Below are 129358 nucleotides of genomic sequence, written 5' to 3'. Positions count from 1 at the left end.
ATCCATGACAGGGTGTGTCAGTGGCTATGCACAAAGAGTCTGAAACTGAAGGAGCTAAGTGGAATGCAGCTGCAAACTTGACATACATCTCAGCGGTGGGTAAGTCTCGACAAATGCATGTTTCATGATACAGGTCACCAAAGTTTTCTGCCTACAACAGGCTGAGATAGAGAGATAGATAGATAGAGATTCTGAGGGGATGAGGTTGGAAATGTGATGTAATCTAAATGATTTTACACGGGAATGTTAAAACACCAAAACAAAACAAAACACACACCAAAACCCCAAGCAGATAATCGGGTAAATAGCTTCCCCACCTCTCTAGGAGGCAGTGTTGTGAATCCAAGGTTCCAAAGCGGCATGGCTCATCCTGTGACGCGGTACTTACTGAGCGTGCGCACGATGATCTTCCTTTTTCCAGTGCAGCGGAGTCAAGCCCCAGTCTTTGGCTCCGGGCTCCTTCATAAGGAGACAAAAAGACTGCAAAATGGTTTGTAATCTGTCCACATATGTGCCTATATGTATACATTAGGCGTACATCTTGTGCTGTGTGGTGTCAGACGTTTGAAAACACATTGCTGGTGTTCAGATGAAGATAGATTCAGTCTTGCCAATGCCTACCCTGGTCTGCTTAAACGTGGCCTACCTGCTGCCTTTACAAAGTTGCCGCTTCCTGTTGTCTGTAAAATGTTTAATTGTTTACATTGATGTGTGACCAGTAGGTCCTTAAGATCACGTCCTCTTAATTAATATTTTTAAAACTACGTTTGGTCCTGTAGCTTAGCGACTGCCCTACTTAGCAGTTATGCTAACTCCTCCCGTTGATTTTCATTGGGTCGGCTAGCTGATGTTAACCGACTGTAGTTCTTCTATCTGACAGTGACAGTCCAGCTCATAGCAGCATTATAAACCAATCTCCAAGTGTCTCACTGAGGAGTTAAGATCTGTCTTAGTTTTTGAACTTGCTGTTAAGTTGATACTTCGTTTTTTCAGGGTTTTGTTAAAGTGGTGAAGAACAAGGCCTACTTTAAGAGGTACCAGGTCAAATTCAGGAGGAGGAGAGGTAACCCATACCCGTGATGCTCCCACGCGTCTCATGTTTGTCTTATTATGGCTGTCGTGCTGTTAATAACAAATGATTTCTGTGTCTGACAGAGGGCAAGACTGACTTCTTTGCTCGCAAGCGCCTGGTCGTTCAGGACAAGAATAAGTACAACACACCCAAGTACCGGATGATTGTCCGCTTCTCCAACAGGGACATCATCTGCCAGGTAAGCATTTGTTGCACCTGCACCATTATAACTGCAGGAGGTCAAAATATCTGGCAGACACTACAACATTTGGCTGAGAAAGGGTCAGAGTATATGCTGTTGGTGTTCCTCTGTACCTCACTCTGAGGTCCACTTTTTACCCAAATCAGCTGACAAATCCACCAAACCACTTATGTTAATCATTTATAATGCTGATGTCAGGGGCAGAGAAGTGATGTGTATGTTTTTAAAAACATGTTAATGGTAGTAGATGTTTGTGACGTTGACTTTAATAATTTGTAGGGCTGTCAAAGTTTATGTGTTAACGCGGATTAATCCATCATCACATGTTTCTGTCAACGCATTTCGGGCAGTTTGTCCAAAGTTTGTCCATTCTGTCCTCCAGATGGGTTAAATACGTTAAAAATGTTAATCACGTTAAGGTTGACAGCCCTAATAATTTGATAACTAAAGTGTTTGTCAGTCATTTTTACAGAATGGCACATCATTTTTCTGATGTTTCTTCATTGCATTAATGTTTAGAATTGCTTAATTTGTCAGAAACAGCTGGGTTGCTGTTAAGAACCTTAACATCCTGCCATCTATCGTACCATTTTTGCCTTCGTAATGCAGGAAGATTTGATTGGGAAAATGGTTCTACTGTTTCAGCCATGTTTGCTGGGTAGTAACTGGCTTGCAGATCATTTTAACAGCTCATATCCTTCATGCCCATCTTAATTCAAGGGTAAAAAGCTGTGCATATGCGTACTTCTCAGGTACAGCACAGTAGTTTTTGATGAACAGAGCATTGCAGACAAGCTAATTCAAGTTGGTGCCGGTATAACTATGACAGCAGTAAGTCTGGCTTGCTCATGCAGATCAAAATTAAGCGTCACAAGAAAAGAAAAGAAAAAAGCACACACCCCAAAATTCACTTACTTTCATCTCTAGAGATCAGGTTTATTTTATTACCAAGTCAGTTTCCCTTTTGTTAGCTGCAATATTCTAATAACCAAATCTTGCTAAATCTATAAAAAGTTTAAAATTAGTTGCCATTAAATCATTGTGATGTGCAGCAGCGTCATTCTGAGCTGCTTTATAGTCCAGAGTATAAATACACCTTCAAGATTTTTCTCCTCCTGTGAATTCATTTCCTTGCGCTTGTGTTGCAGATCGCCTATGCCAAGATTGAGGGTGATATGATCGTGTGTGCTGCCTACTCACACGAGCTGCCAAAGTATGGAGTCACTGTGGGCTTGACAAACTACGCCGCAGCCTACTGCACTGGTCTGCTGCTGGCCCGCAGAGTATGTATTAAACCTGTTCCAAGAGACTTAAATTGACCTGAAATTTTAGCGATGATATTCATAGTCCTTTGAGAATGTTTAAGCAGATGTCAGCCTCCTAACGATTTGCTGAAATCGGGGCAAATTTGTATAGATAAAGTCTTGGAAACCAGAATCCAGATCCAGAAATAGCCAGCCGTTAAATCTCTTAAATGACATTTTCTGTGCACAGCTCCTGAACAAGTTTGGCCTGGATAAGGTGTACGAAGGCCAGGTTGAGGTGACAGGTGACGAGTTCAACGTGGAGAGCATTGATGGTCAGCCAGGCGCTTTCTCCTGCTACCTGGATGCTGGGCTTGCTAGAACCACCACAGGCAACAAGGTGTTCGGTGCCCTGAAGGGGGCTGTGGATGGAGGCCTGTCCATTCCACACAGGTAACTTCTACAGACACAAAAAACGCTCCAGCAATTTAGTTCTTGAAATATTTATACTTTTGAGAAATTGCTTAAGGGACGGTCTTACATCCTGTAATATTTTGTATGGATGTCATAAGGAGTAAATCATTAGGTCTAGTTAAAGTCTAAAAGCCCTGTAAATGCCATAGATGCATGCAGAAAATTAAACGTTCAAACATCTTGGTGCTACTCGTGTTGAGTTTGAACTACAGACCTTCATGGAAAGCGTTTGGCAAAGTCTCAGCAATTAGAAGTTGGTTTACATGTAACGGTTAGTTTCGGTCTTGGTATTGCGTGTGCTGACTGAGGAAACTTGAGAGAAAATATTTATCATTACCGTTATTAGTGTTGCCTGCTGAGAAAAAGACCTTTTATGTTGAGCTTGTTGTCTTTGAGTTTTCCACCAATTTTTTGATAAAGCGTCTTTGAGTTGAAGGCTGTTACTACCGTGTCATAAAGTGATTACTGAAGTACCTCAGTTGGTTTGGGTGGCGGTAGAAAAGCAGTTGTTTGTAAATTGAATCCTATCGTGTGACAGTGCTTTGAATTATTTCAAGACTCTGCAGAAGCAGCTCGGTAAAAGTGGTTGGTTTCAATCACAGTACCTCAGTCAGAGCCACAGGTGTTTTGAGTGGGAGAATGTGTCACTTACCTCTCTTCGGCAGAGAATAAGTAGGGCTATTAGTGGGAATGATTACATGTAATGAATGAATGAGACAGCCAGTGCATCGTGTCGGATGAGTCTTTGTAGAAGATGGACTTATAAACAGAACAACAAAGCGGTCGTCCGAATGCTGTCAGAAACGTCCAAACTTGTGTTACTTAAACAAAAAACGAAGAACAGAAACGGGTCTTTGGATTGCCGCTTTAAGTGCTGCGGTGAACACGTGGGACAGTTATCTTTTCCTCAGCATGAAAAGTAAAAGATAAAACGATCAGATTCCCGCTAGCCTGTTTATTATTCTGTTGGCACAGTTAAGGATCTGCCGTTTTACGGAGTTAATCACTGCACAGTTATTGAGTCGGACCAAGCAGGAAAGCAATAATAAAATAAGCATCAGGATTTTTATTTATTTTTTCATATACAAGCTACAAACGTTAAACTACTGAATGTTATCCTGCTGTTACTCGTCTTACAAACGCAGACATGTGGAAGTAATTGATGGATCTGAAGATTAAGTGTAAAACGAGGCAGCTGATATCCTCCGCTTTCGGTTGACTGTATTACTCGCTACCATCAGTGTATCTGAACTCGCAAGCTACACAAACAGTATGCCTAATTGCAGGTGGATAATGCTTGATCCTGCAGCTGTTCTGTGTGGCATTTTATTTATTTTTGTAATTGAAACAGAGTTTTGCAATATGTGAAGCCTGTGAGACAAGAGAGCAGCAATTAGTGGCATGTCTTTAAGTCTCTAGCCATACAGGGTGGGTCAGAAAGAATCATCTCATATCAGAGTCCTTTAATTTCGCTGCTATTCATCAGTGACGATGGATGTTGGGGGGGGAGGCATTCGTGAGCTTCTGGTGATTGCTGGTAGCCTAGCAGTAGCAGTGTGTCCAGACTTGCAAAAGTAACGGTAAAGGTTGACTGTGGACGGCACGGCATATTTCACTTGTGAACATTGTAGGTTTTGTATGTAAAATTGTCCATTAGTTTAAAAAAAATATATATATAGATAGCGTTTTGAGATCATTGATTCTTTTTATACAACCTGTCTAATGACATTTAGAATACTTTACACTGCATTGCACAAATATGAGTAAATGTGTTGGGTTCAAACGTTGTAGGCAAAAATAACTTCAGGTTGTATTTTGATCTCGATGCCTTTTTCTTTTAAAAGCATGTTAAGTAGATTTATTTCACTAGTTCATCTTACCCGCTATTATTTGCTTGACAGAAAGTATATTTAGTTTGTTCTGGGGAGGCCACTATTTTAAAAAGCGCATTTTTTTTAAAATTAGAAATAAAATGGTTTATGCAACTAATTCTTAAAATAATTTCTTTTACTTCTTAGTCTGCACTTGATATCTTGTAATGCACCTATGCTCCCTGAAGATGGCAGCAATGCACCTAGAGGCAGTTTGTTTGACCTCATTTACTGAAAGTGTTAGCTGCGTGTGGCAGGGAGAGAATAGATGCTCCTCTGCAAACAGTAGAAACATAAAAAGCCAAAGAGACTGAAACCGCATTCTCAGTGAGAGCTGGGTCCAGTGAGAACAGAAAACTAGAATGTCCAAATCTTTAAAAACAATGCCCGATCACTGGAAAGTGGAGTAGGGTAGGCACACTAGCCCGGATAGATTTGAAAACGGCATTTTTGTCTGAAAACACTCCGCGTCCACACTAGCGTTTTCAGAGTTGTGCGTCCACATTGAAACGGCCGAAAGCGCTTACGCTCCAGTACTGCGCACGCGTGAAACGAAAGAAGATTTGACCTGCCTCATTTATTTCCTTTCTGGCTCTTTGAAACGTCGCGGCAGAATGTTGAGGAAAAGCACCAAGTTTTTTAAATGGACTAACAATGAGGTGGAGTTGTTGCTGCGAGTAACACAAAAGTACAAAGTTGCAAAAGCGAGTGAGAGTTAAAGAATTTGAAGATAAGCCATCTGGAGCATGGGCAGACTGATATTAATCTTTAATAGGGCTGTCAAAATTGAGAGCAAACAAAACATTAAACTGCTATCTTAGTTTAATTGGTCACATGACTGCTTCATATGACTAACATGCGTCATCGTTTTAGAAAGTCTGCGTTTTTGCCGTCCCCACTGCGAAATGTATGCTTTTTCGAGAGCGTTTTCAAAACGCTACGTCTTCCATCAGCCAAAACGCCGTCTCAGTGTGGACAGGAGGCCAAAAGGGAGAGAAAACGATGCGGTTTCAAACGAAAACGCATTAGTGTGGACGTAGCCTTGGTCTTGGCTAAGTGAACTTATTGGAAACCGAAGTGAAAATCGGACAACTTGCTTAACTGAACCATTTTTGTATTCGAAGAATAATTTAAATAGACACAGATAAGACCAAGTGTGTGGAATCTGCACTGCATATCAACAGTGCTTTCTCTTTTTTTTTTTTTTTTGGTCTGCAGCACCAAGCGCTTCCCTGGGTATGATACAGAGAGCAAAGAGTTCAACGCTGAGGTCCACCGCAAGCACATCATGGGCATCAACGTGTCTGAGTACATGAGCTATCTGATGGAGGAGGATGAGGACGCTTACAAGAAACAGTTCTCTCGCTTCATCAAGAATGGAGTCACCCCTGATTCGGCAAGTTCACTTTCTGCATTATAAAATTACCTTTAGTCTGTTCTGCATTGTACAGAAATGGCAGGGAGCTGGTGTTTTTATTGTGACATTTGAGTTTTGTGTGGATTTGTAGATTTATTCAAATTTCAGGTGGCAGGGGGGCTCTAGTTTTCTTTAGTGTTGGAGTATATTTTTGTTCGTTTTATTGAACCTTGTGCACTGTAACTGTAGTTAATCTAGGTTAAGCTTGGGGTTTACTAAGCAATGGCCCTTTGCCATTCACAAAGTAATTAACTAGAACATTCTAATCCCAGTTACAGGGTATTGATGGTTTTCAAAATGTGTGATAATGGTTTGAGATTCAGTTCTAAAGTGATCCCATGTCACTTCCTGAGGCTAAGCTGTTGACTTACAAATCTTAGATCAATCACAGCAAATTTGTGCCTTTGTACGTCTCAACATAGAACATTTGCACAACACATTTGCCAGCTTAGTTTTGTGTGTTGAGCAATTTTAGCGGAGCTACTTCAGCTGGTAAAATGAGAGAGCAGGATTTCTGCGTGGGGAATGAGCGATGCAGTGCACGAATGAAGCATTTCATCATTGATGTAGTTGCCACTATTTGAACATTTTGGTTCTTAGAATAGTTTAGGGCTGAAAAATCAGCCAAATGATAATAATCGAATCTATTTTTGTGCGTGTGTGTGTGTACATTGTGAAATCCAAAATCGGTATTTTTTTTTAGGACATAAGATTGAGTCGTTATCCATTTTTCAGATTGAGGAAATGTACAAAAAGGCTCATGCTGCCATTCGCGAGAACCCAGTCCATGAAAAGAAGCCTCCCAAAGAAGTCAAGAAGAAGAGGTGAGAAGTGATTCCTGGGCTTTACTTTACTCTTTCTCAGAACTGAAATTTGAAATTGGGAGGGAAATGTCAGTTTGAGATCTAGGCTAATTCATGGGGAATACCATGACTCCAGTGCCTTTTTGAACTAGTTTTGCCACAGCGGCTCTGACGCAATTAATTTAAACTAAATTCTAATTGTCTATGTGTGTTTCTGCGAAGGTGGAACCGTGCCAAGCTCTCTCTGGCCCAGAGGAAAGACCGTGTCGCCCAGAAGAAGGCCAGCTTCCTCCGGGCTCAGGAACAGGAGGCTGCAGATTAAGGCGTTGGTCTGCTCCGTTCCGAATGAGGAAATTTGTTCTAATAAAGCTATTGAAAAGGAATTGGTCCTCTTGTGAGTTTTTTTTCCTACGGCATTTGCTATAATGGGCAGCTCTTGAGACTATTTTAATATTAAAAATATCTTTTGTTTTCGTAAAGTTTAGTTAATCTCTCTAAGTAGGTCAAAAAGAGCAAAACAGGGATTTGCCAAAAATAGTGTTGAACTGGATATCCACTGGAAGCCTTGGAAAACTGTTCATTACACCCATAGACTCAGTCAGCATATAGTACACAAGCTACCCAAAAGAACATGCAGGACCTTACTTCAAATTTATTATTCACCTTCATCCTGGTTTCAAAAAAATTGCACTCAGTTTACTGCAGTTAATCCTAACGGAGTCCGTTTGTGTACATGATTTAATATTGGTGACGTTGCTGACACCTATAGTGCCAACTTAAAATACATCTGTTAAACATTGAATACCACAGGATTATTAGTTTCCACAGTGAAAATGATTGTCCATTTTATTAATAAACTTAAAGGGCAAGCGTCAGTCGTTGTGCTGTTGTGCAATTCTCGCTTATTAGGAATCTTTTGTGTGAGAGATTTTCTTCCACAGCAAAGTCTTGAGGTTGTTTAGAATGAGCGAATGTTCAATTTCCATCTGTTCTGCTGAACCTTTCAATGCGATGCAAGCGTACAGCTGCTTCTCAAGCTCCTCGCTCATATCAGATGGCGCTCCCCTCAGAATGTAGTCCTTGAGTGCGTCGCAGGCTTTGGCTAAGTTTGGCCTGGTGACTTCTGTTGTGCAGCGATGCTTGGTGAGGTCACAGGAAGTTAAGCAGTCGGCTCCGTACAGACAGTCCTCGTCCACGTCGCAGCGCTGCTGCCTGATGACTTCTTGGAAGATGGCTTCGGGCACGATGTGGCGCGCGTCCATCACCTTCAAGTCGTGGCGGTCGTTGTAACCGAAAGTGGTGGCGCTCACGTCGCACATGAGGAAGCTTCCGAAAGTGCCGTGGAAAATATCCTCGACCAGCTCCAGCAGTCCAATGGAGATCTTGGCCTTGTGTGGCCAGGATGGAGTGAACCACTGGTCCATGCTGCGGCGCAGACCGGCAGGGATCCACATTTCGATAATCCAGGGTAGACTAATCCCATACAAGGGAGAGTGTGGTACTTTCTCCATGACATATAGATCTCCACAGAAGCCCAATAGCTTGGGTGTGTGCTCTCTGTCATGCAGGACTAAAGCCAATAGGAATTCATTGAGCTGCAACAAAGCCCATGTGGAGCGAGCCTCTGGCAGTGAGATATGGCTGTCCTTATTGCCATCTGCAATGGACAATACTTGAGTTGCCAGCTCAGCGAGGTTTGCCTGATCCCCCACTTTGGCCTGTAAAGAAATGTAGTTTAAATGAGGTTTAAATCCAAACTGAAGCTTTGAAATTGGATCTGACAGTATTTAGTGTTTGGCTTTCTAACCTTTAGGTGGTCAGTGATCATCTCTCTGAACTTTTCCACTGAGGTTCCCTTGGTTGGTTTGTTGAAGGCTGCAGAAGTCTCTTTCCTGGGCTCACCTCCCAAATCATAACGAGGAGCCTCCTCCATCTGGCACTTAATAACACCCTCTAGGTCTCCCCAGCTCCCCGAGTAAACCTAAAATAAAGATGCAGCCAAATTAATAAAAAGCAGACTGGAGAGTGATGTTTGCATTTATAAAAAAAAAAAAGCTGACCTGGCTGTTGGGGTTGGCAGTGAGGCACTTTCCCAGGTAAAGAGTCTGTTTCTCACACAAGCTGCTGCAGGCTGAGCCATCAATGACTCCTTTTTTGTATTTGTCACACTGAAAAAAAAAAAAAAAAAATTGGCACAGAACTGTAAACATTTTGTAGGACCTGATGGGATTGGGCGGGTACATAATGGGAGTATGAAATGCTCACTATTGAGTTTTTGCACTCGTGCCCACGACACATCTCTGTGTAGGATGAGTACTCCACATAGACTATCCAGCTCCCCACGAACACTGCCAGCCACGAGAAGAACAGGTACTTCATGTGCAGGTAGGAGAACCTCGCCTGTTGGCAACATATTTCAAACATTTACGTTACTTTTGGAGTGAATTGCAACTGTAAAACTGTATTATGGGAGTTCATTGTTTTAAATTCATACACAGAGTGATATCAGGCTTTCAAAAAAACAATCTGCACTCTATTATGTTTCAGTACTGTAACTGCATACAGATATCTTGATATTGCAGTGCATTAAACTGTCAGATCTGTGAAACTGGAGATTTGACACATCATAATGGAGATTAATGAGAGAATAAGAGTCATATTTGTTACTTGAGGCCAGTTCATTGCTCTTCCTTCATTTGATGAGCACACACTGTACCTTACTTCATTTTTTGCTAATGCACATTTATAGATAAAATCAGGACCCTGCTGCTAATGTTGACTGAAGCATTGCTCCACATATTTTATATGTCAAAGCCAGCTCGCTTGTTATGATCAGAAATCACTAACTTGAAAACCGCAACAACGGTACAGTGACATCAATTGCATTGTGCAGGAACACAAATATGCATAAAAAATTGGAGGCCTTGTAACAAAAAGAAACAAAACTACAAGTTAAACTTTGGGGAAACAGTGTTTTCCCCCAAATCAGCATTCAGGATAATTAACACAGTTTTGTCTTTTGCAAAGGCTGAGGTTTGCTGAGTTGTTTTCCCACACACTCTGCTTCTTTAAAAACTTAAATCAACCCCGTCAATAGACTTGTGACCTGTCCAGGGAGTACCCCACTTCTCAACCTAACACAGCGGGGACAGGCTCCAACCCACAGCAATTCTGATTTAGATAAGAGAGTAACAAAATGGATGAATGTGTCTGACATGGTTAACTTTAATGGGTTTATCTTCTAAAAAAAACAAATTTAAGGCCAGTATACACAATTTTCAAATGAACACTGACATCATTCATTTGGAGAAGTGGCTCAGGAGTTGATTCCAATGTCTTTGACTGAACTGCACATTGTTCTCAATGGTTAGTTGTGTGCCTGTACAACAGTATGCTAACAGTGTTGGGGGCGGGGTGCAAAAAAACCAAACAAAAAATGGCAAAAATTAAATTTACTTTTTGCCACTTGAGGGCAGCAGAACAATCTCTAAACCAAACACTTTCATTGCACGTTATGTCCTCCTTGGGATTACCAGTTTATATACCCAGCAGACATAGAAGAAGAAAGATTAGCATTCATTGAGAATATTCATTTATTCTGCTGTGTTGCTTTGTTTTAGCACCGTTTTTGTTCTCCACCACTTGCTGACAAAAAGCACTTAGAATTCCACCTTATTTAATAAATGTTAAATGCTCTAAATGCTCTGGCTTCCTACTACGCATGCATGTTAGACTAACTGGTGACGCTTAATTACCTGTAGGCATGTATGGGAGAGTGTGTGTGGTGGACTGGTGACAGGATGTACCCCTTTTGCTCGATGACAGCTGACAGAGCAAATGACTGTTGACATTTAAGGCTCATCGTGCCCTCTCACCATCTTGTGTGTCTGACCTCTTTCTTGCATATGATCTGTATATAGCCTGAGACTCTCAGGCAGAGGGCTTTTATTTGTTCCAGAGGAAAAGCTGCAAACTAGTGATGGCATTGAGGCAGAGATCCAAAACTGAGTAACAGGCTGCCTGAAGAAATGAGGGCAGCAGAGTCAGCGGCCTCTTTAAAATCTCTTTCTAAGACATACTATTATTGGAAAGCTTCTTCTGATTCCATTATGTTTTTGTCAATTTAGTGATTCAGCTTTTTTTCTGTTAAAATGTTTCCTTGCTTGCATCCTGTACACAGTGATGGTTTGTTTTGTTGTACTGCCATTCGTTATTTGAAGCTGTATGATTATTATTATATTAAATAACAAGTTAATGGTGTTAGTGCTTTGATCCTCAGAAAAAAAGTGAAGAAAAAAGAGTTTATTTGTTTTTAGCTAATAAATAAAATTGCTACCAGTGGTAATGTTACTCTTCTTCTACTTCTTTATTTTGGCTTCTCCCTTTAGGGGCACCACAGTGACCCCTACAGTCCAAGCACATGCATGTTACTGCCTCTGCCTCCATCTCACCTGATCCCTATCATCCTACTCTGCATGTCCAGCTTCACTACATCCACAAACTTCCTCTGAGGTCTTCCTCTTTTTTTCCCCCTCATACCTAGCAAGTCCATATTTAACAGCCACTGTCCCTCCTTTTTACAAACCATTTTACCCTTGCCTCTCCAAACTGCTTAACTTAAGCTGTCTCTCTGATGTACTAAATTCTAATCGTGTATGAAATCGTAGCATCTTCAACTCTGCCACCTCCTATCAGTGCCAACATCTCCACACCATACATCATAGCAGGTCCCGCTTCCTTTCTGTAAACTTTCCCTTTCACTCTTGCACTATCTTTCTGTCACAAGTCACCCTTGACACTCATCTCCACCCATTCCACCATGCCTGCACTCTCTTATTCACCTCTCTTGTGCATTGTGCATTGCTTTGGATGGTAGATCCCAGGTATTTGAACGCATCTAACTTCATCTAAGGACAAGCGACTAGACTTCTTTAAGTTTCTTTAAGACGTTTCACCTCTCATCCGAGAAGCGCCTTCAGTTTTAAGCCCAAATGGTGGCTAGTCCCTGATTTGAAGTTCCCTAAGAGGGTCGTCGACTACTATTGATCATGTGCCTCATCACATGAGCCAAGGTGCGAAAAAGGCCGTCGGTCACTATCAGCAGAGGTTTTGGGTGCAACCATAGTGAGACCCAAACTTCTTGACGTCCACTCACATCTGTCGCATGTGTCAGTTGATCTCAATAAGTCACATGACAGGGTGAGGCAGGGTCTCAACAATGTTTTCACCTGAAACCTCTGCTGATTGTTGCATGGTGTGCTGCTTTTTCAGATGTTTTAGAGCCTTTAACTTTGCCAGACACGTTCTATTTAAAGTATTTTTTGATTCAACAGGTGTGGGTATGGTTAGTGACATTTAACTCAGCTTTCCAAAAAATGTGGTTAATGAAAGTTATTATTAATTTTTTAAGAATAATCAAAATAAAATTTGTCCAAGTATATGAAACATTTACAAATATGCCAAAAACCTAGAAATCAGGAAGTATTCAAATACAGAACTGTACTACCACAGTACCACTAATGGATGTCTCCCTTTTACAATATTCAGACTCACAGTCATTATAGTAATTAACACAAGTTTAAGGGCTAAAAGATGAATGAATTTGTTGCTACACAGCTGCTGAGAAAATGCTAAATTCAAACTTAGCACTGCTTTAATCCAGTATTATCTATGGCTTTTATTTATGGCTGAATAAATGACTCAAGCAGGTCACTTACTAGCCGTAGAGTGCACCTCAGTACCATCATTAACATTACTGTTCCACTTTTTGAAGAAAATAATTATGGAAAGCTCAATCAATTTGGAAAATGAGTATAAAAAATGTGTTTACAGTTGTAATGGTCTGATGTAAGTGAATAAAGAGACCTTTTAATTGATGTTTTCAGTGGTCATTTGGTCTATTAGTAAGGGAACAAGCCTGTAAAAGGAATGCAAATAAGCTCTAAACTGAGTTGTATCACTGAGTACATCATTAAAGCAATTGCTTCTAAATAGGTGCTCAGTAATTAACAGTAAATGGTGTTCGCGGCCTGCTGTGTGAAACATTTAGAGTGACTCCAGACTCATTACTGTGTCTTTTGATTTTCTTTCTAATTCCCTGCCTGATAAAATATACACTCCACTTAGATCTATATGGCATTTTTCCAACTGGAGAACATTAGTGAACAAAAACAGACTTTTTAGCAGTCCCACTTCCTTCTCTATTAATGGTTCTTGCACTTAGTGCTTGACAGTGATGGACACCCCCTGCTTCCCACCTCTGCCCCTTTCAGATCCAATTTATTTATTGGCATAAGTCACTCTGTCTCTGTCCCCCTCATCTTCTTCCTCTCTGTAGCACTCTACAATCCATCTTCTTCTTTTGTCCCATCAATGATAGTTTAATAGCAGTTGTAAGACAATCTAACAATGTAATAAAAGTCAAATATCTGATTTTTTCCAGTATTGGATAGTAGATTACGCAGTATTTGTCATTCGTATCTCTTTCCAAATGGCTTTGTCAACCATTTTCTGCTTTCAACACCATAGATAATGCAGAAATTTTGCTTTCAGACAGCCTCCATATGTCACTATCTAATCTAATTTTTTGCCACGCAGTGACCTCAGATCTCGCGGTACTCAGTCCTGGTGTTATTAGGATGAAAGGAGCAGACAACAACTAAACATTTAAAAGCAGAATTAGATTAATTTTGAGCTGCTTGTTGGCAGTGTATCATGCCATAAACACACTATTGAACCATTATTTTGTTGTAAAGTTAAAGGCCCCATAATACCTTATCACCCCAATAGAGCACTTGGCACTCAGACTGCTGACTTACTTGTGGTTGGGATATTTAAAAGTAGAAAGGGAGAAGAAGCCTTCAGCTTTCAGTCTCCTTTTCTGTGGAACCAGCTTCCAGTTTGCATTTGCAGACACGCTCTCTGCTTTTAACATCAGGCTTAAAACCTTCCTTTTTGATAAAGCTTATAGTTAAGGTTGTTCTGCCTTAGTTTATTGTTCACTCACCTTTTTCACTCCCTGTGTGTTTACACACCTCTTTGCATTTAATTATTAGTTATTATTAATCTCTGGCTCTGTTCCACAGTATGTTTTTTCGGTCCTGTCTCTCTCCCATCACCCCCAACCGGTCGTGGCAGATGGCTGCCCCTCCCTTAGCCTGGTTGTGTCAGAGGTTTCTTCCTGTGAAAAGGGAGTTTTTCGTTCCCACTCGGGGTTTTCTCTGCATTACTGTAGGGTCTCTACCTTACATTATAAAGCACCTTGAGATGACTGCTGTTGTAATTTGGCACAATACAAATAAAACTGAATTGAACTGAATTGAACTCTCACTAGAAATTAAATGCTGAACCTATTTCACTGGCTGATTGTTAACAGTGGCTCTCTACCGTTTGGGACTGTGAAGTTTGAGTACATTATTTTACTTTATGTTTCACTAAGGGCACTGAAAAAGCAACACACAAAGTCAGTATCTATTTATTCTGTCTCTATGGTGTTTAAAGAGGTTTGTGTCCTGTTGGTCAATGATGCAGAAACACAGTAAAGGAAGTAAGATTTAAAACCACAGAAGCATGTCAGTTATCAGTTATTCACTCCCAGCAAAGAGTGAGGAGGAAGAGAAACATTCAGATAATTTATGTAACAATGAAACCTATTTTGGAAAGAAAATCAAACCCCGGTGCAGTGCTTGTTCATGTTTTTGCAGCTGCAGTTTAAAAACGTCCCCTAAACGTTTTGTTCATAAAGTTACTGTTCTGAAAAGAGGACAGCTGTAAGGCTGCATCAACTGAGTGTGGATGTGTGAGTGTGAGAATGATCGTGACTGTTAAAAACGTAGCCGTGCAAAACGGGCAGATTGTGGGCTGTCGCTTTCTCAACCAAACAACGCTCAGCATTATAGAATGGCTGAGTATTTGTAACAATAAACCATAGAGAAGGAATAAATAAAATCTGATAAAACATTTTGTCGGCCCCAATTTGAGTTTTACACCATCAGAGTGACATTCTGTAAAGGTTAGCACCTTGGGCTGCATGTCACTTTTTCCACATCTCCACAGGATTATTTGAGATTTAAGGCTTAGGTTTAGTGTTTAAATTGGAATTAAACACCGGCTTAGATTGTTGAAACAGAGGAAGAACAGATAGACAGACAGACACTTAAAGATTCATGATGCTATTAGTAAAACTCCATTTTCTCTTACATTTTATTTATGTAGTGACAATTTACAACAACAGCTTCATTGATACCATAAGGTAAAGACCCTTGATTACTAGAGAAAGAACCTTAATGATAAGGTGACACCCTATGAGCCACACTTGGCAGCAGTGGGAAGGAGAAAACCCCTTTTAACAGGAAGAGACCTCCAGTAGAACCAGCCAATCATCTACTGCGATTGGCTGAAGCGTGAGGAGAAAGAGTAGAGAAAAAACAGGAGCACAGAGAGACAAGGACAAATCACAAACTGGAAATGACAAAAGTTAATGACATTTGGTAGTGACATATAAACAAAAGAGGAATGAAAATTAAGATACCTGATTCAGTCCTGACATTAAGCTTTATCAAAAAGAAATGTTTGAAGTCTAATCTTAAAAGTAGTGACTGTCTGTCTCCTGAATTTAAACTGGGAGCTGGTTCATAGGAAAGAAGCCTTCCATCCTACCTTTTGAGACTGGAAGAAACACAACTCTGCCTGCAGTCTAAGAGCGAAATTCTTAGGCTGTGGCTGGAAAACACTGGTGGAAGCATTGGGACTAAACCTGAACATTAAAGTTGTCACCTTTTGAAAAGTTATCAAGCTGGAAGACATTAAAACTGTGTTTTTCACAGCTGTATATACTGAACCAACTGAGTTGGGTGATAATTTGATGTGTACTCATTATCAAAACTGATTGCTTTTATAATGCACAATCATTTGATCCATTATTAACATGACAATATTGACGCATGAATCTTCTGCTTTCACAGAATTCTCATTTAACAGCAACACTGATATCACTGGGAGCGCAGGTTCATTCCTTTTTTGACATTTTAAAACAATCGTTCATTCTGACTGGCGCTGAGATCTGCTGGCCCTCACACATCTTATTCCAAATTCTACACTTTTTCAATGTGTCTTACTGATAATGTTTAAAAAAAATGATGCACAATCACCGTGCAAGAACCCTGCAAAAAAATAGGAAATCCATTGAAGTCTTGCTATTTAAATATCATCGTTGTTGCTTTGTCTATTGATTGATGTACTTACAAATCTGACCGTGCAGATCCACAGCAAATTTAACAGCAGTAACCGCACGAGTAAGTGCTGTGTGTACCTCCCATCTATTGTGTTGTAGTTGAAATACATCAACAGCAAAAACATTATGGAAATGGTGCTCTATGGGGAAAACAAATGCATGGTTGGCCTTTTTCTAATCGATAGTTTGTGGCTTTCGTTTCAAGTCTGGCCTATGCTTTTCTATCTGCTGCATCATGTATTGACCCTTTGTGAGTTGAGAGAGTTACACAAACATGGCTAATGAGCCCATATTGATTGTGGCTGCTGTGACAGCTATTAATTAGAGACTGACTGGGAACTGTGGCCATATGCTGAGGTGGGTGGAAAGAAACAGTCTGTCTTCATCTGGTTGAACTCTCCTCTAAACCAACCCACGGCTCTGTTAAAAGGCTTCTGTATTTAGCCCTGAAGGTTTCGTGAAATAACATTGAAAAAAATCGAGGACGTGCTGTACTATTACAAAGGATCACCTGCTGTTGATCTGTTGAAGCAGAGAGGAGATTTAAGCTGATCACGAGCACCACATCACTGTTCTGACACTTGGTTTTTGCAGCGTGCACACCATTCATCCATTATGTATGATTATACAGCTATCCCTCAGAGGTTGCTGTTTAATGGGCTTCTGTGCAGGGATGAGAACGACATGAGAACAGAGAAACAAAAGATGGAGAGGCCAGGAGGATTCATTTGCAGAGAGGTTGCTTAATATCACTGACAAATAGAAAAGCAGGCCAACATAAAGAGAGATGCAGCTAAAGGACTGATAGAAAGATGCATCAGAAACAGCCCGGCCACGCTTCTCCGCTTCTTCTCTCTTCGAAGTCTCTGAAGTGAGAAGGAGGCCACATTGTTGGAACAGACATTATGAAGATCTGACTCATCACTGTACAGACAGCAGACAACCCAGCCCCTGTAATATCCTCCTGAGTAATACAGCAACGTTAACACATGTGAACTTTATCACCAACTTTATCACAACAGAGAGAACTTTATTGTTCTCTCTGTTGTGAAGTTAGACATCTAGCTCTTTGACATCATGGCCATTTCCTTTGCAGCGATGCATGCAATAATAACTTGCAAACCCTGCCATTCACTTCCCGTTGTTCTAAAACAACAAATCTTAAGCATCTTTTCTCTTTTACTGATATCTTTGCAGTATTTAAATAATATACATAATGAGCTGTAGTACAACCAACTAACAGATGAGCTTCTGTAGCTCAAACTGAGGAAAAAGCTCATGCTGGTTCTGATAGAAAGATGTCAGAATTCACAGTCCATCACACTTTGTTGTGCATGGGGCTGCATAGCCACAGACCAGTCAGCCACAGACACCAGTGGGCACGTGAGCATCAAAGGTGGACCACAGAGCAGTGGAAGAAGGTGATGACACATTTCTTTTAAATCATGTGGATGGCTGAGTGCATGTGGCTCGTTTGCCTGGGAAATACCTGGGACCAGGGTGTACTATGGGAATAAGGCAAGCCAGAAGAGGCAGTACACCAGTTTGGGCAATGTTCTGCTAGGAAGCCTCCAATCACGCATCTGTTGGATGTGCTGGACAAACAAGTCCAATCCATGGAGGCCCCACATCGCCACTTAAAGGATCTGTTGCTAACATCTTGGTGCCCGATACTACAGCTCACCTTCAGGGGATTAGTGGCGTCCATGTCTTGATAGGTCAGGGCTGTTTTGGCAGCAAAAGGGGGCCCAACACAATATTAGGCCGGTGGTCATAATATTAAGCCGGATTGGTGCATATGTTCGACCTTTCTTTCTTATTTCTTGGTTGAAATTTTACATCTTTTGAATCTTTACCTGTGATGAAATACTTCATGTGCAGCTCCATTTGGAGACAACATCGATTCTTTCTGATTTCAGTTATAATATATATACAGTTGAACTACTCATGAAATTTGAAATAATACTGTTATTATTACAGGCTTAGTAGTGCAGTGTTTAGTGCTGTTGCAAAAAAATACTATTTATATGCGCCCTCCCCCCCCTAACAATAAAATAAAGTATTTCACTATTTCAGTGGAAATAGCTTCTCTCGAAGGATGACTGAATGACACTTCTTAAGTCATCACTGGAAGGCTAGGGTGGCCTAGAAAACTGAGCGATACTGGTGGCTGCGCCTTGAGACTGACTGTCTCTTCTTTTTTTCACTGCATTTGACGGTTTTGTTTCTAACATACATGAGTACGGACAGGAAGCAAACAGGAGCAGCTGCCGAGATAAAAGAGTGAAGAAAATGGTGCAGATTAGATAAGGAAATTTGTTAAATTAGGTAAAGCAAACGAAACAAAATGCAATAACAGTAGTTTGACAGAGAAGTGAAGCATTTAACCCTCTTTAGCCAAGTGGAAAACACGCTGAAGTTGACTTGCTACTCGTCTGTGCATTTCGTTTCCTGAGACCTCCACCTGTCCTTGAGGGACTTCCCCAGTTTAATTTTACTTATGAACAATTCCTCTGTGGACTTCACCTAATTTCACTCACAGAAAATGATTACACAATATTCTTTCAAAGATTCTCAAATGAGGAGCATAATCATATCAAACATAAATCTAGAACTTTATATTAACTTACATCAAAGCATGAAACGTTTGCAGTGCTTAATCCAGCTGAGTGAAGGTAAAACAGCCATTAATATCTGGCGACTCTTCTAGATATATCACACTAGATCTATGTGAGATATCTGAATGACTTACATAATCAAAGGAGATCTTAAACTTTTGCAGCATAAAAAAGCCTCCTTTGAATGGATGGCAACCAGCTAAATGCATCATGGAAGTGGTTGCTACAGTAACGGAGATCAGGAGGATGGTTGAGTCCTGTCGAGTCGTCGAGCATCAAGTGACTTTATGACTCATTGTAAGAAGCCTACACAGTATTCTGTAAATTACCTCCAAATCCATGTGAGATATCTGAAGGTTAAATAAAAAATATATATATATATGTTTAACAGTAATCAAGCGCAGCGTCACTCATTTAGGCTCCCTGTAACATCCGAGCGCATGCAAACATACATCGACAGATTTTTAAATGGACTTCGCACCACAGTGAAGATGGATTTCCTTACCTGGATGTACAGAGGCTTTCTGAAGAACCCCCATGGAAACAGACCTCTTGCCATGGCAAATGCCGAACATCTCACAGCAGCTGCTGAAGCAATAAATTCGGTGTGCACTTCACATTCGTATCAGGCAACGCCTGTTGGAGTGACCCTGGAAAATTTCCACATATAAATCATCATTATTGGTGTCGGCAGCACCGTGGATGTGCGTTTAGGCGCCGAGAGACAGCGGACTGAGCTGCACCGCTTGCTGCAGCGAAGTCAGACTCATATTGGTTTATGATCACTTCTGGAGGCGTTTTGGCCAATTACAGAAAGAGGATGCGCACCAGTTTGCTAACCTTCCCGCGTTTCCTTAACAAATGCTGGCGATTTGGTTACGTTTTGGTTCTGTTTTTGCAAATTAGGCCATAAGGTAGTTTATTCAGTATTTTTTTGTTCATGCGAACGCTTCGGATATAAGTTATTTTAACGGGTAAATCATTTCATACCACTGGCAAGTCCTCATTCTGCTGAATATTGATTTTTCAATTCTGCCATGTTCTTCTTTTAATCATTAAATAGAACAAAAACATTCAGATGAGTCAGAAATACAGGCTATTTTTTTCCTGTTATTCGGCTTAGTGACAGAGCACTACGAAACAGAAACAAAAATACCTACATGGAACAGTAATTAAAAAAAAAAGGATATTTATATTTGTCTAAGGGCAGGCGGAAATCGAAAGCTCTGTAGGTATTTTCCATTTCTGTGTAAAGGTGTAAAGCTCAACTTGAGGACTTGAAATATAAACAAATCAGTCAATCAGGTAAGTGGATTTTGTCATAGTTTCGTTTTCTTTTGTTCAAAATTATGTATAATGTGAAATGCTTGCTTACATTACTAGTAATTAAACTTAATATTTATTATCAGTGTTGTAAAGAAAGTTTGTTTATTTCGTTATACTTAATTCAAACAAATTTTGATTTTTGAAAGTTGAACATGGAAATGAAGATAAACCAAATGATTCCTGGAAGTGGGAAAATATTGTGTAAGTCATAGACTGTATATAAAAGAAGGACGTATGTCGCTTCCAAATCTGAAAGGTGAAGCTGAAGTATTCTTTAAGTCATATTCAATACGTAATGGTTTTGACTTTGTAAATTGTGGTCCCATTTAAAGTAAAAACAAAAACAAGTGACGACATATCAACCCTATTTCTGTTTCCAGTTCTCTACTGTATTGATTGAGGCCGTCATCTTTTTTTTTACTGGTTGTAATGCTTTGTGTCTCTTTTCTTTAAATTAGAGTTCCGAACCCTAAAACTGACCAATTTCCAGCCTCTTGTGCCATTTATGTGCAGCATGTTTTTAAGCAAAGTTTTTAGAAACCTTCAGAAAGTGTTAACTTTAAGTTTAAGATCACAACATTTTCATAGCAATCAATCCAAACCACAGAGTATTTTAATGACTAACCATGTGTAGTGGACAGTGTTGGGGAGTAACAGAATACATGTACTGGCATTACGTATTTAAAATACAAAATATGAGTAACTGTATTCCTTTACAGTTACCGTTTAAAAAGGTGGTATTCAGAATACAGTTATTTTGTTGAAATAATGGGATTACACGGTGGTCTTTTCTTGTTTCATATGTTTGGCTATGCCCTCTCTATTTTTGGTAATTCCACGCCGGTGGAAACCCAAACAAAACACGCATTAAGAGGCTCTTAATGCCTGGGTCTCAATCTCACGGCCCATGTATAGAATGTAGCCTTATGGGCAGTGTAGCCCAGTTGTAAGTAAGCTATTAAGACTCAGCTGTACACTGTGTTCGTGTTTTTCTCAGAAACAATAAGTTCCGTTGGAGCAGCCTTTCAACGCCTCTCTCTGTCTCTCGTTAACAAAGTTGACCCAGACAACAAAGTAAAGCTAGTTTTTGGCTAGGAGCCCGACACGGAACCCGACCTATTAACCAGAGGTCCCTTTAATAGAGCTGCTGTTTTATATACGCGCGGAACAGTTTTCTATACGAGATCACTGCAAAAAGTGCAGCCTTACCTAATGTCCACCCTATTGTTACTCATTTTGGATTAATATTTAAAGATCTAGTTGGTATTGGTATGGCGAGTATCCTTCAGTAATAGTAATAAATCACACAGCAATAGTACATTCATGTAGTTGTAAAAAGAATGATAATGTATTAAGTAAAGTATTCAGAATACCTTACTCTCATTGAGTAACGTAACGGAATACGTTACAAAATATGTTTTGGGGCATGTATTCTGTAATCTGTAGTGGAATACATATTAAAAGTAACCTTCCCAACACTGGTTGTGGATGGACAACGCGTTCTCATCCCAACGCGTAAAATACAGACAAGTATTTTACGCTTTGGGAATGGGTTGGAATAAATCTATAAATGTGTTGAAAATAATAAACCTAAAAAAGCATTATCCTGATCACTTTGGAAAACACTATGTGATGGCCACAACATGAAACTATTTTATTGTTGAATTATCAGTGATACTTTCATGTGTTTGTGTTGGAATGGACGTCTGGAGCCTCTGCTCTAAGCGTCTCTTACCACTTACCTTGAAAAGAAGATGACCTATACAAGTTATCTCAGGTCCTGAGAAAAAAAAAATCAGGAGCTTCAGGGGAGAATTTTAATCATTTATTGGGTAAAAACAACAGAAACACACAGTGCACAAAAGCAGAGTAATTCCTGGCAGACTTTCACAGTTTCCCTGGAGAAAGAGACAGTTCCCTGGTGATGTTCCTTAAGGATAAATCTCAGAGCTCAGAGGGAGCTTGTATCAGCAGAGGAAAGTGGAGAGCCAAAAGCATTCAGCTATAATGCCAGAGTAGGATCATGTATAAAAACATTCCTGATTTGATGTATATTTTAAGAGGTTTTGGCACATACCTGCATTTTCTTTTAATGATGTATTTCAACAGGTGTAGTGGATCTCTTTATGTCCTAAGATTACAAAGATTCCTCTTTACTGTATTTTGCTTTGAGATGAGAGTTCTGTTTCTGGTATCTAATAAAGAGATACAGTAAATCTGGATCTCAAGTGAGTGCACCAGCAAAAGGTAATGGGCACTCAGTTATATGGCACATTAGCAGGTCCAGCACAGGCATCATCATCCATCAAAACAGACAGCCGTCTTATATTTCTGTGATTGTTTTTCATGAAAGAAGAAGTGTTGCCGAGCAGATGGATTGCTAAAATGTTTATGTAATGTGGTTTCCAGGTTTGACCAATGAAAGACTGTTTTAGCGTTTAATGACCCCCATTCAGTGCTGGTGTTAAAATGTTAATAAAACATGTTTTTCTGTAACTGTGCAGTTTACTGGGCACAAAAATGAACCATTACCGAAATCTCTGTCTATTTAAAGTACACCATAATGTTAATGTAGTGTAAAAGTGTACTTATCTCTCCTGGGCTCAATTTGCTTCATCAGCGTGGACTATAGGTAGCCAAGGACTGCTCGTCTACATGCAGAGATTGTCTGTTGCCAGATGGAGGCAGAGTTCAAAGTATGTGATACAACCAGCCTGTCCGCTACTTTTGCTTGGGCTGTTGGTCCATTAGCCAGAAATGGACGGCAGCAAAGTTATAACATACAAAGAGCTGAAATGAATTAGAGCATGTAAAACAATGAAAGGTGAACAATTAAGAATGTGCTCCTCCCTGTCAAAAAGAGCCTGTTGAGGTGGTTGAAGACTGGTTGCCATAGCTGGACTGGCCATCGGCCCACGTGATTTTTCGTTTTTATGGACCGATGTTTTTTTTTCATAATGGTATAAACACTGAAAGGTGGTGGATTGGCCAGATGCTGGGAGATGTGTAAAAATAACTCAGTTGTTTGGTGGTGGCTATTGCGGAGCTTCCACAGATTCAGTAACATTAGCAAGGGGTGGAGGCCAGCAGATGCAACACGCTGGCAGGTGGATGACGGAAAGGCAGGAGGAGCAGAGACCCAAGGCGGTGAACTGAACTTCAGGTAAGAAGTTATGACCTGCAGTCTATCTGGGTCAGATATAAACCAAGTTTAGGTGGAGTTTATTTTCGTTATGCTGACTTTTTACAGTCAGCTACAATGAAAAAGACACAAAGCTGGAGTTATTCTGTGTCTTTGCTGCACAGCTGACTCTTCTTCTCTCATTCTCTCCCCCTCCCTCTCCTGTTTCTACTTCAATCATGAAACTGATCAATGATCAGCTGATCGGCTTTTCTCTCTTGTTTATTTATCGTCCACTTTGCGCCAGAAAGAGGAAACCAGCGGATGTCGCGCTAAACAACAGCAGCACGTTTAAGCTTGATCAGCTGTTGTTCGAATTTATCTGATATTCATTTCTAGTATCAGCTGATGTTTGCTGGAGCCACAGCTGTAAAAGCTGCTGGTCATGATGTCGGTTTGGTTGTCTGGTGAGAGGGAAACATGAAGATGAAACCAGGAGACATCCTGACTGAATCATCAGAGCTGAACAGGTGATGGAGAAACAGGTTTACCTTTTAGGTGACATAAATGAGTTGAAGGGAAGTTATGAACTGTTTCTGAGAGACTAATAACACCAGGATCCTTTTCTAAGTAGCTGACAGCTGGTAACTGTGTAGGGGCGGGTCTAGCAAAGTTTTGCCAGGGACCCAGGTAGGGCATTAACAGGGAGAGGTGGGCACAAGGAAATACTTTTCTTTCTTATTCTCATTTAAAATGTCTCGCTTTTAACAAATAATTAATGCCATGTTAGAAAAAATATTTTGCCCTGCCATGCTGTTTATTGATGTGGCAAATTAATGGTTTATGAAAATATAACTAAATCTGTCATCAGTATTCAGTAATGATCATGTCTCACTTCTAGTCTTCTCTGTCTTAATTTCAGGTTTTCACCATGTGTTGTAGATGGTTCAGGAGGTTAACTCGACCAAGCAGTCTACTTTTGGGTACTGTTTAGAATACCAGAATAGGGAGGATGGTGTAGGTTTAAGTTTATTAGACTGATACATATGTACCAACAAGACAGTGTACATCACTGTGACAACAGCGTTTGTTTTCATTCAAAGGCTTTATGGTTTTTCCTATAATACCTGGTGGGCCGGACTCTAGTCAAAATGCCAGGGCCGATTTTTTGTCCCAGTCCAGGCCTGCTGGTTGCATTACTGTAAAGGTTAGGAGGAGATACCAATGTAGTCCTGTAGTCTGCTGGAGATATGTTATAACTCATCTGGCCTGGGAATGTGAGGATTCCCCCCCAGGAAGAACTTGAAATTGTTGCTGGGGAGAACAACATCTGGAATACTCTTCTTTGTCTGCTACCACCATTAGCAGGAGATAATGGGTGTATGAAAATACTATTCATTTAAAAAAAATAAATCAAAACGTAGTGGTCATTTAGTTATCCACCACGTTAGCAGGTGAAGCACAAGCATAACATCCATAACAACAGACTGCTCTTAATACTCCTATATTTCTGTGATTGTATGTAATGATCACAAAAATATATGTAACAACATAGTTAGACATTAGATAGACAGTTTATTTTGACTTTTCTAGATGTGTGTAATGTGGTTTCCAGATTTGTCCAACAAAAGGACATAATGACTGAGACTGCTGTAGCATTTAAAGATTCCCATTCAGTGCTGTGTTTCAAATGTTAATAAAATTGTTAATAAAATCAATGTTTCTGCAACTGTGTAGTTTACTGGGCACAAAAATGAAAAATAACTGCAATCTCAGCCTCTTGATGTACAACATAATATTAATGTAATGTCTAAGTATCTTCTCGCTCATGGGCTCAATTTGGTTTTCTGTTTGTTAGCGAAAAATCAAAGTATGTGCTCTGCTGCTCTTTCTTGGGCTGTTGTTCAAGGCTGGTCGCCTGACTTTAAAGGTTTTGCAACTGGGAAGAGACGCCAGCGTAGACAGACCTATGCTATTTTCTATTATTATTTATTTGAGTTACACTTTTTAGAAAAAAATATAAAGCTCTCTAATCAAAACATAACTATTTTTCAGTGGCACAAACACAACCTTTCAGATCCAATTCTGAACTTTTGATGTGATTTATGTGGGGGGGGGGGGGGGGGGGGGGGGGGGAGTTGTTCTTGATTTAAAAGCTTTAAAAAGATCCTATATTTGAATGACATATATTGATGCTCTGGGAGACTTGTTCTCCCATTACAATCAACATACAAAATATGCCCTACTTCTATACCAAGCTGTTTTAGTATTGTTATAGCATTTAAAAGATATTTCTTTCCCCCTTTTATTAGACCTTATGATATTTAGAACAAATACAATGAGTTAAGCCTTAAGTTATTTTTAAATTTAAAATTTTTTTTACACTGTAAACTATAAATAAAAACAGAGTGGTTTGCAATAGTAGGTAAAAAATATGGGAACTGAAGACACCAGCTGCTGAACTTTTGGGAGAGAAATGTTGTTCCATTCTGATGTGAAACAGTATGAACTGCATGAGGCTACAAGATCTGGACTGCAGGAAGACCATTTAGCACCTGGACTCTTCCACTACAAAGCCATGCTGTTGTACTGTAACAGATGCAGTTTGCAGTTTAGCAATGAACTGCCGAAAAATGCAAGGACTTCCCCGAGAAAGACATTGTCTACATGGGAGCATATGTTGCTATAAAACCCATACGTACTTTACAGGATTAATGGTGTCTTTTCAAATGTGCAATAAATGCAATATAATCATGCCTGTTTTAATGCTATGCCACCTGATGGTCTGGAAATCACAGGAATTCAATACTGATTTCTGGCCTAATTTCTTGCACACAGAGATTTCTCGAGATCTGTGCAGAAATCCATAGATATTTCTTTTAGATGATAACATGAATGACATATTTAAAAAGGTGTGAATATTTACACTGAGCAATATTATTCTGAAATTATTCCATAACTTGACATGCAGTTTTTTGTAGATTGGTGAACCTTTGCCCATCTTTATTTCTGAAACTCTCTGCCTTTCAGTGGTATTTAAACTTTTTCCAACCCACATATAGAAATTTTTTATCACCAAGAGTAAAATAAAGCTTTGGGCTGAATTTAAACAAACAAGCTTAGCACTATTTTTTGCTTCCATTCATAAATCATATTCATGCATTCAATGTATCACTTCACGGTGTAAGTTAAACAGCATTTACTATATTTCAAAAATAAATAAATAAGTAAGTAATAAGTAACACGCAGCAGCTACACCAGCAAGGACCCCAACAGTGAATCATCGGCCTCCATCTCATTAATAACATCCTCTTCTGTCACACAAACTCTCTCCGTGTCCTCCATCACAGCATCCATAAATCTTCCATGTGGTCTTGAACTTTTCTTCCTTCGACTCCATCTTCTCCATCCTTGTATGAATGTGAAACTTTGATATGTTAATAACACAAATAACTACTTTCAGCTGGTGCCTTATTTTCTAAGGGGTGGCCACAGCAGGTGAATCTACACGTTTGATTTGGCACAGATTTTACACTGGATGTATCTCCTGATGCAACCCTCTGATTTACCTGGGCTTGGGATCAGCACTAGGAGTACACAAGCTTTTGACCCGTTCTCCTCCTGCTCTCAAACCAGGGATCTTTTTCATGTTAGGCAAATGTATTATTAGAGGTGGAGGCTTCAATATAGAGTATCTTAATCTGTCATTCTTGCAATACAATTACAGTAAACAGTAGGAGTGCTGCCTGCCAGTTCAGCCTATTTTTAATCCATGTTTTTTGCTTTGTTGTCCGTGCCTTCAGACCCCACGTGAGAGTCTGAGAACCACTGCTTTAAATGGATATACTGTTTGCCAAAGCTCAGAGGGCTTCTACTGAAGAAGCTGATTGTATGAAAGGGCTGCGATTGTTTATCTTCATCGGCACAATGAAATTCAGCACATATCGTGGGATGTGTTTGGGTACATTTAAGCACTGAACCTACAATAAAACCACCATACACTTCCCTTCATAAAACCTCCCAGATGGTTTAATCATTCAGTATTTTGTGCTTTGAAGTGTTTGAGAATTTCCTGAGATTATTTTATACACGCCATATGGGGAATTATTTCTGGAGCAGCATTTATAATAATATGCTGGTATAGCTTAAAATTACATAACAGATGGTGTGCATCACTGCAAGTGAGTTTTATGTAAATGTGATGACTAATGTTTTCAAGTTGTGCCTGCATGTGAAATGAGGTGGTGAAACACAGTGGCCCTTCTATGTCTCAGTCTCTGATGTGGATATTTTTTAGAAGCAACTTCTAACAAATGGGATTGTTAAGAGCAGATTTAGGTGGATAAGTATGGCAGGATTAGCAAAGGCCATTTCTGTTCAGAGTCACAAATTAAGTCAGGCTAAAATTAGATTATGAAATGCAGAACGGTAATTATGGGATTCTATGTAGTAAGTAAACAGTAACTAGAAAGTAAATAAACAATATCTCTATTTTAATTAATAAAACCATTATTTAAAGTGTCCTTGCTGTGTTCACAATTCTTTATAAAAATGAATATTACTAATTACCATGCACTCATTTGATCAGTTCTGACATTGTCTTTGTCTCTCTTTCAGATATAAAAGCAAATCCACAAAGACAGATCTGGCTTATCCATCCATTTGCTTCCCTTTATCCAGTTCATGTTCATGTTGAGCAGGCTGTGATTCTGTGTGCATTTTTTGAACGCTTTCAGGAGCACAAGGGTTCATTGTTGATCAAAGTACACCAGCTTATTCACTGACATTTTAACACAGTGACCTATTATGAGTCACTTGTCTAACTCGGTTGGCCTGAGGGAAGAAGTTTTTTTTTCTACGTGAAAAACATCCAAGAGTTTATATTTTTCAGTGGCATTGTGTTCTTGTTATAATAAATATAAATGTGACTCATTCAATGGTATCTCTTGTTTTATTACTTTGTAACTGAGTCACACAAATGTGAAGAAAAAAACAACAACAAATAAACAAGCACACAGCTGAAACCCAGTCACAATGTTTGATTAGTTCACATCTAATGGAAATTTATTCATTAAAACACTGTTATCAAAATGCACGTCTGATCCTAATTCTGAAAAGATGCTGGATGTACATTACAGCACTGGTGTTTCACGAGGCTCACGGTTTGTGTTTAAAAATAAATCTTTTGTTAGTGTTTATGCATGTAGCCAGCCTGGAGGAAATCGTTGACTTTCGAGAAAGTCACACTACAAAATGAGAAAAGAAGCCATGGAAAGCTTGTGAGGTAGGATAATCCATGCAGAGAAATGTGGCAAAGTAATAAAAGCTCAGGATGAAATAAATTTTACGTTTTATATTGATTAAGAAGTAACCTGCATTTATTTCTTATCACTGCAGTCAGTAGCTATTTCTGCTTGGTTCCAGAGAAAGATGCTTGTAGTGTTTGTAACACTACCTTTAATCCTACGCTGTTCCTTTCTCCCAATACAATGTCAGTAACCCAAATGATAAAAATACTCAGGCCACAACGAAAATTCAGAAACACTTCACAGTGTGTTATTGTAAGAGTTACTGTTGTTGAATGACAGTTAATCTGCCAGAGAAACTAAACTAATAATGCTTCAACCATCAAAATCCATATTCTAAAGTTAAGATACAATAAAGAACAATAAAGAGATAAATAATTAGAATTGATCAGTAACTGCACTGCAATTTGTATTTTACACTGGCTTTAAGAGTCGTTATTTTAAACTTAATGGGTAAAATGAACAAATCAATCACTTTTATGGATTAGACGTGCAAAGCATCACCATTTACTAACATTTTTACCAGCTGACATTCTGGAAAATCCTCTTATTCACTTTCCTACAGACAATTAGACGACAAGATCAATACTAAAACTATGTCTTTCCATTAAATACAGAAGACAGCAAGCCTAATTTAGCACAGAGTCAAGTCACATTGGGAAACCACTAGCACAGCCCTGTCACGGGTTCACAAAAATAGGATGTTATACATGAAGCCTTGTATACAACGTGAGGTTTTTTAATAGAGCTATTGAAAGAAGGTGAAACAAGGGAGTGTATGAGATTTGTTCTATGACTTACTGGTTGATTTGGTTTGTGCATGCTTAGAATTACATGTAAAGTAAAAGCTTATTTCTTTCTCTACAGGTAGAGTCTAAATACATATACTCTCTAAGGAAAGAGAATTACGAGTCCCTTTCCGAGGGCTGTACATACTTGCCCCGTTTCTTCTAGACTTTAAGATCAGGAGACAGCTTGTATTTAATTCAATTCAGTTCAATTCAGTTGTATTTATATAGCGCCAAATCACAACAACAGTTTCCTCAAAGTGCTTTATATTGTAAGGTAAAGACTGTACAATAATACAAAGAAAAAAGAGAAAAGCCCAACAATCATATGAGCCCCTATGAGCAAGTGATTTGGTGACAGTGGGAAGGAAAAACGAAATTTTAACAGGAAGAAACCTCCAGCAGAACCAGGCTCAGGGACCGGTTGGGGGTTAGGGGAGAAAGACAGGACAAAGACATGAAAGTATTATCAAAATACAAAAAAAAGATTAGGTTAAATAGACACTAATGTTTAGAGTCAATAATAAAACAAGACTTGCAGCTTCTGTATGAGCTTCTTTCTTCATGGTGTTTTACCAAGCTGCCTACTACCACACACTAGGCTTACATGATATATTATTAACTGCCTTTTTCTGTCACCTAATAACAGTACAACAATTATTCTTTAGTAAAGAAAGATGTTTCAGTTGTTTAATCTCATTAAAAACTGCAGGGTTTTAAGTAAGCGAGGACTGGTTGTGAAATTATTATTTTTTTCTTTATGACTATTTGGAGCCGGTCTTATGACTTGGAGTTTGTAACGGTGTGTACTGAGAGATGCTGTTTTCAGATGACTTCTGGGTATGTACTGAGGTCTGGGCCTATAAAAAGCCAAATGTTACCAGCAGCGCCTTTAAACTGCAAACAAAGCAGTCTTTTATGTGCTTCCACAGCAGAAAGAGAAGTTTATGCTTTTCAGAGGCTTTAAGAGTAGTGCTTCATTGGATGATCAAAACAGTTTTATAGCCATCATCCTTGCGTCTTGTCTTCGCTAAGGTTTCTGGCCGTTCAGTTGTCTTCATTTTTTCTGTGTTCAGTTTTGGGTCTTCCCATTTAGACTTTTAGCCCTCAACATGAGTAAGTGTCACAGTGAACTGACTCAGAAGGAGCAGGAGATGCTGAAAATTCGGCGGGACAGCGACACAAAGGCGGCCGAACTTGTCAAGATGGAGAGGATGCTCCAGCAGACCAAGAATCTGCTGGACAAGAAGACAGAGTCTGGTTCGAAGAGCTTGGGATACCAGGAGAACATGGGTGAGTGTTACAAACAAGGCTTTCTAACTTCATATTTTCACTTACAAAAATTTGATTGCAGTCAGTGACATCGTTTTATGTTGCTTGCCTCAGTGGAGGACCTGGAGGAAAAGGTGCGCTCCAGCAGACGATACAGGAGAAACTCCCTCCATCACACGCAGATGCTGGAGAGCCAGATGAAAACTGTGAAAGGTGAGCTGGTGGGCACCCTGGACCACCTTCAGGAGCTGAGGAATGTCCTACGGCGTTCACAGCAGAAGGCAGAAGAACGCAAGGCTGCAATGGAGAAGCTGGCTGCAGGGCTCAGGTGAAGAACCTTTGACCGCAATAAACCTGAAATCCTACATCCTGTCAGAAAGGCTGTGCAGAATTCACATCTAACGAGATGACACCCAGTCACCAGTGAAATCATAGAGGAAGAAAGTCCTTTCACTGTGTTTTTTCCCCATCTCAGCAGTGAGGCTGTAAATCTTCATCATTTGGACTTGAATCATGAATATGTTTCAACTACTCTTCCTTCGCTTTTTCATTAATCTCAGTAAGTCTCATAGTAATATAGTGAATTTAAAGCATCTGATTCTTTGTACCTTCTAAAAGTATTTGAAAGATGATTAACCATCGGTGTTTATGCGAATGGGAAAAACCCATTACACATGTCTTCATAGATATTAAATTATACATGTAGTTCTTCACATTACTAAGAAGTACCTTTTAAGCCTGATATATGGAGCTTAGGCTTGTATTAGATCCCTCATTTTAGAGGCAACAATGAGTCGTATTATCTCCTAGAAAGATGTCCTGAACTCTTCCACATTCATATGTTCCTCTTTGTATGAGAAGAAAAACTGTCAGTGATATACAGTAAATCTTATATTTATCTTACATTTCTTTTAATCACATTTAATGAATATATCCCTGTTAACTAATAATATTTAGGTTTTTACTGAAATCAGAATTTGAATTTATTAATAAGTCAGTCATGACATTACTGAAGGTAGTATTATTGTTATTACTATTATTCACAACTTATTCGAATGAGAGTTCTTACTCAAACTATTATGAATTCTGCTATATATTAAAATGATAAACAGCACATAGATTTATATCTTTGTCTGAATAGTATAGAAAAAAAAATGTTTGTTGATGATTTATTGCACACAAATATAGAATTATGCAATTTAACTTTAAACATTTTGCCACAGATGGTCTGAAGAATTATAGGAATGACCCTGTTGTTAACAATGACCCTTATCAACTGCACTGCACTCACTATGTTGAGTGCAGTGCTGAAGTTTCCAGTGTTTCAACTCCCTCTGGGATCAATAGGCTGTTTCTGTCTGTTTCCTGTGGTGAGTCATCTGAAAGCTGTATTTGTGCCTTCCCTGTGGCTTGGATGTTTGCTAATTTAGTACAGCTTGTTTCACAAAGCATCACATGCTGTGCAGCCGAGAGGGGATTTCATATGCTGGTTTTACTTTTCTGATGTTGATGCTTTCTGCTTGATCGTAACTTCCTTCATACTTTTGTCCCATGTAAAGTATGATTTCGATATTATGAACATTGCACAAATACATATGAATGAGAGCTAAAAGTAGAACATTGAAGGTGATTTATGATGACCTGGAAAGTAAACAAACCCATATGAGGCCATAACATATTCACAGATCATCACACAATGTTCCTGACAGATTAATTTTTCAAACTGAATTACATAGAATTGGACTGTTTTCTGTTATTTCTCCCTTTCAACTGGTGCAGAAGTCTTTTTGAGACAGATATAGCAATGAGCCCACAGGGGACACTGGAGACATCTCTGAAAAAAAGCAAGCTGCATCGTTCTTCCTCTCCTGCTTTAGACCACACATTAGGATTTGATTGCTTGTATTGTAATCAGTTTGATGCATTCAGAAATGTCTAGATAAGCTTTTGTCCAAAACAAAATAATAAACTGCTTTATAAATATTCTTCTCAGCCTGTGGCACAACATTCATTTCCTCCATCCATATGTTGAAGTATGCTTGAAATAGATTTATTGTGGTTTCTACAGAGTACATCATAGCAAAGAAAATAGTTCTAGTAAAGGTAATGATCTTCTGTTGGCTTCTGACAGTGAGCGTATCTCTGTTCTTGTTCTGTAGACCTCATTCAACTCATTCTCACTGGCTCCAGTGTCATCACCATCTCTAAACAGCATATCACATCACATTTGTGCAAATCAGTTGCATGCTGTGTGGTCAAATGTTTGTGCAGGTCAAGATATTTCTTTTATTTGTTCTGTGTCAGTGTTGGGGTGATTACTCAAAAAGTAATGTATAACACACAGAATATTTTTCTTAAAAGTAATGCAATACGTTACAGTATTACTCACAGCAAAAAGTACTTCATCATACTACTTGTTACATTGCTTTCATGTTACTGTAAAATGACCTGAAAAGCAATTGTCTCATAATGAACAGTTAACAATATAAACCTATAGGCTACAGTCCTACACACTTAACCAAATACCAGTCCTCATGAGGACACACATTTGATCTTTCTCTTAGTATTTAGGTATGAATACAAAACCGACAGCACAAAGCAAAATGAAAACCAGTACAAAGAAACTTTAAACTACAGTGATTCTACTTTAGAAACATCAGCAACAGGTAGAAATGAAGCTTAACTGCTCACCAGTTTGTTACCTGTTTAAGTTCAGGATCTGGCTGCTGGACTGGGGTCAGCATTCACTCAGCTTTTACGTCACTCCGGGTTCTTGGCTAGCTTAGCATTAGCGTGCTGTCTATGCAGATGCTTGCAAAGAGCTGAAGTTGTGTTTGCAGCAGTTGTTTCTGCCCTGGATGCCGTTTCCAATCTACCATCACACTCTCATCCTTTTGTGCAATAAAAATAAAATTAATGTCCACATCCACACTGCAGAGTATGCCACTATGAACCTAAATCAGCTGAATATGTCTGTGAAGGTTCTCAGTCATCCAGGTCATCGTAGTCAAAGGAGCTTGCAAAGAAAAGCGTCTGGACTTCTTTAAGTTACTTGAAGACGTTTCACCTCTCATCCGAGAAGGTTCTTCAGTTCTAAGGTCAAATGGTGGAGAGTCCCAGATATAAACCTAGTGGGAGTTTCCCCCCACAGAGGGACAAAAGGACCCCCTGATGATCCTCTAATCGCTTCACACCTCTAATCGTTTCACACCTTGGCTCAGGCGATTAGAGGATCATCAGGGGGTCCTTTTGTCCCTCTGTGGGGGGAAACTCCCACTAGGTTTATATCTGGGACTCTCCACCATTTGACCTTAGAACTGAAGAAGCTTCTCGGATGAGAGGTGAAACGTCTTCAAGTAACTTAAAGAAGTCCAGACGCTTTTCTTTGCAAGCTCCTTTGACTAAATCAGCTGAGTGTACCACAAGTGCAAGTGGAACAGATAAGCAGGATAGATAGATAGACAAGCCAACTGACAGTTCAAGGACTTCAAATGCTGGGAACTGGTAAATTTTTTAACATGGTTCCGCAGGGTTTTGTGCTGGGATAAATATTATTATTTTTTATACATGCTACATTCATACTGTTAGAAAAGCATATCCAAATGAAACCCTGAACCCTCCCTTAGCCATGCTGCAATAGACTTAGGCTATTGAGAGAGCTTCCCATGATGCTCCGAGTGTTTGTGCTTCACTCACCTCTTGTCACTGTCTGTGTGTTTAATCTCATTTTAATCTTTAGTAAATCATTTTCTTCCACAGTGTGAATTTTGTCCTGCCTCTCTCTGCTTTCTTCTCTTTTCCCTCATCCTCAGTTGGTCATGGCAGATGGCTGCCCCCCATTAAGCCTGGTTTTGCCAGAAGTTTCTTCCTGTTTAAACAGAGTTTCTCTTTCCCACTGTTACCTAGTGCTCACAGGGGGCTGTCTGATCCTTCATTTTCATATTGGAGGGTCTATACCTTACAATATAAAATGAGGCAACTGTTGTAAAATTGGCACTATATATATATATAAAATCGAACTGACTTTAAGTAAAGATTGTTAGAATTGTGGATGCTCATACTAAACAGGGTCAGAGTTTCAAATAATGATGTCAACATCAGACATCACTACCCATGAGTCACTTAAAACCTCAGGTTTCAGAATGCGTTAAACACGCAGAATAAGACGTCCTTTATACTGTTGGCTCTGTATGATGTCAGTGAGAATAAATCTTCTTAACATGGAAATGTGTGTAACATATTTTTCTATATTGTCTTAAATTGGAAGAGAAGGGAGCAAAACCAGCTTGTTTCAAATGGTGGATGAACTGCAGTTACCCCCAACACAACCCCACCGACGTCACAGACCGCAATCAGCAGTTAATCGGTAACCTTTTTCACACATTTTTATCAGACTGCAAACTGCATTTGTATATTTCTCGAGTTTACCACTGCAACCATTTTGCAATACATAAAAAGGCGCTAAAACACCTAATAGTGAAATTAATGATTTTGGTACATATATTCTGCACTTAGATAGGAAATGTAAACAAAAGCAGATGCTTTTGATGTTAAAAAATGTCCATGTTTTCCTTGAAATTTTGTTTATATTTTTTCAACCATTTTTTGACCTTTGATTTTTTTGAATTTATATTAAAATAAGTTAGAAAGAAAACAATAATCAAGTATTTTTCACCTGTGTTTTCCACCAGCCAGCACAGTAGTACTGGAATTGTACAGTTATGCCCCCTGGTGGGTCATAGAGGCACTGTAGGAGGGCTGTGACCGTGGTTAAATAGCATTATAATTCATGAAGTAAGTAAATAATGTAAAGTAAAATGAAAGTAAAGTGTAATTAGTGTTTGTTGATGCTATGAGTGGGATCTGTATTTCTGGGTTTTTAAGCTCATAAAAATGAACATACCAGAAAGACTTTCAGAAGCACTGGTGTGACACCTTCGATTCAGTTTGAAGCTTAAAGGTTTAAGGTCTTACCTAACTGTAAGACATTTTCATTAAAAGGAGGGCAGCGAAAGAACAGGTTAGCCCACTTGCCAACAATCCTCTTTGTTAAAGTCTAATTATCTCTCTGAACATTTCTGAAAGCACCACCTGTGCATTAGCCACAAGCATTATGAACTCCGTGGTATTCTTTTCACTCAACTGCTATAGTAGTCTGACTGTGTTGCATCATGAACCCACTAAATGATTGAGCAAACACTGGTGAAACACCAGTAGGCCTGATGAATGGTTTGGAATTGTTTGTGTGAACTGCTGATGCTAAGTTTACTGTATGCGCAGAAAAACATATTGTCTGCCAGAGCCGTGACAAATGTTCTTGTTATGACAGCTTTAAAACATTTACTCAAACCAAAAAATTGTAAAACAGGCACCACGACAATGAGTGTGGTGATCACAGCCCAGTTTTTTTTTAAACCAACTCCTACAAACAGTTGTAGTGTCATAAGTTGAGGTTTGAGATAATCTTATTTCAGTCATCCTCAGCATAGCAGTTCCTAGTTCAACATAATGAGGAAGTTGATCCATATTTGGATTCAGGAATTTTGGAAGGATTCATTGGCATAGTAAGATTACACATTTGAATTATAGCTTCACAAATACATATCAAACTGCGGCGGGATGGTTCATAGCACGGCTACAGGGAGGCTGACACACCACACCACCACTGCCAATAAGAGCGAACTGAGTCCTGAAGGATGATGTTGTTGTTGGCGGTGATGTGTGATTGGCTGGCGGCTGAAAAGCTGCAGCTGTGTGTGTGAACAGCAACTGTAAGGAATAAAGTCAATAAAGTATGCTGAAAAGCATTGAATTGTGGACTGGTCTGCCGTGTGATGTTTACACAAACTAAAAGAGAAAAGGTGATAGACATCTTATTGGTGTTTTCATGAAAATATCACAAGCTAATCTAGATCCATCCATCCATTTTTTTCCACTTATCCGGGGCCGCTGATCTGTCGATCTAATTCTCCCCTCTAACCTCACTTGTGAACAAGACCCTGAGATACTTAAACTCCTCCACTGGAGGCTGCAACTCGTTCCAGACCCACAGTGGGCACGCCACTCTTTTCTGACTAAGGACCATAGCCTCAGACTTGGAGGTGCTGATTCTCATTCCTGCCACTTCAGACTCAGCTGCTAATGCCTTAAGTGTGGCCTGGAGGCCACCACCCGATGAAGCCAATAGAACCACATCACCTCCAAAAAGCAGAGACGAGATTCTGAGACCACCCATGTAAATGCCTTTTGCCACATGGCTACACCTAGAAATTCTGTCCATAAAAATTATTAACAGAATCTGTAACAAAGGACAGCCCTGGTGGAGTCAAACACCCAGTGGAAACGAGTTCGACTTATTGCCAGAAATGCAGACCAAGGTCTTGCAAAAGTTGCATAATGACTAAATGGCTTGTAGCCATGGGCCAGACACCTCAGAGTCCTGAAGCACCTGTCACAGACTACTCAGAGGGACATGGTCAAATGCCTTCTCCAAGTCCATAAAACACATGTAGAGTGGTTGGGCAAATTCCCATGCACTCTAAAATATCCTCGAGAGGGTAAAAGGAGGTAGAGCATTGCTTTCCCCCCTGAGTCGCCTGACAGTTTGCCAGAATTTCTTTGAGGCAGTCTGAAAACCTTTTTCCAGAGCCTCACTGAACTCCTCCCAAACCTTTCACATCTCAGTTTTTGCTTCAGCTACTGCCTGGGTTGCATTCTGCTTGGCCTCTCAGTACATATCAGCTGTCTCCAAAGTCCCACATGCTAACCAAACCAAACAGAACTCATTTTCCAGCCTGATGACTCCCTTCACCTCCAGTGTCCACCATCTGGTTAGCAAGTTACCACCACAACCGGACCCAACCACCCTGTGGCCACAGCTGAGTGCAGCAGCCTTTGCAATGGATGTGGTGAACATGGTCCATTCGGACTCAAAGTCCCCAGTCTCCATCAGAATACTGTTGAAGCTCTGCCTGAGGTGGGAGTTCGAGATCTCGCAGACGGGAGCCTCTGTCAGGCATTCCCAGTACACCCTCTGATGATACTGTGGTGGTAGACTACTGTTCCCATAAGGCTGCGTGTGGGGGAACTTCCGGGTTACGAAGTAAAGTTGGTAAACATCACCCGAACGCGCTGTGTCCAGTGTCATCATTTATACGTGGTGTCAGAGGTGCGAACAGCGGTCTCCACAGTATTTTCGAGTACAGTACGGTGCAGTTAACTTGCAAGAGAAGTTTTCGCATCGGTGACCCGAACAAGACCGGCATGCAGGTAAAGCGTGGCCGAGGCTGTTACCAGCGCTAGCAACAAGGCGCGTGTGCGCATGTGCGTGACCTGGTCGAGCACGAGCCTCACATGTCGGAGGGAGGAGATGGGGTCGGCGCACCGGAAAGCTTGGATTCTGAATGCGAAGAAGCCAGGGATCCACACATCACGATGGCGACCACGGTACAAATAACACCCCCAGAAACATTTGACTTGCCGAATGGCACTCAGACAAGTATCAAGTTAACTCACTCCTGTACGCTATGGGAGATGCTGCTGCTGATGTTTTGGCAGTTTTACCACTGAGCAATGCAGATAAAAGGAAATATGCAACTGTCAAAGAGGCATTTGACAAACATTACATAGGAAAACACAACGTCATTTTTGAAAGAGCACAGTTTAACTCCAGACGGCAACAGGATGGTGAAAGTACAGAGTCGTTCATCACTGCTGTGCACAAACTTGCAGAAAATTGTGCATGGACACAATACGGACAAATACAAAACGTGGGAAAACGCAGACGTGGCATAAGAAAGAACACCAGACAATCAAGCAAAGTAAAAAGAAATGTGGCCACTGTGGTTGCAAGAACAAACACTCATGGAAAGAATGTCCAGCCAAAGAGGTACAGTGTCGAAAATGTCAGAATAAAGGACACTTTGCTGTGGTCTGTTGCAGTAGTGAAGCTGCAGCACTACGCGAAGTGACAGAAAATCAGAAAGATACAGACAGCGAGGATTGTGTGTTCTTGGCAGAAGTAGAGACTGAGAGGTCACAGCCCTGGGTGCAAAAGGTCAAGTTAAATGGGGAAAATGTATATTTTAAACTCGACACAGGGGCGGATGTTACGTCTATTCCAGAGGGTTTGTACAGTCCAGACAGGGGTGGTATGCTGCAGAGACCCAGAAAGAAGTTACTAGGGCCAGGCAGTTGCCCACTCAATGTTAAAGGCTGCTTTGAGGCGCAGCTAGTGGTGAAAGGGCGCAGTGTTTCTCAAGACGTCTCCCTTGTGTCAGGTCTAGTACAGCCACTACTAAGCAGGCAAGCGTGTGAGGCTCTGGGTCTTGTGTACAGAGTAAGTACAGTAACGGAATCGGTGACAGATTTCAGGGCAGCATACCCAGATGTTTTTAAAGGTTTAGGCATGCTGAAGGAGCCTTACCACATCGAGATAGAGCAAGGAGCTGTACCAATAGCCTTATCTGCCCCAAGGCGCGTTCCTCTTCCCCTCAGAGATGCAGTGACAAATGAGCTGCACAGAATGGAAGAAATGGGAGTTATTTCCAAAGTCACTGAGCCTACAGACTGGTGTTCAGGCATGGTAGTGATCCCTAGACCAGCAGGAAAGCCCCCCAGAATATGTGTGGACCTCACACCCCTGAACATAGTAGTCAAAAGAGAAAGGCACATCCTCCCAGCAGTAGATCAAACACTAGCGATGATGAAAGATGATAAAGTGTTCACAAAGCTCGACACCCGGTCTGGATTCTGGCAAATTCCGCTCACGCCAAGAGGTCTCACAGACACAGAGAAACGCTACGTGCAGATAGAAAAGGAGGCGCTCGCTGTAATGTGGGCGTGTGGACGACTGTCATTTTACCTCATGGGCCTACAGTTCACTCTAATCACAGATCACAAACCCCTGGTCCCTCTTCTGAGCACAAGAGGCCTGGATGACCTGCCTCCACGCATCCTGAGATTCCGCCTCAGGCTGCTGCGCTTTACTTTCACCATTGTCCATGTTCCAGAGAAGAACCTCGTCACCGCTGATAAACTCTCACAAGCACCGCTGGCGGGCCCTCCTTCTGCTGGGGATCTTCAGCTGGAAAAAGAGGTGGAGGTTTTCGTGGACTGTGTAGTTTCTATCTCCCAGCCACAGATAAAAGGCTGGAGGAGATTAAGTTGGTGCAGGAAATGGATGACCTGTGTAGAAAGGTTGTGTATCAATGTGGGACGGGCTGGCCAGAAAAAGGTAAACTAGATCCAGAGTTAAAGGGGTACTGGCAATACAGAATGGACTTCAATGTAGTTCATGGTCTTCTTATGGAAGGGGAAAGACTTGTGATATCACCTCAAATGAGAGCAGAGGTTTTGTCACGTTTGCATGAAGGCCACCAGGGTGTTTCAAAATGCAGGGCCAGAGCAAAAGAGTCGGTGTGGTGGCCGGGCATCTCAATCCAAATACCTCAGATGGTAGACAGGTGCGAAACATGTCAAAAACACAGGTTACGGTGCCGTGAACCAATGTTCCCTCTAATTTTTCATGTGTCTGAGCGAACACTCAAACTCCCTGCTCCCTGAGTTACGCAAACAATAAAGTTTTTTGCAGCTGTTTACCTAAAAATGCAGCCAAGGCGTTTTTTGAAAGAAACATTTCAAACTATTTACAGAACAATCAGCTGTTCTGCATCAAATTTGATGCCACACAAATTATTTGTGCCACTCCAAAAAATAATTTCTGTCCACTATGAGATAAAGGAGAACAACAGCCTGATACCTGCAGGCCTGACAACAGGAGAACACCTGTAACACCTGTAACATTCAGCAGTCGCCTCATTGTTCTGATACACACAACAAAACTATTGACTACACTACACACTAACTACACAAGATTTGCGCTAAACGTTTCAAATCTCTCACATCTCAAAACACCGCTGTCACTCCTAAAACTTCCCCCCTTCCTAAACAACTAAATGCCATGTTGCCATATCATTTTTTGATTGGTCGACATGGTACACTTTTCGACCAATGGGAAAGGGTCGGGGGGGGGTTTTGGTGTTGTTTTTGCTCACAGGAGGAGAGTGCTTTCAAGTGTTTTCCTTATAAAACGCTGTTTTTACTGTTTCTTCTAGTAAATATAAACAACAATAGTATTCAGGAAGAAAACCAAACATTGCATTTATTTTTATCATAACTCTGGTTTTACGTGGCCCACAATTTAAAAACTGGTATGAAGTCCACACTTTTCAACTTTCAATTGTTCCGTTGGTCCTGCTCACATCTCCAATTGTTGTACATGTTGTCATTAACGTGGCTTCACTCCACATCAGCCACGCCGCTTTGCTAGCTAAAACACCGGTGTCGGCACATAAGGACGCTGTCATAGCCAGTCAACGACGTTGATTAGCTGCGTATATACGAATGTGAATCGCATTATTGGCTGGACTATGGGATAAGGTGGCATCGTTCTAATCCCATACGGGAGCAGCCAGTCACTTACTGACTAACACTGCAAAACAGAATTGTTAAAGTATTAATTTTAATTTCAATTCAGGTAAAAAAATTTTTTGTGTGCAACGCAGATTTTCTGTGCGCAGAGACCGTGCCAGCAGTGCACAATTGCGCACCCGCGCAGCTTAGAGGGAACATTGCTGTGAACCAATGCTGGCAACTCCTGTTTCCGACCGCCCATGGCAAAAAGTTGGCATGGATCGAGTGGTCAAAGAAACATTTCCTGCTGATTATTGATTTTTTCTCAAGGTACATTGAGATAGCTGAACTGAGACACACAACAGCAGAGGTCACTATAAATGCTATAAAAGAGGCCTTTGCAAGACATGGCGTTGCCGAGACTGTGGTATCGGATAATGGGCCGCAATTTTCTTCAGAACAGTTCAAGCACTTTGCCAAAGAGCACCAGTTCACACATGAAATGAGCAGCCCCAGGTTCCCCCAAGGCAATGGGGAGGCAGAACGCGCTGTTCGTACCATTACAGACTTGTGGAAAAAGGACTGTGACTACAACAGAGCACTGCTAGCGTACAGGGCCACCCCACTGGAACATGGGCTCTCGCCGGCGCAGTTGCTTATGGGGAGACACCTGCGTACCTCACTGCCACAAGCTGTGGCAAAGCTGGTGCCAAAGTGTCCTGACCTACAGGCTTTTCGCAATAAAGATGAGGAGGGGAGGCGTGAGCAGGCAAAACACTACAACTGCAGACATAGAGTCAGACCACTTCCGGAACTATCGTCAGGACAGAAAGTGTGGATTACCACTGAAGGAACTACTGGAGCAGTAGTTGGACCTGCCAATGCTCCCAGATCTTATGTGGTAGAGACAGACAGGGGTTTTCTGAGGAGAAATAGGAGCCACCTCAGACCAACAGGGACTATTACCAGATCTGGTCGAGTGGTGAGACCTCCTGAAAGACTGGATGTGTAATTCTCTGAAGTTATCCATTCATGCCCTATTCAAAGCTGGGTTAGGCTGTAAGAGATGTTTACAATAATGTGTTTCGTTTAAATGTAAGTGAACAAATGAGTGATGTGTATAATTTTCACATTTGATTATGCTCCGCATTTCTGTTCTTGTGAGCTGTTTGAGTCATTATGAAGTATGTCTTTAGCTAAAAGGAGGAGGTGTAGCAGTAGACTACTGTTCCCATAAGGCTTTGTGTGGGGGAACTTCCAGGTTACGAAGTAAAGTTGGTAAACATCACCCGAACGCGCTGCATCCAGTGTCATACGATTACAAAATTGGTCATCGACATGCAGCATAGGGTGTCCTGGTGCCATATGCACTTATAGACACCCTTGTGTTCAAACATGGTGTGGTTTGCACAGAAGTCAAATAACAGAATACCACTTAGGTTCAGATCAGGCAGGTCGTTTCTCCCAATCATGCATCTCCAGGTCTCACTGTTGTTGTTCACATGAGAATAGATGTCTCCCAGTAGGACGACCCAGGTGGAGCACCCTCGAGCACCCCACCCAGAAACTCCAAGAAGGCAGGATACTCTGAACTGTTGTTCAGCACATACGTGTAGATAAAATTCAGGACCTGTTTTCTGACTTGAAGGCACAGGGAACAAACCCTCTCATCCACCTGGAAAAACTCCAATGTACAGGCTGCAAGCCAGCCCACCCTAGCACATTGTCTCTCACCAAGGGGAACTCCAGACTAGGAGTCCAGCCCTCTCCAGGAGACTGGTTCCAGAGCCCAAACCATACTTGAATGAGCCTGACTAGAGTTCTGCATCATAAATGAGTAGTCTGAATGTCATGCACATGGAAATCAGGTAAATTAGGTATATTAACTGGGAAGTGCCAGTTCTGCAATTGAATTTGATTAAATTGTTGCTGCACTGGAGCAGGGATGTCCCATTGCACACTGAAGACATATGTGTGGATCCTTGCCTGGTTTCCAACATCAAAATTTCTAGGGTTTGACACCAGCTTGCAATTTCCATTTCGTTTAACTACATTTTGTTTAACTTTTCATCACTTTTAATCACATCCTAGCACTGATTTAGTTACTTATCAGTAAACACAAATGATAATTAATTATAATCAAGATATTGCAGAACGTGATAAACAATAGATGCAGCAAAAATATTCTGACATTCCTGTCTTTTGTCACATATCGTATGTTCTTTTGGTTTGGGTGCTCTGATTTAGAATATTTAATTCTCAGTTGACCAGAGGTATACATTTAAGAGTGTAATTTTGTATATCTGTGTGTCAGCCCCTGATGGACTGGAAACCTACCCAAGGCACCACACCCTGCACAAACGCTGCAACCTCAGGTGGGATGTTCCAGTAGCCCACTATATATAAAAAGTCCCCTCTCACTGTTCTTAGCTTAGCTGTTCCTAGGATTGCACGCTTTTGGACAGAGATCTCTGAGGTATTTCCTGGGATCTGCTGGAGCCACTCACCTAGCTTAGGAGTCCCTGCACTTAGTGCTCTGATTACCACTGGGACCACTGTTACCTTCACCATCCACAGCTTCTTGAGCCCTTCTTTGAGCCCTTGGCACTTCTCAGGCGAAATCTATCACTATGGCCATCTTCCTCTGCTTGTCCACCACTACTATGTCTGGTTGGTTAGCCATCACCATTTTGTCCATCTGTATCTGGAAGTCCCACAGGATCTCAGCTCGGTCATTCTCAACACCCAGAGGCTGTCTCCCATTTTGACCTTGGGACTCCCAGGCCATACTCTGCACAGATGTTTCTATATACTATGCCGGACACTTTGTTATGGCGTTCCATGTATATGCCCTGCCTGCTAGCATCTTGCACCCTGCTGTTATGTGCTGGATTGTTTCAGGGGCATCTTTACGCAGCCTGCACCTTCGGTCTTGCCCGGTGTTGTAGACCCCAGCCTCTATGGATTTTGTACTTAGAGCTTGTTCCTGTGGTGCCATGATTAGTGCCTTTGTGTTGTCTTTCAGTCCAGCTTTGGATGTCAGCCACTTCCTCTATCTGCTGGTGGTATATACCGTGCAGGGGCCTGTCCTTCTGTGATGTTTCCTCCTCTTCCTCCTCTTTCTTGGGTTTCTACTGCCTGAGGTATTCACTGAGCATGCAGTTGGTCGTGGCCATCTTCCTGATGTACTCGTGGATGCTCGTTGTCTCATCCTGGACTGTGGTGCTGACACTCACCAGTCCCCTGCCTCCTTCTTTCTGTTGGTCGTATACAGTTCTAGGCATTCCAGGACCCATGTGTGAGACACTGAGTCTTAGGGTTTCTTGTACTCAGTCCAGGGAGTACACAGGTTGATTAGTCTGGTAGCTGGTGTTCTCCCCCTCTTTTTGTTTCTCCTGCCAATTCCATTCTGGGCCCCGCTCATGTATTGAGCCATGTGAATAGTCATCGTAACCGCTATAATGCCTGATAGGCACTTCCATGTGGTACTGAGGCAGATTATTGGTAGTTGGATGGGAGCGGTCCCTTCTGGGGATCTTTGGGTCATGCTCATCGAATGTAGTTAGCTTCTTTAGACAGTAGGTGTGACTCATGTCAGGGCCTGGTGCTGTCCAACCCTTCATGCTTGAGATGTCTGCCACTGTGATGGTTACTGGAACCTGTTCAGAGAGGTTTCCATCTGCTCTTAACTCCACTAGTTTGCCATATTGTTCCTCTGCTACTGAGAGTACACCTTGGATGGTTCAGTGGAAAACAGCTGATTTATTCTCCTGGCTTCTATCTCTTTGGTATACCTCTTCAAGTGGCTTGGCAAGGTTGTGAGCCTTGGCTTGGTCTCAGGTATGGGCAACTTGCTGGAGTCCATAGGCATCCCTTTCTTCGCCTGCAGATAGTGCTGACAGTGCTGCCAAAAACCCTCCATGCTGCCTTGATCTTGGCCTCTAGTCTCCTTCTCCATGAAGTGTACTGTTCCTTGTAGCCAAGCATCTCACTGCTGTGCCGTGAAGATTGGTGTTGGGAATCGTTGCAGTAGGGATTGTAGCTAATGCTGCATTTGCATCTTCTAGTAGACCATTAGAGGGTACTTCGTGTAGGTCGGGTAGACCCTGGACAGGTTGCCAGTCTGTCATAGGACTAACACAGAGAGGTAGACAACAATTAACACCTACAGCCAATTTGGACTCACCAATTAATCTAACCCTGCTATCTGTATGTCTTTGGACTGTGCAAGGAGTACATCACCTAGAGTAAACCCACACAGTAATTTGAACCTAGGACTATTGCTGTGACGCTATAGTAATAACCACCATGCCACCACGCTGGCCTTCTCTGTACCAGTTTTATTCTGAGGTAACAGCAGGTAGACTGATTAATGCTTAAGTGTATATAAATAGGCTTCTGGCATTATTTTAACCCTTTTAACCAAAGGAAGGGTTCCGATACCATAACTTCTTTAAAAATTTATTATTATTATTTATTTATTTATTTATTTTTCATTAATTAAGCTATTAAAAAAATCTTCACTTGTCTTGTTTTTATTCAACCCTCCTTGTTATTGGGAACGTAGAAATTCTGTTAAAAATCTGCATTCCATAAAAATGTAGTCATATGTATGATATAGTTTTCAGTAAAAATTTGCAACGCTCCCCTACAACTGTATAAAATTCAACTTACACAGTTCACTCACTAGAGCTTCCTATGATTAGTACATTTGATATAAAATGAAATGAGTACCCCTTCAGGGACTTGAGAAGTCTTTGTATTCAGCCTGGCTCAGTTTTAAAGCTGCTGATTTGATAAATTCCATCTATTTTACAAATGTATGCAAGTTCCCCTTTAACTATGTTTCAGTGCTGTCTTTTCGTAGCTAAGAATATGTTCATGAACACACTGAGGAGCACAAATTCAGTTTGTACAGTCCTGACCCTCACCTCCTGTTCAACTGCACACTTTAGGTGAACTCATACACCGAAGACTGAATACCTTGTCCTTTGCAGCATTATGCAGTATTCCAGCTGGGTTATTGTTCTCCTTCTCTGTATCCCGTATGAATCCCATATACATCTAAAGTAAACCTTGTTAAAAAAAAAAGGGAAGGGTGTTGTGATGGGCCTCATGGAGATTTTGCTTAATCCAGAAATATTGCTTTGCAAAGTTCATCTAAATATAATAAAAAGAAAACTTGCTGCCTTGCTTTATTGGTCTTTCAAATAAGTCAGAAGTAGGAGTTCAGTGGCTGCACTAACAGCTGAGGCTTTGTTATAGAAAAATACATTGCTTTAAAGAGCTATTCTGGGAAAACACACACTGGCTTTTTCCCAAGAATTAGATAAAAAGGGTGACTACCTACAACTATAGCAAAGAGTAAACAGCTGCTGTGGTTAAGTACAATGGTTCATCCATTACCTGTTTCCTTTGCCTTCAGGCTGCATTCACAACTAATCTAACTGGATGTTTAGGAGTGTCAAGTTAACATGTTATAAAAGACTGTTTAAAACACTGAAATGCTGGTATTGTATCAATATTGCATATACGGTATAAAAGCATTGTAAGAATTTATATTATTTATCTTTTTGCCTGGTTTTGTACAGCCATGGTGAAAGATTCTCTGCACCAGTCTACTACTGGGCTAACACTGAGAGACAGACATTCATGCTCACATGCACACCTACGCCCAATTTAAAATCACCAGTTAACTTAACATGCATGTGTGTGGAGTATGGGAGGAAGCTCAAGTGCTAGAGGGAACTCACACAGACAGGCCACAACAGGCTAGAGAATTCAACCCTAGTAGAAACCTTCCGACTTGTAAACAGAAACACTACAGACTTGTATTTTATTTATTTATGTTTTTGGTTTTTTTTACTTTGGTTTAAAACAATTAGTTTAACAATATCTAAAAAAAATCAGCTCTACCTACCTGTAGATTAAAATTAGTGATAAACACTCGGGTATACTAATCAGTTCTACTAATACCACGGACCTCTCTTTGATGGCTGTGAAGGATTTTCTATATGAACGAGTGCTGAACAATTCTGAGACACACCTACAGTCAGTTTTTACTCACTGATTCATGTAGCCACATGCATACCAGGGAGAAGCCCTGGTATGTGACTGTGCCATATGCTTCAGTGCATTATTTCAGTAAAATGCTGCTGGGAACTAGTTAACAATTATAGAACATGAAATGCAAGGATGTTTTAGCCCCACTCAAGTTAAAACAAGTAGGATGCAATTGGCAGCCTTTGTGCTCAGTCACTATGATAGGATTGTGTATGCTTTTACTTGTGGAGGCATGGCGGTATGTCCCAGACACCGACTGTGTGTGTTTTGTGTACACTGTTAAATGGGGCAGAATGTGCTGATGCAGCTCTGGCAGTGGGAGTGATGGAGCCAGCCCTAACCTGAGGGGACTGGCGGAGCTCAGAGGAGAGATTTGTGCCTTTGCTTTCTGTCAAGCTGCCACATGGGAGTCAGAGTGGTCGCTAACTTAAGCTGCTGACAGACAAGTGACACGCAATCACACCCCAAACTCAAATGCATCCCCAACCAACTATGTGATTGCTACATCAACTCAATTTTTTCAATCACTGGTCATACAATCCATTTGCTTCCAGAAGAAGGACAGCTGTTCTTGCCATTACAGGTCCAATTAGGATTTCGGAAGGAGATGATTCAGCATCCTGTTTTTGATCCTTTTGATACGTTATTGTATTGTATTATATTTTTCTGGACCACTTTGTTGGAATTTGAAAAGGTTTTGTAATATGAGATAAGGATTTAATTGTCACTCCAAGTATTTCTTAAGTATGACTTTATGAATTTGTCAATGAAAAAGAAAATGTTGGCTTAAATAAAAGTTAAACGTTTTTCCACACATAATGCACACACTTTATGGATAAATGCATGGATTTCATCAAAGGTGGCTCCATTCAAACCATCCTCTTCCATAAAACTAAATGTCAGTCATTCAAGTGTTGCATTGAAAATAAATAAATATTCCCCCCCCCCCCCCCCCCCACCAGTAAAATGAGAGACTTTGTTTGAGTTATTTTTGTTGTGTTGTACAACCAGTATTGCTGGTACATGAACATTCAGACATGAATGTTGGAAGAGGTGGAACTTTGTTAGCACTGCCCAAAACAGGGCTATAATCAGAGAACACTTTACACTTCACAAACTATATAGTATTCAGCATCTAAAGCTGTAAGATACATAAATAATACATAGATAATAACATAAAAAATGAAATTTGGCAGAATTTGGTAGAAATCCACCGCTCCAATTTAATCGAAACAGGGAAGGGGGAATAAGAAACTGACCTGCATACTGGGCTTTCAAGACGAAAAAAAAAAGCATTCCAAACAACTAAACCAACTCAAGGGCGTTGTTTTCCATCACCCGCTGTTCTGGGATGGGCGAACTGACACGCCTCTCTCAACGCGGATGTTTGTCCAGCCTATATAGCAGAGGACAGCTCAGGAAACCAGGGCGGAGAACTGGAAGAGCAGCAGCGCATCTTCTTAACACCCAACATCTGTCTACGGTCTATACCAGGTAATATAAAGTTTTCTTATGTGCTGCAGAACGAATGCTAATAACTCGCTGGCAGTTAGCCTTTCACACAGCATTTATAAAGCGATGCTTACAATGCTGAAGCATGTTACTCTAGAAAAGCTCTTCCTCATTTTGCATTAAGGAAGTCAAACTAAAAACTATTTTCAGTGTCTGTAACTAGTTACGTTGAGGATAAAGAGAGAATGCGTGAATAAACGTGCTTATCTTCTTACTGGTTAAGCTTTTAATATAAATTTCGTCGATAAATTGTTGTTTATTGCATTTTTCCATGTGTCCATATTTTACATGGTTGGGTAGAAAACTGCACAAGGTAGTAGTACCGTATTATACAGGCAGAAGATAACCTACAAATGCCTGCTTTTGTGGTTGCTTGTTGGGAGCGGCTCTTCGTTCCCCCACAACATATCTATAGTTTGCCACTGAGAGCAGACACACCCTGTGATATGCGTACCGACCGCAGCTTAATTAAGCAGCGCAAGCACCTGCGTTACAGGTTAAGTAACAGATACTGCAGAAAAGTTCTTGAAAAACTGCATTCTTAATAAACATGGATTCAATGAAAAGTAACTGAAATAGTAATATAAAATGTTGTGATGTGAACTACAGATGGCTTTAAAAGAAAGTGGGGATCAGCAGCTTTCAGTATGAAGGCAGATTTTATATCTATTTATATATAAAACTGGGGCTCCAACAATCGATTCTTTTCATTGCTGAGTCTCTAAATTGTCAGAGAATGATGTGAAAATTGCTTCTTTTTGCCAACCAAAAGTCATATAATGGTAGCTGTTGGCCTTGCTGTGACCTGAAGATTTTAATGAAGACAAATCACCTTTCAGGTCCTCATCATCACGATGGCACACAAAGAGTTTGAGACTGCAGGGAAGAAGCCTGGCCTGCAGGTGTGGCGGGTGGAGAACATGGATCTGAAACCTGTGCCCCCTGCACTCTATGGAGACTTCTTCACCGGAGATGCTTACATCTTGCTTTACACCACCAAGGCTCCCTCATACAATGTTCATTCATGGATTGGTATTGGATTCTCTGCTGACAACCTAATAGCTAAATTCCCTTCCTGTCAATGTTCTGTTTCATTTTCCACACTGTTTATTTACCATCCTTTTTTATCTTAGGCAATGAAGCTTCCCAGGATGAGAGTGGGGCAGCTGCCATTTTCATAACTCAGCTGGATGACCACCTGCAAGGAGCTGCAATCCAGTACAATGAATTTCAAAACCAAGAGTCAACCACCTTCCTGGGCTACTTCAAGTCTGGCATCAAATACAAGGTGAAATTTGCATGCGTACTTATGGTGGTATAAGTCATTTGAATTTGTTTGCCTCAGAAAGGTAAAAGTTGTGAGTCTAAGCTACCAAACCATGACTGTGACTTTGTGACAGTTTATTGCATGTCTGTCAACTCTGTAAATATACTGTTATAGCTTCAGGCAAGGAAACAGCTCTAAAAAGTCATAATTCACCACCCACGCGACTCCAAAATGAGTGACTAGTCTGACTGGGACCTTGCTCTTGTTTGTCATAGGAAAAGGAATGATCATTCTTCCTCGAATTTGTCCTTTAAACTGGGTCGTCCCCCCCCTTAGACATAAGCAAGTCTTTTCAGGACAAGCAGAGGAGTATAGTCACTGTGTGCAGGATTTGAGGCATGTTATAACACCTTCTCTGTTTATCATGTGATACACACTGGCCCCAAAGAATTTTTCCCTTTCACAATTCCTGGAAAAGGAGAGGCAAAACATGGCGACATACAAGAGTCTGAAATCATTCTTTATATTATGAGAATTTGAGTCTAAAAACATTTAGATAGTCAGGGAGACCTAAAATATTATGTTGAATATTATGGTGTCATGCTGTCTATTCTAAAGAACACATTCTATAAGCCTCAGGTTTGAGAAGTTTGGTGAACACCTGGTTTTCCTTGAAGATGTAATATATGAGCATAAACCATTTAAATAATTAAGGCACCATCTTTTAATTCTGTATTTACTTCTTTTTTATGTGTTCACAGTTTTAACAGGGTCCTTAGACTCACTGATCAATCTCCAGCATTAGAACTGCCTTAGTAATTGCTACGACCTGCTACGACCTGAAAACATCTGTTTGAGATAATGCTCGATGTTATCATGATTGCTTCATATCATTCGTGCATATTTGTCAGCCACATGTTTATGCAGCTAAACCCCTATCTACCATAGCCAAAGCTGTCACAAGAAGTAATACTGGGTTTAGAACTATTTTTAAGAAATTATTACTTTATTGCATATTGATGATCATCCTGTATAAGTATGATAACTAGAGGACCAGAACTAAATGGATGGTGGAATTCAATAAAGAAGATTCCCTGCATTTTTACACCACCTGTTCATTGAAAGAGGGGAAATCCTGGTTACGAACTAGTTTTTCTGCCTCTTAGCACTGGGTTATGAAACTGTGTTAAGAACTAAAGGACTAGTATATAAAATAAAAACACAGAGCGAAAAAAGGTCCAACTATTGTGCTACTTAAACTATTGAGATATGAATAAAAACAGTGCTTATTGGAGTGAAAATGGCACGAAAATTTGTGTTTTCAATCATCATGACAATTCAAAGCATCTGCATTTGCTTCACTTTTCAGAATCAAAGACTACATCCTTTTTTATGTTTAGCATACTGTGTATTTATGTGCTGGACTGTTTCTAGGAACTGACTTCCTAGAAACAAAGCTAGTTGTCTGTCAGGTTTGCCATACCTGCTCTTGCCTTTTATTTATGTATTTTTCCAGTCAGCGGTAGGATTTGCTGACATTTTGTGCACAGTGTAAACAAACGAGTAGGCGTGATCTTTAGAGATTATGTTGACTTTAAAGAAGTGAATTCTTGCAACTAGAGCAACTACAGACATAACAGCGGTGTCAGCTTTCTAAAAAGTTCATATAAAAAGCACTCCGAAAGCGCAGACCTCCTCTATAAGCAGCTCACTGTGCTGTATTTTGTATATCAGTTAAGGGTACCTTGATTACTAAAAGATTATACAGGAGTGGGTAATGGATAAAAGCTATTGATTTGTAAATAAGTGGACATGAATAACTTTAGCTTATTATATTATATTATACTACAGTCTATTTCTAACTAACTAGGCAGGTCATCTTCTTTCTACTGACAGTACTTTCTTTAAAGATATAACATGTTTTTCAGTCAACTTGAAAGAAAGGCAGATCTAAAATTTAAAAGTGAGGACACAGGTCAAAGAAGACATGCTACTTGGATGGAAATTATAATGTGATATTTAGATCCCAGTATACCAGTGTCATTTACTTTTGCCAGTACAAATATAGTAGAATTTTAAGTACTGTTTTAAAGATAAAATACATTTTTATTAAAGTTTGACCTTGAAGAACAGGTCAGAAGTCCAGGAGGGGGAAAAATGTCAGTAAGAAATAGATTTAAAAAGCTGTATTTAGCATTAGTATCACTTTGGCTTCCTATCAATCTATTGGCCTTGCAGGAGAGGTCAGGGGTCAGATGTGACACAATATTTTAAATCTTTATATGGTACTTTATACGGTACGCTACCAAAAACATAACTTATGCGCTTAGATCACTTACACAGAGCATAACTCAGATTTTTTTTAACACAGAAAGGTGGAGTTGCCTCAGGCTTTAAACATGTGGTAACCAATGATGTAGATGTCAAACGCCTGCTGCACTTGAAAGGTCGTCGACCAGTCAGAGCAACTGAGAAGGATCTGTCCTGGCAAAGCTTTAACAAAGGAGACTCCTTCATCATTGATCTGGGAAAGGTGATCTACAATTTAAAATGTTTTACAGAGATAGCACAGAGTTTAGATGTTGCGTTTTGTCATCTCAACCTTATTTACTTCTTCTTTTCTTTGCATCTTCTCTGTGAATTAATAGAACATTTACTGCTGGTTTGGCAGTGAAGCAAATCACTTTGAGAAGCTCAAAACCACTCAGATGGCCCGAGATATTCGTGATAATGAGCGAAATGGCCGCGGTGAAGTCCATACAATTGATGAAGGTAAAGAGCCAGAAGCTGTGACAAAGGTAAGTTTTAGTGACTTCCTCCTTGTTTAGAATCATTGTGACTGTAACAAATAAGTTATTTGTCTCATTTGGTGGCTAGAGAGGATGTTAAGTACAATGTTGTATTCATTATAGGTACTTGGACCCAAGCCTGATCTCCCACCAGGAAGCAGTGATACAGATGTTGAAAAGACAAACAGGAACAAGGCGTCACTTTATCTGGTAAATACACACATACAGAGAAGCCCAAAAAGTCAAGGAGCAGCAGTGAAAAAACTTCTACTTGTATTCATTTTTAGTCTAGTAAAAGGCATTTCTATTGCAAAATTTCATGTTGGCTGAACAGCTTAAAGCAGAAGTTCTATTTCTAAAAAAAATGTCCACGAATTTGATTTGCTCCAGTTTTGCAGCCCTCAAGCTCCATGGACGCTATAAATCTTTGCAACACCTGATTATCCATGTTATCCTGCCATTGTGTTTTAAAGAGCCTCGGGGGTTTCTCAGTCTTCATGTGCCCAAAATACATTCAGTGGAGTTGAGATCAGGTGATTGAGGAAGAAATGCTCTTAAAAGTCTCAGCCCATCTTAAGTGTTTAGCACAGTATAGGTTAATAAATGATGGTGGGTTTCTTATTACCCCTGATGCTATCCATCCATGCACTGAGATCTCCCCTGCACAGCCTTCTGCTGGCAAGACTTTTGCTGATTGCATTCTCTCTTACCTGTAGTCTGCGCGATTGTGGTTGATGCTACAATTTCCACAGATTCTTCATATTGTCATGGAAAAGCCTATTAAAACTGAAGCCCTCATTCAAGTGCAGAGTTGATGCTGAGTTTGATTTCACTGTGCTGAAAAGAGGTGCAGTGGCTGCAAGGTGATTTCCCTCAACACGCCTCTAATGAATCAATTAAAACGTTTCAACTGTTCTTTGTAATACAGTTTTATCTGAATGCTGCTTCAGTGGAAATCCTACCTGCGTTGTGCATTGCTTCGTACACAAGGCAGTCAAGCATAGTTAATGCCACTATACCATGTGCTTCTGATGAATCTGATCTAGCTAACAATAGAGGAAAAACTTAAATGTTTGATTTTCTTCATTCCTTCCTGTGTGGATTGTGTATAGGTTTCTGGAATTTAACACTATGGGATCATTTCAAGGTTTAGATGAAAATATGAGAGATTATTTAAGACTCTGTCAGACTTTCAACAGTAGTGTATGGTCCCTTGACATGATCCTTGTAAATAAGACATTCAGATGACAAATACAGATACTCTGATCTCTCTGCTGTCTAGATTTCTGATGCTGCTGGTACCATGAAGACATCTTTGGTGGCTGATAAAAACCCATTCAAACAAGATATGCTCAACCAGAATGATTGCTACATCTTGGACAATGGATTGAATAATAATATATTTGTCTGGAAAGGTATTAAGTTTTTACATCTGTTTATTTCTACAACTTCTTGTCTACTATATTAATCAAGTCTCTGCTCATTGGAGTAAGTTGTTACTAACTCTCTTTAGCGTTAAACTCTTTGTTTAACGCTAGAACCCAGAAGAATTTTAAACCCCAAGTACTGTCAGTGGGTGTCAGTTTGACCCCATCCTGCAACAGCAATATTGGGAAAGAAAAATTTCCCATTTTTTGAAGATTAGTTGTCATCAAATAAGAAATATAATTAATATTCATTTTTACATGTGGATCAGTATGGATTGTACAGATAAAATGTGTATTAGAATAAACTAATAAACAAAAAGGTGCAACAAATAATTATAGAATACGACTGTTATTAGGAAACGCTAAAACTGAATTTGAGCTCATTGTGAAACAGATCAAACAACTCATTGGTGATATTTCATAACTGACCTCATAGCTGTCTACAAAAAACATAAATTTTAAATACATTAATTACTATAAACGTATAACACTCCAAGTTATCATATTGACCCTGTGCACGAGAAAATGCTAACTTCCTGGTTTGAGACCGGATGTGGGGTTGTACATTTCCGGTAGCTTTACTTTGCGGTCAATCGCTACTGCGAAGATATACTCCAAAATCATGTCCAAAACTCGAAAACGGAAAGATTGCGTTAAGTTACAAAGAGGAGAAGGTGGGAACACTCACCACTGTTGTGTCATAAAAAATCTAATGATCAATTTTGACGTTTAAAGAGTTTAGATCGATCAGTTGTTTACATCACTCAACACAAGCAGAACTGCATTACTGCAGCAGAAGACACATCGTCCACATTCAGAAGCACATCTCTGTATAGTGACTGGTCTTATGATTTAAACAGGCAAATGTTCAGCATTCAAACTACAGGTGAAGAATAGTCAAACCAGATGTTTCCCCGTTATGTCGATATCAGCTAGTCAAGTACACACCTATGCAGCATGTTAACAAACCGTGAAAAAAGCCACACAAAAAATGAATGATTGCTGGTAAGGGTTTCTATACATTAGTATTTACGAAGGGTATGTTGTGACTTACCTTCAAAATTACAGTGGTCCCTCGCTAATAACGCGGTTCACCTTTCACCTCGCTTTAGTGCAAGTTTGCACGTTTTTTTTTATGTCACATTGTGTCCTGCGTCCTGATCGCTGCAGACGATCTCCTCCGTGACGTCTCTCCTGTACAGTACAGAATCGCTGCATCGATCGCTAGCAGTGTGACTCTGAAGTGCAGTGCTGTACGTCCACGATGTCCACCAAACGTTTTGCACCGTCAAAAAAAAAAATTGGCTACTTGATTTCACCTATCACTGGTTATTTTTAGAACATAACACCCGCGATAAACGAGGGACAGCTGAGAAATATAACATTTGAATCCATTTTCTCTTTTGCTCTGAGGCACGGGGAAAAAATATCGACAAGTCGATGAACATCATTTACAGATATATTGGGTAAATGCCCAAGACATCTATAGAAATGTAAATCGCCGCTTGATTCATTCATTTGCTTAACTTGTTTTGGAACGTAAACAGGGCGTGAATAGGACACCGGAAACAAAGCTCCCCACAGGAGTTTCTGCACCGGAAGTAGCATATGCTAACGTGCACATAGTCAATTGCAATAATGACTTTTAAATGAACAGGGAGCACCCAGATTTGAACTGGGGACCTATTGATCTGCAGTCAAACGCTCTACCACTGAGCTATACCCCCTCTGTCACTGAGCAGCTTTCATATGAAAATATGTGTAGGCAACCCAGTGTGAACCCTTTGTTGTATTACATTCATTTCCGTAAGGTCAAAATTATGTCCTCATTGGTTCTAGGTACATGTGGTCATAAATCTTTTTCCCACAGACCCCCAAATTTCCTGTTTGATAAACAAGCCCTTTTTAGGAAAAAATTCATGAAATATGTAATGATGTGGATTTATTTTAACAGAGTTACACAATTTTTAAAAGAATCATAATGAACCATTTGATGGTTTCTACTGTTAAACATACATGAGTCATTGACTTTGATTTGACCAGTTTAACCTCTGATCTCTGTACCAAACTTTAATCTGCAGGACAGAAAGCAAGCAAAGAGGAGCGCAAAGCAGCGAAGGCTGCTGCTGACAAGTTTATCGCAGACAAAAATTACTCCAGTAAAACTCAGGTAATGTTAGCATGTAGTGATCATCTGCTGCCAGAACTTCATCCTTCTGCTATCTCATTGTGTTTATGACTTAACATGTTTTTCGTTGTTTATTATGTCGTGTGCAGGTCCTGATAGTGCCAGCAGGGAGCGAGCCCACCATGTTTAAGCAGTTCTTCTTCAAATGGTTTGAAGGGAATATCACAGGCCCAGGGCAGACCCACACAGTTGGTCGTATTGCCAAGGTGGAGCAGATTCCCTTCGACCCATCCAATCTCCACAACAACCCCGCCATGGCTGCCCAGTATGGCGTGGTTGATGATGGCTCTGGGAAAGTTCAGGTACAGTAACCAGCTTGACAGTGTTTTATTTTCCTTAAAAATTAATAAGTAAATGCAACATTGGTGGATGTCTGCAGATTTGGCGTGTGGAAGGAGGCGATAAGGTAGCAGTGGACAAATCCACCTATGGACAGTTCTTTGGAGGTGACTGTTACTTGGTGCTGTACTCTTACAACAGTGGAGGCAGAGAGAAGCACATCATTTACACCTGGTGCGTAAAACATGCTCAATGTGGCAGAATTGGTCTTTTAAGGGGTACAAGGCAAATATTCCTGGCTTGGTACTCACTTTCTCTGTTTAGGTAAATGAAAAATGTAAGCATGATATGAACTTGTGACACAACACACACAGAAGTAAAGCCATTGAGTTGTAGAGCATACTGGTCTTTGTAACAAGATTTTTATCCATGAAGGGTTTGGGTTTGATATAGAGAAATTTTGCTTTATCTTCAAGCACTCTTTAATATGATGCAGAATTCGTAGATGAACCAATAAATGAAAGTGATCAAAGCTGGTGGGATTGTTCAATTGCAGGCATGTTAGGCAGGGTTTATACACATTGACCCATTAATGATTTTAAAATCCTGGGAGGAGACACAATCCCCTTTGAGGTTGCTATGCCGACCCCTTCTGAATCAGCCTAAAGCAGTTTTAATGTTTCTAGGACTAAATGAGTGCCAATATTAATATAATCTGAGAGTGGAATGTAAATGTAACAAATTTCATCACATCCATTCTGTCTGTCTGATATGATGATGCCACAGAATGAAAACAGTTACCAGTTATAGTACTGCTGAAATTTCATGACGTGATAAAAAAAACCCCCAACATTAATGATTTCTTAAACTTGTGGTAAAATAATAAAATATAATTGTGGGTAGTCAGTTTATGTATTTAGTGTTTTTGTAAGCTGTGTGAGGGTGCTGAGAGAATCAAGAGTTTTTGAAACATTACTTTTATGCCTTAATTGTGAATATCATATTTAATTGTGCTTAATTTTGCTCGCTGTAGGCAAGGGCAGAAATGCACTCAGGATGAACTGACTGCTTCGGCCTTCCTCACCGTCAAGCTGGATGATTCCATGGATGGAGTAGCAACACAGGTAAGATTTTTCCAGATTTCAAGTAAGAGTTAAAATGTTAAGAAATAAAAGTACCTGGCAACAGTTAGTGAAAGGAATGATGCAACTCTCAGATCCATCTTTTATATTATGAACCAGAAGCAATAAAATACACAACACACTTGCAAAATCATTCACATTAACAGGCTTTTTTTCCATTTTCAACCAACAAATCATTAAGTTGACCTTGAAGACTTTGGTGGATTTAAACCAGATTTTAATGGAGTGTTAACATGACCCCACTCAACACACCTACAAAATGTTATCAGAATTCATTCAAAAATGTTTGAGCTATTGTGTTTACAAACTGACAAGATGACGTGCATGCAGACACTACCAAAAACATGACCTCCTTGGCATCTTGCAGCTGTTAGCTTAGTATACAAACTGGAGAACAAGAGGTAGGTGGATGTTTTTAACATTCATACAGAGGAACTGCTGTCCCCTGTTTTCAGTCTTTACCCTGAGCTCCTATTAACCACCTCCCAGCTGTACTTAGAGATAAGTCTGGGATCAGTCTCCTAATCAATTTTAATGACTGTGTGGCTGTATCTCCGCAGGTTCGGGTCACTCAAGGTAAAGAACCCCCCCATCTTGTGAGCTTGTTTAAGGACAAGCCCATGGTCATCCATCAGGGTGGGACATCCCGCAAGTGTGGCGAGACTAAGCCAAGCAGCACACGGCTCTTTCATATCCGCAAGAGCGGCAACAATACCACACGAGCTGTTGAGGTCAGCCTCATTTATTACACTGAATGTTAATAAACTGGTTCTTTATAATGAACAGATGCCACCACTCCTCCCTATCTTTCTGTCACACCCACACAGGTGGAGCCCACTGCATCCTCTCTGAACACCAATGATGTGTTTGTGCTGAAGACTCCTGATTGCCTTTTCCTGTGGAAGGGAAAGGGTGCAAGTTCAGATGAGATGGCTGCAGCTAACTATGTTGCCAGCCTCCTTGGAGGAACTGCTACTGGGGTGGAGGAGACACAGGAGCCAGGTAAAGAGCTTTGATTTCCACAAAGTAGTATTTGTGAGATGTCCCCAGTAGAAAACGGTCCTTTTCTCCTTGTTTCCAGCTGTTTTCTGGGCTTCTCTGGGTGGTAAGAAAGAATACCAGACGTCCAAGGCTCTTCAGGGAGTGGTCCGACAACCACGACTGTTTGGATGTTCAAACAAAACTGGCAGGCTAACAGTGAGTATTCAAGTGTTCATCAATCAGATTTTTTAAATGTAAGTAGTTATATAAACAGTTATATTGTTTTCTTACCAACTAGTTTAACAATTTTTAAATGGCCACTTTGTAATTGTGTGCTGATCAATTTTCAGGTTGAGGAAGTTCCCGGGGACTTCTCACAGATTGATCTGGCAACTGATGATGTCATGATTCTGGACACATGGGATCAGGTATAAAAGCACTTTTGATGAAAGACTCGAGTTGTAGCTAGTTGATGTTTTCCTCCTTTTGATCCTTGAGCTCTTTGATTACTGTTCCCATCAGATTTTTGTTTGGATTGGAAACGAAGCAAATGAAACGGAGAAACTTGAATCACCTAAGATGGGTAAGAGAAAACTATTAGACATGAGAAGGAATTACAGAAATACAGCAACAGGGTCAATTCAGGGAGAATAAAAACATATATAGAGGGAATCATTTTCCCAGAAAATAAGGCATGAATTATAGATATTAATTCTGATAGCAAATATATTTTATTTGAGATAACTATTGTAAATTTATGAGTAAGGAAATGACCAAATTTACCTAAAAACAATTTCTTGAGATTAATATTTGAGATTATTGAGTTACAAATTTACAAAATTATTTTCTCCAAAATTTGACTATAATCTCAGAAATTTAAGACTTTTTTTCTCATATTATGTTGTTTGTAAATTTGTTGATTTACTCTCAGAGAATAAAATATTTTTGCTGGACATTTAAGATTTTAATCTTGCAAATTTATGACTGAATAATTTTAAAGAATATTAAATAATATTATTTTACATTCATTTCTAAATTTACCACTCTTCTTATAATTTTAGCTCCAATTTGAATTTGGCTATAGTGAATGGCCCTTTAATCCTACTGTACAGAAGAGACCTCAGTTCACAAATACATCCTGCTTTCCTTTCAGCCAAACAATATGTGGATTCAGACCCCTCTGGCCGCCGTGGTACCCCCATCACCATCCTTAAGCAGGGGGAAGAGATCCCGTCCTTCACCGGATGGTTCCAAGCTTGGGACCCAAAGATGTGGTCCCAAAATCTTTATGCCCAGTAGAATTAAATTGGAATAAACGCATATTTTAAGCATCTCTGAAAAATCTGGATAGTTTTGATGTTTGCCATTTTTTGTTGACCTTAAAGCATAAATTGGCACCTAAGATGGAACTTCTCTGCAGGTGAAGTGCAGATGCAAATATGTGCTTGAAGCTGTGGTGCAGGTTAAAACGTAACCCATCTGATTTCCAACCCATTTTTTCAGAGTAAAAAAAAAAAATATATATAGTCAAGCTACTGTTTAAGAAAGAAAAGTACATTGGCTTTTACACAAAATAACATTAAAATGTTCATAAATGTTATAGAAGAGAAGTAATGATTAATTACTGATTTTTAAGGCAATATCTACGTAAGTGCATTCAGGCTCTTTTCAGCAGCTGTCAGTGCTGTGTTCCAGCAACATGTGTAACCCAAAGCAAATGTATCATCTTAAAGTTTTTCTAATAAATGACGGCTGTTTGAGGCTATAGGAGAAAATGACCAGATAACTGAAATTTTCATACAACAGCTTTAGGTATTCTCATGACAAACCAACAAAATTTGGCTCTTGGAGATATCATTTAATGAATCTGTCATTTAAGGACCTGTGAGGTGTCTGTTTTGGAACCAAAAGGTTTCTGATTTAGCTGTCCTACTCAGTTGTGCTCTCTAGTTTCCAGTCAGAGCCACTTATTCCTGTTTTGTAAAAGCAGTACACGTTATTTTTTTGTTTTCTTTTCTTGAGACTATAACCAAACTCACTGACTCAGCTTCACAAACTTTAGATGTGCTGAGATGATTGTAATTGAATGATTAATGGATTTAATGGGATAGACTTGCTTTAGGTGACTCGGTGTGCTATTACAACAGATGAATGGCAGTTGGTGAAAACGGGCCTGTGTGTGTGTCAGCATAGATATTAAAAAAAAAACAATGTTCATGTTAAATATTAATAGCATTTCTCATCAAGTTTGACTTTAATTTTCAAAAATTATTTTTTATCTCAAAACTTTGAGCAGTAGGGTACATATTTAAAAAACTGAATTTAATAATTCACAGCCTACAGTAAAAAAAAAATACAATGTTGAGAAAGTTTTATTTGCTACAGCAATGAATGTTTTTTTTCATCTACTTTACATCTACTTAAAAAACCCAACCCACTACATTGTCTAGATTAAGTGTGACCTTACAATTTACTCAAAATTATTTTGAAAACTGTGTTTTAAATAGATTCTTTTAAAAACCACAAATTAAGTTCTCTGTATTTTTACAAAAAAATGTACCTTTTGCTGTCTTCGTTGCAAAACAATTTGTGGGAAATTCCAAATTTAAATAAAATATTTCACCATTGTTTGATTGTATTTTATTTTATTTAAATAAGATGATGCACTTTGCTTATAGGTCTGATATTTTCTTCATATTACAACTGGACTTATCATTAGCCTAAATCCTCACCATGTAACAGCACCATGTGAATGCCACGAATGATACTAATCTTCAGACCATGTGCACACAGCTTTTTGCTGAGTTGTAAACCTCTGATTAAGGAAGGGGCTTTAAAAGTGCCCGCATGTGGTGTGTTGCCTCTCCTCTTTTGTTCCCGTTTTATTCTCTACTGCTGGAGCTGCAAGAAAAGCACTAACCAGGCACGATGAACCAGAAGGTGGTACTCATCACCGGCTGCTCCTCTGGGATTGGCCTCGCATTGGCTGTCCATATTGCAAAAGATGAGAAGAAGAGGTTCATGGGTAACTTTTTAACAGACTTTTTCTAAGATAGCTGGGGCTGTTGACTATATTTCAAAACTCTGTGTCAGGTGTGGAGGGATCAAAGGGAATCAAAGAAAAATATAATGTATTTAAATTGTGATTGAAAATGTTTCAAATGAGAGAACTTAGAGGAACTATGTGAAAAAAACTAGCACATAATGGTGTAAAAATATGTTTTCTTTTTGAATTTTTTGGAAGTGTGTAGGATGTTTTAAAATATTACCATCTCACATGTACTTGAACTTTCCTTGAACTTTACATGGCTGCTGTGTCTGGCTCAATAATTTCTACTATTAATACTTTGCAGACTATTCATTAAAGTTAACTGTGTAAATGTAATACCAGTTTGAAACCATTCACTAGAAGGATATTAACTTGATAAAATTCACATTATTTACATTATCAATATGTGATGGGTTTCTTCTACAAACAAAATATTGACAAGTTCTTTTTTTTTTTTTAACTCTGGTTCCAGAAACAATCCATACAGCTCACCATCAACAGTTTTTATCTTAAACATGTTTTATGGAAGAAATGGTCCTCCTGGTCTGTTGATTACCCTGAGTAACTAGTAACCATGTTGTACTGATGTAACAGGCAACACCTGAAAGTTGAAATCTGAGAAAAATCCACATTTGCTGCTCCTGGTGGAGATTATTTTTGTGATAGTTTCTCAAATGTAATGTAAAATTTTAATTTCAGTTCTAAATTTAATAAAAACACAACAGCTTCAGATGAGTTTTTGTTGTTGTAGTCTATGCCACCATGAGAAATCTGAGTAAGGCTGAGCCTCTGGTTGAGGCAGCAGGTCGGACCCTGGGCCGGACCTTGGAGATCAAGCAGCTGGACGTATGTGACGAGGCTTCCATCAAAGCCTGCGTGGACAGTCTGCCTGAGCGCAGGGTAGACATTCTCAGTAAGCTCCTACCATTTGCTTCGAAACAGTATTAATTTGGCTTTTCGACCGTCTGTGGAAATTTAAATGATATGTGTCTGTGTGACCTTATTTCACAGTAAGTAATGCTGGGATGGGTCTGATTGGACCCATTGAGTGTCAGTCTATTGAAGAGATGAAAAGTGTCATGGACACCAACTTCTTTGGACTTGTGCGATTAATGAAGGAAATCCTGCCCGACATGAAGAGAAGGAAAAAGGGTCATATTGTGGTCATTAGCAGCGTCATGGGGATTCAGGGTAAGAGCTGCTTCACCTGCTGATCATGAGAACATTTTTTAAGACAGTTGCTTCACAACTTCTTTCCCTGTTTCAGGGATTTTATTCAACGATATCTACGCAGCATCTAAGTTTGCATTGGAAGGCTTTTGTGAAAGCCTAGCAATACAAGCCCTGAGGTTTGGTCTAAAGTAAGATACTAAGTCTATAATGTTTTATTCCTGTTCATCTTTTACTAGCATGTTTGTGAGAGAAAAAAAGTGCCAACCAAAATGTAACTACCTGAAAACTAGCCCTTGCATCTGGTATATTTGTGAAGTCATATTGAACAACAACACCTAGCACTTTCTGCACCATTAGGAGGAAAATATGTGAACCACAGAACACTGTGATGTTTAGGCATGTTCTAACACAGTATCAAATGGTAACTGAATGTTAGTGTGGTTTCTAAAGTTTCCTGTATAATGAAAGTAATATTTAATTACCTTTCACAGTTGTGCACTGAATTTCAGTTTCCTATTTCAAGAGATTTTTTAATGTTCTTCTCTTCTGTCTCTTCCTCAGCATCAGCCTGATAGAGCCAGGTCCAGTGATAACCGAGTTTGAGCGTAAGGTTTATGACGAGGGCCTAAAGATTGATCTCAGCAAAGCAGACAAAGTGACTGCTGACATGTTCACAAATGTCTACTTAAAGAACTACAAACAGATCTTTGAAACCCTCGGACAGACTCCTGAGGACGTGGCAGAGGTATCGTTCGGCAAATACTTCACCTTTAACCTTTAATGCACTACAAGAGCAATAAACTATATTATGAATGATCTTTCTTCATAGCACACCCTCAAGATCCTCATCATGGATAATCCCCCTTTCCGGCACCAGACAAACACTCTCTATACCCCTATGACCACACTCAAGTACGCTGACCCAAATGGTGACCTCCCGATTGAAACGTTTTACAAAATGGTGTTTGAACACGACAAGGTCTTCACAGCCAGCCTGAACTTCATCAAGCTTTTGCAGTGGAGAAGCCGAAAGAGTTTTAAGTTAGAGAAGAACAACTGAATCACATCATATCTTTGTTATTTTGTGACATGGGCATATTTGGCTGTTATTGTCTAGCAGTGTTACCTCCCTGAAATAAATAAAGCTATGAAATGCCATGACAGTGCAGTCTCTTTTCATACGTGGCAGTAAGCTCTTGCAGGTTTAAACCACACCCTGGTGCATTCAAGTGGCATAACTGTCTTAAGTTGACAAGCCCTTGAGCCTTGTGTAATATGGGAAGCAAGCAAAGCTATACGAACAGCAAGATTAAATCAAAGTAAATCAGGTAGGTCAGAGTTATAACGACTAATTTATGAACTTTTTGTCTTTTTAAAAGCATTGTTTTGTTAATGGGTTCTGTTACAGTGTCAGAAGATTATGTATATCTTACATAATCTTGTGTGTGACTAATAAAGGTTATCTTATCTTAATCTGCTGGATTACATAACATAATTACTCGTGGCTTAATCTGGAATATAGCCGCTGAATTCTGAGCCTCGCGCCACATGGACTTTAATGTGAGAAAACTTTTATTTATTTATTTTTTGTAGGATATTGACAGGATTTGGTTAGAAAATTGATCATGTTAGAATATAAAAAGAAAATAATAAAATAAAAGCTGGTATTCTCTTGATGGACACTAGATGGCAGTAAACAATTATTAGGAAATTCAAACATCTGTGAAACCAGTCTGGATGCTGCTGAACACTGATAAGTCCAAAAATAAAATAGATAATTATTGCAGAAATAGGGCCATAAATGACTGCGGCTCAAATTTGTTTCAGCAAGATCTGTGCTTGTGCTGAAAAATATACATGAAAAAGCATTAGTAGACACGTTATCAGACGTACCCTTCCGGGGAGGAGATAACAGGGTTAAAAGAGATGCTCTTGATAATTATGTTTACCACACGAGGGTAACATACAGTACTGTACAAAGATACTGGTTCACTACACGAACCAGTGTTGTGTAAACACATAACAGACAGTTTAGCAAAGAACCCATTCTAAACGGTGTCTTTAGGCACTTTGTTACTAGCAGCCTGTCACCAAAGCACATAATTTGTGTTGTTGCACCAACAATATAAATCCCACTGAACTATTAGGCGAAAACCTGGCATATTGCACTGTGTGCTTTTTTTGTTGTTGTTGAGAAAACTGGACAAGTGGAGGACAAAAGAAGAAGTGGAAGGTCTGAAAAACTATGTACAGCAGATGAAAAGTCTCTGGAAATCATGTCCTTAATACAAAACCCCCCAGCAAAGACTATCAGTTGATCCATGAACAGAAGCTTCATTAGAAGAGGTTTCACTGGAATTATGGACACAGGGAGAAATTGCTGAACTGGACTGAAGATCAATGGAAACAGGTATTATGGAATGGTGAATATGAAAAACAAACAAAAAAGTGAAATTCGGGAGATGGGTACAACAAGACCATCTGGAAAGCATCTGATTGGCAACAGCTTCATTTTTTTTAAGATAATGTAGTAAAAACATACCTGGATATAAAACTCACACAATCAGCTATGGATTGGTCTCGTCTTTTATGTTTTGGATGTGAGGTGCATATGGGATTCGGTCCTCTGACTATATACGAAATATTAGCTACCATCAAAATATATAGATAATGTAAAAAAGCACATATTCAGTTTATTTGTTTTGATCTCGATGTTTTTCCACCATCTGTATTAATTCTCCAAACATATCTTCTAAGGGCAGTAATGGACGACAAATACCACAAGGCCACAGCAATGCGATTCAGACAGGCTTTAAACACCAAAGAAGAAGAACGGTATCCGGCTCTTTGTTTGACGTTGCATCCGGACTGAATTAAGCTAATGTTGCCCACATTTCAAACGTATAAACGAATCGATACCATGTTTCTGCTGATCTAAAATGTCCAAATCATCTCTCGATGCAGGGTAGAACAACAGGCAGTGTTGTGGCACGCGTGTCCTGTTTCTGTGTCTATGCAGCTAACTGTTTAGCCATGCGAGAGGCACTTCATTGTTAGCCTAGCGGTAGCCATGCTCTCCGCTTTCACTTGTCTTTTGCGTTGCGGCTTTCTGGCGACAGGGACCACAGCTACTAGCTAGCCTGGCTGCTAGCTAGCTAAGCACTTTCCACAGTATTAACGTTTTGTCTTCTTTTATGGTGTATGTGCTTTAGCGTTTTCTAACGGTTTCTTTTCTACCACGTTCCGCACAAAGGCTCCACTCTGCGGAAATTGTTTCAACTATTAGCTACTAGCTAAGCTAGCCGGCTAACTTGGAGGAACGTCACTCTCCTATGTGACATTTAACTCTGCGTTGACGTTGTCTTGACCTGACCGTTATATTTTAATTCTGCCGACCCGAGAAGGCCTCGTAACAGTTTCCTTCCGTCGAGTATCGGAGTTTCTCTTTCTTTTTTCCCTGGTTTCTGTCCCGTCGACTGCCACGATGGCTTCTTCCTCTGGAAATGACGACGACCTCACCATCCCGAGAGCAGCTATCAACAAAATGATTAAAGAAACTCTCCCCAATGTACGGGTGGCCAACGATGCCAGGGAGCTTGTTGTTAACTGCTGCACAGAGTTCATCCACCTCATATCCTCAGAAGCCAATGATATATGCAACAAGTCGGAGAAGAAAACCATTTCCCCAGAGCATGTCATCAACGGTGAGTCCAGCTTTGTTTTCCCTACACCCTGAAAAGTGTGTGTATGTGTGCAGCACCATGTAATGAGCCTTAAACCACAGAGAGTAATTAAAACACTTTCGCCTCTTGCTTTCGCAACGCAGCGCTTGAGAGCCTCGGTTTCGCATCGTACATCACGGAGGTGAAAGACGTCCTGCAGGAGTGTAAAACTGTTGCTCTGAAGAGGAGGAAGGCCAGCTCGAGACTGGAGAACCTGGGCATCCCTGAAGAAGAGCTCCTCAGACAACAACAGGAATTGTTTGCAAAGGTATGATTTTGAGAGAGGAGACACAAGAAACAGTACAAATTCACACAATTCAGCTCAGGGAACTGACTGCCACACCAGGTCATTTAGTCTAACTCTGAGGGGCATTTAAAAATCAGGTTTAAAAAAACAGCAAAGACATAATAAAATGATAAAAAGAAGCTGTTAGAAAATGTCCAGGTGCTTCCAACAGCCACTGAACTGAGCATAGCTGTTTTTGAAGTTCTGACTAGAGGAAATCATTCTGTGCTGCTTTCAGAGTCCGCGAAAACAGTGGAATTGAAAATGTGAATTTATTGCTGCCACACAGTGTTCTAAAAAATTATTAAACAAACCAGCACAACTATGATTGCTCAGAAATGTTATAAAAAACAAAATTATTGGACCAGAACTTCACATTATGTAGAGATCTGAGTTTTTCTGAAGTAGGTCTTTTGTGATTGGTCTTTTGTTTTGGGCTAAGTTCCTTAGGAAATGAGTAAACCTTTAGGGAGAAATACAACAAAGCCATGTCCGATTTAAATCATCTGTGTGCTGAGTGGCTGTTACACATAACCACTTGAGGCACATTATTTGCACTATACTGTTCAGTAATGCATGACAGATCCATTTAGTTAACTTTCAGCAGTACTTTGCTAATTATTAACTCAATCCCTTTCTAGAAACAAGTATAAGCAAGTATAATTCAGCGATAGTAATATGTTGCAGAAACTTTATTTTCATTTTTTCAATGTTCAGTGCTATAGTGACATATAAAACAAAAGTGTCTTAAAATATTCAAGTTCTAATTAGACATCAGATATCACCACCATGAGCTTCTCTAATTGCCTGATATAATCCTCATTCACCTTCGCCTGTCTCATGCCTCTCATGTGTTTGTGAAGGCGCGACAGCAGCAGGCAGAACTCGCTCAGCAGGAATGGTTGCAGATGCAGCAGGCCGCCCAGCAGGCACAGATGGCGGCAGCATCTGCCACTGCTGCCCAACAGGCCGGTTCCTCTCAGGATGAAGACGAAGAGGATGACATATGATCCCAGGATACCGTTCAGCTTGTCCGAATCCCTTCCTGGGACAGTGTTGGCGGGCAAACCTCCCAGTGCTGTTGTTGACAGAGACTTGAGATGTGTTTGACCGCTGGTGCACATCAGTGACACAAGGAAAATGCACATTTGGTATTGACAGTGGAGATGGAGTTGGAGGGGGATGTCAACATGATGATACCAGAACCTGAAATTTGTTTGGTTTGAAAAGCTGTTAATAAAATTTGGATTATCCCTCCCCCCCTTTTTTTAAGTTACTTCCGTTTAATTATGTCTTGATGTTATGTTGTGAGTAATTTGTAGATTTCTGGATGTACTGTGGATGCACTGAAGGCACATTTCACTGAAGTTTGGTAATGGTGCAGCAGGTGTTTGCTCTTTCAGGTACTGCACCATCTAGCTTGTTTATGTCAACCATAGTGCTAGATAACAATCAGTGGTGTAGGCGAATCGCTCCTGACGACTCCAGAGCATCTAATTCCTCTTCTCTTGTCTTTGCCATTTTGTCAAAAAGGGTTTTCTTTACCCCTCTGTGGAGTTATTTGTTCGACAGTGGAAGAGTTGAGGGGGCGTGAATATTGAAATTGTGCTATTAGATAATGAAAAATACATTTTTGTTTTAGCTTATTCAGAAACATTATGTTGTTTCCTTTCTACCTTGAACTACACACAGTATTGGTTCTTAGCTGCACCTTTGAAAAACTGAATATTTTTGTCTGATAGAACCAAAGATAGACTAACAGCCCAGAGTTCGTGTTTTGTTTTCTTTTTAAGGTGTAGGTGCTACTGTGATTCTCATTGCTGACTCCAGATCAGTGTGAATAATGTTAAATATTATTAACCTATAACTTTGTAAGACGCTTTGATATCGAGGCCAGATTTGTTATTTCCCTTTTCCTTGGGTGCAGTATCAAACATTTGCATTGTGACTGTGGTCAATCCTCAGTGTAAAGATAAGTAACCTAGTTGTGATACACATTCACTTGCCTATACTACAAAGTTGTATTCTTTAAGCAATAAAGGAATCATGTTTTATAGACCAGTGTTCTCTGATCTTTTTAATGCCTAATGATTCCACCTCCTGTCCCTTCTGCACACGCTCTGTTTGAGCCTGATGTCTGGCGTATCCCATATGAGAGTCAGATGTGTGTGAGCAGGTAGATGAGCTTCAGTGGGGCACTTGGCTTGTCTGGACAACACTTTCTTTTTATATTTTTTTACCCAAAATATTTCTTACAAATGGCAGGAGCGATCATAGAGAAGATGAGCACTAAAAAGTTGGTTTTATTTGTTTTCTTCATTTTATTATTCCAAATATTTTCCATCTTGGTTGGAGCATTGATATGTAAGTAGATGATTTTTTTTAACATATTTTTAAATTTATTTGCAAATAATAATGTTTTCTAATAATTATTTGGAGTAATTCATCTTATTCATTCTTTGTTATGTGCATTTAGATGGGCTTATATGTTATTGCACTGCAGATTCTACTCAGCCAGCCAATGAAAGCTGGCGACATTCCTTTAATGTTCTCAATTATTTCCTCACTGTTTTCAAATTTGTACCAAGTTCCATATTTTTATTTTTCGTTCAAAGTGTCATTTAATTTTTAGAAATGGAACTAAATTACCAGTATTTTATAGAAAAAATAAATAAATCAAGCTGGATTTGGTGTTGTGGTGTACAGGCATGTCTCTGCCAAAAATGATTACAGTATAATTTGTCTCACTTTTTTCACTTTCATTTACATATGTTTTAATTATCTTTAGGAACCAGTAAGTAATTTTAAGTACTGGTAATTACACCCCGAAATCAGAAGAACTACATGCTAGATGTTACAGCATAGGTCGTGGGCTCTATATTGAAGTTTTTACTGAGACTGGAAGATCTGCATGAATTGTTTATAATAAATGTACAATGTATTCTAAAAACTAAACATTTATTTAATTTAAAATCTTGATTGCAAGCAGTTTAGCTTGTTTCTACACCTGGGTGAGCAGTTTTGCATCTTTTATCTAGTAGAGTTTCCTTATTTAATTCTATTTATAGTTTTTGCATGGAGTTTCTTTGCACATTACTGTATATTTTTTATTGTTTGTGTTCTTTTGAGCTACTCAGCTTGATTGTAAATGCAGGATAGCCCTCAATGATTTCAATTTTAGGAAAATGAAGTCTAATTAACATTATTTTTTGTGTTGGAAGCGCTCTGAAAAACAAATTTTCCCAATGCTCTTAATGATTAAGCTTTAGTCTGTCTTTTTTCACAATATATATCTGATTTCTTTTATGATAGCTCCCAGTCCTACCACTGCAATCAGCTACTTGGCCACCAAATGCATCAATTTCCACAGGACACGTGCTTGGCTCATGCCATGGGGCTCAAATCGATGCCAGCAGGTCCACAGTTTTGACGACCCTTTGGCAAAAACGCTCGATGCCAACGACATTGTTTTTGCTGTGCATGTACCCCTACCCAACACTGAAATGAGTCCGTGGTTTCAATACATGCTGGCTGTTCTGCAGTTTGACATTGCATTCAAAATGATAAATCAGATTGGTAAGACGTGTGTCTTGTCTTTGTCAGAAATGTAAATAGTGTAGTTTCCTAGTTACAGTGGGTTTCTAATAAAATGAGCAATTTTCCTGCCTGTGTAGAAGATGATGTGGTCATCACTATCGATGCCCGTCTGGCATACAGGGACGACATGACGTCTGAGTGGACCACAAAATTTCACTCGGTGGAGCAAAGGCCACTCAGATGCACATTTGCAGTATCCAAGGTAAACCTGCATGACTCCGTGTTATACACAGAAATGAAAAATAGTTACACTTTTCTCTGCTTAGTGAGGAAAAACCCAGTGTTTTTTTCAGACGTATGAAAACGAAGGGCGCTTTTATCACTGTGACCCAATACCATTCATGGAGCTGGGAAGTGTAGTCCACAAATATTTTTTAATGAACCTGCGTTTGCCAGTGAATGACACAATGAACGTTGGCATCGGGGAAATAAAGGACATCCATGTAGTGGTGAGTATAATTTCTACACGTTAACTTCTGTTACACGGCATGTTGTGTTTGAATTAATCTCCAAAGGCTAAACATTTTGCACTCTGACATCTGATGACCCTCCTCTTCCTCAGGGCATCCACCAGAATGGAGGCTTCACCAAAGTGTGGATCAGCATGAAGACTGTGTTCAGTCCCTGGATATCAGTGGCTACAGTTTGGTACTGGTACAGGATTCGGCTCTTGGCGAGACCTCCGGTCCTTTTGGAAAAGTATGTTTTGGCTAGCCTGCCTGCAAGAGAGATTAAGAGTGACATTTTAACATTTAAGTATATTTATGAATTTTATGTCAGAATACTGAGTTGAAATTTAATAATTTCTCAAATGATAAAAAACAATGTAATAATAATAATAATAATAATTATAGTATTACTACTACTGCTCCTACTACCACTAATAAGAATAAGAATATTTAATTTTGAGCACTTTAGGTTGCGATTGCTGCCTCTGCGGACTGATTTTATTTATATTATATATATTATTTTATTGCAGACTGAAACAAAATCATCTTATTTAAAAGGTAGAGTGAAGTTATACAATACAGCTACTTGTAAGGAGCTCCTGGCTCTTTTATACTCAATGAGAACTTAAAACTGCGAGTAAACCTTCTGGCATACTTTTAAGAGCTTGTTTTTCAGAAGTCCAACATACTTCTGTGTAGCATTTCCAAGCAGAGGAAATGAAAAGTGTTTGATCTAAGTGCATGATTGCCTAGAGCTAGGTCATTGCTCCATTTGCAATAGAGCAGAAGGAGTTATTTGTCTGTTAGAGTGGATGTAAGTGTTTCTTTCACAGATGTATTTGTCCTGCTCAGGGTAATTTTTGCTCTGGGCCTCTCAATGGCCTTCCTGGACATGCCGGTGGAGTGGCTGTCCATGGGCTTTGAGTGGACATGGATGCTGCTGTTTGAAGATGCCCAGCAGGGCGCCTTATACTCTGTACTCTTCTGTTTCTGGATAATCTTCTGTGGTGAACACCTCATGGTTAGCAGGTCTTTCTTTGCTGTTGCACATTTCTCTGCACCTTCCTGCCAGTTGTTACTTATTCTTTCATTCATTAAATCACCAGGACCAACGTCAGAGGAATCTCCTCTCAGCTTATTGGTGGCAAGTTGGGCTTGTGGTGTTTGGATCTTCTGTTCTTCTCATATTTGACCTGAGTGAAAGGTAAATGTTTTTCATTTTTTGTGTTATTAGTGTGGATTTAATAAAAAAATTAAGTTGTTTTTTCTCTTACCGAAGGGGGGTTCGCTTGAGCAATCCATTCTACAGTGTGTGGGCGTCAGAATCCAGGAGTAAGGTTGCAGTATCCTTCAAATATCTATTCTTTATTATAAAAAGTCATTTAGCAGTCAGGCTACCATTAACATCCAAGCTTTTTTTCTTATCTGAAACCACATATTACCTTCATTATTGTGGCAGGGATTTCTGTTTGCCTTTATTTCTTCTCCCTGTGTCACATGGTGCACTGTGTGTTCAGAACCATTAGTGGGAAAATGCAACAGCTTCCTACAATGCCAGAGACTCGGAGACTGCGCTATAAGGTTTCATTTTTTATCAAAATCACAAAAGAAAAAGTAGTGAATTTGACAAAAAGAAAAAGCTTTTCATACACTAGATTATGCAGAAATTCTACTTACTTTACTGACTGTAGGTGTGCTTCCCCCCAGGGTATTATTTTCAGGTTTAAATTTTTAATGCTGGCAACACTCACATGTGCTGCTCTCACCATCATCTTCTTCATCTTAAATCAAGTAAGTTTTAACCTTCTAAGGAGCAGCAGTTTTAATTGCAGTTTGTTCTTCTTTAAAATATGTTTATGATTTGTTATTTGGACATGTTTGGGTTTCTTAAAAATTATTTCAAATATTCTTATTTTTTCAAATAGGTCAGCGAAGGTCATTGGCACTGGGGAGACTACACTCTCCAAGTCCACAGTGCTTTTCTTACAGGAATCTATGGCATGTGGAACCTGTACGTTTTTACCATTATCTTCCTCTATGCCCCCTCACACAAGCACAACAGGAAGAAGTCAGGAGACACTCAACACACAGGTGCGTAACAGTTCTGTTGTTTGGTCAGAATCCAGTTTAGCGAACCGATGGCGAGAGATATTTGCTTTGTAAATATGCTGGAGGTGTTTGTCTGAGATTATGTTGCAGATATGACAGACAAGCCCGAGAGCCAAGAGACACAGCTGACCTGTGGAGAGCAGGGGCCGACAGAGGTCTACAGGATCACTGGGAAGGTGGCTGAGGAATAGCTGCTGGGCTCGGTTTAGTTTCAGGACATTTGTGGTGTGTTATCTTTTAATTTGATGTTACTTGCCAGAGTCTTTTACACTGTTGAATGTACAAGTGAGCCATTGTACAATACTGTAACCTTTAACAATGAAAGTAAACAGACTGGGGAAAACAAAAGCTACAGGAAGCTACAGTATAAGGGAAAGTGAGGAAAGCTTGAATATTCAAAGTTAGATTCACTGGAAGGTCAGACCTTAGAGGCCTCCAAAAGCTGCTTATTTTAAACTTTGTGACCGTGGGAAAAATAATTAAAGCATGCTATAAATTGAAGTTCTTATTGTTATCTAACAGACATCTTCTACGTGGTATGACAGGAAATTTGTTAACTTGTGACTCCCCTTATGTGACTATGTTGTTACAACCTCCTATAATGTAGATTTGTTTCCTTAAACTTGTAATGAAAAGAAAAAGTGGCCAATCTTTTCAATCTTTGTATCTTTGCAAAATGCCAAAATAAATCTAAATCCTTTGTTAAATACTTGGTTGAATACTATATATATACAGTGTATGGCTCAACAAAGTGCATGGACAGTTAAACATTTCTTCACAATTTTTCAGGTTTTGTGCACATTCAGTCTAAAACACAGATACAAAATACAGCTTTAATTTTTTTAATGTAAATAGTGAAAAAGCATTGTGTGAAAGTATTATATATATGCTTTCTACTAATAAAACAGTGCTCAAATTGCTTATTTTAACTTACTTTGCTACTGAATGTTTCTGCCGTTTATTACTTTATGCACAAATGAGCTTTCATGACTGAGGTGCAGCGTAAGGTGGTAACAAACAAATGAATTAAATCATACATCTAGACCAGGGATCTCAAATATGTGGCCAAAGCGCCAGAACAGACCCATGTAGCCACCAGATGAAAAGTCTGAAAATTAGTCTGAAGTCTTCATTTTATAGACGTCTAAGATATTTCCCATGGCCTGCCATAGCACAACAAAATAAGCTGATAAGAGATAAAAAAAAAATAAATAAAATTAGGTGTTTTTTCCAGCAAATATTTGATTATATCACTGAAAATTTCCTGCTTGTGTTTCAGTACATCCACTGTCCTGTTTGTTTTTATTTATGGAGCAAAGTCCGGGTAAAAGACTACTAGTACTGTATCTGTAACTTTAGACATTTACTTCCTTGATTGTGGTTAAAACCCGAGGAGTCCAGCTAACAGCTCTCTTTATCTACAATAACAGCATTTCTTTAATGTGGAAAAAAAAACAAAAACCCTGAGGCCTTTTGTTGGAATGGCATGTAATTTTCTTCATCATCTCAGACTGTTCATCTGCAAGATGCTTTATGGAATGTAAATGTTTTCAGAATGTGCTAAAACCTATACTAGAAGAAATGGGAAGAATTTTCCCATTTATAGTTTTAAAAATGTTTATTTGGTTTATTCATTTTTAGATTATTATGCAGTTGTTGTACTGGTCAAGTCAGTAGATGAAGCTCTGTGAAGTCCATGAATTAAATTTGACACCACTGAGCTAGATAAGTAAGTAAAATTAGTCGATTTGTTTATATATATATATATATATATATATATATATATATATATATATATATATGAGACAAAATTAAAGGGGAAAAAAAGACTATTTCTGACTAATGAAAAATATTTGTATTTTTTATTTATCAAGATTACAAAAAACAAAACAAAACCGCACTTCATACTGAAAATATATTTATGGTAAGTGCGGGATCATTTTGAAATGTGGACGTGGACACCTGCATTTCTACATTTTGAATATCTCAGGTGCAGCTGTAGCACAATCAGGATCCTATGAATTACCATCTGTATAAGCCACCGACAGGGGGCGCTGTTGCCTTGTCCAAACATTAGGAAACGGCGTGTAGTCCTGCCCAGCAGCAGCCAACAGCAGATGACTGAGCTCGTCTCCCGTCACTGCGCTTTCACCTCCACACGGCTGAATGTTTGTTTAATCCGAGCTGAAACTTTTCAGTCGACATTTTTGTCGAGTTGCGAGAGCTTCGTGTGGGATTATTTCATGGCTCGACTTTGAAACCACCACCCCCAAACAAATAAAACAACCACATAAAAAACAAAAACAAAACAAAGGAACAAACCCGGTTTTGGATCCGAGAGGCCAGGTGAGTATCAGTACAGAGATTACATAAATAATCTTTCTTCATTCTGCTGTGTCCACACTGCTGCTGCTTTTAATAAACGCCAGATGGTAGACTGTGACTTCCAGTCCATTAACCTGAGGCAACAACCAGTGTAAACACGAGGTAAGAGTATGGGAAAGAACACTTTGCAGCTTTAAATGGTTGGCAAATTTTTTTGTGCAAATACATGGTTGGTAAACAGGTGTTTCAATCAGCGGTTAGGATTCTTTTTTTTTTCAAGAGGAGACATGAGTGATGTCATGGCGATATTTCTGAGAAAACATGCTGGATAAATCTCTGTGAAGGTCAGCGAATATTTGAGAGATTTACAAGTATGATGGAATATTACACTTCTTGGAAAGCCTACCTGCAGCAGGGCTTTCTTTGAATTTAACAGCGCCAGTATTACAACAGTGTGAAAACACTACAGCGTGTTGTGGGAAATTATCATACTGTAGGTTATCAGGGTCAGAGCGGGGAAACCGATGCTCTTCTTTTTAAACGTAGTTCAGTAAATGTGAATGAAGTGCTTTATTAGAGCTGAAGTAAACAGTAGATTAACATAGTCTGCCTTAAATGTTTAAACTTCTCTTTAACTCAGACATGTGTTTCGGGAGGAGTTGCTGGTCTTGTAGGAGTAGCAACACTTCATTATAATATCTGACGTTCCAAGCGGTGTATTTCTCAAGTGAATGTGCTCAGCTAAAATCTGAATTTAAGATGTGAAGTCGCATTCTTAAAACCTATGAATTGCACAAACTCTTGGACTGGACTTTTAGTAATGTAGATAATAGACTGATTTAGGATTTTCCAATGAGGTAGGAGATACATTAAAAAATAACTGTAGAGTTTAGCTTTTATTTAAATGTTAATAAGTGTTTAAGAGTATTTTTAGTACTTACATTTATTTGGTATTAATCCCTTTCTGATTTCTGATCCGTTTACTCCACACAGTATCTGTTTTGTGGATAATATGAAGACCTGCACTAGTCTTTAGTCTTTTTTTCTGACTTTGGAGACTGCAGAAACAGAGTAGAAGACAAAGAATTGCATATGACTGAGTTGTGCAAAAGCTTCTGACATTTTGCAACATCCAACTGTCAGGAAAACAAACATGCCAGCAATGATAAAAGGAAGTTTGAGGCACATAATTCCCATGTATTGAATAATTTGGAACCACTTCTGGATTCCCATCCCCAATTACTACAGAAAATTGGCAAAACTAGTCTCAGTTTACTAACTGAGCTAGTAATCTATTAACTCTCAGTTAATAGCTTTTTTGTTTGTTTTTGTAGCTAATGAGACAGGTAATGATGATCATTTTAAATACATATTGATCAAGATTTTTAGTACCGGGAAATCCATCTGCAGTATTCAGCAGTGTTTTAGTGTTAGTCTGTCAGACTTTTTAAATGAATAAAGGGATGCATTTGAAAATTTTGCATTTAGGGGGCATTCAGTTGAATCTTTTTTGTTGAGCAAATGTTCGGTCCACCCCAAAGGAAAGTGCAGCATGCCAAAATCTAATATAAAAATTGAGTGTAAAACTGGCAAAGTTTTGATCAAAACAGCTGTATTTACACTGCATAAACAGATGCTACATATTTTTATAAGAGCTACACATGTTTACTTTCTTTCAGTAGTATGATGACGTTTCTGTGAGATAATTTTGGTATGGCTGTTATTATTATTGAACCTGTGAGCATGTTTGGGGAGAGCATGCAACGTAACTCTGTGTGTCCATGACAAATGATTTTCATCTTTCAGGAGAATTATCTTGTCATGGCTTCTGGCAGTCCAGCGTGACTCCACCTGAGTGCATTTGTGGTGCTGACGTGGGTATGGTCATGTTGCCTGGTTACCCCACACTTACTGGTGCAGACCTTAGCGTGGTTTAATCTCGTGAGAAGGTCCCCCCTGCCCCCCTTCTATCCCTTGACTCAAATTCCACGCTCAGCCTCTGGGGAACTCGTCTGTGCGTCACAGCTCTGGTCACAAAGACCTTTAGAGAGAAGTTCCAGTCAGCACAGCACAGTCGCCGCCGGCACCCTCGAGCTGTTAGTCCACAGCAATATGTGAAAAATGTCCTCCTGCTTTGACGTATGTCAGAGCTCTCTTAGCCTCCTCACTGGAGCGTGTCGCAGTGATGAAGGTATTATACCCTCAACGAGGAGAATATGTCGCACGTAAGAGGGCTGCTTAGTGCACAAGGCATTAACTGCTTATCAGCAAGTGATGAAAGGCTTTCACAATTAGCTTTCAATGACTTTACCTCTCAAATACTTTCCATTTTTAAACCGATAGTTAGTTACATGCACCCTGTAATCACAGTGTTGACTCTCTCTGTCTTCAAGCAAGATGTGGCATTTCTGAAAACTGTGTGATGGCCACCAGGAAGTGTACTGTTCTATTTAAAGTTATTAGATTAGAGAAGGGCTTTTGTTATTAATATTGTAATATTAACCAGTGTAGCTCTTAATCAGTTAATCAAAATCAGACCGTTGTTCACACAGCAGCTGTTTCCTCCAGATGTCATGGAGACAGTTAGAAGCATGTACATTTAACAGATATTTTAATGCAGGGAACTAGTCAGCTACAAGTTAATTGATGCAGGTATTCATCAAGCAGCAATTCGTAAAGGTTCTGCAAGTGTAAGGATTCCCTTTTTTTCCAGTTTAAACCTTTATAAAAATACTTCTTATAGGATTTATGTCAATATTCGGATAAATAAATGAACAAAGATGTCACTTGGGATCGTGTATTCTTTTACTATTTGTGTACTTGGAAAGCAATTTTGAAATGAGCGCCCTATAATGTAACATTTCAGACTGAAACGCATGCACAACATTTAGGTGGTTTGATTGAACAAGATGATTGTGTAGTCAAATAAACTCTCTGTATATTTGACTATAACTGCTGTGCCACTTCAGTTCATTTATCTGTCTATAAACCATAGATGGTATGTAGAAGATGGATGTAGCCACCATGATGTCATCTGTTTTTGGGATTCCACATGTTGAAACCTCAGTCTTGGCTTTTTTCTTTGTTGGATTGGCCCTGGAGGGTGTTGTTTTATCCAAACCAACTCATGCTCTCGTCTCTTACTTCGCCTTACTTGTTGGCTATCTTGTTGCTCCCAATATTAGCATCTTAGAACATTGCGTGTTGAAATTTTATTACTTCTGCGTTCTCATCAAAGATTCCTTTAATTTTCAAAATTATTTCCACCGAACATCTGCTGTAAACTCCTTTAGCGGGAGCAGAAATTGCAGCCTCATTGTTGTTTTTCCCATCCTTGTGGCAGGATTAACATCTCATCTGCCGCGTCTCCCCCTGACCCGCAGAGCAATGCACAGACCCTGTGTGACAGTAGCCAGGTTACTTGTTAGTGCCACCCTGTGTCTGATCTCAGTGACATTTTGGGACTTGTCATATTGCTGCAGTGGGTTATTTATAGACACATGCTTCGTTGTGCAGTTCTACATGATGTACAGCTCAACTGACAATTGCATAAACCAACTCCAGGACTGTGTGTGTGTGCTTTGATTTGATATTGAACATGTATAACTACTGTAAATGATGACTAAGTAACAGTTACACATTTAAAGTGAATCCAAGTTAATTTGTGCTTTTGAATAAATCGTACCTTCAGTATGAATGTTTGTCCCCAAAAACTCTACATGTGAAATTAATTAAAAGAAAAACATGAATGAATGAAATCACTCATAAACACAGTGAAAAAGCATTACACCAATGTCGGCATGTGTGTGCTACCAGAGAGAAGTGTCACTTCAGATAGATGCTGTGCAAAAACCTTTTATGTTGTATTTAATTGTTACATTTGTTTCAGTTAAGAATATTATTTATAAGTTAATGCTTATATACCAACTCTTCCGAGTATTGCTCAGGCTTGAAGAACGTGTATGATGAATTACTACTGTGGAAAGAAAATAATAAACAGTGGAAAGTACTAAAAATATTTGAGGATATCTGTTCCTTACTTTAAACCACCAAGTCCTGCCTCCTCTCTGTTGTTGGGACAAACTGCCCAGACACAGAAAGTTCTCTGACTAAAGGACTGGCCATCTAACTGGTCTCACTGGAATGTGGTAATGAATGCAAGTAGAGCAGTGGGTTGGGTATACCCCACCCACCGCTGCTTCACATTTTGTCCTAAATGATGTGGAAACTAGTGTCAGAGGGCTAGCATTCATTAATTACACCGTGGGAGCTCACAGCTCTTTGTTTGGCCTCATCTGGAAGAAATGGTAAACATGGATCCACGATTGGCTAATTTTTGAAAAATAATATTTTCTTTGCTTTTTCTTTCCAGATTTATGCTGCCCAAGTACATGCTCCCTGAGAACATTTCACATACAGGTCTGTGTCCTTGTTTTCAGGCTGCCTCCCATCTTTAAAACAACTATTGCCACCAGCCATTTCTGTAATTGCAAGGTGACTCAGGTTGCAAACATTGTTTCGCCAGCCTATTCATTATTAATTAGGCACAGCCTGTTTGAGTATTTCATATCTTCAGACTTAAGGACCATCTGTGAGGTGCTGCCCTCTTGTGTTTAGAAAGAGTCTACACTGTATCTTCTTATATTCTTAAATCATAGTGGATTGCTCTTTAGGACTATGACTTGGGTCCTACATTTACAAAAAGGCATCACAGGTGTGGAATTTGTAAGATACAAATACGTGCTACTGATTGCATTACTGGTAATGTATGCTTCAAACACAGTGAAACATAACATTTATAATTTGTTTCACTTAACTGTATGAAATTGGATCTTACTCACCCCTGCCCCTGTTTTCAAGCATCCAACTTAATACTAGATAACCTCTTTAATATGAATTTACTGTGAGGGCCTTAAATTGCCTATTTTCTGAGTGGAAAAAATGTGAAACATTACTAGATTCAGGCCAGAAAGAAGAAAGGAAGAAAAGCCTGTACACGTTTTGGCTCCAAATGATATCAGTACTTAAAACATTTCTACAAAATCATGATTTAGATCCAAAGAATCTTCTCTAACTAGAAATAGAAGCTGTTTTGATAGCATTAATGAATGAATTTCTCTAAATAATTACCTATGATTAGGTGCATTGGATACTTACTTGAACTAATGTTTGTTATTTTCTTGGTCAGGAAAATATGCACCTAAATATAATAAAAAATATCTTGGCTAATAACTCAGTTAAAAGTATATTACACGTAATAAAAGTCTCAGGTTTGCCAATCAATACACATGTACTAATAAGGAAACAATCTGTTCTTTGTTACTTGTATCTGTTTTAATTAAGAGATCTGCTGCTAACACAATATCAATCTAGGAAATGAAAGAAAAAAAGCTAGTTTCAGATTAGTTTCTCTGTGGATACCTTCTTACAGATAGTTGTATGACTCATTTCTACAAATTTCCCCCACATGGTGGCAGTATTATACAGTCTATAGGTTTGTCCTTATGTTAGGCGTGAGATAACCCTTTCATCACTACAGCATAATGAAGGCCAGTTAAATTAATAACTGATGTAGAAACCGCTTTGTATTTCCTTTTCGCTTATGCCATTGAAACACTGAGAATCTGAAATGTCCCACACTGGGACCTCCATAAGCATGCACATCTGCTCATTTGTTGCAGCTGTGTTGGGACTCTTGTGTGTGAATACTCATGTGTTGTGCAGAGTGACCCTGTTAAGAACTTTGCATTTGTTAATAACGTGTAGGTTTTTTACATGTTTGTGTAGGGGTACAACACAAACCTTTTGTCTTTATAGGAACCTGTGGGTGTATAGTGAAATTTATGGTGTGTGTAATGTAAATTACTATGCAATTTGTGGGGGCAGCCCCTCAGGAAATAAAAGCTTTAAATCAGTTGTAGGTCCAAAGTAAGTACTTTTAAACATATGCATTCACCTGAATTTAAATCAAACAGCAAGTGAAAAAAGGTGACCCAGTCTACATGCAGGTGTTAAACAAAGGCTCTTTTTGCCTGTGTGCAGGTGTGTTATTAATTGGCTGCAGGGCCTCTGTCTATAGTCTTTCCACTGTGCTAACAGAAACCTTGTGGGGCAATGTCTTGCATTTGGTGGGACTATCTTGGTTCCTCATTAACTGCTTCAATTTCTAACACCTTTTTTTTTCTTACTGAGCAGGTTTAATGTGAGATCTTAACTGAACACAGCAGTTTACTGTGCAAGCGTCAGGATGCATGAAAATTGGGGCTTGGCTTTTTTTGATTGACAGTGTGTGTGTGTGTTTTTATATGTGTAGGAGGTTTTTCACATTTACTTAATTATTTCTGCACCCACGGGAGATCCCAGGCCTCTTCAGTCATGTCCTCCATCCTGTTTCGTAAGCGCCTGCTCATATATGGGCATCTTCCTTCCTTCTCCTCTGTTGCACTGTGTCTACTTCCTGAACAACAACCCCACCCCTCCCTTCGAATTTCCCTCTCACCCCACAATCACTTACTGTACACGCAAACATGCACGCACACTCCTACTCATGCCGGTTAGCAATGGGCTGAGGCAGGAGTGGCCGGCCCCTCTGCAGGAAGTAGTTTGCTCACCAGTTCTCATGCCGGGTAGCACTTACTTTGTACTTTGCTTTGCGAAGTTTTTTTTCCTCTCATGTCGCACATTCCATGCTTCAAGTTGTTTCTTGGAAAACGTATTTGAAGTGTATGGGAAGTGAATGCGTTCGATAGCATTTCTTTTTCATCTGGACTTTCTTTTGCACTGGTCCCGTGTTCCCAGAAACTGCAGTGTACACAGTATATCCTGTAAAAATAAATCATATTCTAGCAGAGATTTAAGTTCTAGTGTTATTTATGTACCTCTAACATGGACTGGCGTTCACTGGGTGGCCTCTGATTGCCCCGAAGGCTTGCAGATGCCACTTGAGATTAGCTCTCCTTTCTGCAGAACTATAATGTAGACACATGTTAGCTTTGAAGTAGGACAAACAGATTCATCAAGTTTGCAAGTCAAAGAACATAAAGTCTCAGAAGTGTGCAGCTGGGGCTACTTCAGCCACTGATTCTACTTGCTCCTTGTTTACCTGTAAAACCCTTTTCAGTGGGAACCATATGCATTAGACTAATACTATAATTCTACTATGTAGTTTATTGTTAGCAGAGGAACCTTCTCCATGGCATGCTTTGTGAGAATAAAACAGAACGTTCAGTCTACCCATCATTATGTAGACATAAAGCCACAAATGAATTATTGCTACAGTTTCAGATGTGTAATTACAATGCCGCCCTCTTGTTGCTCCCGATGACATATCAGCTTAGTCAACAACTAGGTCACTGCATATCCAGTTTCCATCAATAGAATTTTCATACAACTGCCAGCTTCTCTGTCTGTGAGGGTAATTGCAAGTATTACTTGTATGCATTCCTTATACTCTCCAGGGATGGCAAGGTACTTTCTAAGTTTAGATTGAAATATCTCAGCAATTATTGAGTGGACTGGCTGACATGAAGTTTTGCGCACGCATGCATGGTTCAAGAACTGAATACATTCTCCAGTCTGCAACAACAGATAGTTGTTTTCTAAAGATGAACTGAAAGATGATCCACTGCCATTTCCTTATAGAAAAATAATTGTAAATAATGGTTAACATGGTAAACATGATCCGTTTCAACATTAGAACATTAGCATTATGTGGGTAGGTTAGCAAGATTTTTGTAGTTGCGGACTGTGTACATCCTCATGGATGTACTAACACGGCAATAGGCAGTTAAGCTGTGTCCACACAGGAAGCGTTCAGTTGTCCCTGTACTGCATATCTGATGATGTAGTAATGATCTTCATTAATCAATGCATGCAGCTGTCTACACAGGCTCCATGCATTGTTTAGCTCCATTTCTATCCTTGGTACACATAAATGCAACTAAAGGCATATTTTTATCCTGCAAACCTGTGTTCCTGTTTTGTTTTTTTTGTTTTTTTGAGCATGCAACTATAGTACCTGTCCACTCCAGCTATAGTTCACACAAAGCATGGGTGACTTTCCCTTGTAGAGACAAAGCAGCAGCTGCTTGTTTTCATACGTATCTGTCATTGTACATGCTATTGTATAGAAGGTATTAGAAAGTGCTTCTGCATAGCAACAAATGTGCCCTGTTTAAAAAAAAAAACAAAAAAAAAAACCCAACCCTCTAATCATGGTTTCAGGGCCCTGACAATAAACAGTGCACACAGGCTGCTTTATCTGTTCCTGTGCTGTGGTGTCCACTTTGAGACGCTCCTGTGCCACATGTCTGCCAGACAAGAATTCCAGCCACCCTGATCTTTGCTGCGGAAGCCGTTCGGGGAGTGTTGGCGTCCAGTTAACAAACATAAGGGTTTGGCAGTTAAGAGAGGGAGGCCAAGCAGCCGTCGGGATGTCATCCTGCCCAGAAACTCTGCCTAGCCACTGGTTACATGCCTGGGATTCTTTTGTACAAGCTGCTCTTTCCTGCTTTGATTTTTTTTTTTCCTAAAACATTTTCCTTTAACAGACAGTGGCACAGCGAAATATTTTCCAGTCCAGAAATAAGTTGCTTTTAATTGCATTGCCTTACAAGTATACACTCGGTCTGTGCTGCTGTAAAATGTGCCTTTGATTGACATTCATTAGAGATGAAACAGGGTGGTATGCAGCTCAGCACTGCAGCCACGTTCCATTGCAGTTGCACTGTTCTCAAAACAAACCGCTCCAACTGGTGCGCACATACTTTCCCTGTGAGATCCTGGTCGGTGCTTTGAATGAATGCAGCATTATAATACTCCAAAATGCATGACTGAAAAAGGCTCAGCCACCATCTGAACTCTCTGCACTGGACCGGGTTTGACTATCATATCGTGTAGGTCATGTAGACAGACTGAGGTAATCTTTTGGGAAGTTAAATTGCTTATTTTGGATAATAAGCAGGTCGCTATTGCATGAAACTACAGATTTCTGCACTTTTGAAATCGCAGACCTGTCTAGGTCTTTGTAACCTAATGACAGCATAAATGCTCTTACTGATGTAAATGCTTAATTGCCAAGAGATTATATATTCAAAAGCGCTCTGTTTAGCTTTCATTGTTAAAATTGAAGCAGCTGTGATTCACTTCTCAACAGTGACACAGCAGGTCAGAACATGTGGCAGACAAACTGACATTGAAGTTTTGAAGTTGCTGAAGATGCTGAGAGTGAAATGCAAGTCAGTAATGAAATTATTCAAATTTGGTGTTCAAAAGTTGCTTTAACCTTACTAAATGTATGAAGAGTGAAAAAAGAAAGAATGAAGTGATAAAGTAATTAATTTTTAAATGCAAAAGGTCAACCTCACTTTATAATATTCTGCAAAAATGATTTTCTGTCCGTTGGGCATTGTTTAGGAACTAGAGGGGAAAATGTGAACTGCAGCTTGACTGGTTGGTGGAGGCAGTAAATCCTGATTATTTGGTATTTTAACTGTCATGACTGGAAATGAGCAGTATCACTGACTGTCAACAGCGTTCTGATCTATTGCTCAGCATGCTTCTGACATGAGCCAAACATGGTATGCATGACTACAACACAAAACCTACACTACATTGTAAAACCTTGTTAAAGCTGCGGTGCATGGAAAGATGTACTACAGTCTTCATTGTTTCTGTCTTGGAGATGAAGGCAGGAGGGGTTGCAGAATTCTTCTTATATCTTACAGAACTGGAATGACAATATTCTTAATGGTTATTATGAGATTACTGCACAATGACGCCATGTTTAATGGTAGAGCCAGTTAATGTGAAAGTGAGAACTGGTTTGCCTTGTAGATTCTGAAGGTCTCTCTGTCCTTTGCCCAGTCAAAGATATGTGCCCTAACTAGTAAAGACATGCTTTTATTTTCATTTTAGCTGTAACTATGTTATTAATGTAGCTGGCAAACATCTGGTGTCTATAACAAAACAACTTTTGTAAGTTGATAGAAAACAAAAACAGAGCTGAAAGAGTAACTCGCATACAAACTTAAAAAGGTATAAATATATGATCATTATTTTTAATTTCTTTTTCACGAAATCTGTTAAACAAGTGTAATCGCTTAACTGCGCTTTATAATTGCACCTGTAAAATACATTTAAAATATTTATGATTGAAAGTGTGACTGTTTAAGGTGACACATTATAAATGGACAAGTTAAAGACAAATGCTTAACTAAATAAACTAATGTACTTTCAAATAGTAATTTTGTTATTCTTCTTCTTCTTATTATTATTTTGGTTCACTCAAAATGTCCACTGAGATTGCAGTTGCATTCAGACCAGTTAAACTTGCATTTCCTTGAAAACTAAATCCTCAGTGATGTGCTGTATAGGTTTTTGTCATCCTGAAACTTTCCCAAATGTACTTTGCCTCCTTGTGCAGAGATGGGTGAGGTGGATGTTTCGAATTCTTTCTCAGTTAATAATACCTGTTTCATTGCTCTCAACTCAGTGTATGCAAACTCTCTGGTAATAACGTGTTAGTCCAAAGGGCAGATTAGTAATGGGTTAGGACTGCAGGTTTACAATCAGCTGCAAGCACTTGTGTAGTGTCCCTATTAGGACACTTTTGCACGGTGTACACCCTAGCTGCTCTTACGTCTGCAGCCTTGTCTTCTGCCTCTCCCACGGCTGTTCATTGTGTGCAGTTTAGTGCTCACTCAGCTCTGGGGTGCTCTAGAGTTCACCGGAGGGAGAAGAAGAGGAAGGTGGGAGAGTTGTTAGTGTGAGGTCAGAAGGCTGTGTTTTTCTTTCCCATCCCTAGCCTCTTTTTATGCCCCTCTGTCTTTTGTTCGTCATGATAAGCAGTCAGGTGGCAGCAGAAGTAGTCTCCCTGTCAGCCACTATCACTTAACACCACCTTCTCTCACTAGTGGGCATGTTTGATTACATCATGCGATTATGTCAACTTCTCTACAAAAACCACAGGAAGCTCTCATTTGACTAAAAACCAGACTCTCATTTTATTTTTGCAGACAGTATTATATGTGCCGTGCAACGTGGTATGCCATACCAGAATTAATTTTTTGGTTGCCTCAAAATCTAGCATGCATCCAATGCATGTTAGAGTCACTATGATTATTGACAACAAATCTTTTCCAGTTTATGAAAAACCAGAACATCAGCTTAGCATAATAAAGAGAAGAGTTTTTCAAACTTCAAGTATTTGTTTTAGATTTCAAAAACACCCATAAAAGATGCAAGCTGCTAAACTTGTTTGTGTTTGATATTGGTATGGAGATACAGTTACAGTATGTGTAAATATGTGTTAAACTTAGCAGGTCTTCAGGTCCAGCTTTCGAAGCTCAGCTTGCTCATGCCATGTAGTCAAACAATGTAATGCAATAAATATGTGCAGTCTAACTGTCTAATTAGCGCATAAATCTGTTAATAAAAACTATATATATTTTTGTTTTACATTAAACGACCCACACTTGCATAGTTAAATTAAAACATTTAATCAATTTGTGTTTACATTGCTCCCATAACTCAAATGTGACCTGTGAGTGCATCAGGTTTTGTTCCATTGGCCATTTTTAAAGTAGAGCATATACCCTGCATGGAGTCAGATACATGAGCTACAGATTCTATGTTTCTGACTCAGATCTGTCTTGCTTGAGTCTGATTCCGTCACAGACATGACATATATTTCGGGAAGGGAAGTGCTGTTTCTCAGATGCTTATGAAACATTGTGTGTTGCATCTTGTGCAATTGCATTCTTTGAATCGGCTGAGAAATTGCTACCTTAAGAGCATAGAGTCACTGACGGTTTCTCATTGAGATCCACCTGATCCGGTTCATGATGCCCACTTAGAAAACACCTCATGATGTGAAGTCTAGAACAAAGTAACCAATAGATGATGCTACTGTACATGAGGCTATGTTCATGTACAGTTCTTGCTTAAAAAATTCACACAGTACTTGAAGTATGTTGAAAGAAAATATTTAAATGTCGTTTAACATTTACTGACAATCTGGATAAGTACTTCAGACACATAGATTTAGCTTGATTTAGCTTTATGTAGCTTTATGTAGGAGGTGTGATAGTGGAGTCATCAAAAGAAGCGGGGTGGCACTGCGCCTGCACATGTATAGGGCTCAGATTTTAGTGCTACACCACTGATAACACCAAAACTTTGAGTCTGCAAAGTCTATGTGCTGAAATCAAGCACATTTAGAGTCCTTGACTGATTTTAGTTGTAGATCAGTTATCATCCCTGCTTTTTTAAATTGCAGGATGGAGTTCTTACACAAAGATAAACTGGGTCTCATTGAAATGTCCTGCCGATCCTCAGGAGGAAGCGGTGTTCCACCAAACTCAGGTCATTTTGACCTTGATAGCAATTGCGAGCACAGCAGCTGATCAAATGAATGCATGTGTTCGCTGATGTCAGTTACAGAATAATCATCTTTTCATTTTTTTTAAAGTGAAAGTGACTAAAATTTAAAAGCAACAAATCATTAAAAAAATAACATTTAAAAAAATGAGTAGTAGCTTCAGATAAACTTTCCCTTTTTAATCCTGGGTAATTGGAGCAACTTTCCACTGACCTGCTTTGCATTGCAGTGGAAAAGAGTAGAAAGAGTAATATCTGAAAAGATGGACACAAAAGTAATCTATAAAAGTAATGGACTGCATTGTCTTTGCAGGAGTCTTTTGCACCCTGGAGGTGCTCCACAATATAAATAAAAAATATATGTTGGGTTTTCCGTTAACTTTTCTAGATTAGATTTTTACCATCATTAGACTCAGAATTAGACTCAGGATGCTCATAATTTCCATAATTTCTTACACGTTCTTACCCTTTTAATCGCATGCTTTCTTTGCAGAACATGTGCACTGAGCATTGATAAAATGTATGCTAATGAGTTGCCACAAAATGTGGTTTCTTATTTTGCATTTTTTTTTAATGGTTGAGTGAAGTACTGCCTGTTATTAAATGTTCTCAAAATTTTATTTTATAATAGAATATATATAAAATGTTTAAACCTGCCACCCAGTAGTAAAGGTATAGTGAGTTAGCCTTCCTCTCTGGCAGAACCAGTAAAGAAAGAACAACCTTTGCATGCATGTAAGCTAATAAGTGTATGTGTGATGGTTAGGCATGCTGAGTGTGGGGAAGTGGGGAAAAGGTGAGAGCACTGTGTGTTGGTAACCTTGGAGGAATGGCATGGAAGTGTCAGCTGATTGTGTAATGGTGATACAAGGGAGGACGACCTGCTGACGTTTATCCTTGAGCAACAGAGCATGTAAAAAAATAACAAGTTGTAGATTACTTGGTTTGACATGTTATTCAACTGTTCATTCACACCCCTGTCTGTGTTCAGTATTGCTGTTTTTGAAGCTAAATGTGAAGCGTCTTGTGATGTGATGCTGCAGTTTAATGTGGAATGAGAGGAATTTTCTTCTCCCTGTTTATTTTCCCACAAAGTAGGGAGTAAAACGGGTTGGTCTTCTTGCAGAGAAAGAACCCTTTGGAGCTAAATGCATCCATTTCTGTTCATGAATAACAGGGTGGTGCAGTTGGTTAGAAGTGTAAATGCTAGATTATTTAAACAATGAGAGCTGTGACTTGTACGTTGGGTGCCATGTGAGAGCTAAAGGTGGTGCGAGACTGAGGGGTTGTGGGTTTACTGAATTCCTATCTGGTGAGCGGTGCATTGGTTTCTGTCTAGACAAAGCTCAGTTGTCGGGGAGACCCATGCAGATCCAGGACTGCCCCAGGCTCCAGGAAGTATTGGTGGGAGAGAGTAGGCTGTTATTTTTTTCCTCCATCCTGCTCACTTTTCTTTCCTTTGGGGATTTCAGCAAATGCAGCCTATTGCTGAGAGTGGGGTTTTTTTTGTTTTGTTGGTGGTGGTGGGAGTTTTTCTCCCATGATCGGGTGGAGACAGCTTGGTGCATGTGTGCAGTGATATCAGTGGCATAAAAATCCCACTGCTTTCATGTCTCACACTCACCAGGAAATAACATCCTGAATACTCACATTTACAGATGCATACACACTCAGCCACTTTGTGTAGGGCCCATCACAGTTGGATCACAGTTAGAACTTTTTTACAAGTAAAACGGGTCTTTAGCTTTCTGATTATGGACATCCTTTGTGTGGCTCAATTGTCTCTGAGTGGCTGTTTGCAGCAAGATAAGTCAAAGACGATGACTGTCAGTGAGCAGACAGAACTAACTAAGGGTTCATTAACTCTTACACTCAGCCATGCCTTGAGGGCTCTTTCCTGGAGCCAAGACAGATTCTTGTCTGGAGGATTTAGGGTTGACAGCAGACTTATTAACCATTTCCAAAATCTAAGTGACGATAATAAAGTCTGGATAAACACAGAAATATCCCTGCAGACGCCCCGTCCCCTTCAATCTGGATGTCTGGTTTGTCTGGAGTAGGGTGCTAGTAATGTGGTGTCAGGGAGGATTATATTAAAATGTTAAACTTTTCACTACTGTCAAACAAAGATACTGAATACATTTCTTTGCACTACTTGGGATCAGTAGATAGTTGCCTTATAACTTTAAAATGAACAAATAGGTGGTAAAAAAATGTGAGTGCACACTCTATAACATGTCTTTGTGATGACTCAGAGTTTGTCACTAATTTTGAAGTGGAAACTCATGTGTGCTATTTCAGGAAAGTTCATCATTTCAGATGCTAGTAACAAGACTCAAATGATCATTTAGTTCACATATTGCAAGCGTAACCCCCGCGAGAGCTTGTGCATTATTGTCTTCAAATAAATGTACTGTATGCTGCTTAAAGCATATGTTGGCTATAAACTACATTTCCCACAATGCATTTTGATTGTTTAAACATCGCTTCAAACAATCAGGGGCAAGTGGGAGAACATCTAGCTTAATGTGATGTACCGCCAGATCTGTTGTTTGAATATAGACAACAGAAACATCAGAATTTCAGCTAAAAGCTCATAAAACCATTTCAACAACCACCAAAAAGCTAAAACGGCAAACAATTAACGAACAGGTGTGGGAAGCCAACATCTCCCAGATTCCAAAACTACAGGATGGGCCATTTATATGGATACACCGTAATAACATGGGAATGGTTGGTGATATTAGAGTCCTGTTTGTGGCACATTAGTATATGTGAGGGGGCAAACTCCTCAAGATGGGTGGTGACCATGGTGGCCATTTAGAAGTCGGCCATCTCGGATACAACTTTTGTTTTTTCAATAGGAAGAGGGCCATGTGACACATCAAACTTATTGGTAATGTCACAAGAAAAACAATGGAGCGCTTGGTTTCAACGCAACTTTATTCTTTCATGAGTTATTTCCAAGTTTCTGACCACTTATAAAATGTGTTCAGTGTGCTGCCCATTGTGTTGGATTGTCAATGCAACCCTCTTCTCCCACTCTTCACACACTGATAGCAACACCGCAGGAGAAATGCCAGCACAGGCATCTAGTATCCGTAGTTTCAGGTGCTGCACATCTTGTACCTTCACACCATAGACAATTGCCTTCAGATGACCCCAAAGATAAAAGTCTAAGGGGGTCAGATCGGGAGACCTTGGGGGCCATTCAACTGGCCCACGACGACCAATCCACTTTCCAGGAAACTGTTCATCTAGGAATGCTCGGACCTGGCACCCATAATGTGGTGGTGCACCATCTTGCTGGAAAAACTCAGGGAACGTGCCAGCTTCAGTGCATAAAGAGGGAAACACATCATCATGTAGCAATTTCAAATATCCACTGGGCTTGAGGTTTCCATTGGTGAAGAATGGACCCACTATCGTTGTACCCCATATACCACACCAAACCATCACTTTTGTTGTTCCAACAGTCTTGGAGGGATCCATCCAATGTGGGTTAGTGTCAGACCAATAGCGGTGGTTTTGTTTGTTAACTTCACCATTCACATAACAGTTTGCCTCATCACTGAACAAAATCTTCTGCGCGAACTGAGGGTCCTGTTCCAATTTTTGTTTTGCCCATTCTGCAAATTCTGTGCGCCGATCTGGGTCATCCTCATTGAGATGCTGCAGTAGCTGGAGTTTGTAAGGGTGCCAGACCAGTTTCCCATCAAAAATCTCTATTTTCTGCCTTATTTTCTTGCTCATTACGCACCAGTTTATCATTGTGTACAGTGTTGTTGGCCTCCTTTTTTTCCTCCAAAAAATTACATCTGACAAGAGAGCCTAATTTCTGCTATTCAGTACTAAAGAGATTTCAACTTTCTGACAGATTTTTTTCTTTGTCGCAGCAACTTTTTCTTTAAGATGTAGAAAACAGTCAAATATGTGGCTTCAGAAAGGGGAGTTTCACTTCTCCGGCCCGCTTAAGATCAAAGTGGGCTGTATGTGGCTCGCAATGTAAAATGAGTTTGACATCCCTGATTTAGATGGACAATTTTTTTAAGTTAGCCACCAAACAACTGTTGATGGATTGCAGTCAAAGTGGGTGGACTGAAAACTCAACAAGTTTTTTTAAAAAGTGTGACATATTACATATGTTCAAAGTGAGTTTTGCAACAGGTTTGCATGATAACCCCCACCCACATTAATTTCCATATTAATAGCAACAGCTGCTGGCTGGCATGTTGTCTTACATCTGGCCGTCCAGATTTAGCTTCAGACATGGTGGAGTAGTTCCTCTTTTGTCCGTCTGTTGCTCTTCTGTATTTGTCAAATAAAGGCAATATCTCCCAAAGCCAAATCGAATTTCTTTGGAAAATAATCAAAGCAGAGGGAGGAGGAAACTGAATACAGCATGATAAAGTGTAGTAGAAGAGAGCAGCACCTGGTTTGGGGCTTTTTAGCTGCTTGTCTTTCACTAAATTCCAAGTACATAAAAGACAAGTTGCCAGAACTTCAAAGAGCATTCTAATCTATAGATGTCATTCACTGTACCTCTCCACAGGGTGTGTATGAAAAAGACCTAGATGAACTTATTTCTCAGGGAATCAGAAGCACATTAGACAAAGCTTTGAACTTTTAAACGGCTGCGCCTGTCTGAAGGCTGTGTGACCGAACATGCACACGCTCTCAAAAGAAACCTGTTTTTCCGCACATGGGGCCCAGGTGGGAAGAAAGGACAGGCAGACGGAAACTGGAGTGAAAATCTGTTGTCCTAAATCTGACCTCACCCTTGGTTTAAAAAAAAAAAAAAAAAAAAAAAAAAAAAAAAAATTGCTGCATGCCAGTAGTTCAGGAAATGGATGTAAAGTGAAGTGAGAAGCTCAGAGAGAAACTTGCAGCCTGTGACTCAGCGGCTCGGAACCCCGATCTCCTTTTTAATCTGCAGCGCAAACACCGATACCTTCTGTGATTCTTTTCATGTCTGCTGACTTCACACAGTTAGGTGTTCAAAGCTTTTTGGACAGCACCGCCGACGCCTTTAAAGTCTGTCACCATCAAAGCTTGTAATCGATGATGCTCATGCACACATTGAAATGTTATAGCATTAGTCATACAGTTTGCCTCCTCCAACACTCAGAAGAGACGCTGTGTGTTTGTCTCTCTTTGGGAGGCCTCTGTCTCTTTCCTCTGCACGCCTGACTGGGCAGTCTGGTTCCCTGATAACATCAGGCTGTCTGAGATTAGTGCTCATGAGGGCTCAGTTAAACTTGTAAAAGCTCACAACTCCTGTCCCAGTTGCCTCTGTTGTGAACAATGCAAAAATAGCTGTTGTGAGTGTGGCACAATACTGATAGCCTGTCTGCATTGTCACTGTGCCTCTCAAATGAGCCTAAGCCTCAGAGCTTATTGTAGAGGCTGCCACAGATCCTGGCCCAGGAGCAGACTGTGGAGCCTGCCGGGGTTGTTGCAGTGTAAGAGACAGATAACAGAGGTGCTCTGTGTCCCACGGAGCAACACTTTTGTAACTGCAGCTGATAACTAATCATACAGGACATGGTTAGTAGCCTGCCTTTAGTTGGGCAAAACAATGAATAACACCTCTGTTTATATGCAATAGATAGGAGTTAATGAAGCATTTGTTCTTTATTGAAGCAATTAAGTATTATAAATAGTGATATATTGCAGCAGAGTATTGAAATTGCATAGTCCATCCAAAGCTGTAGTTGCTCCCCTTTGGCTTGTAACATTGCACAGAGATCTGCCTGACCAAACACTCTTAATGACTTACTGACATATTATCATATGTGTGCTGAATCCTTCATCATCAAAGAATTTGTAATGTTAGACATACACAATCCGAGTAAATACAAAATGAAGATTTGATTTATTAAAAGCCAAAAAATATCCGAACCTGGTCCTTTGCGAAGAAGTAATTACCCCCTAAACTTAATAACTGGTAGTGCCACCCTTTGCACTCTATCGTGTTTGTGATAGCTGTGATAGCTTTCACATTGCTGTGGCCCACTCTTCTTTGCTGATATATATTTTTTTTTTTCCAATTTAGCCACTTTGGAGGGTTTTTGAGCATCTCAATGTGATTTAAGTCCAGACTTTGACTTTTACATATTTTTTTAAAAAATAATTCATTTAATTTGCTGTAGTATTTCAGAATCATTTGTACTTGGTAAATGGCCTGTATTTGTATAGTGCTTTACTAGTCCCTAAGGACCCCAAAGCGCTTTACACATTCAGTCATCCACCCATTCACACACACTGGTGATGCCAAGCTACATTGTAGCCACAGCTGCCCTGGGGCGCACTGACAGAGGCGAGGCTGCCGGACACTGGCGCCACCAGGCCCTCTGACCACCAGTAGGCAACGGGTGAAGTGTCTTGCCCAAGGACACAACGACCGAGACTGTCCAAGCCGGGGCTCGAACCGGCAACCTTCCGATTACAAGGCGAACTCCCATCTCTTGAGCCACGATCGCCCAGCTTGAGCTTCAGGACATGAGCTGTTTCTGCCAGATATAACAGGATGCAAACCTTCCAGAAATATCAACTTTGGTCTCATCAGTCCACAGAATCTATTCATCAAAATGTTTTTTTGTGTTGTTTTTGGTCAACAGTGGTTGACCAAAAACACCGGTGGACCTCACCGGTAGATTCTATTTTTGCCCACTCTTTTTTTTTTTTTAAAATATTCTGAACACTGACCTTAACAGAGACAAGTGAGTGCTGCATGTCCGTAGTTCTGGGTTCTTTCTTGCTCCTGGAGTAATTTTGGTAGGCTGGCCACTCCTGGGATGGTTCACCACTCATCCAAGTTTTTGCCATTTGTGGATAATGGCTTGCAATCTGGCTATTAGTCTTTCCAGACTAATAGATATAAATAACTTTGTTTCTCATTTGTTCTTTAGATCATGGTATGATGTGTTGCGTTTATAGATCTTTTAGCTTACTTCATGTTATCAGACAGGTTCAGAGTGCTTTTTTTTATGACACTGCCACACTGTTGACAGGCAATGCGTCAGTTCTAACCCAAACCTTGTTATCAGGATGAATACCCTGGTGTGTGTCCTGCTTGCACTTTGTTTGTTTTCTCCACTTGCTGATTTGCTTTATTTTTCAAGGTCCTTTTCCTGTCGATTAGGGTTAGGAAAATACTGTTTTTCAAGTTAAAATATGCCCCCTCACAATAGTAACCTTGCTTGTAGGAGTTTTCCGTTACACCCACATATCACTAATGTCATCACCCAGTGCGTAAGGGTCCAGAAGCCAAAGGACACCGTGTTCCTAAATGAGCCATGTGAGCTTATTTAGTAAAACAGAACTAAAAGCCTGGGGATGAGAATGAGCTGAATTGATGCATAAAAATCTAGAGCTGTAATTAGCCTGAAACATGCAAATCAAAGACCAGCAAGTGGGCTGTAAGCCAGCTAAATAACAGGCTTCAGTGTTCTATTGCAGTGCTTCTCAAAGCATGGAGGCATGGAGACACTGCAGGTTGGGCACACATGCAGGTGGAAGTGCATCACCTTGGGAACTCTTGCAGTTTGGTTTTCTGTTACTTTTTGTTCTCACTAGCTTTTTACTTTTACTTTTGTGGTTACTCTCATAACTCGTGTTTTTAAAAAAAAAAAAAAAAAAAGCTTAAAATTGCTCACTTCACAGTAACTCTGTTTGGAAATGAAAGCCACTTCAGTAACCCAACCTGCCATTACCCAGTGCCACAGGGCAGGACACTTTGTACCTAAATGAGTCACAAATTTAATAAAATACCACTAAATGGTGCCTGGGGAATGAGAACGAGGTGTATCGATATAACGGCGCAATAAATCTCTAATTAGCCTAAGGTTTGCGCGTCAAAAACCAGAAAACAGACCAAAATGTCAGTTAAATAACAAGTTCACTTCTCAAACTGTGGGTCTTGGAGCCACTGTAGGTGAGGCAGGGAGATGCCAAGTGAGGCTTTGGAACTGGAACATGCCAAAAAAAAGAGAGCATGAGAAGCGCTGCAGTGGGGGAATTTAAGTCATTTGTAAAGCATCAAGAAAACGGTACCCATGCTTTTGAATGTTGCACCGAAAATTAATTTGTTCAGTTGTATGTTTGCGTGTGCCTATCTTTTTCCACCCTCTTGACCATTTCACTCTTGAAAAAAAAAAGAATTGTCTCAGAAAGGTTAAACACAGAACATAATTTTAAAAAATGAAGAATTTGCAGCACCAACAACCAATTCTTGAACTCTTGCTAGTTACGGATGGAAACGGGAATAGTTTGAGCTTTCCATAAGGAGTTTTGCAAATTTTTGTAGCAATCACTCCCTCTTTGAGCTTGTTAGGGTTAGGGAGGAGCCTGTATGGACCAAAGAAATGATAATAACAGCTAAGGAGTATTTCAGTACACATATGGGCATATGATATGTCAGTAGGTCATTAGAGTATTTGGTCAGGCAGCAGATCTGTGTGCACTATTACACACCAAAGGCCAAAAGCTGCTGTCATAAACTCTGCAGGACCTCTGTGCTGGCACTGTGAGGGCCCACCTGTGCAAAAGCCCTGAAGCCACATCAAAGTAAGCCCTCCGCTGTAAAACTTCAAATATGTTTTCATCAATCCTTTCAGTGTGCCACATGTTTACATTTGCCACACATAAGCACACACGCTACTTCCAGACAGGCGCAACACAGCTGAAGACATTTCAGACATTCTTTTGGCTAACAGGATCTTAAAGACTCTGTAAGCGCACTTGGAATCACACACCCGCAGTGATAAAAGTTCACTACTTGTTTATGTTTGTTTTACTGGAATGAGTGCACTTTTTTTTTTTTTTTTTTTAAACCACGCATTTGTTTAATTGAGGTCTTATTTCAAAAATAAAATTTCTAGTGTACTAAAAAGTGTTCCTTGCAGTAGGAACTATCTGCATATAGTGCAGTGGTGGTTTTAACTCAGGAATACTTCATGTTTTTCAAGAAGTATAAAACATGAACAAGCTCATTCGGGGCAAATGAGCTTGTTTATGTTTTTTGACTTTGGGGCAAATCCAGGTTAAACGTTTCTTGTATTTGAGTGTGCATGCTATAAACCAGTCCGGTTTGCCTCACTACAGTACATGCATATTACGGGAAAAGTATGGGAGTTTTTTTTCTTCAAGAAATATAAAAATACTAATTTTATTCAAATAGCTTTAGTACGGTCAGAATCTTAAGGAGAACCTACAACAAAAGTCACATTATTGACATGCATGAAATTTAGAAGTAATTAGTTTATTTTGATCCCTCAGAAGCAGCAGGGTTACTGTAACACTAGTCACTGCCTTGACTTGTAATAAGGGATTACTTGGAATCCAGCTCATTTCAGGAGAGGGACCTCCCTGTATCAGACAGTTCCTTTGAACGAAGTTGCACAGCAGAGTCTGTGTGTGATGAACCAATCCTGCTGGAAGGATCTGTAAACCCATTCACCTCTTTCAGTCTGGCTGCTGAAGACAGTATGCCACATCTGGTCTCTGCGGTCTCCACGTCTCTGTGACTGGTGGACGAGCACCTCCCAGCAGCTACTTTTTAGCTGTTCTCATGAGTTTTTTTTTTTTTGTTTTTTTTTTAACATGAAACTTATTTTTTATTGCAAATAATTTCACTTTGTTTTTCTTATGAACTTTTTACAGCCTTCTATAGAAAGTGTTATAGGTTACAAATCTTTGCACAAATCAGCAGCAGAGCCAAAATAAATCAAGCAATTTGATAAATCAGGAAATACCAGAAAGGTTTTAAACCTTTTATCTGTTTAATGTGCAGAAAGAATTGTCCATGCTTTTACTTTTAGTTGTCTGGATGTGCAGCTCAAAGGATTATCAGGTAAACATCCTAATTTCAGCTCCTCTACAGGAAATATGACCACTTAGCACCTGTACTGAGGTCATTGTATTGGCTTTTGCTTGTTTTATAACTAAACCCCTAATACTTTTATTTATTTTTTTTATTGCCTGCTTATTCTGGGACATCAGTATCTCTTGGACAAAAGTGGTGAAGTGTTATGGATCTTATGGGTATATTCTTAGTTATTTTATTTATTCACTTGCTCACGTCAGTCTGTTGACTTAGTTTCATATTATCTGAATAGGTTTGTGCCTGCAGCCTCTGTGGTAGCTTGTGCTTTGTGCAGCACATTGTGAATCCACCTAGAATGAAATGTGCTGTATAAATAAGTTCTGCTTGCTTTCTTGCCTAACAGTTTAAGTGAGAAGCTGAATCTCTAGAAAAAAAAGTACATTTATTTCAGAATGTTTTTGTTTCAGACTCTTTGTATTTTAATAACAGCATGGACTTGAGTTGGAAGAGACACAGACTGGCATGATCTGACAGTGTTCCACTGAACTTCTTGAGATGCCAGGAATACTTGTCTTTGAAGTGCCCCCATAAATGCTCTTTGAGTTTGAGGTCAGGTAGCAGTCCACACTCCTTGGTCTACTTTGGTGTTCAAGTAGGCCCTCAAAGCTTTGAGGTGTGTTTGGATTCATTGTCCTGCTGCAGTATGTATCATTCTCCAGAAAAATGCAGGGTGGAGCATCTCTCTGAAGAATGGAGTGTGGCTTGTTTTTGGTCAGGGTTTCGATTAAGTTCAGGTACTCAGCTCCAGGGTAGACACACCTGGTCTGCTGGAAATGTGAGGCATAGCCAGGTTTACTTGCTTTCTTGCCTAATGGTTTAAGGCATAGCCAGTGAGGGAACAATAGCTAAAAGTTGCTTCACTTAAACAACCTGAAAGCCACCAATCTGCTTCACTTTCAAAGCTGTCATACAACTAGTGCAATCTTCTTAATTATGCGTCTAATTGACAGCAATTCCATTACTGAATTTGTTTATCTATTAAATTCTTTAATTCCCTTGACCCAGTTTTATATGAGCAAAGTAGTACACCTATAGAAGTTTTCTTTTGGATCAGTATATCTGCTATAATATTTGAAATTCCAAACAGGTTACTCATGCTAGCTGTAGCATGTTTGTGCAGCATTCCTTTTCATTTAGGCATAAAATGTGCTAAGCAGGATTGCAATATTTAGAAGGATAAGCTGCTTAGTTGGGAAATAGTATTTTGGACTCTAAAGTGTACTTATTATGGCAGTTTGTATGGGGAATAATATGCAACACGGGGTCACAGTCCTATGTAAAACACTAGGCACCTTTGGTAGTTTCAGGGGAAAATCGTTTAAATTATTTATGAATGATTTGCATGTTTCTGATTTAAATCAGTTTTTTAGGGCATAGTGCCCTTTGCTGTACTAATATTAAACATGCAAGCTGCAAGTGAACTTACACAGCCATACCAGCATAGGTATGGAAGCCCTAAATACCTTAGATGTTTTTTAGTCTGTGACTTGTGTTGCAAGATGAAAGGTCTCTACACTTCCATCTCAAAAATGTTTAGATCAGTGTAAACAGTCACTGTTACCCAGTGCTTTTATGTTTCTGGTCTCAGGGCTTGATAGTAACAGCCAGCGTCACACAGTGTCCGTGCAGACGTTAGTGGGTAGTTACTAACCCTGCTGTGACGCAGATCTAACCTTTTTCAGAATCCACTCCTGCCTGGCCAGCACAGCTGTGTTGACGAGAGATGCATGACATGAAGTGGTAACTTCCTTTGTACAATGACTACACAGGTCCAGAATGTTGTACACGAGCCTGACAGTAAATATGTGCAATCGTGCTTTTGGTTTTAATGTCAGCATGCAGGTTTTCAGGAAAGCTACCTTGACAACTACCTTGCAAAAGCCTTGCACTCCAGCAATAACAGCTACACTTTCTCTATCCTAGGTTATTATCCCATGTCTGTAGCTTCTATTTTTAGCACCTCCACCCCATATTTAATCATTTATACTTTGGAGGGTAACAGGCGATACTGCTTCCTGTGGAGGAAGCGGAAAGGAGTGGGTGGGTGGGGGGGGGTTAGAGAGATGTATGGTCTTGTCTTTTTTTCTGTAGTCAGTTCTGCAGTTGCCCATGTTTCATCTCCCTTCCGTTTCAGCGTGTTCCCCTCCTCCGTAATATCCTGCACCAGAGCACAGAGCTAACATTTACTGCACCACATGCCAAAGGTTATTTTTGTCAGTCCCACAGAGCTGCTCTCTGCTGTGTTTTCTTAATGTGTTCCAGGAACAAAAGCTGCAAATTATCAGCTGAACAATTGCTATGCACAGTTTAAGTTCTCAATAAAATTGCTCAACAGTGCATTTACTGTGTTTTACTCTAACTTTGAATACAAGACATTGTGTTACTCTTGCGTTAGAGACTATTTCTGTTTTTTAAAGGAAATTGCTTTTAGTGGAGAAAGCAGAAAGGAAACACGCAGTTTTGTTCAAAGACTGCTTCCCCTTTGAATTCTGCCTGACAGTTGGCTAAAGTTAAATGTAAAAAATGGCCAGCGTGTCGCCTCCCCTACGAGCAATGACGTAATGAGTCGGTAAAAGCAAACCACTGTATCCTGGAAGTGGGAATTGTGAAACAGGAATCTGTTGGGTTGGGTCACAGCTTTTACGCATATTGAATGAATTCAAGATTAGGTCAACTGCCACTTCTGAGAAGTTGCACAGTTATAGAGTTTGTTTCAGCTTCCACATTTTAGTAACTTGATTTCTTATATCTAAGGACATCATGCATAAAACCTCTAATGCATAAACATGCAGCTTTGTATTTTTTCTTATAGCCCTTTTTTGTTAGTGAGTGCCTGACTTGCCAATAACTGAAATATTTCATGTATTACATAGATTGTTGCAACATTTTTATGCAGACATACACAGTGATATAGACTGTATCTCAAAGATGGTTAAAGCCATTGGTCCTTGATGTTTCGTCTAGAACCACCTCGTGTAGTGTCAATAAGTGATCTGTCATTTGATTGGATTTTTACTTTACTGGGAGAATCTTATGACGGGTGGAGGAAAATCAAGCCAATTGATGTCAGGTATGACAAATCATGCCACAATGATTTGTCGTTGGGTCATGAAATAAAATTGCACTTCCCACTTAGTACATCAACATTCATTTTTTGGCAGAAGACACTTTTTTGTGTTCTTTTGTTTTAGTCCAAGCCAGATTCCCTCTTGCTCAGTTTCAACTTTTATAGCTCTATTTCACATCTTTCCTCTTATTAGTATCATTTTAAAACAATAATTTTTTCAACATTTAATTTTGTAACTTAATATTGCATTTAAATGCAGTAACCTTAGCAGAAAGGTATGGGAGGTATCGACAACAGCTTTTAAGCCAAATAACTGCAATTTGACTTGATGCTAAGCTCATTTGTCTCTATATACTAATAGCATCAAGTCTATGTTCATCAACTTAGATTCTGTTTTGTTGCTGTTATAGCCGCACGTGTATTTTTAGCAGCAGCTTGGCCTTTGTGTCACTTCTTTAATCTCCCGCAGGAACATCTTGTTGCCAGTCAGCATATCAACAAATTAATTAGACTGTGGTTTATTTGGTTTCCTTTATCTAAATACCAGATGCATCTCTACACTAATTAATGTGCATTCAGTAAGGATCATATTTTGTCTTACACAGGTTTAAGCACAGCTGTCTAAAAACTGCAATGTCATCAAAAATGCAGAGCTCCAGTAGCATAGTTCAGGCCAGACGGACGGTGCAGCAGCTGAGGATAGAAGCCAGCATCGAGAGGATAAAGGTATGTCTACAGTCACATTCACACCACTATGACTGTTCCACTTTTTTTTTTTTTTTTTTTTTAGGAGATTGGTGTATTTACCGATTTCTTTGCAGGTGTCCAAGGCTTCATCGGAGCTGATGCGCTACTGTGGAGAGCACGCCAAGAATGACCCGCTGCTAATGGGTATCCCTGCTTCAGAAAACCCTTTCAAGGACAAGAAGCCTTGCACAGTTTTGTAGGGAAACACCTGAACTCTTGCTTTTGATGCTAAATCCTATGTGTAAAAGCTCTGCTCACAACTTGCCTTAAGGCCAGTATACTCCTTAACTTTTTCACATGCCTGCTTGAGTTTGATAAGGAATGTAGTCCTCTTTGCCTTTTAGTCAAATAGCTGTGACACCAAAGAACGGGCAGAAGGCTGAAGCCGTTGCCTCTGATCAAAGCTGCAGCTCTAACAAAGATGATTAAAAGTGGTGGCTTTTGTTTGTCTGCACTGTAATCTGACAGGATCTGGAAGGCCACAGACCTCAGCCTGAAAGGAGCTGAGAGTTGATGACTGTAATTATGACAGCACGTATAAACAAGCCCCCTTCAAGTCATTGGTCTAATCAGATTTAGGCTTTGGGTTTTCACTTCTTGCTTTCATCAGGAAACGGTTTGTATTCTGTTCAGAATGAGACAATTAACAAGATAATGATATCCTGTCAGATGAGTTGACTGTCCAAACTCTAATAGACCTGCATTTCCGGGATAAACAGAAAGGGAGGTCCATAACCACTGATGTACTTTTTATTGTCACGCATTTTGACTCAGAAGAAATGGTCTAAAATCATCAAAGGAGACCCATTATGATCATTTCCAGCTCCGCATTTTATCCTTATATAAAACTACTGTAGTAGAGTCTGATTTTGCAATTTAAAATATTCCTTAGTTTTTGCGCATTCCACTTTACTTCCTATTCCCCTCCTCTTATGCCATGTTTAATCTGATTGGCTGCCTCTCACAAGTAGGTGGGGCTTCTGCGCCATACCTTGTTGCCCAAGATGGGGGGGAACTGCCTGAAGCTGGGCATAGAGCAGTCTGAAGGCTGAGCTTTTAGATCATAGGGATTACTCGATCATACGTGTCTCTTATATCTAACCTTATATAACCTTTCCAGAGATGCAAAGAGTTTGTTCAAATATAATTCAGATTTAGATTTTTTTAGACATTTAAAAAAATGATGTGGTGCACTTGTACAGTGCAGTGCCAATATTTCAGGATGAATTGATGCTTAATTTTGCTGTAAGCTTGCTGTTTTTGCAACTTTGGTTGTATTCAGCGGAGAGCGATAAAAGAACACGAACATGATATCTGTAAGTCTTACGATGCAAGTAGTTGGAGGATGACACTCTTAGATGGAGTAAACCTTAACCTTGCCATGAAGCCGTTACTGTAGAAGAAAAATATTTACAGTAATCAGACTCATCAGATCTAGTTTCGCTGCTTCTGTCTGCAGACCTGAGGCTTCTTGTTTGTACACTTCAGGCACTGTGAAACCGATGAACACCAAATGACTGTTATGAGTTTGAAACATTTCATGTTTACAGCTCTAACTTCCTTTGATTATATCATGTTGACATAGCTGTAACTTTATGTCATTTGTGAGCTATACTCTTGCTAAAACATGAGCAACTACTTTTGTAATTTTACCAGCCAGGGCCTTAATAATGAAGTTAATCCTACTTTAACCTCTTGACTACCTTTAAGTCACATAAGTGCTGTTGTCTAAAACTGTGAATTATAAGATTCTTTAGGTGAATTAAGAGATATATGGGGTATATCTTACTAAAGGCTTGTAACACTGTGCCCATGTACCAGAGTATGTGCTTGCTTGTAAATGTTCTTTTCAGGTTTCAGTCAAACCTTAACATTTGACTTTCTATTTTGTTTCATGATTTCAATGTTTGGGATTAAAAAGTGTTACGTGTTGCTGTGTTAACGATACATCTGGTTGATTTTGATCAGTCTGTATGGATTTATGTTTTTATTGATAAAAGTCTGTGGTTTCTCACACGTGGTGTCAATAACAGCTTACTGTCATATTCAAACCTTTGCCTGTTGTTGCATATATTCAATGCAAATAAATATGGAAAACAAGTTAAATTATTCAACGAAATTTACATAAGCCTGTTTTAGACATTTTCATTGCATGAATCATCATTTATATAATCAAATAGAGGGTCTACTGTGTTCATTTTTCGGCTCCATATGTTCGATATCGGACCTTACAATCGTAGGTTTTCATCATTTAAAGTTCCTGATGATCCTTATTTGTCTTAGACTGAGCCTTGGTGCAGATCTTAAGTGAATCCAACATCTAAAACAAACTGTCCTACCTTTTAAGCAAGCTATCTTCTGATTGGCTGCCCCTTGTAAACAGCAGGGTTTGAACAGCTGTGGTTGTAGCTGTAGCTGTGTTCCTGACATTAAAAAATTCATAGTAGGGATATCCACTCTCACTGACATTATGTAGAGCTGAGAGTAGAAAAATGTCCTGATATCGAGCATCTAAAGCAATTTGGAGCTTGAGCTTTTGGCTATGAGGGGTTGCTGACCTCATTAATTGAGAGTTTGAGCATGTTTTATATGCACACCCACCACTGTAATTATATAGAAAATGTCTTATTGTAACAACATGAATATTACTCCTTTGTCTGAATCACAAGTCACAATGTTTAGACAAGTGGATGAATGAATCAGGTCAAAGACACAAACATTTTTGATTGTTCTAATTTGTCAGCAAAGTTGTTTACATGCCCGTAAGCCATGAGTACCATGTTATGCAATAATCCCTACTTCTGTGAGCACCCTTTTATCTCCTATCTCAGTCTTCTCAGGTGTGATGTTACATCCACAATCAGGTCAGGCCATATTTGTTGGCCCACATTCATGTAATCCCCACTCGAGTCAGATGACTTACATGGCTGGCTTTTGTAGCAGCATCATTTGCAGTGATAGTGTTACCTGGTAATGAAGAAGCCCTGGGATAAGCCAATAATCCACTATCTCCAGTATCTCACCTACTTTTAGAAGCTCCTCCCTCAGTGTCAGGAAGGCCTTTCAGTGATCAAACTGATTTTCAGGAGGTGTCATGTCATACAGATCAGACTCTACTCTTTCTGATATTGTTTAACAACCTAAAAAAACCCCTTCAGATCTAAAAATTCTATCAAGGTTAACGTTATCTACATGTACAGACCTCTATACAGTTTATCAGATTTGCAAAATTTTCTTGTTTATTGCAGTCAGTTTAACACAACCACAAACCGTGTAGCTTCTGTCATACCCCACAATCCTCCTCAGTCTTCCAGTCCCTTTTTGACCCAGTTTTCCCTCCCCATCTGTTAGCCCTCCACTTGAGAGGAATGTTGTCTTTGTGATATCCCTGCCTGCAAACTGACATCTCTTCAGCGGGTCAGTCTCTGTGCGTACACTGCATGTTAATTACAAGAACTATTATTGTCAGTGGTCAGAGGGTATGCCTCTATTCATGTGGCTATTTTTAGGCATAAAGCTAAAGTACTGTACAGCTCTAGCAATAGAGCTGAATAGCCCTGACTCATGCATCCTTTGTCTCGTGACGCTCTGTGTGGAAACCTTTGTCCTTTCTAACTCTGTGCAAGCACCATAAGTTCTGGTTTTCTCTTTTTACAGCCTGAAAGGGGTCTTCAACATTTTTTTTTTCATGCCTCACTGCTATTTTTAATTCTCTCAGCAGTAAATTTAGCACTGATTGCGTGAATGCAGAGGGGTGTGAAGAAGGAGCTGTCACAATGAGCCCCATCCCACTTAGATTTGACTACAATGGGAATTCTCCACCCCTCTGTGTAATAAGATCTCCAAGATGTGCAAAAGGTCAACGTTTACTAGGGTTCCCATGCAGGAGTAAACTTTATTTCAAGAAACCTAATGCCTGCAGCACATTTCAAAGCCAGCTAATCTGGTCTGAAAAGAGTTGTAGTTGTCCATTTTTCTGCCACAGGCTAGATTTTTTTTTTCTTCAAGCTGGGAAACAAAGCCCAGATGAGGTGCACAACTCTAGTTCCTTCTCAGACCATGTGGATTACCGAAAACACGTTAGCTACTCCACTTCTGTCTTTGTTGTACACCCTCCTAAACAGGTTGGCTTTATGCTGAAATGCAAAAGAAAAGAAAAGAAAAGAAAAGCGAAAGCGTATGTCAAGTAAATAAGTAAACGCGTCACTTCCCTTGTGACATGTAACAACAAACTCCAAATGTCAGGAAATTCATGCATGATTTTCTAAAAGTGCACGGATGGAGTAGTTGCTGAAAAGGTAAAGCAAAACCCATCTGAGAACTGTTTTTAAATGTTATTTTATTCAACTTTTCAAGGCACAATCTTTTCAACTATGCACAATAAATATAACTCATTAAATTAATAACATAACAACAAGTTACCGGACAAACATTGTATTGTCCATAATAATAATAATAATAATAATAATAAACTGTGAAAACTTTCCCTTTTGAGTTATCAGAGTTATCAAAGTGACAAGTTTTTAAATAAGATTAAGTAAATGTTCTCTTGAAGAAATGCTGAGTCAATTTGGTCAAATTTTCATGAGGAGTTTTTCAAGCTGACAGCTGACTGATCCACTCTGGTGTGGTCCAGTTCCTGGAGTCTTGTCAGCTGAGACACTCTGTCGGCTTTTCCCCAGTCCATGCGCCTGTGCTCGGCACCACGTGTGCTCCATGCTCACATGATTCAGTTTCCTCGAAAATGATTCTTTCTCGGCAGAGAAAGGCGCAGTCATACGTTAGAAAATCCGGGAACCCAGACAGCTGAGTCACTCTTCCTTGGCCCACAAGTTCACCCTGACCTGGTAAATTTGTTGGAACGCTTGTGCTCTTTTTTCCCCCCCTTCCTTCTCCTAACTCTCCCGTCGCTCCCTCTCCACTTCTCTCTCTCTCTGGGGCACTTTCCAATCAAGTCCAACACAGACATTAACACAGGCCTTAGGCAGTTACTTTTTCCCCAATGCACACAATACATTTATATTCCAAGCAGCTTCATCGGTCAGGAAGGTTGATAACAGGCACCCACTGATCCAAACACCGGCAGTCTCTGCAGAATCTGTTCAACTTGCTCAGTGCAGGGTCCTTCCACGGGGATGACTGCGGATTCTGCACAGGAAAGAGCAAAGCGGTTACCATCTGTTCATTTATGAAACGTGCAAATAATAATTCAGATTGCATAACTGATGCCAACTCCTTCTAAGTGCTGACAGCAGAAACGAGAAGCAATAAACCCCAGGTACATTTGATTGCTCAAAGGGAAATGAGCAATATTCCCAAGGTTTAAACTACACGGACGTGAGTAACAGTACTTACAGTAACTAGAACACAGTGTAAGTCCATTGGCTCTCCTCCAGGCTTCACTCCGCCAAGTATCTCTGCCAGACGCCTCATGTTGCTCACACGCAGGATGTTGATGTCATTCTCGCAGCAGAATGCCTGTATCAAGGTAAAGTGAATCTGCAGAGCCACATCCTCCTCATCATCTGTGGCCAGTAGACACAACACCACATTGTCTGGATCCCTAAAAGCAATGAGGAAAAAGATAAAGCAAACATTACTACTTCATGCTCATCCCAGCTAGTTTTTCATAGTGCGGCAGTAGCGAGCTTACTATCAACTTACACATTGAGTGACTTTGCTGCTTCATAAACTCCGACAGTGATGCAACCCTGAGGCAATGCAGAGCTCAGGACCTCCTCTAACGCTGTAGCCACCGAGTCCATTCTATAGAAACAAAAGTTTAACAGAACGCGCATGATCAGAGAGGCTGTTAGTTTAAGATTTGATGCCCCAATTTTCCATCTAACGCCGTTCACGTGATATATGAATGCCAGCTCGTGATGTAACGTTGCATGTGTGATACAAATGCAAGAACCGCGAGACGGCTCAATATAATAGGGCTGAATGCCGGTCACAAAGGGCAGTGTGCAATTATATCTGCAAACCAATAATTCTAACACAAAGTTTCTAAATTCGTATTAAAAACAGAATTAAATTAAAGGAAAATGCAGAGTTCAACGCAAAGCTAACCTTTCTGTTGAATTATCTCCACTGGTATCTTCAAAAGTCATATTGCACATCCAACCGGGTCTTGGTATAATATCCAGAGCGGAATCTGTGCGTCCTCTGTTGTGTAGTGAGACTCTCGCTGTGCTCGGAGTGTCCGGGTTCCAGTAGTAAAAATCCTGTGTACGCAGAACTCATTTGCATAAAGCCTACCCAGTTGTGGATGACTGGTCACGTGATTCACATTGAACCTGTGCTTAGAAGAAAGCGACATCCCGTGGCCATAACAGGACAATGACTAATATGAGAATAATCAGAACTAGTTTCTGGAAATATAGAAAAACCAATTCGTCAGTAATCACGAGGCATTTTCAGAATTACAGTAACTAAGCAAACATTTTATTTCACTTCCACACGGTGAAAAAAAGTAACATGTCATAGCTTCTATGAACATTTGCAAAAAATAAAAATAAAAAATTCCCAGTAAATATTCATTTTAACAAATAGACCCCAAATGCATTCATGTGTTTTTACAAATACAGATTCAAAACATTAACATTTAGTGATTTCGTTTTACGGTGCAAAGTAGTTTCTGGCTTCAAAATTAAAATGTCCAATAATCTTACGATGGTTTCTTGAACATGACAGTAAGTTCACCGCACTTAAATGACCACCACAGTCACCAGATCGCAATCAAACGGGATGTGATAGAGCGCGAGATTCGCGTCATGGATGTGCAGCCTACACATCTGCAGCACCATGTGACGGAAGATGTAAATATATGACTTGAATGAAAGGAAATGTGGGATATAGCGCCTCTGCTGGTAAGTAATGTGTACTTTTTTTAAACTGTGAAAAAACGATGGGCTCTGACGCTTTCGCTGTCTCGAAAACTAAATCTGATCGGAGACCAGCTGACCGTCATCTGCATCCTGCCTACCGGCAACGTGGCAAGTTGCGCTTTTTTCTGCACATGCAACCTACAGTCGAAGGCACGGTTTGTCATGTTGTGCTGACGTAGACCAGAAGGTCAGTTTAGTTTTTATTGTGATTATCCCGAGGATGAACGTGATTTCCTCTTTTACAGCGCTCTGGAACAGCAGCTGTCAAACTCTTCAGGGCGTGCTCCACTGTTTACCTTCAGATCACTGAGATACACAATGCAAACACAACGGCGATCAAGGAATGTGCGCTTATGTGTGATTTTTAATCTGTTTAATATGTAACTATGCTATGCTAATATATATATTCCTCGAACTTGGATTTACTCTGATTTCACCTCCAGAGCACCGAGACGACATTTTTTATGGGTCACAGTATTTTGTGAACTTTATCCTCTTGTTATCATACCGATTTGTTATCAGCTCATGTTGTGAGTTTCCCATGGAGTGATGTGGCATTTGTGGATGTACTTTGACTGCGGCTGGGATGTGTGAGCTGTAAGTATAACAAACGTTTGCAACTTTCTTCCTGCGAATTAATGATTGCAGACATTTCCCATTTTTTACCGCAGGTGTTAAAGGGTCATCATGGATCACAGAGGTCACTACTGGCCGGACTCAGGCCGTAATTCCCACAGAACAAAAGACAGAGAGGGATACACCAGCCACTCTCAGCAGGAAAGGGACCAGCTCTATCCACCTCCGGACCTCAGAGAGAGGGACAGGCACTGGGGCCATCCTGATGCCCATTACAATGCTCATTTCCCTCTGCCTAGACCTGATTTTTATCCATACAACAGTCAGCAGTATCAGTATGGGTATGGACCTGAGCACCAAAGACCTCTGTCCAGGTTTGTACAGTTACAAGTGACCCCAACTGGCTACTAAGCTGGAGTTATTATTTGGGTATTATTAGTGTGTTTGTGAATGCAATGTAGGATAAAAGTTGCACAACAGTTGGTAAAAGAAGCCTGGTTCCAACACTGAGCTTAGTGTAGCTTTCTGTCCTTGCTAACAGTGCATGCTGGGATATGCAGTGCATCACAGATGATGGAAATGTAATGACTTCATTAAGATTCTCCTTTATTTTCAGGCATGGTTATGACTATCCACCTTACAGCCACTGGGACTACAGAGACAGCTATGGTTGTTATGACTACAGAGGGCAGCATGGACGACAAGGTGTAGTGATACAAAACAGCCAAGCGTTTTTTTTTTTTTAAAGTCATCTTCTACGCTCTGTATAAGAGAGATGGGATGATATGTAACGCTGTTTTTTAAGATGGTGGCCAGTGGGGTCCTCAAGAACCACGGAGAGCAGATCGGTACCATGACAGGGCACACAACCAAGAACAACTAGGAAGCGTGAATGCTCAGGAGTACAGGTGGGTCAGTGCACTCTACTTCTATCAAAGCCAGTGCCTTTGCTATCTGATGATACTGTGAAAATGATACCTGCACAAAAGAGAGAGGTACATCCAGAAATGTTGACAGGTTAAACGGTTCTCTAGCACTACAAAGTTTGTATGGAGGGTTTAATAAAAACAAAAAAAGCAGAAACAATAAAAAGCAAAAGAAAACCTATAATGTTGGGGTGTTGGATATTACAAGTTTCAGTATAATATGTTGTGGTGATAGATGGTCACTCTTGATCAAGAGTGAGTGTAGAAATAAGCTAGAGGAGAATGTGTACACAAGAAATCAACAAACAGGCAAGTATAAACAATTAATGCCTAAATATTTATTAAAAAACAAACATACTTCCTGCATTACAGTCTGTCTAATAATCACTGCAAATTCTGTGAGCAAGAAAGTCACACGAATACAGCATAGACTTAAATGCTATGTGTTCTTGCAGTGAAGAAGAAAGCAATGCACATGAAAATGCATTTCTTTCAGGTACAACCAGGTGAGAGACAGCTCTCAGCATTACCTCAACGACTTTGAGGACAATCCCTCCAGAGACAATGAAGAGATTTCCTCTTTTTACCTTGGGACATTAGAAAGCTCCAAAAACTCAGGGTTATCTTCCAGCAGCTATGAGCTGAGTCAGTACATGAATGGAGCCGAACACAGTGATGCTGCCCCTCAACCCTATGGAGGTGAGCACGCAGTTCCTCTCACGTCCACATCGTCTCTGCTTATGCTTCTTTTTTTAAAGCTTTGTATTTCCTCAGACCAAGCACATGTGCATCAGATGTCAGCTCCTCTGAAGTACTCGATCCCTCATGCTGTTGTCAGTTTTGGGCCTGCGGGTCAACTGATTCGGGTCACTACAGGCTTGTCAGCACAGGAGAATGTCAGCCACCTGGAAATCCACAGTCTGGAGGTAGGTTCACAGTCAAGTTGTTTAAAAAAAGCAACAGATTTTCATGGAGGATACTACTAATCTTTTACCAGATGAAAATTATAGCACTCTCATGGACCTTAAGGGTCCTAAAGGTATACTATAGTCAGACTAATAGGATTGATTTGGGTCTGTTGGAAAGGATTTCACAAATCCACAATTATTTTGCTCATGTCGGTGATAATTAAGCCATTAACATTATTATTTCATGCATTGTCATTTGTTTAGTTTAGTTTCACTTTATTAAAGAAAGACACGGGCCCATAACAAATAAAATAAATAAATACATACAGAATAGGGCTGTTCGATATAACGATATATCGGATGACGATATAAAAACGTCTATCGTTTCATTTTATGCTATCGTTTGTTTCGTGGTGTCGCAAAATAAACTGTTTACGGCAATATTTTTTCATTATTTTGATGGTCACTGTAGTGGCTATATTAATTTCTTAAAGTTCTCTCTTTCTCTTACATTTAATATAACCACACTACAGACAGACAAGCGTTTGTTTTTATGCCTTGTAGTTAGCAACAACGACGGTAAAACCACCGCGTGTCCGCTTGTTCCACATAAACCTTTCACAATAAAGCTCAAGATCCTGTTGAGACTTTTCAAAATAAACTGAATCACGTGAAAGATGCAGAGTGTTTAAGGATGAGAAGCAAAAAAGAGCCGTCAGGTGCTAAAAAATAAATCTTAGACTCAAACGTTAGAACAGGCTTTTCCCCGCAGCACGCTGTATAATAAATACTCACAAAGAAAACAGCGGCCGTTACAACTTATGTCTAAAAATGTATAGTTTCATGCATCGGTTAAAACACTCAACTCCAGGTACAAGACGCCCAGCTGGAAACACTTCAGCAAGTCGAGCTGCCCGAGATTCACAGAATTTACAGAAAATGTTACATTTTTGTGATTTATATCGTTATCGGACGATAGATGTCTTAATATCGGGATATGAGATTTTGGTCATATCGCACAGCCCTAATACAGAATACATTATTTTTTTCTGTTGTTGCTTTGTATTCCCCTGAAACGTGTAACACACAGCATGTATAATGGCTTCTTGGAAACCTAAAAACTCTTTGAGTTTGAAAATATTTATGTCACAGAGTAGTTAGGGTTATTAATTGGTGAATATTGATTTAATGAGGTCTTTGCTGCACATTAGTTTTGAGTTTTCCACTACTCAGTAGCTACAAATATATGTTTTATATTTCTACTCGATGTGGCACATTTTGTCCACCATGGTTTTTAGTTCTGTTTTGTCTGCTGTCAGTTTCAGTATAAATCCATGTTTTGAAACTGCACATGGGAGAATAAGTCTTGATGGAGGATTTTTCTCTTCAAATGTACCTCTAGTGTTTTAAATTTATTTATTTATTTATTTATTTATTTTTACTAAAAGTTATAGTAAAACAGTGGATATGAGTCTATAAACAGTTAAACACTTCCCCATGAAATTTAGCCTGCTGGGTAATACTTGGGGTCAGAGGCTGGACTTTTTTTCTTTTTTTTTTTAACACAGAGGGCTGATCCAGACTTCCTGTATTGGGGTTCTGGTTCATCAGACTGACACCTTCTAATCTTAAATATTACCACTAGGTATGTTAGTAACTACAGTAGTTAATACTATCCAGTTTTCTGTACTAAATAGTAAATCTTGCAGAAATGGGCTTTTTTGTTTTTATCTTTGTTTTAGAAATACCTCTATAATTTACAGCTACAGGCGAGTAAATTGGCCCTTACAATAAAACATTAGCAGTAATGTTTCCAGTAAGGTTTCAAGACATTATTTTTGTCTTTAAATGTACATAGGTTATTCTAAGTGAGACACAGGAGCAGCATGAAATGAGAAGCTTCCCAGGGCCTTTAACCAGGTAATTGTCTTTGGTTTTGTAATTCTGACAATAACAAACTGCATTTAGCTGTATGCCAGATCTAGGATTATTATTAGACTTGTGAGACTTCCATGTTTGAATGTTATGTATATTTTACTGAAGGGAGGATTTGCACAAAGTGGATGCTATAGAGTTTGCCCACCAGATGGCAGGCGCCTGCATGAGGGACAACAAACTGCAAGATAAAAGCTCTGCTGCCCTTTTGTGGAATATTCTGATATTGCTCTGCAGACAGAATGGAGTAAGTGGATTATGTGTTGGCATTACACAGTATGTAGAGGGATCACATTGCCATCGGAGAGACATCAGGGCAATTATCGTGATTATTTTTGATACAGTTGTCACTGTATTTTGGTATTTCAGCAAATAGTCGGGTCAGATATCGCAGAGCTGCTGATGCAGGACTCACATTCAGATGGAAGCTGCCCATCAGATGCCCCCACGCTTATTGACTTCAATGAGGATACAACTGCTGAAGCACCACCTTGCAAAGGAGACGACCTGCTCACAGGAAACTGGAGCAGCTTTAGCTCAGAGAACTCTGAGAAGGGCCTGCAGACCTACACTCAACTACTGCTGGCTGGAAGAAAGAAGGTCTCCACATTCACCTTTAATCCGCTTTTTAACAGCTGCTGACAAGTCTAGCATTTAACTCTAGTGGCTTCAAAAGACATCAGGCCCACTGCACAGAGCCAAGATAAATTAATGTGACCATGAGACATGATTTTAGTTTTAATCCTCTGCACTTTTCTCTAATGTTTGATTTTGCGTGAAACATTATAGAGACCTCTTTAGAGCAACAGGTAATATGATATTGTATAATGAATGCAAATTTACAATGTTTCCTCTGGGATGCTCTGGAGTAAATATATAAATTAGCATAAAATGAAACTAATCAAGTTAAATTCATGTATATATATGCAAGAATTTAGTCAGTCACAGTTAGTCAGGATAAAATAATCAAATATTAATCAGTCTGTACTGTGTACTGTAGCTCAGTCTCTATCTTTCATATGTGGTTTTCAGGAGGCCCTGGAGTCGGCTATGACCAGCGGCCTGTGGGGACATGCACTTTTTCTGGCCAGCAAAATGGACAACAGGTCCTATATGACTGTACTGAACAGGTGAGAAAACTCATGGCCTCTGAGACGTGACAGCTGAGAGAAATCAGCACACAGCTCTATGTGGTAATTTGTCAAGAATTGCTAAACTTAGATACTTATGGCTTCCTTCACACTTGCGTTAGCACTACTAGGAAGTGTGAGCAATGTTCCTGTTGGTCCATTTTTGTCCAGACTTAAATTATTTGATATATTTCCACAAAATTTGGACTTTCAAGTCCTCAGAGGATGAAAAATAGAAACTTTGATGTTCCAGTAACTTCCTCTAGCACTTTCAAGAGGTTTTGTATTTGTCCAACAGTACCTTAGTGATCTGATATTCCAGATAGAAATATTTTAAAATGAGATCTGATTGTTTTTGCTGAAAGCAATCACAGTGAGTACCCAGACTCTCCTGCCTTTAGGCGCAAGGACAGCTAAGACTAGGAGTAGTAATGAGAAGGTTACTTTTTAAAAGTAGAGGTTACATATTCTGCTTCCAGAACAGGAAACTAGACTTGGAGTGGTCTTGAGCAATAGTTCTCCAGGCTTTCTGAAGGTCTTTCAAAGTTTTTTCATTGGACATTGACGGCTTTTCACTCATTTTCAGTCCAGTTCAGTCCAGTCGTGGTCCTGAACTGTCCATTTTTGAGATTGTTTCTTTTTAACACATTTAACACTGACCTATGACTCATTCAAACATAACAAGACACCGAACTCAAGAGATGAACCAGTCTTGTGTCTACACATAGCAGAAAACTTAGCAAAGAACCAATCTTAAATGATTTCTTTAATCACTTTGTCGCCAGCAGCCTGTCGCAAAGGTTTAAATTATTCCCATTTATGTAGTTGAATCTATAAAGAACACTGAAGAAAACACAGTTTTACAGGCATATAATATATTTTTGTCCCAGCAAGGTGATTCCTATAGAGCATTTAATCAAAAACCTGGCACATCCTAAAAAATGAAAACGGGAAACTTGACAAAGGGGGGATAAAATAAGGTATAGCAGCCCTAAAATCTATCTACAGCAGATGAAGCAGCATCTGAAAGCAATATCCTTTAGAAATAGGGGGAAAAATCCAGCAAAGAGCTGAAAGTGTACCTGAGAATTACATCTATCACTTCATTTGATCTGTCTACTGAAGCTTCCCTAGAATTGATCCCACTGGATGAGCCATTCCACTATGCTAAATTAATCAAAACATGGACTGACAATCAGTGGCAACAAGTCTTGTAGTGAGTATCTACCACCATTCTGAAAACACAGTGGAAGTGAAGCAGAAGCCATCAACCTTCCAAAGAAGAGCTTTGAATGTCCTTCAGAAAGCCTGGAGAAGTATTACTGAAGACTACCTAAAGAAATTATGAGAAAGCTGCCTAAGAGAGTTTAGGTTGTTTTGTAAATAAAGATATGCATGCCTGATATTAACTTTGAAGATCATTATAATTGTACAAACTCAGTTTGCCATAAATACTCAGTTTTCATGTGTGTTTGCCCAAGCGTCAACTATTCACACAGCACCCATTTCCAACTTTTCGAGCAAAATATGAAAAACTTTTCTCTTTTTTCTTTGGCTTTTGCACCATATTGCATTTATTTTTTTGTTTTATATTTTTGTTTCAATTAATTTGAGCTTCAGCTATTTTTCAGAGTTTCAGAGTGTGTGTGTGTAACCGCGCTGGTTGGTTTTAATTGTTTTCAAAATGTTTGGTTTTTTTTTTTTTTTTTTAGTTTCACTGTCAGTTTTATTTACTGACTAATTAATGACAATATAGGTGCTGTTTGTCAGTGGAAACATTTGAAAAGTTCACCAAACGTATTACAGAATAATAGTTGGCTTTCCGCCATACACTCTCAATAAAAATCGGTACCAAAGCCTCGTAATTAAAATCATTTATTTCTAGTTCTCTTTTTTATTTAGTTTTCATTAACAGTAATAAACAGAAATCACTATAATACAGATAGCTCACGGGAGTTTAATGAGAATATTTATCATGTAACCCAGTCTAGTTTTTACAGACTATTTTTACAGACTAAGTGGTATGTCTCAGCAGCCCAGCAGCAGGTTGTCAGTAGAGGAATGTCTGGGGAGAAGGCTGGCAGATAGGCAGACTGATTTTGATTTGTAATTGACAAGAGGGGCAGAATCTGAGCTATCAGTGTGGTGTTTCACTTGTGTGCATATTAGCAGAACAGATGCACTTTAAATGGGATAGTTGCTGTTTTTGTAAAGCCTTGCTTAAGACGTGCAGTGACACAGGCTGCTCTGTTGGCAGGTTTACAGGCCAGCTAACGCCCAGTGATCCCCTCCAGACTCTCTTTCAGCTGCTGTCTGGGAGAATTCCTGCTGCAGCCACGGTAAATTATCCAGAACCTAACAAAACTCTTATATGAAGACAAGCTTATGCTATAGCCTGTATTTATTACTAAGGTTTAATAGTGATTTTCTGTGCTCAGTGCTGTGGAAATGAAAAATGGGGAGACTGGAGGCCCCATCTGGCTGTTATGCTCTCCAATGAGACAGGAGATCCAGCCATCCAACAGAAGGCCATCGTCACCATGGGAGATACACTCGGTACTGATACACCGACTGACTGACAGGTTGTCATGCACACACATACAAACTGATGTGTGTTGCTTTTCCCTGTGCAGCCTCCAGAGGCCTCATACATGCTGCCCATGTGTGCTACTTGACAGCCAGTGTTCCCTTCGGGGTGTTTACACAGAAGGCTGAGAGACTGGCACTTCTAGGCAGCAGCCACAGGTGAGCTGTGATTCCAACTTGCTGCCATTCATCAGTCCAAGTGCTGTTCATCTGGTTATACTGACAGCACAAGCTTAATTTTCTGCTGAAACACGTGCATGTCTTATTTTGATCTTAATTTCTATCAGCTCTTTGCTTTGAATTTGTCTGTTTTTATTTCCTCTAGGAAATTGTTTGAGTGCTTTGCCACAAACACTGCCATCCAGTGCACTGAACTATATGAGTATTGCCAGACTCTTGGGAACAAAAGCTTTTCAATACCCTCCTTTCAGGTGGGTGCTACTTATATTTTTTGTGTTAATGGTGTACCAAATGGAAATATCAAATTTAAAGGCACCGAATATTCTCTGTGTCATCTAACATCTAACATTTTTCCATTATAACACAGCTCCACTAGCACATAGAATACATTTTCCCCCATCAATTTATTAGACACTTTTACACAGTTTAACAAAAGGTTTCTAGTTTGGATTCAGTACAGGAAGATAATACATTAACAGTTCATTCAGAATCAGAATAACTTTTTGTTGCAATGTATGGTCCTTGAGAAGATCTTGAAGGTGAAGGTAACAGTGGTAATTGGAGCACTTGGTGCAGTGACCCCCAAGCTAGTTGAGTGGCTCCAGCAAATCCCAGGAACAACTTCCAAGATCTCTGTCCAGAAGATCACAGTCCTAGGAACAGCAAAAATACTGCTTGGGACCCTCAAGTCCTAGACCTCTGGTAGAGGACCTGATCTTGAAGGATAAAGATTGCCGGCAAAACTATGCCATCTTTTTTTTATCTCTGGACACTATTTTAGACTCACTGCATTAGATCAAACAACCCTTAGCAAAGACTTAAATATTTGGAATCATTACCATTAAATCTGCAATAAATGCATGACTGTGGTTATTGTTGTATTTTGGTCAGGTGTATAAGTTCCTGTACGCCAATCGTCTGTTGGACTGTGGGCTTTCATCTCAGGCCTTTCATTACTGTGAGGTGGTCGGACAGGCGATCCTCAGGCATCAGGAGCCTTTCTTTGTGCTGACTGGTGAGGTCGTCAAGGTAAACCTACAGGTTGTCTTACACATCTGACTAACTATCAGTGATCTGTTCAATTACGACACAATGGTTATACTGTATGTATGTTTTTCTTGCAGCTGTCAGACAGACTGAGATACTCAGAGGGTCAGTTCAGTGAAGCAGGGCTCCATAGAGACGGGCAAGAACCTGATTGGCTGAAGCACCTACGTGCTAGACACCACAGTTTACAGGTGATCAGGTTCTTCAGTCTTTTCACATCATACTATGTTTACCTGTGTGTGAGAGGAAATGTCTCCGTTGTCACTGCTGTACAAGGAAGAATTAAATCGTGGAGGAAATGTATGATATGTGAGGGTTTCTAATTTAGCTTAGCATCAATTCAGCACTGTCAGCAATCACAACTGCTCACAAGTGACTTGTGATTTTATTGTGCACATTTTTCCTTCATCACACCTTGAACAGGAGTGATACGAGGTACCTAATCAAAACGGTAAGTGAGGCACATTTTTTCAGATATCAGTGGTATTATTTGCACACATAAGTTACTGTTGCGTTCCTGTGATATAAAAATAAGTAGTAGGAAGTTGTTTCATGAATTAGGCTCGCAAATCATCATTGTTCTGATGGTTGTGTCATGGTCCCTGGGTCTGGGACACCTTTTTTTTTAATTAAAGTGTTTCTTGGTTTCTTTATATTTTATTTCAAAGTTTTGATTTCACATCTAGTTTTTTCATGTTTAGGTTTGGCTAGGGTCTCTGTGTATTCCTGCCTCCCTTAGTTATTTCCTGGTTCATTTTGTTAACCTTTGCCCTTAGTGTTCAGTTTTACTTTCCTGAGTCTAATTTCCCTGATTAGTTCCAGCTGTGTTCCCTGGTGTTTCCCATCTATCTAATTACCCTGTGTGTATTTATAACTCAAGTCTCCTCTTGCCCTTTGTTGTGTCCTTTCTCAGTGTTATGTGCTCCTCTGCTCCATGCTTTTGGTGGTTCCTGCGGTTCCTGCTTTACTCTCGTTATGTGCTCCATTGTTATGAATTTTACCCTAGATTCGTAGGTTTTTGATTCCTGGTTACAGCTCTGCGTTGATGACTTCACCATTAGAGCTGTTTTTTGAGTTCATGTTCCATTTCCTGAATCCAGCGTATTGGGTTCATATCCTGCCTGCCTCACAGCCATTTATGATAGACCGCTAAATATTTTCATTATATCTTTCTCTACATTTCAAATCCCTTTACTTACTCATTAATAAGAAAAAAACCTACTTTAATAGATTTTAAAGGAATAAAAATGGTCCCTTAAATTGCTTCAGTTTCCATATTTATGTAAACATTCAGGGCTGATTATGCTACTAAAAATAATAATTATTAATCATTATAAAATGTATTGAATATTGGTTATGCCTATATGCCAGTTGTGTAGCAAAGCTCTTTTTAGTCATGTTACTGTGTCAGTAGAGTTGGTAATGTTATCCCATCTGGTGGTTGCTCCTCTACTGTAGAGCGAACTAAAATATCTCAGCAGCTATTGGATGGATTACCATGAAATTTGGTACAGACATGCAGGGATCCCAGGCACTGTAGCCTATGATGACAAGTTTGACATAAGATGAACATATTGAATGGTTGCTTCTGAATTTTGCAAAGACAGCTCTAGCTCCTTTCGTCTAGCACCACCAATATTTCACTTCTTTTTAACTATTGTAATTTTGGCTTTATAACAAAATGACTGTCAAATTAATTTCCTCACATGGTAAACTTTGCACCTGGGAAATATTAGCATCTGCGGAGTGTACACAGTACAAACTCACACTGCTAACATAGCTGTAATGGAACTTAAACTCTGTAACTAATATGGTGTTAGTCCAGAATGCTGCTGCAAGGCTTTTAACTAAGACATGAAAAAGAGAGCACATTACACCAGTGTTACGTTCATTACACTGGCTTCCAGTACATTTCAGAATTCATTTTAAAATCTTGGTACTGACTTTTAAAGCTTTGAATTGTGATGCCCCTGCTTACATTTCTGATCTTTTAGAACCCCACGCTCCCTCTCGCAGCCTGAGATCTTCTAATCAAAGGCTGTTGGTAGTCCCTCGAACATATTTTAAAACCAGAGGTGATAGATCTTTTCGAGCGGTGGCCCCCAGGTTGTGGAATGCTCTCCCTCCATCATTACGTTGCCTTGATTGTATTTATTCTTTTAAAAAGCAGCTTAAGACTCATTTATTTAAATTGGCTTTTAATTAGATTTGTGCTGTGTGTTTTATTATTAATGTATTTTATGTATTTCTGTTTTATATTACTGTGAAGCACTTTGTGGTTTTTATCCTGTGAAAAGTGCTATATAAATAAATTGATTTGATTTGATTTGATTTATCTTTATTAGACTGGAACTGTCAACTCTACTGAAGCATACCAGCTAGCTCCTGGGAATACTGTTATATCACATGAAATGCCCTCAGGTAACTTTGCATTGTGTAACTTTTTTCACACTGTAGAGCAGAAGTATACCTTAATAAAATGCTTTTTTTTCCTATGCAGAATCAGATTTCGATGAATTGAGCCACGGCATTCAGAGTCTTGAGCCTGAACTCCTTTATTATAGAGGCCGTGAGGACCAAGAAAGCATATTGCATGAAGATGGAGGAGACACTGAGGAAATGGCAGTGACGTCATGGGGCATGGGAGCAGCTCAGGACTGGTGTGCCTCATTTACTTTTTCCTTCACACAGACAACACTCTTACTTGATATGTGTAACTGAGTCCTGACAGAGTCTATTATGTCACTGATCTCTCTCTGCCTCTTTGTCTAGGCCACAGGCCAACTGCCCGGCTACACCAGTAACAGTGGCCTATACTCCCTCGGTGCTCACAGTGGCTCCAAGCCAGAACTTCAGTTATCATAACACAGATAGTGGTGAAGTCAAAAGTGCCTCACAACATTGTCCTCCAAATAATCTGCCAGCAATAGCAGAGGGTGAGACTCTAATGTTAGACAGCAATCATTCCCTTCTCTGTTCGGGTATTTACTATGGCCCGTGGTGTGTCAGTGTGACATTTTCTTTTTATTGCTTTTACAGGGGCCGGAGCATCCTCTGGAGCAGGGATGGTGAGAAATGCATTTTAATATTCCGCTGGCAACTTTTCGCTTTGATTTTTTTTATCACATAAGCATAATTTTAAAGATTAAATTCAAATGTATTGTGCTGTGCATTGATTAGTGTTGCTTATAAGTTAAAATGTTTGCCTTTATTTGCCTTTGAAGATGCACGGTCAGATGATTGAGATGAACTTCAGTCAGCCGGGAGAAGTCGAGCAGATTGTCCCTCAAGGATTAAAAGCTTCTGAGGACACCACTGAGCCTCCTAAACAGGTGGGTGGGCTGCCTATCATATATCACATAGCTTTCAGTGATATTAGAATTAGTTTACATGCATCACACTTTGTTCTGTGTTAAAAGCAGAACACAAAGAAAGGATGGTTCAGTGGCTGGTTCAAGTCAAAACCTAAAGTGGTCCAAAAAGAGGCTTCAGAGCAGGGAGGCCCAGCTCGCACAGTAAGTATCAAGCATACTATGAGCTCAGATGTGATCTCAGTTTTCATTTAATGATACTAATCGCTGTGTATGTTACAGGACTTTTCGCCATCTGCTGACATCTGTCCTCCTCCACCGCCTGCCAGTGTCCCTCCTGGCATGTTTCCACCACAGTCTTCCACTGCTGGGATTAATCCATTCTCAAGGAAAGCAGGTGGGTCACGTGATCAGTTACATAATATTCCGGCTCTGTGTCAGTGTTAGTCACTTATCACTATTTTAATAATAGATTTCAACATAAACATGTTGTCAGCTTCCACATTCTTATGGTATGTTCTGAGGTCAATGAGTGTCTTAGCTAGCGTGTCCAGTTTCATATTTTACAGTCATGATGGACATCGCTTGGATTTTTTTTAGTGCAGAAACTTAAAACATTGCAGTGTTTTGGCTGTTACTAAGGACATTTTACCTCCATTTAACTCTACAAATGTGAGCATTTTCTTTAAATACCCATGTCTTCACTATAGGCCAGCAGCTGGGTTAGAAACCGTGAGACTCACCTCTGTCACAGGTAAATGAAGTTACTTAACCTCCTAGGACCTGCCGTCCACATATGTGGACATCACATTTTGGGTTATTTAGACTAAAATACTCAATTTTGCTCTACGTGGGCCTGATATCCACTTACGAGGGCATTATACTGCTACTGTTCTATCAAAATTTTAAACGAATATCCTCATATGTAGCTCTTATTTTTCTTAAAAACAAAAATAAGGTTAAAAAAAAAATCTGGTAATTCTTTGTTTTTACATTCGTCGGGCCCAATTTGCCCAAATATCAAAGAGAAATTAAAAATGCATGTCGTGGAAGAGTTTGGGTCATAGGAGTTTAAAGATAAGCATATTGATTCTTTATAATTCTTTACGGATTCACATTAACTAAACATGTTCTGTTTGCAGGATCATGCGTCTTGCACCAAAAGTGAGGATATCACAATGTCACACCACATGTCGTGTACTGTAAGATGCATACCGCTCACTAGTTCTTTTTTAGTAATGCCCTTTAAAATCCTACAGCTTGCAAACCATCATGTTCCTTGTTAGTTACAGGAATACTCTGCATCGACTTGGATATCAACTCGTATTGCAGTGACAAAAACAGCTGAGGTGTGTGTTCTAAAAGCTGACTTAGGGGAAATTACCAGCAGACGCAGTACATATCTTGGGAAAGGGATAGCTTAACTCAGAGTAATTACGCCAGCAACACTGGGGCTGAAGTTCTACTGTGGCAAAAAATGTTGGTGTAACTGTGATCACTATGCCACGATCATCTGTGCTATATGCTGCAATTAAATATCCAGCTAAATATAAGCATGGAAAATATTTAAAGATATACACACATATACCACTGCAGTTATATTATCTATGCTCCAACCACTGTTTTAAAACAGAAATAAGACGCACATTAATAAATGCTGTGGTCACAGAAGCTTTTTAAGCATAATTTGTAGCCCAGCTTTGCAGAGCTATACCACATCATGGGCAGTACTTGATTATTTTCTGTCATCTGAAAAGTGCAACAGTTGTATTTTAAATTGCACACGGGACAGAAAATAAATGCTGAAAATAAAATTGGAATAGTGTCTTCTCATGTTGTCATACTGCCAAGATTGATGATACCACATGGCGAGAGAGGGGAGGATAGCTCAGGGAAGACCTCTACCAGCCAAATACCCAGTACCCTCTTACAGCCTCTACACCCAGCAGAGAGCAGACGCTTCCAGGACCAAACTGTTTATGTGCTGATGACTTATTTGTAATGAAATGGAGCTCAGCATATAAAACGTTGATTTTACACACTGCTCTTTAAATTGTATATAAAAAACAGTAATATATACTCTTGTAATTGATTTTAGATTGACCATTTTTATTTCTGTGTCACCGTGTAAACATGTTTGGATGTAACTGGGATGTTGTTAAGTCATTTGACTTTAAGTTTCAATGTATTGTGTTTTTGTACCTCTATACGACCACATGAAATGTGTTTATTCTCTAGCTTTTCAGCAGATTCTCGCAGCAGAGGAAAGTATTATTAAAAGCTGTATCTGCAGTCATGTTAATAGTCACATATTGAATAATTACATCTTGCCAAGAAATAGCTGCAATTCCCGACAGAGCCTCTCAATTAATGTAGAGCAAGTGACAACACGGCAGGTGCCGTCTCCTTTTACGATTAGTCTGCAGTAGCCAAGAATGAGTGGCACACGCTGGCCTTGAATTCAACACAGGCACAAACAAACACACACATGCAGATGAGCAGCATGTGAACTACGGCATACGTCCTGCCAATAAAGTGTCACTACACAAATTATCAGAGTGGATTTATGCAAGACTGCTTAAAATGGCATCCAGATGAGACTATACTAGAACCTAATATATTTTGAACAGACTTACATATTTTGATAATTGGAAAATAAACAAATAAAAAAAACTCCTCAACAGGGAGACATCTTATACAAAATCTTTATTGAGATTTGGATTCACAGTAAAATGCTAGTTCACTTTTATTCACTGATAAACTCCAAACATGCTACGCTTCTTGTACATGTAGCAATATGATTACAAAGAACCAAAACTCAGAACATGGCAGCATGCGTGATTAAAATACATTTAAACCTAACGTATAGGAATCTGACATCTAGTACAATATCATAAATGCTATTACTGTGTTTAGAAAATATCACACTTTGTATCCGGGCAAACTCAGTTTTTCTCACTATGTGTATTTCTATTGGTAAAATAGAAATTAAACTACAAAAGTAAGCATGACAAATGCTGTAGTTGAATAAATAAAGCGCACTATGAATACAAAGTACTAGTACATGAAATTCACATCCAAAAAGTCCAAATCAGCAAAAAGAGTAAGCAGTAACTGACTGGCAATCCAGCTTCCCTGAATGATTACAAATGCACTGGTCTATTAATTTTGTCACAGTAATGTTTTTAGTATCAGTGATGCAAAATCTTATCTACTCAAGAGCAGTACTTAAATATTTTAATTGTATTTGTATTATTCTTCGCAAGGATTAAGAACAATAAGCTGCCTATCATTTGAAGCTGGTATGTCTAGTGTATGTTTGGCTTCTGCCACTGTTGCTACAGAGTGGTAGTGCATTTATGTATTTCCACACTTCCTTTGGGAAATGTGTTCATGGCTGTAGTGCATGATTGAAGAAGTTGTATGATAAAATGCCTAAATGCAAAACTGCTATATTGTGGGTAACATTAATTACATTTACAGTGCATTCACAGTTTTAAAAAAGGGTTCAATGCCCTTGTAATGAGTTTCATATCACACCATTAAACTGTCAGCTCCAGTGTCAGTGCTGTGCTGGCGGTAATTTTTATCCCAAGACATTCTCGTGGGAACCCAGCACCCTGGGGAAACAGAGTGAACATTTTACAGCTCATGGCACTCTAAATAAATATTGCACATTAGCATATGTAAAGTGGTGCCCTATAACCTTTTGTCCAATGTTTCTTGACCTTAATAACTGAAATGAAACAGCTGTAGCACAGTAATGGATATGTACAGTTCTTGTCTTTAACAGGCTGCGACACTTTTGTCCCCATGTTTCTGCACATGCTGTGCAAGTTTTGTGGAACACTGGAAAGATTTGTCACATTCTGTGCAAACAAAAATCCTCCCTGCACAGTTTTGCTCCTGATGAAGCTTCAGTTTTGCTGGGTGGCTAAAATTCTTGCTGCAGCCCATGCAGTTGTGGGGTTTCTCTTTACTATGTATGAACTGGTGACGAACAAGACGGGAAGCCATGGCAAATGCCACGCCACATTCTGTGCACTTATGGGGCCGCACTCCGCTGTGAATGGCTTCATGCTCGGTCAGGTTGGAGGACTTTGTGAAACACTTGGAGCACACAGAGCAGACAAAAGGACGCACTCCTCTGTGGATCTTCTGGTGCTCTGCCATGCGGCTAGCCAGGGCAAACCTCTTCCCACAGTCGGGGCAGGAGAAGGGTCTTTCTCCCAGGTGCTTACGCTCGTGGCGCTTCAGAGCTAGGGGTTTATTGAAGGTCTTGTCGCAGTGCGTGCATGGGAAGGGCTTGTCATTGGTGTGCATGTTCCGCTCATGCTTCCGCAGGTCTGAAGAGCGGATGAAATCCTTGCCGCAGCTGTCACAGATGTATGGCTTTTCACCAGTGTGTGTACGGATATGCTTACGGTAATCTGAGGACCAGATATAGGTTTTGACACAGAAGGGGCAGTGATACGGTCTTTCACCCGTGTGCAGACGCTTGTGTTGCTGCAGCGTGCCTTGATGAGAGTAAGCCTTGCCACATATATCACATACATGCGGCTTGAGGCCTGTGTGTGTTTGTAAGTGACTCTGCAGGTTGCACAGCTTCTTGAAAGCCCATTGGCAGTGCGTGCATTTGAATGGACGTTCCTCTGAGTCAGTGTCAACTCCATTGCGTTTTTTCATCGCTACCAAAAGTCGAGGGATTTTGTTGTCTTTACACTTTTTAAGCAATTTCATAAGTGAAGGACTATTTACATTCAGATGTTTGGTCTTATTCTCACCTTCGCTTGGAGATGATTCCTCACTACTTAACTCTAGCTTAGATGTCCTCTGTTGGTCTGAGACATCACTTTGGCTCTTGGATTGTTTCAAGAACATCCTTTCATTCTGTGTCACAGCATCCAGGAGCACGTCATTTGGTTTACATATTTCATTGGTCTTAGTGTATGTAGTGCATCGTAGCGATGCCCCTTTGTGTTCTTGCTCATCCTGGATTGGTGTTTCTTCTCCTGGTGAAAGCCCTGCAAACCTCTCCACAAGAGAGAAGTTTGGTGTTTGAGGATTCAGATAAAGGATTCCAGTCTCATTACTCTCTGGGAACGGCTCCATCCTTACACCATTACTGCCAAATGAAGACTCTATATTCACACTGTGAGTGTTACTCAAGATGTGTCCATCCAGGGGAAAATGAGTGACACTTCCCTTCCTTTTCCTTTTCCTTTTTTTGTCAACATCTGTCCCAGTAGACATCTGCAGAATGACACTGATTTTGTCAGAGATGTGTTTTGAATTATTTATTTATTTATTTTTACTCATAACTGATGCCACGCAGACTTTCTGTAGCAAGTCTGCTGTTGCTGCATGCACCAGTATCATGTAAATATCCCACACATGCTCTGGCACCATGCTCGTCATATGACACCAGAACTTTAATAGTAAATGTGTTCCCTCAGCGTTACATTACTATGAAAATAAAAACAACTCATTATTTTGTAATTTCACACATTAAATCATTTTATAGAGCAGCTTACCCTGGAGTCTCCACGCGAGCAGGTCAGATCCCGGAGATGCCAGGGAGATATACTAGCCCGGGTACTAGTATAACTCTATGAGAGATGTCCGGTTGCGTTAACGGGCGGAGTTTGGCAGCAAGCCTCTGTAGGTCAGCATCTATCCTGCAAGTCAGCAGCAGCAATTATATCTTCACAGCCGGGCTCAATTTACCCTCCGCTCACTGAACTTGCCACCCGTTTTACATATAACTTGTTGAGTAATTGCATTAGACGGAGACTTTCAGATTGCGTTGAACGGTAGAAAGTCGGAAACTTTAACAGTTTACTCGCTTAAGTTGGATCCTTGAACTGGAAAGACTAACTTTTAATTAACTTTTAGTTTACCAACACTCTTTTTTGACTCTTTTTCTTTTCTTTTTATTAATTTGTTTTTAACAGCTTTAAAAAAAATAGAAAAAATAAAAATAAAAAATAAAATAAAATAAAATGTTTTTGATAGTGTGTGAGTTAGTGCCGCCGTCCGCGCATTGATATTTAGGTTACGTTCTCAGGAGGGCGTTAATGAGACGTTCAAATTACCTTTAAGCCAAGGAAGAAACAAAATGCAACACTCTACATAAATTACATATCACAAACCTGGAAACACTTTTGCTCAGTTTAAGTTTACTCGCACTCGCTATTAGGGAGTGACATATTTTGTTTTTGAACGGGTATAAAATAATGGTCGTATTTGTAAGTATGCGACTAGTGCATTGATATTTTAATTAAATGCATTATGAGGTCAGGTGGAGACGGACAGAAATTTAAACCCTTTGCTTGTTAAATAATTACACTGAGCTGAAAACATTTGACCAACACTAACCGTTAAGTCTGTTTCAGCACAGCTAATATTCAAGTATATTTTCATTCACCGTTAAACTCTAACCGTTAGTAATAATCTAAGAGTGAGCACCGTACTGTCCAAAAGTCTATAAAGTATCACACTGATGATGGTGTTTCAGATCACAGCAAAGTTATTTTCACCTCTATTTTAAGTTCATGAGCATTTTGGGGTAACGACCACAAGATGTCACTGTTCACCAGATATTTTGCCAAGTCAGAAGCCAAAACTGTGGAAAATCACCAGCTCTACGAAAAAGAGAAAAAAGGGTGAATTTTAGAATGCATCTTATTGTAGACATCTGTGTTGCTTTAGAAAATAACACGATGTTTTCAACTCAGTCTCTGAATGAAAAAAAATATCTATGGATATATCAACAGATGAATCTTGTTGGTTTCGAAACAACAGAAGTTCTGGAGGATACTTATATGTTCCCGACATATGCTTAACAAAATCAACATGGGAGAATGGCTTCAACTTAGTGCCCCCCTTGTTTAGAGAACACTGTGTACAGCTTTTATGATAAATAAGTTGCAGTTCCGTTTTTTTATCAGTAGATGGCCTCGAAATATCCATTCAGTAAACAGAGTCATCATGGAAAAGGAAATAAGGGAATCCACTTGTCCTGTAATCAAATTATAATAATATTTATTTCATACTCAATAGTAGGACATGTCTTTATTATTTTTGAGAACTCGTGTTTTTTCCCTCCCTGATAAAATCCTCCAGTTGTTGACATCAGTGGCCTGCGAGCTTTCCTATTTTTCCCTGTCAGAATAATGGTGTTTTTTTTGTTTTTGTTTTTACACTATAGGGACTGACAGGATTTAAACCTGCATGTGTTAAGTAACTTAAATCTTAATTAAATGGACAGTTGTAGTCTGCACTCAGAGCACTTTCCCAGGAGAACAGATTGAAATCAGATCCTTAACAAATCACCTTTACAAGGCTGCATTTTCCATTCGTTTGTACCTCAACACAAAGTTTTGGCTTCAGTTTCCCACACATATCCACCACAAGAATACCTGCACATGTCTTCTCACATAAGCTTTCAGGGATATTGCCCCCTTTGTTGAACAGTAGGTACAAATGGAAGATGTGATACACCAATTTAGGACAATTTCATAGATATCACAATTAAAAGAAAAAACAAAAAGAACAGTGAAAATAATCTCTGGAGTTGTGCATATTTATGTGTTGTCCAACATTTAGTTTTGTGAAACCCATCATTTTTAGTTTATTTCAAGTTTATTCATCAAGTTCCAAGTTTGAAAAAGTAACTCTAACTCTACATAATGTTAAAATCAGATCAGGAGTTAAACTGGTAATTACTCTTTTTCTTTGTATATGTATCAACTTGAAGCTGTCATAACAAAGCTTTGGTGGATGTTGCATAAGTGGGTTGCAGTGACGTGAACCCGGATGCCGAAGCTGTACTAACAATCAGCATGAAGAGCATCACCCAGGAAGTCTCTGTTGGGAGTAAAAAGATTGTGGTTTGTTAGTTTACTTTGTGTTTGTGTTTTTTCCAGACCCACAGTAAAGAAAGTGTTATAATCCCCTTGTGATTCCTTCAAAGCAAGTAATGGAAAGAGAGCGACTCTTCCTCCAAATGCAAATTTTAGTTCTACTCGCACTGACTGACCTGCTTTTCCTTGGAAGTTACACTTGAATAAACATTTTATTGATTTCCATGCAACTCATTCAAGTGCATTGAAAAAGTGCAGAGTCATCCTGGAGGTGGTTCTTCAATTTCATGCTGGAGAGTAAACTGCCTTAATTGAGAACATACCCAAATGGGGAATTTTCCACAGACCTTGACTCTGTGGCTGTGGAAATTGTTGGTTTTTTTCACTATTCATCCACATAAGTTCTACC

General features: G+C 39.7%; 11 protein-coding genes and 1 non-coding gene across 14 annotated transcripts; 8 read left to right on the top strand and 4 right to left on the bottom strand.

Annotated features, from left to right (window-relative positions):
• The first annotated feature begins 379 nt into the window (after nt 1-379).
• Nucleotides 380-7466, top strand: rpl5b (ribosomal protein L5b). Its single transcript, XM_084920951.1, has 8 exons — nt 380-490; nt 994-1063; nt 1156-1271; nt 2423-2557; nt 2769-2971; nt 6082-6259; nt 7016-7104; nt 7306-7466. Exons 1-8 carry the CDS (start codon nt 488-490, stop codon nt 7403-7405), a joined length of 894 nt encoding a protein of 297 aa, XP_084777077.1. The 5' UTR covers nt 380-487; the 3' UTR covers nt 7406-7466.
• Nucleotides 7467-7720: 254 nt separating this feature from the next.
• On the bottom strand, nt 7721-19701 carry dipk1ab (divergent protein kinase domain 1Ab). The gene is made up of 5 exons (XM_084920950.1): nt 19439-19701; nt 9349-9483; nt 9144-9251; nt 8891-9064; nt 7721-8801 (listed from the first exon to the last, which is right to left on the bottom strand). The coding sequence occupies exons 1-5, from the start codon at nt 19490-19492 to the stop codon at nt 7989-7991; spliced, it is 1284 nt and encodes a 427-aa protein (XP_084777076.1). The 5' UTR covers nt 19493-19701; the 3' UTR covers nt 7721-7988.
• Nucleotides 19702-19868: 167 nt separating this feature from the next.
• On the top strand, nt 19869-33843 carry LOC146361689 (uncharacterized). The gene is made up of 3 exons (XM_084920952.1): nt 19869-20238; nt 30551-30767; nt 30861-33843. Exons 2-3 carry the CDS (start codon nt 30587-30589, stop codon nt 31076-31078), a joined length of 399 nt encoding a protein of 132 aa, XP_084777078.1. The 5' UTR covers nt 19869-20238; nt 30551-30586; the 3' UTR covers nt 31079-33843.
• Nucleotides 33844-48605: 14762 nt separating this feature from the next.
• scinla (scinderin like a) lies at nt 48606-61832 on the top strand. Its single transcript, XM_084921282.1, has 17 exons — nt 48606-48716; nt 49574-49766; nt 49868-50022; nt 52373-52534; nt 52650-52799; nt 52914-53000; nt 54073-54205; nt 56299-56387; nt 56495-56707; nt 56785-56918; nt 57718-57808; nt 58387-58557; nt 58654-58828; nt 58908-59023; nt 59158-59235; nt 59330-59390; nt 59961-61832. Exons 2-17 carry the CDS (start codon nt 49589-49591, stop codon nt 60104-60106), a joined length of 2139 nt encoding a protein of 712 aa, XP_084777408.1. The 5' UTR covers nt 48606-48716; nt 49574-49588; the 3' UTR covers nt 60107-61832.
• Nucleotides 55873-55944, bottom strand: trnac-gca (transfer RNA cysteine (anticodon GCA)). Its single transcript has one exon. It is a non-coding gene; the product is annotated as a tRNA-Cys (tRNA).
• Nucleotides 61736-64606, top strand: LOC146361686 (retinol dehydrogenase 8). 2 transcript variants are annotated; one of them, XM_084921284.1, is made up of 6 exons: nt 61736-61832; nt 62608-62769; nt 62868-63047; nt 63124-63217; nt 63591-63774; nt 63859-64605. In XM_084921284.1, the coding sequence occupies exons 1-6, from the start codon at nt 61736-61738 to the stop codon at nt 64087-64089; spliced, it is 948 nt and encodes a 315-aa protein (XP_084777410.1). In that variant the 3' UTR covers nt 64090-64605. The 2 variants fall into 2 exon arrangements, with proteins under 2 accessions (XP_084777410.1, XP_084777411.1); XM_084921285.1 differs by having other exon boundaries at nt 61742-61832; nt 62329-62769; nt 63859-64606.
• Nucleotides 64607-65801: 1195 nt separating this feature from the next.
• dr1 (down-regulator of transcription 1) lies at nt 65802-69093 on the top strand. Its single transcript, XM_084921286.1, has 3 exons — nt 65802-66733; nt 66856-67019; nt 67901-69093. The coding sequence occupies exons 1-3, from the start codon at nt 66514-66516 to the stop codon at nt 68045-68047; spliced, it is 531 nt and encodes a 176-aa protein (XP_084777412.1). The 5' UTR covers nt 65802-66513; the 3' UTR covers nt 68048-69093.
• A 110-nt stretch (nt 69094-69203) lies between these two features.
• LOC146361684 (protein wntless homolog) lies at nt 69204-73692 on the top strand. The gene is made up of 12 exons (XM_084921283.1): nt 69204-69401; nt 70350-70613; nt 70712-70836; nt 70916-71083; nt 71197-71333; nt 71936-72104; nt 72190-72287; nt 72363-72415; nt 72543-72664; nt 72791-72874; nt 73009-73174; nt 73283-73692. The coding sequence occupies exons 1-12, from the start codon at nt 69218-69220 to the stop codon at nt 73381-73383; spliced, it is 1671 nt and encodes a 556-aa protein (XP_084777409.1). The 5' UTR covers nt 69204-69217; the 3' UTR covers nt 73384-73692.
• A 1577-nt stretch (nt 73693-75269) lies between these two features.
• On the top strand, nt 75270-104727 carry gng12b (guanine nucleotide binding protein (G protein), gamma 12b). 2 transcript variants are annotated; one of them, XM_084921676.1, is made up of 4 exons: nt 75270-75538; nt 79890-79936; nt 101454-101574; nt 101670-104727. In XM_084921676.1, exons 3-4 carry the CDS (start codon nt 101482-101484, stop codon nt 101793-101795), a joined length of 219 nt encoding a protein of 72 aa, XP_084777802.1. In that variant the 5' UTR covers nt 75270-75538; nt 79890-79936; nt 101454-101481; the 3' UTR covers nt 101796-104727. The 2 variants fall into 2 exon arrangements, with proteins under 2 accessions (XP_084777802.1, XP_084777801.1); XM_084921675.1 differs by lacking the exon at nt 79890-79936 and having other exon boundaries at nt 75272-75538; nt 101670-104726.
• Nucleotides 104728-105914: 1187 nt separating this feature from the next.
• Nucleotides 105915-107843, bottom strand: gadd45ab (growth arrest and DNA-damage-inducible, alpha, b). Its single transcript, XM_084922327.1, has 4 exons — nt 107668-107843; nt 107260-107361; nt 106951-107158; nt 105915-106743 (listed from the first exon to the last, which is right to left on the bottom strand). Exons 1-4 carry the CDS (start codon nt 107715-107717, stop codon nt 106630-106632), a joined length of 474 nt encoding a protein of 157 aa, XP_084778453.1. The 5' UTR covers nt 107718-107843; the 3' UTR covers nt 105915-106629.
• A 644-nt stretch (nt 107844-108487) lies between these two features.
• Nucleotides 108488-124913, top strand: sec16b (SEC16 homolog B, endoplasmic reticulum export factor). The gene is made up of 25 exons (XM_084922186.1): nt 108488-109082; nt 109157-109435; nt 109678-109766; nt 109867-109969; nt 110484-110686; nt 110762-110913; nt 112754-112815; nt 112939-113077; nt 113200-113430; nt 113863-113960; nt 116218-116299; nt 116399-116516; nt 116594-116705; nt 116872-116977; nt 117618-117755; nt 117851-117964; nt 120119-120194; nt 120274-120433; nt 120546-120709; nt 120813-120841; nt 120998-121105; nt 121196-121288; nt 121367-121481; nt 121795-121838; nt 122227-124913. Exons 2-24 carry the CDS (start codon nt 109173-109175, stop codon nt 121809-121811), a joined length of 2772 nt encoding a protein of 923 aa, XP_084778312.1. The 5' UTR covers nt 108488-109082; nt 109157-109172; the 3' UTR covers nt 121812-121838; nt 122227-124913.
• Nucleotides 124871-126482, bottom strand: znf648 (zinc finger protein 648). The gene has a single exon (XM_084922187.1). The coding sequence runs from the start codon at nt 126335-126337 to the stop codon at nt 124871-124873; it is 1467 nt and encodes a 488-aa protein (XP_084778313.1). The 5' UTR covers nt 126338-126482.
• Nucleotides 126483-129358: the final 2876 nt, after the last annotated feature.

This window comes from Perissodus microlepis, chromosome 23 (genome assembly GCF_051167445.1).
Source record: "Perissodus microlepis isolate ML-2025 ecotype Zambia chromosome 23, ASM5116744v1, whole genome shotgun sequence".
Lineage (NCBI taxonomy): Eukaryota > Metazoa > Chordata > Actinopteri > Cichliformes > Cichlidae > Perissodus > Perissodus microlepis.
The sequence above is the reverse complement of the archived record's forward strand: the minus strand, read 5'-3'. Positions and strand labels throughout refer to the sequence as shown.

What these genes read in the sequence shown, in the direction of transcription:
- dr1 (XM_084921286.1), top strand. Translation starts at nt 66,514, where the DNA reads ATGGCTTCTTCCTCTGGAAATGACGACGACCTCACCATCCCGAGAGCA. An exon ending in CCCAGAGCATGTCATCAACG is followed by an intron (nt 66,734 to 66,855) that starts GTGAGTCCAGCT and finishes TTCGCAACGCAG; the next exon opens with CGCTTGAGAGCCTCGGTTTC. An exon ending in AACAGGAATTGTTTGCAAAG is followed by an intron (nt 67,020 to 67,900) that starts GTATGATTTTGA and finishes GTGTTTGTGAAG; the next exon opens with GCGCGACAGCAGCAGGCAGA.
- scinla (XM_084921282.1), top strand. Translation starts at nt 49,589, where the DNA reads ATGGCACACAAAGAGTTTGAGACTGCAGGGAAGAAGCCTGGCCTGCAG. An exon ending in TGGATGGAGTAGCAACACAG is followed by an intron (nt 57,809 to 58,386) that starts GTAAGATTTTTC and finishes GTATCTCCGCAG; the next exon opens with GTTCGGGTCACTCAAGGTAA. An exon ending in ATACCACACGAGCTGTTGAG is followed by an intron (nt 58,558 to 58,653) that starts GTCAGCCTCATT and finishes ACACCCACACAG; the next exon opens with GTGGAGCCCACTGCATCCTC.
- LOC146361686 (XM_084921284.1), top strand. Translation starts at nt 61,736, where the DNA reads ATGAACCAGAAGGTGGTACTCATCACCGGCTGCTCCTCTGGGATTGGC. An exon ending in TGAGAAGAAGAGGTTCATGG is followed by an intron (nt 61,833 to 62,607) that starts GTAACTTTTTAA and finishes TTGTTGTTGTAG; the next exon opens with TCTATGCCACCATGAGAAAT. An exon ending in GCGCAGGGTAGACATTCTCA is followed by an intron (nt 62,770 to 62,867) that starts GTAAGCTCCTAC and finishes CTTATTTCACAG; the next exon opens with TAAGTAATGCTGGGATGGGT.
- gng12b (XM_084921676.1), top strand. Translation starts at nt 101,482, where the DNA reads ATGTCATCAAAAATGCAGAGCTCCAGTAGCATAGTTCAGGCCAGACGG. An exon ending in CCAGCATCGAGAGGATAAAG is followed by an intron (nt 101,575 to 101,669) that starts GTATGTCTACAG and finishes ATTTCTTTGCAG; the next exon opens with GTGTCCAAGGCTTCATCGGA.
- LOC146361684 (XM_084921283.1), top strand. Translation starts at nt 69,218, where the DNA reads ATGAGCTTCAGTGGGGCACTTGGCTTGTCTGGACAACACTTTCTTTTT. An exon ending in TCTTCTTCATCTTAAATCAA is followed by an intron (nt 72,875 to 73,008) that starts GTAAGTTTTAAC and finishes TTTTTCAAATAG; the next exon opens with GTCAGCGAAGGTCATTGGCA. An exon ending in AGGAGACACTCAACACACAG is followed by an intron (nt 73,175 to 73,282) that starts GTGCGTAACAGT and finishes ATTATGTTGCAG; the next exon opens with ATATGACAGACAAGCCCGAG.
- dipk1ab (XM_084920950.1), bottom strand. Translation starts at nt 19,492, where the DNA reads ATGGCAAGAGGTCTGTTTCCATGGGGGTTCTTCAGAAAGCCTCTGTAC. An exon ending in GAAAGCCTCTGTACATCCAG is followed by an intron (nt 9,484 to 19,438) that starts GTAAGGAAATCC and finishes TGTTGCCAACAG; the next exon opens with GCGAGGTTCTCCTACCTGCA. An exon ending in TGATCACTGACCACCTAAAG is followed by an intron (nt 8,802 to 8,890) that starts GTTAGAAAGCCA and finishes ATTTCTTTACAG; the next exon opens with GCCAAAGTGGGGGATCAGGC.
- rpl5b (XM_084920951.1), top strand. An exon ending in GTCTGCTGCTGGCCCGCAGA is followed by an intron (nt 2,558 to 2,768) that starts GTATGTATTAAA and finishes TTCTGTGCACAG; the next exon opens with CTCCTGAACAAGTTTGGCCT. An exon ending in GGCCTGTCCATTCCACACAG is followed by an intron (nt 2,972 to 6,081) that starts GTAACTTCTACA and finishes TTTGGTCTGCAG; the next exon opens with CACCAAGCGCTTCCCTGGGT.
- LOC146361689 (XM_084920952.1), top strand. Translation starts at nt 30,587, where the DNA reads ATGAGTAAGTGTCACAGTGAACTGACTCAGAAGGAGCAGGAGATGCTG. An exon ending in GGGATACCAGGAGAACATGG is followed by an intron (nt 30,768 to 30,860) that starts GTGAGTGTTACA and finishes TGCTTGCCTCAG; the next exon opens with TGGAGGACCTGGAGGAAAAG.
- sec16b (XM_084922186.1), top strand. Translation starts at nt 109,173, where the DNA reads ATGGATCACAGAGGTCACTACTGGCCGGACTCAGGCCGTAATTCCCAC. An exon ending in TGCTGGCTGGAAGAAAGAAG is followed by an intron (nt 113,431 to 113,862) that starts GTCTCCACATTC and finishes TGTGGTTTTCAG; the next exon opens with GAGGCCCTGGAGTCGGCTAT. An exon ending in TATATGACTGTACTGAACAG is followed by an intron (nt 113,961 to 116,217) that starts GTGAGAAAACTC and finishes CTCTGTTGGCAG; the next exon opens with GTTTACAGGCCAGCTAACGC.
- gadd45ab (XM_084922327.1), bottom strand. Translation starts at nt 107,717, where the DNA reads ATGTGCAATATGACTTTTGAAGATACCAGTGGAGATAATTCAACAGAA. An exon ending in GCAGCAAAGTCACTCAATGT is followed by an intron (nt 107,159 to 107,259) that starts GTAAGTTGATAG and finishes CATTGCTTTTAG; the next exon opens with GGATCCAGACAATGTGGTGT. An exon ending in TACACTGTGTTCTAGTTACT is followed by an intron (nt 106,744 to 106,950) that starts GTAAGTACTGTT and finishes TTTCCTGTGCAG; the next exon opens with AATCCGCAGTCATCCCCGTG.
- znf648 (XM_084922187.1), bottom strand. Translation starts at nt 126,337, where the DNA reads ATGTCTACTGGGACAGATGTTGACAAAAAAAGGAAAAGGAAAAGGAAG.